Raw genomic sequence first — 144,179 nt, forward strand, 5'->3', positions numbered from 1 at the left:
AACTCTTCACTCTCATTACCACCTTGTACTAAGGTATTTTATTAACCTTATTTTTCCTAGAAATCTAAGACAAAGAGGGCACAGGGCTAGCATGTGGTAGATCTAGAACTTAAACTCTAAATCCAATCCTCTGTGTATTTATCTAAAAGTTTTTGCCTTTAAACAATGACAACATCTGAAAGCCAATGGCCACTGCATTCTCTCCTTATGTTGCATGTTTCTCTTACATTTAGTATGCCAAGTGTTTTCTGTTATGGGGGTTCCTCTCAGCCTCTCGGATTTTGAAATAAACGAGAACTCTATGAAAATAAACACTAACTACCTGATCAGGTGGTGACACAATGGATAGAACATCAGCCTGGGATGCAGAGGACCCAGGTTCAAAGCCCTGAGGTTGCCAGCTTGAATGCGGTCTCATCCAGCTAGAGCACGGGCTTACCAGCTTGAGCACAGGGTTCCTGGCTTGAGCGTGGGATCATAGACATGACCCCATGGTTGCTGGCTTCAACTCAAAGGTTGCCCAAGGTCATTGGCTTGAGCCTAAGGTCACTGGCTTGAGCAAGGGATCACTGGGTTGGCCTTGGTCAAGGCACATATGAGAAAGCAATCAATGAACATCTAAGGTGCCACAACAAAGAATTGATGTTTCTCATCTCTCTCCCTTCCTGTGTGTCTGTCCCTATCTGTCCTTCTCTCTGTCTCTATCTCTGTCTCTCTCACTTAAAAAAAAGCAAAAGAAAATAAATGCCACCTACTAAGAATTACATATTCCACAAATACCAATTCTTACATTTCCATAGGAGGCATCAAATAAAATTTGCCGTATAAAGAATCTTGGTTATGCTCAAGTGAAGAACAGAACAAAGCCTGGAATCTTTTTGCAGACATGGTTAGAGTGGTAATTGTTCTAAATGGGTTTGATGAGTTTGTTTGAATGTGCTCCCTGGGAGACCTCGGCCTTTGGTTCTGAGAATGACAGAACCTGAAGGATTTCAAGGATGAAACATGGAAAGGATACCTTGCTCTCACTCTGTCTTCTTAGACAAAATGAAGCTTATGAGCTGAACAAAATAGCTACGGAGTATGATCAGTCTAAAGAAAACAATTTCTACAGCCCCAATTTTCAACAGCAGCAAAAAATCATTTTCCTTACTAAACATGTATATTATAGGATGTTTGCCAGTATTGACATGGCCTACTTTAAATCTACAATGTACTGGGGATAAAGAATAATCAAGAAATTGTTAGGCAATTGTTGAGCACTCGCTGCTTACTCAGCTTTGGGCTGGGCCCCCAAAAGGTTTAAAATTGTCCCAGATCTCAAAGAATTTATAATAAATCATCCCTGAATAATGCTACTAAAATGGTGTATGATGTTTGTAGAACACTATGCCTGAAGATGATTCTTGACTTTGTGCTTATAGTTTAGAATTTATTTTATAGTTTTCTGAACTGCAAGTCATCAAACACTACTGCTCTTTTAAGAGCTCCATAACTCCTTGGAAACATGGCTGAGAGCCACAGAGGATATCTGGCCACTCAACAGGGGATTTCTTTGTACATACACATAATTTATCCAGAGCTGCTTTCTTTCACTGAAGACACTTGGATGGAGTATGAAGATATAAATCTCAAACCCAGACAATGAGACCATTTAGTCACCTGCTCAGAAATCTATTTTCAGAGAGGGGAGAAAGAGGCAATGGAGGAAAGAAGGAAGGAAGGAAGGAAGGAAGGAAGGAAGGAAGGAAGGAAGGAAGGAAGGAAGGAAGGAAGGGAAGGAAGGAAGGGAAGGACGGAAGGAGAAAAAGAAGGAAGGAAGGAAGGAAGGAAGGAAGGAAGGAAGGAAGGAAGGAAGGAAGGAAGGAAGGAAGGGAGAGAAAGGGAAGAAAAAGGAGGGGGAAAGCTTGTAAGAAAAACTAAACTTTGAGGTGTCTTCTTATATGTGTGATTATTGTCAGGGCTGTGAATGTATGTATGTTATAATCAAGGAAGAAAATAACATGAATCTTAAAGGTAAATCCAAAACCTCTTTTCTTTAGTGTTTAAAGGAATTTTGTGAAGTTACCAAGGACTACACAGACACTACTTGAAACAGAAGTGAGGGGAAGGGGATCCCACCTCTACTTAAATTGCCTCTTAATCAGGAAAATACAGGATTTTTACTTTACACAGTCCCTGTTAGAAAAACCACTGGCTTAATCCTAAATATTCAGCTTTCTGTTGTATTGTGTCATCTTCATATTTGAACATTCAGAAAATTGTGTTTTTAGTTGATAAAAACTAGACACAATTTACAAATTTCTGGAAAACACAGATAAATTTATTACCATTTAGTCTTAAACTATTCAAAATTTTTAAATAATCATCAGTGCACTTTCTCAAAGATAATATATGTGTATGGGTATGTGCACCATAAATCAAACAGATCAGACGCAGTAAGATTCATGAATAGATGGTCACAGCTGTAAAATAAAGCCGTTCATTCTGGGACTTTTTTCACATGTCAGTGTCAGCAGTTTAGAAATATTCAAGGTATCCATCAAAGTATTTTTGTTATGAATTGAATGAGCACCTTAGCGTGGAGGAGGAGAGCAGACCAACGTAAAACCATTGAACCTGACAGTTGACTCTTGGGAATGAGAGCTTCAGGCCAGATTTGCATTATTCAGTACCTATCTTTGAGAAATCCCAGGGACACCTATTTTATCACCTGTGAAAAAGGTCAGCTTGGAGAAAAGAGGATCAGAGAGACTTCCCTTAAACATCCTCTTTTCTCTCTCAAACTGCTACTGTGACAGGACGCTGCATGGACATTCTACTAAAAAGATGTCTCCTAATCATGCTGCTAAATTTATCAAAATTAATCTAATGTACCAAAGGATTAAGGTGATTATGGTAATGCAGGCAGCCAAGTTCTTCTGTGAAACACAGCCTATCAGTCCTTTCTCCATTTCAATTCCTATTCCATTAACGCTGCTCGTGAACTTGATTTATAAATACAGCGTTGACTACCATAAAATCGTCATTCCCTCCATCTATTTATGGACAATGGTAGCAATGTCTTTCTCTCTTGCTGGCCACCTTTGTTGAAGAGTTCCTAAAAGGTTGCTTCCTTTCTTTCTCAGCTCATTAGAAAATGCCAGCAGGGCAGCAGGCTGGCATCTTCTGAGGAATGTGCAGTCCGTGCCTCGCATCTGCCCCCTTGCACCAGCTCGGTGTCTGGAAGGTTCAGCAGTTGTTCTGAAGGCTTGGGGTGTTTATCTCCCACAGGCAGCTGAGCTGCCTCCCATTTCATGAGCAGAGCAGTGGAATGCAGTGGAAGAGACCCAGGCCTCTGGCCACCCAGATCAGAGAGTTTTGTGTTGAGGTCCCTATATGGTTGTGTTAGACTGAACGACGGGCTCAAGTCTGTCTTTGTTCCTTGTTTGGGAAGCAAGTGGGAGGGGAGCCAGCCAAGGGGCTATATAACCCTTCAGCGTCAGCTTCCCTGAACATCACCCAGAGCCAAGAAGCCCAGCCAGCACTGTCAGGGTAAGTGGCACTGCCCAGGGATGTGACTTACAGATTCCAGCAGCTCTGATGTTACCCAGTATCGTCAGACGCTGTCCAAAGGGAATTGGCTGGCTCATGCACTTTGAAATTTTTGAATGAAGACTGTACTACTAAAATGATTGTAACTTTTAGCTTTAATTACCTAACATTAGAAAGAAGACAGCTTGATGTGGGGGAGGAGAGGAAGAGGAAAATGAAATGAAATCTTGGTGTTACCTATAAAATCTGCTTATACTAAAACCAACAGCCCAGATCTTGTAACACATTTCAGGGATGCAACCTAGCTCTTTGCATTTTTATAATTTGCATAAGACATGTTTATTTATATTTAGGCATGGGAAACTCCAGTATTTGGGGTTCAGATGTGGTGTGGGGTATCTTTGTTGGACAGAATTTTTGCTGAAGCAAAGGTATCCGGAAGTGGATTTTCGTTGCCTCGTCTTTGGTATTGGCTGTTGTTTATTTCCTCTTGGGTTCCTCCGGCTCTAATTGGCGGTGTCTTCAGTGGGAAAGGTGTGTCTGTTGAGCAGGTCTGTTGGTGTACTTACTTTAACAGAGCTCAGCAGGAAACCAGCTGAATCTTTCTCTGCAAATAAAGAGGGGGGTGCAGAGCGAGCATCTGACAGCTGTTTGTGCTTCAGCCCGCCAGAAGTCTGGTTTGCATTTCTCTCAGCCTGCTGAGGCTTGCGGGGCTGTGCAGCCAGCCCTGCCACCCCAGGCTGAACCGCGCTGAAATCAGGGCTTGGCAGCTTCAGCCCCAAACTGGGAGTTTTCACGCTGAGATTTTTTCCTTCCATTTTGTGGCTCATGTCTAAATATGGTTTGCTTTTTTAAGACCCGATGAGCTGGGAACGGCAACATTCTCCCCCACCCCCACCCCTACTAGCTACTCATTTTTTGGCACAAGATGCACTCAGTCAGAGCAAACCCCCTGACCTGGGTGCAGTTCCAAAAGCAGACATTCGAGTGTGCTTTACCTAATTAGGAAATGCTGTGCTCCAAACCATCTTGCTCACGCAGGTTAGATAAGCGTTGTAAACCACTGAGCCAGCTTCTTTCCGGCAACACAGAGACCTCTTGTGTAATGACAGTGCTCCTTTTAGAGATGACGAAACCCCTCTGGGACATTTTTGTTTTATTTTATTTTATTTCTAAAGTACGTTTACTGCATCCTGAGATTTTTTTTTCCTGCATGGTAGCTGATGCTGAGGGTCAGCCTGCTTTTTTTTACAGCATACTCAGAAACTCCCGCAAACCCTCCCTGCCCGACAAAAGGGTTGTTAAGGACGTGTATTCATGCTGAACATCCCATCATATTGTTCAAGTGTCCTATTCCAAATATTTTATCCTGTTTTCAGCTCTTCCTTTTGGCTTGCAAAGTCTGCTTAGCACACTCAAAGATGGGATGCTGCCATCCCTGTGCCGGCACCTCCAGCAAGCGCCTTGGACTCTTGACTGCTCCTCTGATTGGTCTCCCTTCCAGCCACTTCTCACCTCTTTCCAGCCTTCTCAATCTGCTAGGAAAGGAGCCGGATCGCTCAAAGGCCCCACATAGTGCAGTGTCTGGAAAGCAAAAGGAAGGGTGAAAAAGAAAGGGCAAGCCATTTATTTACAAGGCATGGTTTTTCATTCTTACAAATGGACCCCACAAGTTGAGGGTTTTCATCCTAAACCCAAAGGCAGCGTGGAGAGAAAGCAAAGACTAGCAATGATAATAATCATATAATGACGTTAATGATAATCATTGTAAAACAAGTATTTATTGAGAACTCACAATATATAGGACACTAAAAATAATTTTAAATGCTTTAAAAAAAATCTACTCCTTATAAGAACTCTATGTGATGTGTACTGATACTCTTGCTGTTTTATAGATAAACTGTTATTTAGAGAGGTTAAATAATTTACTAAGCCATCCAGCTTCTAAGTGGTGAAACCTGAATCCCAAACCAGGCAGTCTGACTCCAGAGTCCAACCCTATCATGATTGGCGTTTGTAATCTCCTTTGTCCTAACTTGACCAGTTTGGGAATCTTGGATAAATCACTTCAAGTCCTTGACTCTTGGTTTCCTTGCTAGTTAGTTGGAGAGATAACAGTGCATGCCCTGCATTTTAAAATATAGCCTCTCAATTGAGGTTTATGTTCTTTGTCAAGGGTCATGTGACATGAGGCCCTGCTGTGGAAGTTCTAGGTGTTTGAAAAAATGCGGCACTGAGTTTATGGGAATGTCCAGGGGTCTCAAACTCGTGGCCCGTGGGCCGCATGCGGCCCGCCGAACAATTTTGTACTGATTTTTTTTTGTTTTCAACTGCAGTGAGAAAAGTGTTGCGTAACAGTTGCCTTTTGTAGACCTAGTGTGGCCCGCCAAACGGCTGTGATCTTGCTCTGCGGCCCACATGCTGAGTTGAGTTTGAGATCCCTGGTAGCAGAACTCCAGCTGTAATAGCTTCTAGTCTTTGCTTCCCAGAAATTTCCTTAAAAGAGTTAAAAATGTTCCTTAAATTTTTTTTCTTAAAAGAGTTGCCTTTTACATCTAGGTGTAGGTGTGCAATGAGTTCACCAATTTAGAAGAATCTTCCTCGACTTGAAATCCTAAGATCTCAAAGTCAGGCAGGGAACTCTGGGTGTCCCTCTCTTAACAGGGTATTTCCACCTAATTCTGCTGGAAAAAAATGGAAAGGAATCTAGATTAAAAGCCAAGGGGTAGCCCTGGTTCAATTCTGCCTCTAATGCCTTACTTGCCCTTGAGCAAATCTTACCCTTGGTTGTTTTTTTTTATTTGCTAAAATAAGGGCATTGGACGAAAATGTTCTCTAATAGGCTTTCAATTTCCCAAACCTGTAAATTGGATTTTTTTTTTTTGCTCCAGCCTTTCCAATTTTGTTATAGGATCCAAGCCTAAGGGTAAAATATTTAAAATATTGTTTTATTACTTAAAAAATACATGTTCATCTCTAGCCAGATAGCTTGTTGGTTAGAGGATTGTCTCAAAGCACAGATGTTGCTGGTTCAATCTCCGGTCAGGGTACATGCAGAAACAGACTGATACTCTTGTCTCTCTCTCTTTCTTTTTCTCTCTCTCTCCTTCCCTTTCTCTCTCACTAAATAAAAATAATAAAAATTTTTTTTTAAAAAAGAATACATGTTCAATCCAGAAAATATTACAGACCCCATGGAAGACAATTAAAAACACCTACAAAACCCACTACTTCAAAATAACCCCCATCAGCATCCTGGTTAAAACAATTAATCTTTTTGTAATGTATAAAAATGCACTTTGAACGGGATCATACAGTGTTACTCTCTCTAACCTATTATTCTTACATAAGAATATACCTATAAGCCCTGACAGGTTGGCTCAGTGGTAGAGCTTTGGTCCAGTGTGTAGATGTCCCAGGTTCGATTTTCAGTCAGGACACGCAGGGGAAGCAACCATCTGCTTTTCTAACCCTCCTCCTCCCCCTTCCTCTTTTTTTCTCCCCACTGTCCTACAGCCATGGCTCATTCAAGCAAGTTGGTCCCAGGGGCTGAGGATAGCACCATAGCCTCACCTCAAGTGCTAAAATAGCTTGGTTGCTGAGCAACAGAGCTATGGCCCCGGATGGACAGAGCATTGCCCCATAGGAGGCTTGCCAGGTGGATCCTGGTAGAGACGCATGTGGGAGTCTATCTCTCTACCTCCCCACCTCTCACTTAATATAGGGGGGGAAAAAAGAATATACCTATAGCTGATCCTTTTATCTTTCTTAATGGCAGCAAAGTATCCTACTGCTTAATCTGTAATTTACTTGTTGGACTTTCAGGTTAGCCATGATTTTTATTAATGGAGAAAAACTTCAGCCCCTAGAATTTAAAGCACCTTCTTATTAGAAAGTTTTATTGGTCCTAATGTTTTTCCAAGGATAAAATAAAAGTCCCCAGGATTCAAAAAAAAATGTTTTCTATTAAACATTTTACATTAACTATTTCAGCTTTCCAGGCCCTGGCTGGTTGGCTCAGTGGTAGAGCGTCGGCCTGGCGTGCAAGGGGTCCCGGGTTCGATTCCCGGCCAGGGCACACAGGAGACGCGCCCATCTGCTTCTCCACCCCTCCCCCTCTCCTTCCTCTCTGTCTCTCTCTTCCCCTCCCACAGCGAGGCTCCATTGGAGCAAAGATGGCCGGGGTGCTGGGGATGGCTCCTTGGCCTCTGCCCCAGGCGCTAGAGTGGCTCTGGTCGCAACAGAGCGACGCCCCGGAGGGGCAGAGCATCACCCCCTGGTGGGCAGAGCATCGTCCCTGGTGGGCGTGCCGGGTGGATCCCGGTCGGGCGCATGCGGGAGTCTGTCTGACTGTCTCTCCCCGTTTCCAGCTTCGGAAAAAAAAAAAATTTCAGCTTTCCAACATTTCCAAAATTTTACATGCTGTTTATCCTTCAAAATCTACATTAAAAAAATTTTTTTTAAAGTTATAACTTTTAAAAATGTGAATTTGGGTGCATACGGACAGCAAATTTCAAACAAGTCTTTAATATATGACGAGTGACTTGCCCCTGTCAATATCTGGCCTCATAGTCTGTTATTTCTATCTGTGCTCCATAGTTGTTCATTCATTTGCTCATTTAGTAAACTTTTAAAGGGCCAGCCACTGGACTAGAGGTCAGCTGTATGAACATGGAAGTCAGAGTTTTGACTTATAAAAAGGTAGCAGTCTAATTAAAGTACTTTGAGATAAATGCTGTGTTAGATAAGGGTCAGGCGAGAGTGCTCTAAGAAAGCAGAGGAGGGTCCCCAAACACAGCCTGAAAGATGGGAATGGTTAGATAAGCATCACAACTGCTAGATTACAGCTGGGGCAAACTTCCTGTTTCCTGCAGGACCTTGTGACGTGGGTCCAGCCAAGATGTGTGAAGAAGAGGACAGCACCGCCCTGGTGTGTGACAATGGCTCTGGGCTCTGTAAGGCTGGTTTTGCTGGGGACGATGCTCCCAGGGCCGTTTTCCCATCCATTGTGGGACGTCCCAGACATCAGGTGAGCAAAATTCTATTTGGAACAGAGACAAACAGGGCTTGCTTGCTGCCCAGAAATTATGTAAATTTTCTAAAATATTCTTCTGATGATTAATGGCAAGGAACAAGTGCCAATATCATACACAACATAGATTATCTGTTGGGTGTCTATCAGATATAAGTCTGCCCCTTTTTCATAAGTTCTTTTTTGTTTAAATATAATCATTATCATCCTCATCATCATCATCATCTTCAGAAATACTGACAAGTTACCTGATGCATACCATTCCTACTCTTTGGAGAGAAACTGCACTACAAGCCCAGGTCATTCATTCCTAAAGAGCTTGATGTGCCTGACCTGTGGTGGCGCAGTGGATAAAGCGTCAACCTGGAAATGCTGAGGTCGCCGGTTCAAAACCCTGGGCTTACCTGGTCAAGGCACATATGGGAGTTGATGCTTCCAGCTCCTCCCCCTTCTCTCTCTCTGTCTCCTCTCTAAAAATGAATAAAAAAAAAAAAAGAGCTTGATGTTAGATGAAAGTAAACTTTGCTACCAACTGTAATTTTACATACTGTTAGCTGTCAACAAAGTATATCTGGACAGCTACATAGTAACTTTTTACATAATGTTATGTAGAAACAAAATTTTGGTGGAAGCCACATAGTAAAAACTGAGAATTTCATCTCAGAAATTCTCATTCATATCAGCAATGCATTTTGTACATTGAGCCTAGCTGATTGATATTTGTGACTCTCAGTTTGGTGTATATTTACAAGAACAAATAATAGAAGCCTCCCCCAAGAAATAAACTCTGTCTCTGCTGAACTGTGTGCAGTGGAGATATTTTGCATAAACCGTTATTTACCGATCTGTGGTAACCATGACTATTTTGCAATTCTAGAGCAGTCTCTCTAGTGCAGTTTAAAATTCCCCTAGTGAGAATTCCTTTTTCTTTTTTTAAGCAACATCTTAATGATTAAAAACATACATCAGACAGATAGATGTCTTAATGTTGGTTGGTATGGATTTATCCGTCAGAAATCAAGCACTGAATGATCATTTGTAGATATAATACTTTTGTTCATAATGGTTAAAAAATAATGTTCATATATCCTTGAGTAAGGTGGTAGGTTTAAAGTACAGTTTAAAGCATTTATAAGAGGCAAAATGCCATTTCACTTATATATAAAGTGTCATATACTCATTCAATAATCATTGCATGACAAAAATGGGCCATGTATGTATTTGTTATAGTGGCAAACCAGACAGACACAATCTCTGCCCCAACAGAGCTCATCAAGGAACACAGAAGGTAAACACCCATGTGAGGTTGTGTTACCTGTGGGGTGCTCTGCCATCTGGAGGCTGATTTGGACCTATTTTCAATCAACTGAGGGATGTTGCTTAAGAACATAGTGATCATGACTCAGCATATTGTTGTTGGTACCAAAAGAGGAACTTTGTTTCACAATAAATTAACCCTTTGCGATTGGGCTGTCATTAATTCATAAATTCTGGGAAAAGCTGACTCATTAAATCTCTTTAGGGAGTGATGGTGGGAATGGGACAAAAAGACAGCTATGTGGGCGATGAAGCACAAAGCAAAAGAGGCATCCTGACCTTGAAGTACCCGATAGAACATGGCATCATCACCAACTGGGACGACATGGAAAAGGTACTGAAGCTTGGCTGCAGGTTGAGCCCGCCGCTGTGGGCCCTATTCATACCATCATGCACTTTTACGTGTTAATGTTTATTCTAGATTATCACTGAGAAAACAAATCCTGAAATATTTCTTTAAAAAAAACAAACAAAACAATTTCCTTGCCTAACAGTGTTTATAAACTAACTAGTGGAAGGCAGTGCTGTGAGAACAGTTGTCCTTTGCCAGCAGTAGGAATTCACAGTCTATTGCTCAGTCAAGTGGATTACCTGCTAGGACCTGCATGGTCCGAGTAGCAGCCAAGAGGCTGATCCTTCTTTCATCAGAGGCTCATGGCTCTGCATCTTAGTGCAATGCAGGTAAAGAACAATTGAAGAGCTGGGAGTAGCTTCACCCCACTCATTTTACTTATTTATTTATTTATTTATTTATTCATTGAAAGCAAGAAAGAGACCGAGACAGAGAAAGAGAGAGAAATGAGAGAGAGACAGGAAGAGCTATGAGAAGCATCAACTTATAGTTATGGCACTTTAGTTGGTCATTGGTGGCTTCTCATATGTGCCTTGAAGGGGTTGAGGGCTCTTGCTGAGCCAGTGACCTCTTGCTATAGCCAGCAACCTTGGGCTCAAGCCAGCAAGCCTGGCGTCATGTTGATGATCCCACGCTCAAGCCTGAGGCCACATGCTCAAGCCAAATAAGCCTGCGCTCAAGCCTGTGACCTTCGTGTTTGAAACTGGGACCTCAGCATCCCAGGTCAACATTCTATCAGCTGTACCACCACCAGTCAGGCATGCTATTCATTCTTCAAAGCTTTTCATTAACTCACTCTGAGTATTTATAAAAAAGAAAGTTTTTTAGATTTACAACAGTAATGAGGGCTGTGCTGTTGCAGATTTGGTATATTCCTGCATGTCTCTCAACATGTGGAAGCACAATAACTGACAACGTTTTCTGTTGGTTGTTATTGTTCATTTGTTTGTTTTTATTTTTAGTGATAGAGACAGTCAGGAAGGGAGATGAGAAACATCACCTTGTAGTTGCAGTACTTTAGTTATTCATTGATTGCTTGTCATACGTGCCTTGCCGGGGTGGGGGTCTCCAGCCAAGCCAATGACCCCTTGCTTAAGCCAGAGACCTTGGGTTCAAGCCAGCAACCTTGGGCTTCAAGCCAGAGACCTCTGGGCTCAAGCCAGTGACTATGGGGTCCTGTCTATAATCCCACACTCAAGCCAGTGACCCCTGTGCTCAAGCCAGTGACCTCAGGGTTTCGAACCTGGGTCTTCAATATTCCAGGTCAATGCTCTATCCACTGCACCACCACCTAGTCAGGCCTGACAAAGTTTAAAATAAATATTTTAAAAAGTATCTCTCTGTGATGGAGATAAGAGAAGTCTTTATCTCTCAAACCCATGTAAAAGAGCTAATGAAGAGATGAGTTAAATCCTAGAATTTTGGTGTTTTTTTAGGCACCACATAAACACAAGTGATGAGAGAAAAAAAAGAAGGAATAATGAGAAAGTGACATAAAAATTTTTAAATGAGGAAAATATATTAGAACCACAACATTAGGACTTTTATTTATCCACCCCATGTACACACACACACACATACACACACACTTATCAGTTTAAAATAAAAATAGTGTTGCTAGAATTTATCAGTAATAATTCTGGGTCTTCAGCTTTTTTAAAAATATGGCATTTCATTAGATTTGCTTACTCTAAGAGTCTCAATGTGTTTAATACAAAGTTGCACTGAGGAAAGTATAGTAATAGGAGTGAGAAAATATTCCTATAAATTTTCTCCACGGAGCTGCCAGCATCCCAGATGTATGCCCCTGGAGAAGATTCTTTAGAATGAATTAAGCATTTCATCATTTCTAAAATTTAAATCCAAAGTGTCCTCTTGGAAAGGGAAAGAGAAAGGTTGGTTGTTTTTTAAATGATGTTTCAGAGTAGTAAAAACAGGTAATATAACCGATAGGATTTCTTGAGCACTCTGATGCTTTTATATTATCGAAGACATTTCAGAAATCTCATTTCCTTTCCAGAAACCACGAATTCAAAACCAAAAAAACTGGAACAAGTTAAAGAGTATATACAGTTGATCTGGCTTCTGTTAATTTATAATTTTTCACCAGCAGTCCTTATTTTGTTTTAATTCTGTGTAAATAAAATATTCCTGATGCTAGTGGAGAATATTCATGCTTTTCAAAATAATCAATTTAGCCCTTTGTACAACGGTTTGTTCTTTATGGCATCCAAGGGAGGAAAGAGAAAGTAAAAACACACTGATGTCCAAAGTACATTCACACAAATGTGCTATAAATAGGCACTGGCTTTGGAAATACCTGAAGGCTAAGCATGTGCCCAGGAACGGAAGGTCCAGAGCGTGCCTGTGGAGGCAGCTCCTCCCAGGCGGCAGTGTGTGTGTGTGGGGGGGGGGGGGGGGGGGGGGGCGGGGAGGTGCAGACCGGAAGCTGGTGACCTGTGTTCGCTCAGTGTACATTGCAGAGGGAAATTTCCTTAAAGTATTAAAAATGGCAACTAAATCTTCAGGCCAACTTCATCTATTCATTCATGTTTTCACTCATTTTTCCTTTTTCTTAACTGAACGAAATCATTTCTCCATGAACATTAACTAAAATAGATGTAAAAGAGATATGATTGAATAATAACATTTACCCTGGGCCAAGCACTGGGCTAAACAGTGACGCTAGGGTTTCCCAATGACACACTAATGAAGTTTCGTGTTAGCCATGGTGAGACTGGAGGAGGAAAGGATTAACGTTTGCTTAAGTTCACACAACCCAAAAGTGGTTGAGCAGGGATCTGAACTCAGATTTGACTGGAGTTCAAGAGCAAAGCCTGTGCCCTTGACCATTACACCCTCCTGCCTGGTTTGGGTTTTTGCTCACTCTTTGATTAGCCATAACCTTTGGCACCCAGAGCCTTGGCGCTGCTGTCTCCGCATTGGTAAACATGTGAACACATAATGAGTACTCGTCACATTTGATTTGGTCCTCGTTTTATTTCACTCCTTCTGGTCCCCCTTTGAGCCCTGCAGTGCTCCCCACAACATCACGTTATTGTGTTTCTCCATCGTCGCCCTAGATCTGGCACCACTCTTTCTACAACGAGCTACGTGTCGCCCCTGAAGAGCATCCAACCCTGCTCACCGAAGCCCCCCTGAACCCCAAGGCGAACCGGGAGAAAATGACGCAGGTAAACACCCACTCCAGAACCTAGCCCCTTGGGTTTGGGCAAAGTCCAGTACAGAGCAGCCGAGAGCTGGCCCCGCCCAGCCGTTCCCTCACAGACCGACAACTTTCCAGGAGCTCGGGGGTTCCAAAGGGCGGGCACATCCCAATGGTACTCACACCCTTACTGCAGGAACTATTCCCCTTTGATCTCCAAGAGCGACAGGACATTGAAAAGATTTAATTGAAGAATCGACATGTTTAGGTGGAAAACTTCTAAGAAGAAGTCGTTTCAAAATGCAGGATAACGTACAGTGGAGAGTTTTGGTTCTGGGGTCAGACAGATCTGGGCTTGAATACTGGATCTGTCACTTATTAGTCAGTCGTGTGAGTTTAAACAAGCTATTTAATTTCTCAGAGCCTCAGTTTCCTTATTTAAAAGTTGAGAATATTTCTGAACCTCTGTACCCTGACTGATTAATGTTACCCCATTAAAATTAATTTAAAAAAAGAATAAAAGTTGAGAATATTAATATTATAGTATTCTTTGTCAAAAGCTTGATGTGAAGATTAGGGAGGCAAATGTTAAGTATGTACTTTGGTGTTTGGTATACTACATATTCACCACTTAATAGTTATTATTGTTGTTATAGTGACTTGTCTGAAGCTCAGACACCTTATAGCAGAAAACCATCCATTCTACCTACCAGACAAAGTATCCAGTTTGGATGAGCTCATTAATTAAAACACCTAAGATCAATTTCATGCTCACAGGGGCTCAACACTGGGCTAAGCATTTTGCATGCATTGTCTCTTTAAATCTTAAACAGTGTGTAAAGCAGGACCTACGATTACACTAATCATGTAAATTAAGGAATCGAGGCTTAAATACAAGAGGTGAGTGTCAAGGTCACACAGCTAGAAGTGGCAGAGCCTGGAATTGACTCATAATCTTTTGGGCTTGGAGAATAGTAAATGTAAAGACTGGGGAGTTGGTGGGAGGCGGGGCTCCCTGAACCTTACAGTTAACTCTCTACAGGGAAACACCTGTGTGCTGGGAAATTGTTCCATGTAGCAACACAGGTTTTGATGCACATTATTGTTCCTGTGAATGGTGTGAAGGCAGAAAAATACTGAAAACTATGGCTCTCTAGCAAGTGATGTCGTACATTCTAGCAAACAGAGCTGGGAGCTGGGAGGGTTTTGCATAGGGAAAAATTGAGGCCTGTGGGCACGTCACTGTGCACAAACTTGTCAAGAGTGACTTAGAGGAGGCCTGGTTCTACTCTTGTCCCTGGACTGCATGGGGTAGGATGTTGGCATTCACACGTGGCCCTCTGTTACCAGCAGGCACTTCTTGTCTGCCAGGAAGCAGGGCTCCTTCCACTGTGGCCAGACTCTAGGGCTGGCATTGACCCAGCCACTACATAAAAAAAAAGTGGAACCTCATACAAACCACAGAACGAGGCTAATCACAACCAGTCTGAGCTTCAAGTTTAGAGGGCTTCTTTCCTTATACCAGAGAAGTCAAGGTCTGCATTCATCAGCGAGAGGGCACTTTCTTGAACATTATTGCTAAGACTGGCAGCATCACTAACTTAGTTCTTTGGATTGCTTTGCAGATTATGTTTGAGACATTCAACGTCCCAGCCATGTATGTGGCTATTCAGGCGGTGCTGTCCCTCTACGCCTCTGGACGTACAACTGGTAGGTGCCAGGGAGGAATGAGAGCCTCCACTGAATACGCCGTCAGTTACAGGCTTTGATGGTTATAAATGTGTAGGTTGCAATGACGAGGGTTACATAGAATTGACAGGGCTGACCCCAGCCCCAATAGTCTTCTTGTCACTTTTAAAAATGAGCCCTTAAGCTCATAATGCCAGCAGAACTTCTATTGTTTCTCTCGTCCTATTCTTTCTTTTCCCCAAACCGTGTTCTCCCTCTCCTATTCTACCAAATACTTTCTTTTTTTCAAATAACAGACTAGAAATCCCCCCTCTCTTAGACTAGCGAGTGACCACGTGCCAGCTGCCGTGGTCACCTCTTTTGTGTCCGACTGTCCCCAGGTATTGTGCTGGACTCTGGAGATGGAGTCACCCACAACGTGCCCATCTATGAGGGCTACGCCCTGCCCCACGCCATCATGCGTCTGGACCTGGCTGGCCGAGATCTCACCGACTACCTCATGAAGATCCTGACAGAGCGCGGCTATTCCTTTGTGACCACAGGCGAGGCCTGCGGGAATGAAAGGGAGAGGGCGTGGGCAGCGTGTTCTTTGTAGTAATTTACAGGACCACAGAGACTGTCCAAAGAAATGAGGCAGGGAGCCTTGCAGACGGCAGGGCCTGACTCCAGTGCCCAGAGCCAAGCATGGCTTCTTTTTTTTTTTAAACTGGGTGAAATTAAAAATTATTATACTGTTTCTTTGAGAAGAACAGTGATAATAACTATTTTTAATCCTCTCCATTGGCAAATAGAAAAGAGAGTAAAGAGACTGAAGATAGTATGCCGTGGTGAACGGCAATTTTTGGAGACATCTAGACAGGGTTTGGGGACCAATTTTGCTACTAACTTGCTGTGCAACCTTGAACAAGTTTCCCAGCCTTGCTAAGCCACAGTCTCCTCATCTGTAAAATGAGAGTAATCATGGACCATCTCTCACGTGATTGTTGTATTAAATGAGATTGTACATGTGGAACATCCAGCAATAGCCACTAGCTAGTATTAAGACCAGCCCCGCAGGCAGTGATCCATGTGTCTTCGGACTCTGAACTGGCGCCACCTGGTCTCCACCCACAAGAGGCAGAGTCGATGTCACAGAGACATTGGGACACCCTCAGTGCCCTTGGCACTAGCTGCCTGCCCTCCCCTCGCCGGTTTGGTATTATCTAAACGTTTAGATTTCTGGACGTGTCTGCGGCTTATTATAGACTCCAAGTTAGAGCCCTGAAGATGTTAATGTCTCCTTTGGGAGCAAGAGTTAAATTAATTTTATTTCTGACTCTGCTCCCACAAATAACTCCCAAGATACCGCCAAAGGGTTCCCCGGGACCCCGATAGAACCATAGCTTAGAACTTCAGGGTGCAGGAGCCTGCAAGGCATCTGCGTGCCCGCCCTTCCACACCGCCTTCAGTGTGCACCACTGGAGACCCCTGGTAGGACTGGTCCTGAGCCGGGCCTGCCTCTCGCTAGAAGGCGATGACAATGCCGAGGGTTGGAACTGGAATCTACCTGGACAAGGTGACATGGATCTCCAGAGCTTTTTGGAAATTGTGGAGGACATAAAGGGGATGCTTCAGCATAAGACTTCCAGGTCAACTGAATATCCAATATAACTAACTGTTTTTTAAAATAATTATAACAGTTATAATTGCAATCAGTTAACACTGCAAAAAGCACAACGTACAAAAGGATTTCCTGCTCTGTGCCTTTCTCTAGTCGGATATCAAACTTACACACTTTTGAAGGAACTGGTATTGTGGGAGAGACCGAGGTAGGGCAGGTGGATTTTTACCACTTGTGCAAATCCTAACGTTTGTATCTCAACAGCTGAGCGTGAGATTGTCCGAGACATCAAGGAGAAACTGTGCTACGTAGCTCTGGACTTTGAGAACGAGATGGCCACTGCCGCCTCCTCCTCCTCCCTTGAGAAGAGCTACGAACTGCCTGATGGACAAGTGATCACCATCGGGAATGAGCGCTTCCGCTGCCCGGAGACCCTGTTCCAGCCTTCTTTCATCGGTAGGCAACAGCGCCCCGCCTGGGAAGGGGAGCCCACCCTATCCTCCCCTACTCAGCCAGCCTTTGACCACCAGGACTCTTCTGAGTGTGGGGACATGTGACAGGGCCACAAGAACCAAAAACATTTCTAAACCAGGGCAAGGCAGAGAGTGTCACATTTTTCAAGTGAAAAGACTTAAGAAGGCCAGGAAAGGAGTCCCCCCCATTCCAGAAAACACTATATTGTAGTTACGCCACAAGCATTCTTGGTGTGTGGTATAGGGTGAAAGAGTCAATTATTTGTGCTTAGGACAGAGTGGAGCCACCGGGTGTATGGGAAGAGTGTGCTGAGTGCTGAGACTGGGCAGTGGTAAGGGAGAGAACAATGGAAGGTCCTGCTTCCACATTAGCACTGACCTAGATAGAGGGAAAGGTTGGCACAGCTATTTACAGAGGGCAGGCTCTGGGAGGGGTGAGACTGGGTTTGAGTGTTAGTTCTACTTTCATGCTCCTGGGACTGTCACTTAACTTCCCTAAGTCTCATTTTTTTTTTCACCTAGAAAATAAGGATTATGACAGTGTCTAGGTTGTGGGGTGGCTGTGAGAATTTCATGAGATATGTGTGGAGCACTTAGCTCAGCGACTACGCAAAACAAGTGCACAATAATTATTAGATATTGCCAGTAATTCATAGTTAAGTATTGCCCTGGCCGGATAACTCGGTTGGTTAGAGCATTGTCCCGAAGCGCAGAGGTTGCTGGTTCGATCCCCGGTCCAAACACATACAGAAACAGCTGGATGTTCCTGTTTCTCTCTCTCTCTCTTTCTTCCTCTCTGGCTAAAATAAAAAAAATAAATAACAATTAAAAAATAAAATGTTAGTATATTCCTTTTTTTTTTTTTTTACAGGGACAGAGAGAGAGTCAGATAGAGGAATAGATAGGGACAGACAGACAGGAACTGAGAGAGATGAGAAGCATCAATCATCAGTTTTCCATTGTGATGCCGTAATTGTTCATTGATTGCTTTCTCATATGTGCCATGACCACGGGCCTTCAGCAGACCGAGTAAACCCCCCACCCCCGCTCGAGCCAGTGACCTTGGGTCCATGCTAGCAACCCCGGGGTCTCGAACCTGGGTCCTTCCGCTTCCCAGTCTGATGCTCCATCCACTGCGCCACCTCCTGGTCAGGCTCCATTTTTTAAAAAATAGTTAAATGTTATTATTACTATTAGTGTTAATAATACTAATAATAGTATCATTACTATTAGTATTAGTATTTTATTATTATTCATCCCTGAACTGCAAAAGATGATGGGCCATCTAGACATTCTTTTCAAAAGACCCACATCAGCCCTGGCCAGATAACGTAGTTGGTTAGAGCTTTGTCTCAAAGTATAGAGGTTGCTGGTTCAATCTCAGGTTTGGGAACCTGTAGAAACTGATAGAGATGTTTCTCTCTCTCTCTCTCTCTCTCTCTCTCTCTCTTTCTCCTTTTCTCTCTTGCTGAAATCAATAAATAAAAAAGAAATTATCAAAAGACCCACATCAGAAATCAACAAAAAGTTCAAATAAAATAATATTATTAAGATTGAAGAAAAATGAGTCTCTGTTTAAATAGGATAAAGGACTTTTCTAATTATTCAGCACCATTTTGCTTTAACGGGTGAGAACAAGGCAGCGGCCAGAGAGAGCCTTGGTCTCAAGAGTTCCGAGCAATGGCTGTGATACTGGCTCCACATGGCACCTTCTACAGGAGCCTCAAGGCTTTGCTCCTGGTTTAGACCGTGCATAGTAGTGAGTCTATTAAAATTCAGTGACATATGTTGTAGCCGCCCCCTCCTCCCAGAGGTGCTACAGCCGGCCTCCTCAGCAGACAAGAAGTAGGATAACATGAAGCATTACAAGGACCTTTCGGTCTCTAAGATGGTTGTTCCTAGATTAGTATGTCTGCTAGCCTCAGTCTCTGGAAGTCTGGAAGATCTTCCACATCATAGATCTTTCATATCTGACCTCGGTTTTGCACACCAACCAAGGACCGTGGCTCATGTCTCTTTTCCAGGGATGGAGTCTGCTGGCATCCATGAAACCACCTACAACAGCATCATGAAGTGTGATATTGACATCAGGAAGGACCTCTATGCTAACAACGTCCTCTCCGGGGGCACCACCATGTACCCTGGCATTGCTGACCGCATGCAGAAAGAGATCACGGCCCTGGCACCCAGCACCATGAAGATCAAGGTAGTAACAGGCCCCGCGGCCATGCTGCTGCTGGCACCTACCTTCTCACCAGCCATGCCTCTTTAGAAACCTCATCTTAGTCACGTGTGCTCATGGGTTTCAGGACTAGGCAGTGGGTCCACGTCCACAAGTTCCATACCTTATAGGATGTAAGGCAATCCAGTTCATAAGAGAAATTGAATTATCTTACACAAAATTTCATCTATAATTATCGTCTATCAGCTGCTTTCACCTGAGCAGTCCATGTGCCTATTTCTCTTTAAAATATATATTTTGTTGTTTCCTCATCACAAAATAGAGCATTTTATATGTAGAACATTTTTTAAAATTACAGAGGAGCCAGACATATTTCTAAAGAGGTTTAAGCCTTAGAGATTCAATAACATATACTCCCCTTTTACTGCTAACTGTGGTCACATCTCAGTGACCAGGAGTGAGAATTTGATTTCCATGTCTCTGCCTGGCGCACCGTTTGATATAGCGGCTCAAAAGCAGAGAATAACTCCAGATGACCGAGCTCACTCCCTGGGGCACGCAGGACCCCTGTACTATTTGAGTTTTCAGCCCCAGTCAAGGGAATTCAGAGATTAAACAGAGGTCAGTCTGTGGAGGCAGCCTTAGATGTGAGCGGTGACTTCTCAAACGCTGTTTTTATTCTGTGACATCAGAAGGCCACGCTGGGACCCTCTGACCCTCAAACACGAAATAGGAGAAGGGCAGTCCAGGTGCAGATCACACACATTAGAAGTATCCAAACAAGTTCTGTTATTCGCACTCCCTTCTCTTTTTTAGAAAGGGTATGCAGGTCACATAAAAGCGGCTGAGACAGAAGCATGCTCTCTCTCTGTAGTTCGGGCTCTAAAGGACTGCAGGCGGAGAGAAGAGACTGTTTCCTGAGGGCTGGTGTTTCTTGATGCCCCTGTAATCTGCTCTTAGCCCCTTTTCCTCCCACGTGGAAGGGAGGAAGATGAAACCAGCCGCTGGGCTCCCTGACAAAGCTGCCCAAGTTGGGGCTATATATTACAGAGAGAGGCTGTGGCTTGGGTCAAGTACTTCCTAGTTCTCCAAACCTGGTTTCTTGATTAGAAATGAATGTGGAACTTTTGACTCCAGTGTGGTAAGAGAAAACTGTTAAAAACCTAGTACGGCACGATCATGACATTAGGGGAAAGAGAAACTGGGTGAGGGGTCTACAGGAACTCCATGCATTACCTTTACCACTGTTCCGTAAATCTAAAATTATCTCAAATAAAAGGGTTACTTCTAAAATATAACAAAACCAAATCAAAAACACCTGGGAGAGGTCCGAGTTGTTATATGGGGTCTGATGTGTACACATCTAGTATGAGCTAGGCCAGTTACTTAAACCTCTCTTAGTCTCTGTTTCCTCCTCTGTAGTATGAGAGTAATGTAATACTTACTCTTAGAAGTGGTTATGAAAACTAAATGAGATAATACGTGTTCGGACAAATGCTTAATATAGTGCCTGGTAAATAATAAGTGTTCAGCAAATACTAACTACTCATATTAAAAATAAATGTGCAACCAGAGCTTTGTCTAAACGGAAATTAAACCTTCTTACCATGATTTCAGAAACACCTTCTTTGTTTGGATGACATATTCATACTCATTTCTATCCAAGTATCCAAGTCTGGAGTGAAATTTGAAATTGCTCAACTGTGGCCATTTTGGAGGTTGCTGCAAGTAGATAAGACCCCTGGCCTGATTCACTGCACTGTGTATCTAAATCATTCATTAGTTAAGATTAGCATGCCCTTGCTTGTCAAGCCTGTGCAGTGGAGAGAGCCAGCCAGTGCAGCTCACCAGGGACCCATCCCAGGGAAATGGTCATCCCAACAGGGACTCCTGAGCCCCTCACTGTTATCTCAGTGCAGCTTAGTGGACTTAATCAGGTGGGAAAAGACTTGCATAGTATAAGTTCTGGCACAATCAAAATCTCTCACTGAGACGCTGATGGTTGTTAGTATAGAAAGCATGTCATGCTGAGTTCTGAGACACAGCTTCTGGAAATCAAAGACATCGGGGCTCTTCATTGGAGACCTTGCAGGATTCGGGGACAGCTTTCAGTTTGCCCAGCAGTAGACTGAATGTGGTAGAGGTGTTATGGATGCTTTGGAATAGATTGTGTAAAGGAAGCCAGAAAAACAAATGTGCTCATTGAAGGATCTCTAAATCCAGAAGCTATTCACACCCCCTTGGGTTAAGGGCTAGGGTCAGGTTAAAGGTTAGGCATCTGACAGCCCAGACTGTCCCCAGTGTCCGTGAAACCTCAGCCAGATGCACCAAATCCGGACCCTGGAGAAAGCCCAGGCCCTGCCCTAGTGCACTAATGGCCTTTCTTTCTCATGCTGACCACAGATCATTGCCCCTCCGGAGCGCAAATACTCTGTCTGGATTGGCGGCTCCATCCTGGCCTCTCTGTCCACCTTCCAGCAGATGTGGATCAGCAAACAGGAGTATGACGAAGCCGGGCCATCCATTGTCCACCGCAAATGCTTCTAAACTACTTCTCTGCTCTCTTTGTCTCTAGCACACAACTGTGAATGTTTTGTGGAATAATGCCTTCAATTCTTCTCCATATCATTCCTAGCCAAAGCTCTGACTCATTGCCTATGTGTTTTTTAATAAATCTGAAATATGTTACCTGTAACCTGTGTAGCCTTGCCTCTGATCAGCACCCAGATGTCACACACTTCTGTTTCTTTGACCTCACCCGTTGCAGAGTAGCTCCCTCTACTGGTGCAGCCAAGTACATGACACGATTAGTATGCGTACGCTTCCCAGGAAAGGGTAGAATCATGTTAATACAGGAAGTTCCAACTAAATGCTGTTGGTGGAAAGAATTTGTAAATACACAGGAGATATATATAAACATACATTAAAGTAATATAATAGTATAAATAGTATAAAGTAATATAATAGGATAATCCACACTGCCTTTACACCTTGCTGTGTATTAATTGTTTTCTTAAAGTCTAAGTCTAATGGGTGTGTGTATATGTGTGTGTACATACATTCATACATATACATACACATATATATGATTTTAATATATATAACGTACTAAAATCTCATTACACATCTGGATCATTTGTTTCCTTTCTCGTGATCAATATCTGTCTCTGAAAATGGTGCTAACAATGTATTTACACCAGAAGGGATGGGACAGATAACAATACTTTACAAGGACCGTTGATGTCAATAATCATACTAAAGATTTTACACATAACCTCACTTATTTGGTCTTCAGAACTATGTGGTGAAAATATGAGTATCGTGCCCATTTTATAGTTGAAGCAACAGAGCCACCCACTTCAACTTCTCTTTTACCCTTCTGACCTGGGAGGAATAAAGATGTCTAAAAACATCTTCTAGCAGGGGAACTGCTCGTCCTTCTGTGTGCAAAAACTGAGTGGGGTCAGCAGCCCCTGGCTGTCCCTGGGAGTGAGGGCTTTCTGTCCAGGGCAACATCTCACTGTGGCGATCTCAGGGCCCAAGACTGAATGCCTATTTGGTCTAAAGCTTCCCCTGGTCTTCTCTAGCTCTGCAGGTTGAACAAATTAGGATTAATACTACAAAGAATAAGAGCTGGCATGTGCTGGCTACCTATCATGAGCAGATACTGTAGCAAGCCCTTGATATTAGGGCCTCATTCTATCCTACAGCAGCCCTATAGAGGGGTATTATCGCTGCCTTTTTACAGATGAAGCAACTGAGGTTAGGAGTGGTTAGGAAATATACCTGATATGATCCTTGAGCTTGTCTCCCAACCCAGACTCAGCCACTAGGCCAGCATTTCTTAAAGCACAGGACACGCGGGCCAACCCCATCAGGGGCTCATTTTAAATGGGCAGGTTCCTGGGCTTTATCCAAAGCCTGCTGATCTAGAACCTCTGGAACTGAGGTTAAGAACCTGAGTTTTAATCAGACCTCTCTGATGATACCTTTACACCACAAAAATTGAGAACCACTGTAACATGCTGTGATTGAGGGAAATTTTCCAGTTGCAAATGTATGCTTATTGGGCAAGGAAATTTTATACCCACTAGACATAAACTGAAGGATTAGTGTATAGATACTTGGAACAGATCATTTTTATCATTTAAGCAAAAAGCACCAACCATTCCGGGCATGACTGCAGGACTTTATATTTGCCACTAGAGGGCACAAGCTCATTGGTAAAGGAATGAGCGCTTGGCATAGTCGCAAAGAAGCTGAAACAGGCATGGCCAGAGGTAAAGATCAGAAAAACCAGAACCATCCACTGCATGTGCTTAATGAAATGTTCTTTCTTTGTGAGCACTCAGCTACAGTGCTCACATGCTTTTTCCCTGTCCAAAGTCAATGAGTCCTCCTCTTGCTGACATAAGATGTCCAGTGACGTGAAGGGCTGGACAGGTGACAAAGTATTATCGACAGCCTTGTGTGCATCTCCTGAGGAGACAAGACCAGCGCATATAGATGTCTGCCTCCCAGTTCCTCTTCTCTCTCATAACAGCCTTCTTCTATGATCACCAATTTTCCCACAACAGGTGCATGTGACCCCGAAGACAACATGGGTTTCTAGTAAAACTGATCTACATCAAGCAGCCTTTGTTGTGAGCAGATACATGGGCAGAAGCATTACTTATTTTTTAAGTGAATAGTTCTTGGTTGTCCATGTAGCATTGGATGCACAGTCAAGCTGAGTGTGAGTCTCCTTAGTAGGATTTACAACACAAAGCAGCCTGAAGAAGGATTTCCCATCGTAGTGAGGTAGGCGGCTCTCAGGGCCAGCACAGGTCCATCTGACCAGAAACTATTGCTGCATTTAAGCTTATTCAAAAAGATATGACCAGCCCTGGCTGGATAGCTCAATTGGTTAGAGCATCATCCTGAAGCTCAGAGGTTGCCAGTTTGATCCCCGGTCAGGACACATACAGGAACAGATTGATGTCCTGTCTCTCTCTCCCTCTCTAGAAAATCAATAAAATAAACATTAAAAGGGGGGAATGGTTGGTTGGCTCAGTGGATAGAGTATCGGCCTCATGTATGGATACTCTGGGTTCAGTTCCCGGTCAGTGCATACAAGAGAAGTGACCATCTGCTTCTCTCCTCCTCCCTCTCCCCTTCTCTCCTCTTCCCCTCCTGCAGCCAGTGGCTTGATTGGTTTGAGTGTCGGCCCTGGGCACTGAGGATAGCTCGCTCGGTCCAACCATGTCAGCCTCAGGAGCTAAAAATAGCTTGGTTGATTCAATCACCGGCCTAGATGAGGGTTGCTGGGTGGACCCCAGTGGGGGCACATGCAGGAGTGCAGGAGTCTGTCTCACTGTCTCCACTCCTCTCACCAAAGGAAAAAAAAAGAAAAAGATATGACCAAAGAAAAGGACAAAAAATATGACCAAAAAAACATTAAAAAGGGACTAATGCCTGACCAGATGGTGGCACAGTGGATAGAATGTTAACCTGGGATGCTTAGGATCCAAGATCGAAACCCCGAGGATACCGGCTTGAGCAAGGGCTCACAAGATTAAGTGTGGGTTCACTGGCTTAAGCAAGGGATCACTGGCTCAACTGGAGCCCCCACACCTTGTCAAGGAATGTATGAGAAACAATCAATGAACAACTAAAGTGCCACAACTACAAGTTGATGTTTCTCATCTCTCTCCTTTCCTGTGTCTCTCTCCCTATCTTGTCCTCACTTTGTCTAAGAAGAAGGGAAGAAGGGAGGGAGGGAGGGAGGGAGGGAGGGAGGGAGGGAGGGAGGGAGGGAGGGAGGGAGGGAAAAGAAGAAAAAAGAAAGAAAGAAAGAAAGAAAGAAAGAAAGAAAGAAAGAATTAGAAATGGATATGGTCCATACCAGAGTATAAAAAGCAGATGTTTAAATAATATTTACTCCAGGGAGAGCCAAGTCAATTCAAGCAGTGTTTGAAGAGCTAGGAGAGGTATAGTGTGAATGACATAAAGAGGAAGATGGACATTAACCAGTAGCTCAGGTGAATTGTGAGGATTATAAAAGTGGAAATATATGAGGTACCAGTCAGGAGTTCAGGGGCAACCTTCCTGAGGAGTTGATGCTTAAGCAGAGGATTAAAGAGTGAGAGTTAAGTATTTCATGCCAATTCAGCAGCTTCAGTTCCAGGATCTATCTGAAAAAAACCCAAACATTAATTTGAAAGTATATATGCACCCGTATGTTCATTGTGGCATTATTTACAATAGCCAAGATATGGAAGCAATGAAAGTGCCCATCAATAGATGAATAGTTCAAAAAAAGGCTTTACAACATATATATATATATTATATATATATATATAATAGAATATTACTCAGCCATCAAAAAGAATAAAATCTTATCATTTGTAACAACATGGATGGAGAGTATTATGATAAGTGAAGTACTGGTAAGTCAGACAGGGAAAGACAAATACTATATAATTTCATTTATATGTGGAATTTAAAGAATAAAATAAACAAACAAAATAGAAACAGACTGACAAAGAACAGGCTGGTTGACAGAGAGGAAGAGGGTTGAGGGGATGGCAGCATAAAAAAGGTGAAGGATTGAAAAGTGAAAATTGGTAGTTCTAGAATGGTCACATGAATGAGACCAGGTGGATCACTCTGTAAAGTACATGATTGTCCAACCACTATGCTGTATACCTGAAACTAATACAAAATAATATATGAATATATATAAAATTTTAAAAACGAGTAAGAGTTAACTAGAAAAAGAACGGGGGGAGCAACGGGGTTGAGGTTGGGGTAGAGGACATAGGGGTACAAGGACTGTGTTCAGGGCAGAGGCCCAGAGTTGGAGAGTGTGCAGCAGCCGTGGAACTGAAGCCAGAAGCCCAAAGAACTGGACCACACATAGATCTTACAAGTGGGACTCTGACTCGACCATCATTTCCCAAAGTAGAGTTCGTAACATTTTCTCTCTGAGATGTCTGTTTTGAAATCATACGCCAGTTACAAGTAATTAGAAAAATTTGTGTGAGAAATTTGGTGTCCCTGATTCATGTGCCATTCCCAAGCATTTCATCCTTCAGGTTTAAATTCTTCATCCCATTTTCAGAAACAGATCTGGGAAGTGAATATCCAAACACTACCATCGCTTGTTTTCATTTGCTTCTGGTGGCTACAGCTATTCCAGAATGGTTTTCGTGTGGTAACTTCATGCTCCTTAAGACTGAAAGGAATATAGATGATTACAATTTGCCTGACTGGATTTGTAAACATACACTATCTTTAAGGACAACCAATGATAGAACAGACTCCAACACTGTTGTAATGATGGTTTTCCAGAGCCCTGAGGTTCACGTGTCCTTAAGCAGATTTCCTATTCTTTGCAAAAAACATGTGGCACTGTAGACATAGCAAATCAAAAGATGGTTTTTTTGGCCCTCGCTGGGTGTGTCGGCATCGTCCTGCCATGCTAAGGTCACAGGTTCAACCCCCTGTCTGGGCACAAAGGAGAAGCAACCAATGAGTGCACAACTAAGTGGAATGACAAGTTCATGCTTCTGTCTCCCTTCCTCTGTCTCTTTCTCAAGTCAATGGAAAAAGTTTTTTTAATGCTCTTTTCATATTTTTCTTAGATCATGTTATTTCTTCCCTTCCATGTTTAGTTTTAAAACTTATTCCTCTGTCCTTTCATTTGAGCAATTATTTTCTCCCCTCTTTAGATCTCTCTGCATATGTTACAACCTGAAACTCATTAAGAAATGGCCTAAAAGCATTGACATCAGTCTGTCTTTACAAAATGGCATCGTCTGCCTGACCGGGTGGTGGCGCAGTGGATAGAGTGTCAAACTGGGATGTGGAGGACCCAGGTTCAAGACCCCGAGCCAGCTTGAGCGCAGGCTCATCTGGTTTGAGCAAAGCTCACCATCTTGGACCCAAGGTCACTGGCTTGAGCAAGGGGTTACTGGGTCTGCTGAAGGCCCGCGGTCAAGGCACATATGAGAAAGCAATCAATGAACAACTAAGGTGTTGCAACAAAAAACTGATAATTGATGCTTCTCATCTCTTTGTTCCTGCCTATCTGTCCCTATCTGACTCTCTCTCTGTCTCTGCAATAAACAAAAACAAAAAACAAAATGGCATCGTCTACTCAAGCAAAAAATATATTAAGCAGATGGATCCTATCTCACAAGTTTAAAATTAGCTCTTGTTTGTGTTTTTTTTTTTTTAAAGAAAAAGTTTGCCCTTACAAAAGCATAAAGCATGAAGTTCAGTGGAAACAAAGTATTTATGGTATTTTAGAGTTTGATTATGGGCCTCCTATTGGTCGTTCTCTCTTCTATATTTCTAATCCTACTCAATCAGAGTTGACTATCTTTGATAAAATAAAATTCTGCTTCTACACATAGTTCCAATGAATTTGATGACGACCTAGGACTAGGGACCTACAACAATGAGAATGTGATGAGAGTGGATTCTAGAAGCCTCAGGCATCTTCATCAACTCTGATTCTATTGTCAGAATTTGACTTTAAAAAAATTACCTTCATGATATATTGCTCTGTCTGAATCACAATAAAATATCACTTCACCCCTATGAAGATGGCTATAATTAAAAAAAAAAAAAAGGGGGCCTGACCTGTGGTGGCGCAGTGGATAAAGCATCAACCTGGAATGCTGAGGTCGCCGGTTCAATACCCTGCACTTAAAAAAAAAAAAATACCCTGCACTTGCCTGGTCTAAGGCACATATGGGAGTTGAAGCTTCCTGCTCCTCCCCCTTTCTCTCTTTCTCTCTCTCTCTCTCTCTCTCTCTCTCTCTCTCCTCTCAAAATGAATAAATAAAAAAATGGTGGGGATGTGGAGAAATTGGAACCCTTATATATTGCTATGTAAAATGGTTCAGCTGACATGGGAAATATTTCAGCAGTCCCTCAAAAAGTTAATGTAGAATTACATATGACCCTGCAATTCCTAAATATATACCCAAATATATATACATATGTTTATAGCAGCACTGTTCACAATTACCAAAAGATGAAATCAGCTCATACCTCCATCCTTGGATGAATGGTTAAACAAATTGTATATGTACATACAATTGAGTATTAGTGAGCCACGAAAGGAATAAAGCATTGATGACACATGGTACAAGGTGGATGAACCTTTCAAAAAGTTACATTAAGTGAAGGAAGCCAGACACAAAAACTTATAAATTGTATCATTCCAATTATATGAAATACCCAGAATAGATAAATCTGTAGAGACAGAATACAGATTAGTTACCTGTGGTTGGGAAATGTACTAAATGTCACTGAACTGTTTACTTCAAAATAGTTAATTTTATGTTATGTGAATTTCACCTCAATAATTTATTATTTAATAAAACAAAAATAATGTATTTCCTGAGGAAAAAAAAAGCTTTAATAGGTAAAAAATGTTATTGCTGACAGGAATTCACACACCTTATTTAATGGATAACACTAGGGAACAATTTTTTTTTTCATTTTCTGTTGCATGAGGTTTTAGAACTGTTTCTATATATATCTGTATCACTGATTCCAAATCTGAAATCCACTTTTTAGTGCATGCTCTAGTTTTTATGCAATTTTAATTTCTTTTTGTTACAGTTAATGGCATGCATTGGTTTTTAAATTGAAGTTAAAGGGCAACGACTCTTGGATTGAACATAACCACAAGGCAATTAATGTTTTAAAAACATCACTGTTACATAATAGTAGTTGTTTTTAAATGTAAAAAATTATTACCTGATAAAAACACCATCTTATTTGTTTTAAGATGGAATCATGGCTTCTTCAAGTAGGCATAAATGTAAGAATAGTCCTGACACCTTCTGTTATATATGTGGCTGTTACACACTTCATTGTCAAAGGTGCAATATTTCATCATTTGTGACACGTGCATATATTGCCTATTTTCAAGTTCTCCTTGGCAATCAAGACAAGAATTGGGCTCCTCATATTGTGTGTCATAATTGTGAGGAAATGCTTCGTGACTGGACAAAAGAAAAACGCAAAGGAATGCCTTTTGGTATTCCCATGGTTTGGCGTGAACCTAAGGACCACAGCAGTGACTATTATTTCTGTCTGATCCATACAAAGGGCATCGGCAAGAAAAAATGGCATATGATCACATATCCTAATATTCCTTCAGCAATACGACCTATCCCACAATTTGAGACACTCCCGGTTCTAGTTTTCAATGGTTTTATTTCTTCTAAGGACGAAGAAAGTGAACTTGGTGATCAAGTGTATTTTGATAAGATGCATGAAGAAATGGTGGTAGAATCTGAATTCTGATGCCAAGCAGTCATTAACCCCTCAGCAGTTTAGCCAACCCAAATTGAATGACTTAGTAAGAATGACGTAAAAATTGTCCTCGACTTTCTGAAGTATGAGAAGCATAACTGGATCATTTGTGTGGATCTACTTTTTTTAAAAAAGATTTTTTTTAATGTATGTATTTTTTACAGAGAGAGTGAGTCAGAGAGAGGGATAGACAAGGACAGACAGACAGGAATGGAGAGAGATGAGAAGCATCAATCATTAGTTTTTCATTGCGCGTTGCAACACCTTAGTTGTTCATTGATTGCTTTCTCATATGTGCCTTAACCACAGGCCTTCAGCAGACTGAGTAACCCCTTGTTGGACCCAGCAACCTTGGGTTCAAGCTGGTAGGCTTTTGCTCAAACCAGATGAGCCGCACTCAAGCTGACGACCTCGGGGTCTCGAACCTGGGTCCTCTGCATCTCAGTCCAACGCTCCATCCACTGCGCCACCGCCTAGTCAGGCTCATTTGTGTGGATCTTAAAATGGCAAATTTCCTGCTAGGACAACAGAGAGGTTTCATGAAATATCCTTGCTTTCTGTGTTTGTGGGACAGCTGAGCTCGGGAGAAACACTGGACACAGAAGGAGTGTCCAAAACATGAAGCTCTGGAAGTAGGGATGCAAAATATTGTGAATGAACCTGTAGTTAATCAGGACAGGATCATTTTCCCCCCACTTCACATCAAACTTGGCTTAATGAAGCAGTTTGTTCAGGCTCTGAATTGAGAAAGTGAATGCTTTCGACATATTTCTGCTTTTCCTGCCTTGTCTTTCGAGAAGATAAAAGCAGGTGTATTCGATGGACCTCAAATTCAAACCCTCATACGTGATGAAGAATTTGCCAGGAAGATAAATAAGAAAGAGAAAGCAGCATGGAAGTCTTTTGCGGCAGTTACAAAGAACTTCCTTGGCAACAAAAAAGCAGAAAACTATGAACTTCTGGTTCAAAGGATGCTGTTGGCTTTCCGCAACATTGGATGTAACATGAGCGTTAAGATTCACCTCCTGAACAGTCACCTTGATAAGTTTCCCGAAAATCTTGGAGCTGTTAGTGATGATCAGACTACTGCTGAAGCATCAAACTAGATTGTCCTTAACAAGTACACAAACGTAAGAGCTACAAATGCAAATTTTTGCCTGAATAGAATTTAAATAAGTTTTGCGCAAATTTTATGATTAAAATAAGTGTTTTAATATGTTCTATTTCGAAATTGTAGACAAATTCTGTTGCAATCATATCTTTTAGTGTATTTGTGTATTTACTGCATTATATAAATTATTATATTTTCACAAAGATGATGCCCAAGAAGACATTCTACTTCATTATGTTAAACTAAATATTGAAAATTTTACAATAAGATGAAAACCTAAAATCTTGAATTGCAAAGAAACTATAGCTTACAGAGGAAAACCTAATGTCAAATTTGAGATCAGCACACTCGAATTAGGTAAGAACAAGTGTTTTTGTGGATGCAACAAAAATTTTGTTCCCCAGTGTTTGAAACCTTGCCCAAACTGAGAAATAGAACAAAGGTAATCTAGTTGCTTTTTTTCTTTTCCTTGTTTACCAGCCTTTATATTAGGAGGACTCATAAGGAAGCTTACTTCTTGAACGATCTGTAAACACTTTTTTCTTCTACAGAAGCTGTGGAGAGGAATTTTAAACATCCTCTTCAGAATCAAGAACACAGATTCACTACTCATTCCATTGTCACATCCAGGACCCACCTGGACAATGACTATTTTGAGTAAACAATTTTAAGTTTCCACAGTCAACTCTTATTTACCTGATGCAGATGTATATAGTTAATCCCCCCTGAGGCAAAGCAAAGCAAAACAAAACAAAATCTAAACTAATTATCTCCATTTGATTTTAGAATGTCTTGTAGTCTGAGGATGCCCAAGACATTTACTTCAAAAAATTATAGCCAGTTTACAGCAAGCACTCTTCCTCTACCCTCCCCAGGGTCCTTCTCTGTTTTTCTACTTTCTCTCCCTCATCCTCTGCATCTCTGCAACCATACCCTGAATTCTGGGAAACCACAGTGACAAATTAAAATCTTCGTTTCTTTTCTAAATAATGTACTCTACCCTGGTTATCTTCATTTTTTCCATTTCTCTAGCTCTCTTTTGATTATTCAAACATATAGGCCAACATGATTTTATTCAATTCCTCTAATTATAAAAGCAATTATAAAGTTAAAAGCATAATTATGAACAGTGTTATATAAAAATATATTGTTTTAATTTTTTAAAAAACCTTTTGGTCAAGAAGTTGGGGCTTCCATGAGTTGGAACCTAATGCCTACTATGATGTAATCAATTGTCAATTATTTTGAACACTCTCTTCTTAAGGAGTAATTCCTTAAATTCATTTGAAGGTATTTTAACAGTTAATCAGAGGGGATATAATAATAGTTATTCACATAGTCATCTAAATTGCTATTTTTTAATATAAGAATGGGAGCTTAGATGGTACAGCAGAGCTTCCATAAAACATAGCAAATGAGAAAAAAAATGGCTTTTTGGTACTTGCCTTATTATGCACTTAATGTTTGTGTCCCCTGCAACCTCAATTCTTATGTTGAAGCCCAATTCTTAATGTGATGGCATTTGGAGGTGGGGGCCTTTGGGCGGTGATTAGGGCATGAGGATGAAGTTCCTATGATGGGATTAGTGCCCTAATAAGAAGAAACAGGAGAGAGATGATCTTTCACCACCAGATGAGGACACAGCAAACCAAGAAAAGAACCCTCACCCAGAAGCCAACCAGGCTGGCATTCTGATCTGAACTTTCAGCCTCAAGAACTGGGAGAAATAAGTATGTGTTTTTTAAAGCACCCAGTTTATGATATTTTTGTCATAGCTGCCAAACTGAGTAAGACATGCTTTTTGATAATTTTTTAAAAAGCCTTTTCTGATATTAGCACTATGAATCTCTAAGAGTCACTAAACAATGTTCTTGTCAGCAATACCCAAGGAAAATATATTCTTGCCTCATAAAGAGCCAAGATACTAAAAAGGAAACAAGTTTCTTAAAGAAACAGAGATGAGTTCTTTGTCTATTTATCACAATAAATAACAAGCTAAATTCTTCTAAGAAGAACAAGGAGCTGTAAGTTTAACTTTCTTCCTTTATAATTACTAAATACATGACATTTTTCAAGCATTCACAAAAACACATTCTCTTTGTAGATAACTCTGCAAAACATGCCAGAAAAGAAACATCTGCTTTCTGCTTTGGGGACCACTGAAGCTGATTTTGTAACAGAAACCTAAATCTATGTCCAAACCACTGTAGTAATGAAGTCTTCAGCACAACCCATGTGGCAGATGCATGAATGAATTGGGGGGAAAATATTGACCCAATTTAGGTTGTGGCCTTAATGACATTGTATCTCAAATATAGTGCTAATTTTTCCACAAGCAAAATCTACTAAAAAGAATCCAGGAATATATAATAGCAAATGTTGGAGAGGCTGTGGAGAAAAAGGAACCCTCATACACTGTTGGTGGGAATGTAAAGTAGTACAACCATTATGGAAGAAAGTATGGTGGTTCCTCAAAAAACTGAAAATAGAACTACCTTATGACCCAGCAATCCCTCTACTGGGTATATATCCCCAAAACTCAGAAACATTGATACGTAAAGACACATGCAGCCCCATGTTTATTGCAGCATTGTTCACAGTGGCCAGGACATGGAAACAACCAAAAAGCCCATCAATAGATGACTGGATAAAGAAGATGTGGCACATATACACTATGGAATACTACTCAGCCATAAGAAATGATGACATCGGAACATTTACAGCAAAATGGTGGGATCTTGATAACATGATACGAAGCGAAATAAGTAAATCAGAAAAAAAACAGGAACTGTATTATTCCATACGTAGGTGGGACATAATAGTGAAACTAAGAGACATTGATAAGAGTGTGGTGGTTACGGGGGGGAGGAGGGAATGGGAGAGGGATAGGGGGTGGGGAGGGGCACAAAAAAAACAAGATAGAAGGTGACAGAGGACAATCTGACTTTGGGTGGTGGGTATGCAACATAATTGAACGACAAGATAACCTGGACTTGTTATCTTTGAATATATGTATCCTGATTTATTGATGTCACCCCATTAAAAAAATAAAATTATAAAAAAAAAAAAAAGAATCCAGGAATATATTTAATAGCTGAGAATAACCCATAGATATCCTGCTTTGCACTTCTATCAGTCACGAAGTTTATGGAGAAGAGAATGATTTCTGCATGACAACAAAGAAAGTAATTTCCATTCAGTCTTTGAGAAAAAAGAAAACAATAACTTCAGTAAATACTTATTAAATATTATATCAGTTTGCTCTCAAACTGCAATAACAAAATACCATAGACTGTGTGGCTTAAACAACAGAAATTTATTTTCTCACAGTTCTGGAGGCTGGAAGTCAGAGATCAAGGTATCAGCAGGTTTGATTTCTTCTGACACTTCTCTCCTTGTAGATGGCTGTCTTCTCCCTGTGTCTTCACATGTTCTGCCCTCTGGCTGTGTCCTGACCTCTTCTTTTTATAAGGATACCAGTCCTATCAAATCAAGGCCCACTCTAGTGGCCTCATTTTAATCTAATTACCTCTTTAAAGGGTCTATCCCAAATATAGTCACATGCTGAGCTACTGGAGGTTAGGACTTCTATCAAAAAACCAAGGGACTCTCTAGCCCACGTGGTGGTGCAGTACATAGAGCAACAACCTGGGACGCTGAGGACCCTGGTTCAAAACCCTAAGGTCTCTGGCTTGAGTGTAAACTCACCAGCTTGAACGCAGGATTGCTGGCTTGAGCATGGGATCATAGACATGACTGGATGGTCACTGGCTTGAGCCCAAAGGTCGCTGGCTTGAGCCCAAGGTCTCTGGCTTGAGCAAGGGGTCACTACTTTGGCTGGAGCCCCCTGGTCAAGGTACATATGAGAAAGCAATCAATGAACAACTAAAGTGAAGCAACAAGTTGATTCTTTTCGTCTCTTTCCCTTCCTGTCTCTATCTTTCGCTTGCTTCCTCTCTCTCTTTCTCTTGCTAAAAAACTAAACAAAACAACAACAAAATAACAAAAGTCTCTCAGGCTCAATGGTTTAATTTTCAACAGAAACACAAGTCTGAACAGAAACGAACTATCTTTGCCTTAAGAGGTAAGAGATTGACACATAGAGCTCTGGAATTGATTCATATTCAAAAGAGGGAGCTACCCAGCCTACTGTGAATGAGATCTGCCAAAGGAAAGCTCATGCAAGGAATGCTGGTGGCCATACATGCACCCACACACATGCACACTCACACTCACCCACACACGCATACACACTCATATCCACACATGCGTGCACACTCACACTCACGTGGGTCCCAGGGTGGCCAACATGGGCTCTACTCCCTGGCCAGCCGTCTCTCTAAGATGTGGTTGCATTTCTGATGTGTCTTTGTTCAGGCAGAGCCTCAGGCACTCACTCTGCCAGGCCGGAGCACGTCACTGGTTTGCTGCCTCCAAAAGCCCTTCAGCTCTGTGACAAAGTTCTCCTAGGAAGTCTGGTTCATTGGGTCTGTACTGGACAATGAGAAAACCACATCCCCTTCACGAACAACATTTCAAACTTTACCTCATGCCTGAGGTTTGGCTTCTCCTTGCAAAGAAATAAAAATGCTAAGAATGCCCCACTTTGTTGGTAGACACATGTATTTTTAGTAAAAAATGGGTTATCTTGTAATTTGATATTCAGAACAGATATAATTGGCTTCGCATAGTCATACCCACTTTTACTATGCTTTGCTGAAATCTAAGAGACTATGTTTTTGGCTTTCAATTAAGCCCTTTCTATCTTTAGGTGCCATTCAATAGCTGTAGTTTTTTTCATCAGATACCTCTATTTTTCATCCTCTTGGCCTACTGTTGTATCTTTGATTTCTACATTGAGGGTCTCTTTTATCAATCATCCCAGGTTCAAACAGGCACTTCTACTTGAATAAATTATATAACATTTTCCTTTGATCAAGTATGTCAGAATATTTTTGTGTCTTCAGATGTTAAGAAATTGAGGAAAGCATCACTCAGGGAAGAGTAGGTTGTCTGTGGAGCCAGACTTACAGTTAATTTGCCCTTAGCTGGTGGTGTCTGTAGCCTTAAGTCCCCATGCATAGGGCAAACCAAGCTCTACTTCCATAGTCTAAGACCTGAGCTTTCCAAGCCGACAAGTTGTCATAAGGCAGAAACAAGACACTGAGCTATGCATAGCAGGCTCTTCATGCATGAAAATGGAACAGAATCTGGGTGGCACAATGCCAGTATCAGGGAATCGACCAGTGAGGGAGAAATGTTATCTCATCCACACACGGAGTACAGAGAATACCCCTCTTTAGAAAACAAATCATAGCATTTTCTAGTGGATGCTAGTACCTGCAAACAAGGTTATTTAAGCAACTCGGAAAGCCAGGATGGAAGCAAAGTCTAGGAAAGCTGTGGTTGGCATACAAGACATTGGGAAGAGAAGTTAGATGCTGTCAGCTTGACCCTGTCAAGGGCAAAACTGGAGACGCAGGGAAAAAATGGCTGGAGAAGGAAATTCAAATAAGTGAAAGAGAGAAGAAAGGTGGGCTAGAGTATAAGGTAAGTGCCTGAAGGATGCATAGAGAGACTGAGGGATGATTAGAAGACTGTTGATCAAGGAAAGGACAGCCAGCTCAGGATTTCCCGAGGTGGCCGGAAACAATTTCTGAGGGAAGGGTGTCCCTGAAGAACCAGTCTGCAGTGTCTTAAAGAATCTTCACGTAGTTTCACAATATCTCCACACAAGTTACTTACTGACTACAAGGTGGAATAGTCATTTTATTCGAGAGAAGTTTGGTGAGTCTGCTTTTGCCAGTAACCTAAGTGAAGACCACCAAAAGTGGGACAGACCCACATCACATGCTCCTTACACGAGGCACTGAGGATACGTTACTTCTATGGCGTTTCTGCCACAGCTGTGTGACTAGAATCTAATCACGAGGAAACATGAGCTTATCACAAATTAAGAATTATTCTACAAAATAAGTGTCTCATATTCTTTAGAAATGTCAAACTAAAGGAAAAAGAAAAAGAAAAAGCCATGGAATTGTTCCTGATGAAAGAAGGCTAAAGGAATATGACAACAAACTGTGATGTGTGATTCCAGACTGATTATTCTGGCCAACAAAGGACATTATTGAGAGAATTGATGACAATTATGTATGGACTAGAGATAATAATATTGTATTTATTCATATTAAACTCCTGATTTTGATAATTTTACTATGGTTAAGAGAGTCTTTTTTTCTTAGAAATACATACACTGAAGTGTATATTTAGTGTTAAAGAGACTCAATACATCCAGCCAGCTTATTCAAATGGTTTAGGAAAAACAGAAATTATCTCCCTAGTCATTTTCCTTTAAACCAGGCGTCCCCAAACTACGGCCTACGGGCCGCATGTGGCCCCTGCGGCCATTTATCCAGCCCCCTGCCGCACTTCCGGAAGGGGCACCTCTTTCATTGGTGGTCAGTGAGAGGAGCATAGTTCCCATTAAAATACTGGTCAGTTTGTTGATTTAAATTTACTTGTTCTTTATTTTAAATATTGTATTTGTTTCCATTTTGTTTTTTACTTTAAAATAAGATATATGCAGTGTGCATAGGGATTTGTTCATAGTTTTTTTTAATAGTCCGGCCCTCCAACAGTCTGAGGGACAGTGAACTGGCCCCCTGTGTAAAAAGTTTAGGGACCCCTGCTTTAAACCATTTAAATAAGCTGTCTGGATATATTGAGTCTCTTTACGATAGAGAGATAGATGATAGATAGATAGATAGATAGATAGATAGATAGATAGATAGATAGATAGATAGATAGATATAGATAGATAATAGTAAAGTAAGTGGAGCAATATAGAAACAGTGGATAACATGGTGACCTGAAAATAAGTTAGACTAGGTAAAGGATAGCTGCTTATATGATTCTTCCAACTTTTTTTTAAAAAAATTTTCTTCTTTTCTAAGTGAGAGGGCGGAGATAGAGACAGATTCCAGCATGCACCTCAACTGGAACCAATCCACCTGGCAACACCCATCTAGGGCTGATGCTCTGCCCATTGGGGGCCATGCTCACAACCAAGTTATTTTTTTTTCTTTTTTTTAATTTTTAATTTATTTATTTATTTATTTTTTATTTTTTTAATGGGGTGACATCAATAAATCAGGATACATATATTCAAAGATAACAAGTCCAGGTTATCTTGTCGTTCAATTATGTTGCATACCCACCACCCAAAGTCAGATTGTCCTCTGTCACCTTCTATCTTGTTTTCTTTGTGCCCCTCCCCACCCCCTATCCCTCTCCCATTTCCCCCTCCCCCCCGTAACCACCACACTCTTATCAATGTCTCTTAGTTTCACTATTATGTCCCACCTACGTATGGAATAATACAGTTCCTGTTTTTTTCTGATTTACTTATTTCGCTTCGTATCATGTTATCAAGATCCCACCATTTTGCTGTAAATGTTCCGATGTCATCATTTCTTATGGCTGAGTAGTATTCCATAGTGTATATGTGCCACATCTTCTTTATCCAGTCATCTATTGATGGGCTTTTTGGTTGTTTCCATGTCCTGGCCACCGTGAACAATGCTGCAATAAACATGGGGCTGCATGTGTCTTTACGTATCAATGTTTCTGAGTTTTGGGGATATATACCCAGTAGAGGGATTGCTGGGTCATAAGGTAGTTCTATTTTCAGTTTTTTGAGGAACCACCATACTTTCTTCCATAATGGTTGTACTACTTTACATTCCCACCAACAGTGGATGAGGGTTCCTTTTCTCCACAGCCTCTCCAACATTTGCTATTACCTGACTTGCTAATAACAGCTAATCGAACAGGTGTGAGGTGGTATCTCATTGCCGTTTTGATTTGCATTTCTCTAATAGCTAAAGAAGATGAGCATCTTTTCATATATCTGTTGGCCATTTGTATTTCTTCCTGGGAGAAGTGTCTATTCATATCCTCTTCCCATTTTTTTATTGGATTGTTTGTTTGTTTGTTGTTGAGTTTTATGAGTTCTTTGTATATTTTGGATATTAGGCCCTTATCTGAGCTGTTGTTTGAAAATATCATTTCCCATTTAGTTGGCTTTCTGTTTATTTTGTTATGAGTTTCTCTTGCTGAGCAAAAACTTCTTAGTCTGATGTAGTCCCATTCATTAATTTTCGCCTTCACTTCTCTTGCCATTGGAGTCAAATTCATAAAATGCTCTTTAAAACCCAGGTCCATGATTTTAGTACCTATGTCTTCTTCTATGTACTTAATTGTTTCAGGTCTTATGTTTAGATCTTTGATCCATTTTGAGTTAATTTTTGTACAGGGGGAGAGACTGTAGTCCAGTTTCATTCTTTTGCATGTGGCTTTCCAGTATTCCCAGCACCATTTATTGAAGAGGCTTTCTTTTCTCCATTGTGTGTTGTTGGCCCCTTTATCAAAAATTATTTGACTATATATATGTGGTTTTATTTCTGGACTTTCTATTCTGTTCCATTGGTCTGAGTGTCTATTTTTTTGCCAATACCATGCTGTTTTGATTGTCGTGGCCCTATAATAGAGTTTGAAGTCAGGTATTGTAATGCCCCCAGCTTCATTCTTTTTCTTTAGGATTGCTTTGGCTATTCGGGGTTTTTTATAGTTCCATATAAATCTGATGATTTTTTGCTCTATTTCTTTAAAAAATGTCATTGGAAGTTTGATGGGAATTGCATTAAATTTGTATATTGCTTTGGGTAATATAGCCATCTTGATTATATTTATTCTTCCTAGCCAAGAACAAGGTATATTCTTCCATCTCATTATATCTTTTTCAATTTCCCTTAACAATGGTTTATAGTTTTCATTATATAAGTCCTTTACTTTCTTTGTTATGTTTATTCCTAAGTATTTTATTTTTTTTGTTGCAATCGTGAAGGGGATTATTCTTTTGAGTTCATTCTCAATTGTTTCATTGTTGGCATATAGAAAGGCTATTGACTTCTGTATGTTAATTTTGTATCCTGCGACCTTACTGTATTGGCTTATTGTTTCTAGTAGTCTTTTTGTGGATTCTTTGGGGTTTTCGATGTATAGGATCATATCATCTGCAAAAAGTGATACCTTTACTTCTTCTTTTCCGATATGGATGCCTTTTCTTTCTTTGTCTTGTCTGATTGCTCTGGCTAGAACCTCTAGTACCACATTAAATAAGAGTGGAGAGAGTGGACAACCCTGTCTTGTTCCTGATTTAAGGGGGAAAGCCTTCAGTTTAGTGCCATTTAATATGATGTTAGCTGATGGTTTATCATATATGGCCTTTATCATGTTGAGATATTTTCCTTCTATACCCATTTTGTTGAGAGTCTTAAACATAAAATTGTGTTGTATTTTATCGAAAGCCTTTTCTGCATCTATTGATAAGATCATGTGGTTTTTGTTCTTTCTTTTGTTGATATGGTGTATTACATTAACCGTTTTACGTATGTTGAACCATCCTTGAGATTCTGGGATGAATCCCACTTGATCATGATGTATTATTTTTTTAATATGTTGTTGTATTCGATTTGCTAGTATTTTGTTTAGTATTTTAGCATCTGTATTCATTAGAGATATTGGTCTGTAGTTTTCTTTTTTTGTGCCATCCTTGCCTGGTTTTGGTATGAGGGTTATGTTGGCCTCATAAAATGTGTTTGGAAGTATTGCTTCTTCTTCAATTTTTTGGAAGACTTTGAGTAGAATAGGAACCAAGTCTTCTTTGAATGTTTGATAAAATTCCCTGGTATAGCCGTCAGGGCCTGGACTTTTATTTTTCGGGAGGTTTTAATGGTTTTTTCTATTTCTTCTCTACTGATAGGTCTGTTTAGGCTTTCTGCTTCTTCTTGACTCAGTCTAGGAAGGTTGTATTTTTCTAGGAATTTATCCATTTCTTCTAGGTTGTTGAATTTAGTGGCATAAAGTTTTTCATAGTATTCTACAATAATTCTTTGTATATCTACGGTGTCCGTGGTGATTTCTCCTCTTTCATTTTGGATTTTGTTTATATGAGTTCTTTCTCTTTTTCCTTGGTAAGTCTTGCCAAAGGTTTGTCAATTTTGTTGATCTTTTCAAAGAACCAGCTCCTTGTTCTATTAATTTTTTCTATAGTTTTTCTGTTCTCTAATTCATTTATTTCTGCTCTGATTTTTATTATCTCCTTTCTTCGGCTGGTTTTGGGTTGTCTTTGTTCTTCTTTTTCTAGTTCCTTAAGGTGGGAAGTTAAGTGGTTCACTTGGGCTCTCTCTTGTTTGTTCATATATGCCTGAAGTGATATGAACTTCCCTCTTATCACTGCTTTTGCTGCATCCCATAGATTCTGATATGTCGTATTGTCATTTTCATTAGTCTGTATAAATCTTTTGATCTCTGCACTTATTTCTTCTTTGACCCATTCATTTTTTAAAAGTATGTTGTTTAGTTTCCACGTTTTTGTGGGATTTTTTTCCTCTTTTTTGCAGTTGAATTCTAGTTTCAAGGCTTTATAATCAGAAAATATGCTTGGTACAACTTCAATTTTTCTGAATTTGCTGATGTTGTTTTTGTGGCCCAACATATGGTCAATTCTTGAGAATGATCCATGTACACTGGAGAAAAATGTATACTCAGTCACTTTGGGATGAAATGTCCTGTAGATGTCTATCATATCCAGGTGCTCTAGTGTTTTGTTTAAGGCCACTATGTCTTTGTTGATTCTCTGTTTGGATGACCGATCTAGAGCCGTCAGCGGTGTATTGAGGTCTCCAAGTATGATTGTATTTTTGTCAGTTTTTGTTTTAAGATCAATAAGTAGCTGTCTTATATATTTTGGTGCTCCTTGGTTTGGTGCATATATATTAAGAATTGTTATGTCTTCTTGATTCAGTGTCCCCTTAGCCATTATGAAATGGCCATTTTTGTCTCTGAGTACTTTTCCTGTCTTGTAGTCAGCATTATCCGATATGAGTATTGCTACACCTGCTTTTTTTTGGATGTTATTTGCTTGGAGTATTGTTTTCCAGCCTTTCACTTTGAATTTGTTTTTATCCTTGTTACTTAGATGAGTTTCCTGTAGGCAGCATACAGTTGGATTTTCTTTTTTAATCCATTCTGCTACTCTGTGCCCTTTTATTGGTGAGTTTAATCCGTTTACATTTAGTGTAATTATTGATACTTGTGAGTTCCCTATTGCCATTTTATATCTTGCTTTCTGTTGGTTTTGTGTCTTGTTTGATCCTTCTCTTTCGTTTTTCTATCTTTTGTTTTTATTTGGTTGTATTCCATACATCTTTCCTCTGTTGCTATCTTTTTTATCTCATGTGCTTCTGTGGTGGTTTTTTCAATGGTGGTTACCTTTGAGTAATGAAAAGGGTCCCTACCCTGTTCATTGTAGCAAACTATTTTGTGAGTACTTTTGCACTCCATTGTCCTTTGCTACTGTTAATCTCCATCTTCTCCCCCTCTTTCTTTTTGTTGTTGTCACAGTTTAAATTTGGTTTTATTGTGTTCTTCTTGGAGCTTTTACTTGTGGCTCTGTTTTTTTTTTGTTCTTTGTATCTGATTGGAGAACCCCCTTTAGTAATTCCTGGAGTGGGGGTTTTCTGATGATAAATTCCCTCATCTTTTCTGTATCTGTGAATGTTTTTATTTCTCCTTCATATTTGAAGGATAGCTTTGATGGGTATAGTATTCGTGGCTGAAAGTTCCTCTCTTTCAGGACTTTAAATATTGGGGTCCACTCTCTTCTAGCTTGTAGAGTTTCTGCTGAGAAATCTGATGATAATCTAATGGGCCTTCCTTTATATGTTGTATTCTTCTTTTCCCTGGCTGCCTTGAGTATTTTTTCTTGCTGTTGGTTTGTGTCAATTTCATTATGATATGCCTTGGAGTAGGTTTGTTGGGGTTAAGAAAACTCGGAGTTCTGTTTGCTTCTTGAACTTGAGGCTTTAGTTCTTTCCACAGGCTTGGGAAGTTCTCATCTATTATTTGTTTGAGTATGTTCTCCATTCCATTTTCTCTCTCTTCTCCCTCTGATATACCTATTATTCTTATGTTATTCTTTTTGATGGAGTCAGATAATTCTTGTAGGGCTATCTCATTTTTTTTTTACTTTTGAGTCTCTTTCTTCTTCTCTCTGTTGTGCCTCAAGTTGCTTGTCTTCTATTTCACTAATCCTCTCTTCTATCTGACCTGTTCTATTAGCTAAGCTTGTTACTTCATTTTTCAGCTCGTGAATTGAGTTTTTCATCTCTGTTTGATTTGTTTTTATAGTTTCAATTTCCTTGGACATATATTCTTTGTGTTCGTTGAGTTGTTTTCTGAGCTCCCTAAATTGCCTTTCTGTGTTTTCTTGTATATCTCAGAGGATTTTTAGTATTTCTATCTTGAATTCTCTGTCATTTAGCTCCAAGGTTTCCAATATATTAAATTTTTTCTCCATAGATTTTTCCTCATCTAGCTGTGTTACCTCTCTTTCTTTTGTATCCATGATATTCAATTTTCTCTTCCTTAATGGCATCTGAGGGTGGTTTTGTTGAAAGTATTAATGAGATTTAATAAAGAATAAAAAGTTTAAAAAAATAAAAAATATAAAAAATCGAAAAGAGTTGTTTTTTTTAAAAAAAATAATAATGAAATAAAGAAAAATAAAATAAAATAAAAATTTTTTTTAAAAAAGGAAATTATTCCCCCCCCTCCTTTTTTCCTCTCCTCTCCTCTCCCCTCTTTCTTGACAAAATCTTGTGGTGGACTGTGAATTATAACAAACAATGCCTGTAATGGAGGGCCTGAATTGGGGAAAAGTAATAAAGGGGCAAAAAAAAAAAAAAAAAAAAGGAAAAAAAAAAAGAAAAAAAAAAGAGCGTATGGACCCACAAAAAGCAAATAAGGAAAAAATTTGGGTCAAGAATAAAATGATTTGCTTTTAGGTGTTGGTTGTCTAAGAGTTATGATGAGAGGAATAAGAGGAAAACGGAAAAATGGGGGGACAAATTAAAAAATTACTATTGTATTTAGTGGAACAAGAACTAGATAATATGGAGAGCCAGGGATGGGAGCACTGCTAGTGAGTTAAAAAGGTGAAGTAAAAACCCCCCAAAATGCCACAAACATAGGTTTGAGTCCCAGATAAGATAATTTGTTTGTTATTGAGGTTTGAATGAGAGGAGATGTAAAGGAGAAAGGAAGAAACTAATATAGAGGGAGAAAAGAAAGAGAGAGAGAAAAAAAGAGGGAACCACTAAAAGAAGAAAAAAGAAAGGAGAGAGAGAGAGAGAGTTAAGGGTTTTGGAGTGCAATCCTCATAGAGAGAAAGGAAGAGAAGAGAAAAGATAATGGGAGATGTAACACTTATGGGTAGTGTAGTTCAAGGAGAGGAGAGAGTAAGACCGGTAGAGAGTTAATCGGCCAAATTGGAGGAGGAAAAAAAAGTATCAAGATGAAGATAAGAGAAACAAACGAACAAATATAATAAAATGGGATAGGTTATAAAGTCTGCAGATTATTCTTGATTTTGAGAGGTTATCTTCTTGCTTTTTCTTTTCTCTCCCTCTTCCTGGTCCGTGACTCTGTACCCCGGGTTCTGCCCCTTTGGCACGCTCAGGTAGAGGTTTGCAGTTGATAAGTCTCTATGGCAATGTCATGTATTGTGCTTTAGTCTTATTGGCAGTCGAAGCTCATTAGCATTTATAGGCTCTGACAGTGAGAGAGTCCGTGTTCCTGGAGCCTTTCTCCTAGTCTTTCCTTCCTCAATTAGTCGCCTGAGAATCCAGCTATGGGGTTGCTGCTGCCTCTGCCTGGATAGTAAGAGGCTCAAAGAGCTGGCAACTCCCCACTCTATTTCCACTCAGCATAGGGCTCTGGGTAAGGCTCAGTCAGTCAGAGCTGCTAGCATAATCAGGCGGGCTTTCCGCCCACTCAAAGACCACTGGCTCTGCCACTCTGTCCGGTAACACAGGCGGGCACCCACTTCCGGGGCGCTTGGAGGAAACTCTCACTCACTGTCTGTGCACGCAGACCAGGATATCCGGCCAGCAGTCTCACGCTCTGAGTGAAACCCCCAACCGTAGGGAAAAGTTGCAGCGTTGGAATTGAGTCTCGCTCCGTCCCCGTGCGCGGCTTTTGCAAGGCGCTTGAGATTCCGCTTTGGCCCACACAAAGGCCCCTGACTCTGCCCCTCTGTGCGATAACACGGGCGCACACTGCCGAGGTACTCGGAGGAATCGCTCACTCCTTATCTGCGCGCGCAAACCAGGATATGAGGCCGGCTGCGGTTCCCTCTGAGTGAAACAGCCTCCAGCACGGAAAATCTCCACCGTTGGGATTAGTTCTCACTCCCTCCCGTGCGTGGCTTTCCCAGGGCGCTGGAGCTGCCCAGAGACTCTGCCCTCGGCCCACAGAAAGGCCTCTGACCCTGCCTCTCCATGGGGCAACACGGGCACCACACTCTAGGAAGAAATTCTCGCCCACTAACTGCGTACCGACCAGGAGACCGGGTAAAATGGCCGCTCCGCTTGTCTTTCTTTGTTTGGGTTTGGCGCGAGTGTTAGCTTGTATTGCCCGGGTTGCCACAGGATCAGATTTTCCTCGGCTTGGATCTCTATGCCACAGCCTGGTTCGGCCGTTTGTGCCGTGGCGGCCTGGATCTATTCACCCCCTTTGCCCGCCTCAGTTTCTATATTCACAGTTACCAGAGAAAGCCACCCTGTTTAGGTTAGTGAGGAAGGCAGAGCATTTCTTACTCCCTATTTCCTTCGGGGTTTGGTTATATATTTAGCCAATTTTTCACTCAATCATACCTTTGGGTGTCTTGCGAAGCATCTGGAAGCTCCAAGTATAGGTTTTTCTGTTTCTGGTTGAAGATCTTGTTGAGTTTTGGGGGAGATTTATCGGTATCGCTTCCTACCCCGCCATTACTCTGACGTCATCTCCCCAAGTTATTTTTAACACTTGAGGTCGAGGCTCCAGGAACCCATCCTCAGTGCCAGGGGTCGAAGCACTTGAACCAATCAAGCCAAGGCTGTGGAAGAGAGAAAGAGAGAGAGAGAGAGAGAGAGAGAAGGGAAAAAGGGAAAGGGGGAGAGGTGTTGAAGTAGATGGTTGCTTCTCCTGTGTGCCCTGACCAGGAATCAAACCCAGGACATTCACATGCTGGGCTGATGCTCTACCACTGAGCCAACCTGCCAGGGCCCCAACTTTTCTATACACTTAAAATTACATTGCAATAAAATTTTACCCCTCCACAAATGTGCTGAGTAGTAAAGAGTTTTGAGTATTCAACGACAGAGGTAAAAGGATGGCACTGCAATTTCAATGTTTGTGGGGTTTTCCCATATCACCAAGCAATTCTCAGACATCTACTAGATTCCTGCAATTCAACCCACTTGGACACTATCTACCTGAAGACAGCATCAGACTCCACAGGTTAAGGACCCAGTCCCACAAGGCTGCACCGCCACCCCATGCAGATGCCAACTGCAAGGTTTTCTGTGCTTCTGACTGGCTGTAATGGAGGTATCCATGACCCCTTCTTCGGTTCAATTAATTTGCTAGAGCAGCTCACAGGACTCAGAAACCACTTTACTCTCTTGAATACCAGTTTATTGCAAAGGATATTAAAGGGTACAAATTAACAGCCAGATAAAGAAATACATAAGGTCCCTAACTTTGTGGAGTTTGGGACCTAGTAGTACAATATAAACATCTGGTTCGCCAACTCGGAAGCTCTCTGAACCCCCTCTTGTTGGATTTTTATGGAGGTTTCAGTACATAAGTACGATTAACTAAATCATTGGCTATCTGTGATCTATTCAACCTCCAATTCCTTACCCCTTCTCAGAAATCAGAGGTTGGGAACAGTTCCCACCCTTCAGTCACATGGTTGGTTCCCCTAGCAACCAGCCCCATCCTTAGGTGATTTCCAAATGTTACCTCATTAACATAAATGCAGTTGTGGTAGAAAGAAGCTTGCAATGAATAACAAGACTCCCATTTTACCATCTTAACTCTGAAATATTTTCAGGAACTGAGAACAAAAAACCAAATATTTTGACCAAAGATACTTCTACTGTTCATATAGTTCAGGAAATCCCAAGGGTTTGGGAAGTTGCAAGCCAGAAGCAATGAAGGAAGACAAATTCTATATGAGAAATTTATTTTTGCCATCTGAATGTCCAAATACATCTTCCTTATAAATTACAATATCATAGGGGATTAGCTTGTGTAAGAGCTAGAAACAAGGGCACAGTGGGACAGAGCAAATACCCAGGTAAGCCTAACGCTTAAAGCCTGGCAAGTTGAGCTCCATGATCGGCCCACATCCCAGAAATTGCCCTGCTTTGGAACTTCTTGTATTGGGTTTTCACCCTGTCATAAAGCATGGTATTGGGTGTGGCAGAGCTGGAAGTTGAACCCAGGTGCTCTGACTCAGAATATGAGTCTCTGCCACCCTGCTTCGTATGCGTGTCTGTACCATTTTCCTGATCTATAGAGTCATACATATACCTAGTATGAGACAGAAATGTGTGGCATCAATTATTCCCAGAGAAGCTATGTTAATGCTGATCAAGTGAACTCATATGTCAGGACCCACAAAATGGAGACCTGCCCCATGTTGCAAATCTAAACTTAAATCAGCTTGCACTTACAGGAAACACCTGCCAAGGAAACCTAACACCAATCACAATCTTCCGACTCTGCTTTAGCTGGCTCACCTAACCTTAGAAGAGGACAATCTAGCTTTCTAAGGAAATTCCGAACCTCCCAGCCAATCACACCGTTTCTGTTGTCTCTTCTAGCACTATAAACTCATTCTTGGCCAAACAGCCTTTGGGAAGAGAGCTCCACTGCTGTGATGTCTTATACTCCCCTAATCCATAGACAGGTTTCCCTTGAATAAAGGACATCAAACTCATTTCTAAATTGTTCTGGATTTGTCATTTGACCATTTCTGTCCATCTTGGTTTGTTTTTTCATTGCCAGTTTCCACCTCTCTTTCAGAATTGTCCCTGGGCTCAGTGCCCAACATTCCAGCTTTCCCACTGCCTCCTGCAAAATCCAGGCTGAGCAGCGAGGAGTTGGCTGGGTGGGTGCCCGGGGTGGCTTCTCTCTTGCCTTCCTGTGCTCACCCCACTGGGAATGTCTAGGAAGCCACCGTGTGCATTCAATTTCTGAGGGACGTCCCTGTGTATGTCAGTCATTAGTCCCTATTAAAGTAGCCCTTACAGCAGGGGTCTCCAAACTACAGCCCGCGGGCTGCATGAGGCCCCCTGAGGCCATTTATCTGGCCCCTGCCGCACTTCCAGAAAGGGCACCTCTTTCACTGGTGGTCAGTGAGAGGAGCATAGTTCCCATTGAAATACTAGTCAGTTTGTTGATTTAAATTTACTTGTTCTTTATTTTAAATATTGTATTTGTTCCTGTTTTGTTTTTTTACTTTCAAATAAGATATGTGCAGTGTGCATAGGGATCTGTTCATAGTTTTTTTAATAGTCCGACCCTCCAACAGTCTGAGGGACAGTGAACTGGCCCCCTGTGTAAAAAGTTTGGGGACCCCTGCCTTACAGGGTCACTGGAAATGCTGTATTTCCAAAACAAGCCCATTATTCATATCTCTCAGACACATCAACATCAATATTTTTCTCTAATGTGTCAGTCAATTCAACATCCATTTTTCTCTCCTTATTGGTTTTCATTTAAATCTTTTTTCAGAGAAACAAAACAGCTAGTTACGCAAGTTCAAGGTTAGCGTGATCTCCTTTAGCTGAACACGATGTACAATGGATGATGAGATATTTGAACCCTGTCACTACCTCACGTGCCTCACTGTCACCCTGTGTAGATGCTCAGGTGGCATCTACCTCCATGGCTGAACTTTGCTCCTTCATCGATATTACTTCATCCTTTCTTCTTTATATAATATTTGCAGCTAAATTTTCTCTACAATGTTTCTACCCTCAGGTTTTCCCTACTAATTCAACTTGCCAACATAGTGCATAAGTTTCCCATTTCTTCTATTATTCTATATCTTTCGATTCAGGTGAATGCTTTTATCATTTAAGTACCAGTCACAAATCCCACTCCAAGCCTTAGTAATTCCCCAACATTGTATTTATGTCATCTTCTCCAGAATAAATATATTTTTCTTCCTATTCCCTGTGCATCGATTTATAAAGGGAGACTTTAACTGATAAGTGTTCTTTTAAAATTATTTTCCTATTTATTCCTTCTGGCTGAGAGCTACCAGTTGTTTCCTACACCTCGTGTCTTCTCGTGTCTCTGTCACACCTGTTGACTGTCACAGTAACAAGCTTTCCCTTCATATCTGAGTCTTTTTTTATTCCTTTCTCCAGCATCTTTGCTTTCAGTCCTCTAAATCAAGTGAATGACCTGCCTGTGACCCCAAGCCCTCTGACATCAGACCCTGAGCAGAAGCTCACTGTTCTGGTATTTTTTTTTTTTTTTTTTGTATTTTTCTGAAGCTGGAAATGGGGAGAGACAGTCAGACTCACTCCCGCATGCGCCCGACCGGGATCCACCCGGCACGCCCACCAGGGGGCGACGCTCTGCCCACCAGGGGGCGATGCTCTGCCCCTCCAGGACGTCGCTCTGTCGCGACCAGAGCCACTCTAGCGCCTGGGGCAGAGGCCAAGGAGCCATCCCCAGCGCCCGGGCCATCTTTGCTCCAATGGAGCCTCGCTGCGGGAGGGGAAGAAAGAGACAGAGAGGAAGGAGAGGGGGAGGGGTGGAGAAGCAAATGGGCGCTTCTCCTGTGTGCCCTGGCCGGGAATCGGACCCAGGACTTCTGCACGCCAGGAGGACACTCTACCACTGAGCCAACCGGCCAGGGCTGTTCTGGTATCTTACACTAAAATTCACTGCAGACACATCTCAGAGCCCGGAACCTGGTGACAGTGAAAACCCAGGGTGGGCTCTGTCATATTCAGCTTGTGTCGTCACACATGTGGAAACAGCTCAACCTCTACCACACGAAAGGCTGCAGTACCAAATGGCCTGCCTAGGAGCCCACCTGGTACTCAGCATTTTTTGTTTGAAATTACATTGCATAGAAATGAGAGAAAAATATAGCAAAACATCTAAAGCTCTGAAAATGTATGCAGAGATTTCTTTAAATACCAGTCATATTGTTTGCAGCACAATTTATTATCTGGTCATAGTCCTTGGGTACATTAGTAGGTATTGATTTAACATCATTGTGACCACTCATGAGACAGAGCAACCAAAAAAAAAAAAAAAACACCAAAACTTCAAAATGTGCAAGAGCAATAAATATCAAACTTTCTGATCTAAAATGTATAAATATAAAATATCAGTCTTTTCTGGAAACATCGTAAGAAAATCCAGCAACCACAAGTCCATGGGCAGGTATCTGGCGTTGACGGCGTTCATCTTCAGAACATATCACCTCAGATCCAGCACAACTACCTTTATGTCTTTTACTAACACGTGTTTGCATATCTAGGAAAGAAGAAATGAGCTTTAGATCATAATGTTTAACAGAATTCTCTTTGGGGAGAAAACACAACATTCCTAATTTAAAAATGTTCCTAATTTTTAAAATATTTCCAATTAGAACAAATACAATCAGGTTTATTCATTTTCAACAAGAAAATATTTACAGAGGTTACCAAGTAATTTTTATTTTAAATAAGTGCTAACTTCAAAAGAATGTTTCTCAGATGCTACAGCCAGAAAACCACCGAGGAATCAGTTACAAAGAAAAGCTGTACTAAACAGCTTTTTTGGGAGGGAGGGGCTCTACAAAGCTATTCAAGAAGTATGATTACAGTTTTCATTGAACTGCCATGAAAAAATTCATGTGGCCACATGAAGTGGAAATCATTCATGAGACATTTAATATGATTTTATTTAATAACTGTTTGGTTACTTAGAGTCTGAAGAAAACTATATTTAAGTGTCACACTAAAACATAAATAGAATGACAACTTAACTCTCCTACAGAACTACTGGCATTCCCTTATAAATAAAATAAGAAGAAAAAATTACAAAGAATGATTTTTTTTTCTATACAAGAAAACGACAAATTAAGTAATACAATGTTTTATCCCGTATTATACTCTTTAATTTAAAAAAAAAAGAGGTAAAAAAGTAAATATCTGCAGAAGCTAAGCAACAGTGTCTACTCACACTGAACAGCCTGGGTTCCTTGGTGTGCGGGTGGAAGCCCTTCTTTTTACAAGCGGAGACCTCAAGCATACCAGCATTGGTGAGTCTGAAGATGCCGGTGCTAAGTGTCAGGGTGAAATACAGGTAAAAAATTAAAGATCGTTTGGGCTCTCCAGATGCTTCATTTGAATGGCACAAGCATACATATTCCTCAAGTAGGATGAAGGAAGAAACCCAAACTAGGAATTCCACGTTGATTCTTTGAACCAATTTTATGACGACTGGCCTAGAGGAAAGTAACACTGCAGGGGGTGGGTGGAGGGGGGTTGTGTTAACTCCAAGCTCCCACAGGGCTGTAATGGGCAAAATTATAATGAACTCCTGTGTGAGACCACAGAGGAAAAGGTGAGTTCTAGCAATGGTAACAGAGGTAAGAGTAAATATTTATGGCATGCTGGCTGGGGTGCCAGGCACTGTGCTATGCCCTTTACATAGACTATCACCTATATAGTTTCCTCACATCAATCCATGATGGGCTGGTATCAGGGATAAAGAGGCTGGGCCTCACTGTGCTAAACACACCACCTGAGGATAGAGACGGGATGCCTATATAAGTTATATGAGTCCTCTGCTTATAATCACTTTACAGTAATCATTGTCTCCCAAACCTAGAGAGTTTTTGGAGCTAATTCAAGTAAGGCTAGAAATTTTTCTACAACAGGAAATAATATCGTGGAACTAAAGTCTCGAATGGCAAACTGGAATAACATTCAGTTTATCCACTTCAAGGTCATGTCAACTGAAGAAAGAGAAGCAGTAAATCTCCCACTGAAAGGACCTTGAAAGCACGATTGCAGAGCTATAGGTACATGGGAGCTGGTGTCACCAGTCTTCTTTTCCCCAAGGGCCTGGTGTGCCTGCCTATTCAAAGGCCTCCACCAGGTACTGGACACACTTAAACCCAGCAGCCCCAGACAAAGCCTTACTTGAGCTCCTCAATAGTTGCACTTACTCTTTATGCTTTGGTGAACACACAATGGCAATTGCCTCTGGCAACATGAGTTGATAGGAACAGTGCGTGTGAAGATCAACACTGGATAAGAAAGCAGTTTGGGTTGGATGAGTCTGTAAAAATACGAGAGGACAATCTCACTGGGGTACCCAAGTCTTGGCCAAGACCAAGGCCCGTGCTGAGAGAAAACTCTAGTTATTTGCTCTTTCTTTTTTACCATTATTAATCAAATACAAATTTTAAAAAAGTGTCTTGCAGACATATACCTTCCCTTTTTTCATCTTTGGAATAACTACAACTGAGAAGATGTTCTTGGAATTATTCATGTCCTTTCTGCTTAATGGGAAAGACAGAACTGAAAATTAATTTGCCAGAGGCTTTGAATAGATTCTTAATCATCACAAAATCATGGTCAGAAAAGGAAAATTTTCACTAAATTCACCACATGGTGCTATATATCCATTTGTGGATTGCCATTCCCTACAAATGAGAGTTCTGTTGTTGAAGGTGTTTGGGACTCATCTTGCACAGCCAGTAAATATGCTCATGATGAGAAGGAAGGGATTATAAATTAAAAGAATTATTTTTCAGGATTTTGGCTATGTATACACTTGTGTTTACAAGAGACAAATCAGAGGTTCATACTTGGATATGAAAAATACATGCACCCAGCCTGACCAGGTGGTAGTGCAGTGAATATAGAGTGTTGACCTGGGATGCTGAGGACCCAGGTTTGAAACCCCGAGGTCGCCAGTTTGAGCATGGGGTCACTGGTTTGGGTGTGTGATCATAGACATGACTCTATGGTTGCTGGTTTGAGCCCAAATGTCACTGGCTTCAGCCCAAGGTCACTGGCTTGAGCAAGAATCACTGGCTCAGCTGGAGCCCCCCCCCCCATCAAGGCACATATGAGAAAACAATCAATGAATAACTAAGGTGCTGCAACTATAAGTTGATGCTTCTTATCTCTCTCTCTCTCTCTGTCTGTCTCTCATTCTGTCTCTCTCTAAAAAAAGGAAAAATACCTGCACTCATAATGATTTAAAACTCACAGTCAATCCCAATTACCCTTGAAAAAGGAATGTGACCATTTAAATCAGTAGTAGTCAACCTGGTCCCTACCGCCCACTAGTGGGCATTCCAGCTTTCATGGTGGGCGGTAGCGGAGCAACCAAAGTATAAATAAAAAGATAGATTTAACTATAGTAAGTTGTTTTATAAAGATATATTCTGCCAAACTTAGCGAAAATCCAACATAAAGTACTTGGTAAGTAATTATTATTATATGCTTTAACTTGCTGTAACTCTGCTTTATAAATTTTATAAAGTAAAGTTACTTCCCTACTTTATAAATCACCATTACTGTGGAACCGGTGGGCGGTTAGAAAATTTTACTACTAACAGAGTTACAAAAGTGAGCGGTAGGTATAAAAAGGTTGACTACCCCTGACTTAAATCATGAGACAAGGGTCCTTGGCATGCACTCTCTGAGTCCTGCTTCCATCACTCCCCAGCTGTATAACACTGCAAAGATTCCTTAACCTCCTCACGCCCATTTCACCAACTATAGAATAGGAATAATCATGTTCTTCATGGAATTATGAAAATTAAGTGAGATAATCCATGTAAAATGCTTACAACAGTGCCTAGCACACAGAAAAAAAAAATGTAACCACTCACTGTTATTACTGCTGTCATAACTAATAGTCATAGGCTCACAGAAATAGATAGCTCCATGCCATTATGGTTTGTTAAAGAAATGTAAGATTTTAAAACTCCTTTCCAGCATATTTACTAAAATGAAGATGAGAATCCATTGATACCAATTTACAAAAAGATACATGTTCTGTAAGGAAAAAAAAATAACTCAATCTACAAAGAACTAGATCAACTGAGGAATGCAAATTATCTCATTTCTAAAACCCAAATCTTTAGTGAAGGCATGTAGGGGAGGGTCTGACTGCCTGTTATCTGTTTCAGCGAAAACCTTCTCTTAGTACAGAAAGCCTTCTATGTCTTGGTGAGAAAGTAAGACGTGTTCAAAGGAACTCCAGTGCTCTGGAGGCAGGGAGTGGACTGTCAAGTACACAAATCCCTCCACCTGTCACCCTCTTTCCATACTGAGAGCACACCACAAGACATTCTGAGCCCTTGTCGCCACCAGGAGGAATCACACTGACTCCATGAGAACAACTGTCCCATGGGAGAATGGTGCTTACCTCCCCACCTCCTCTATGGAGATAAAAATGATGAGAATGATAAAACAATAGCAGCAGATGTCATTCATTGCAATTGAACTAATCACTTTCCATGAATCATTTCATTCAATTCTTACAGCAACAAAATAAGTGCTATTATTACCCCCATATCTTACAGAGGAGGAAAGTGAGCTAAGCAGAAACATTAATAATGTGCTGAAGGTCACAGAGCTAGGTAAGCTGCCAAGCCTAAACACTACTCCAGATCTGTCTGATTCTGACTAAGCCCTTCTTTCCAGTGACTAATTTTTATCTGGAAGGAACTAGTTGTGGAATTTGTTACTATTATTATGCCAATAGAAAAATCATCACAAAAAGTCATTACAAATATTGATGTTTAGATATATAATATAACATTTTAGTGTTTTTGTTGAACCATAACAATTTGGTATAGTGAAATAAACAAAAAGCAAAATCCTAAAATTCTAGCCTGACCAGGCAATGGTGTAGTGGATAAAGCATCGACCTGGAATGTAGAAGACCCAGGTTCAAAACCCTGAGGTCGCTGGCTTAAGCTCAGGATCACCAGCTTGAGCACCGGGTCACTGGCTTCAACATGGGATTATAGACATGACTTCATGGTCACTGGGTTGAGCCCAAAGGCACTGGTTTGAAGCCCAAAGTTGCTGGCTTGAGTCCAAGGTTGCTGGCTTGAGCAAAGGGTCACTGGCTCAGCAGGAGCCCCCCCCCCCCTCCGTCAAGGCACGTATGAGAAAACAATCAATGAACAACTAAGGCATAACTACGAGTTGATGTTTCTCATCTCTCTCCCTTCCTGTCTCTGTCTCTCTGTCCATCTCTCTCACTTGCTAAATATAAAGTCCTGAAATTCTAGAATTATGCCAAATTTATTACGTAAATGACTTAACTTCATTATGCTATATATTATATCCACAGGACATAAGGGAAAAGCTTTTATTTCTAATTTGGAAAATGTTTTGTAAGATAAACTAACACTGACTTTTCAATGTAAATACATTTAATGGACTGTCATTCTAAGTTTATATCACAATGTCTTTGCAACAATTATTTTTTGTTTTAAAATACATTCTTATCACCAAAAAGATTACATTAACTAAATGATGCCTTTAAAATTCAGCAATTTCTAAGCAAACAGTAAGGCACATTACTTACTGTTAAGGAAAACAAATAGATATATGGAATGTTTTGCAAACTCCATTATAAATAACTTCTGGTATTTGAGAGGCAGTTTATACTTTTCACAAGGCTTTCAAACCTGGTATCTTGCTTATAGATCACACAAATCTGGTGAAGGACAGAAGGTTTGCATTAGCCCCACTTGGTCAATGAAGGAACCTGGAAAAAAGGTTAGGAGTCCTGACACATGGTTATTTATAGGTGGAACTGGGTCTGAAGTCTCTACCCTTCTAAATTATAGACCACCAAATGCTTGGTGATTTTGTGGGTGCATATATATGTGTAGGTGTGGGTGTGGGTGTGGGTGTGGTGCATCCTGCCCTTATTCAGTACTTCTTTATAAAGCAAGTAAAGTTTTTTAAAACGGTTACATCAGTCTTCAGGGGCTCTTGCAGTTCTCCAGGATGTGCCCTGGAAATCCTGGCCAGCATCCCATAACAGTGGGATGACTTGTTTTTACCCCAAGGCCAGATGTGTAGGATTGAATGGAAGACTATCCCCCAGAGATATTATACCAAGAATAGGAAAAGTAAACTATTATTATCAAAACCCCAACAACCTCAATATTCTGAATCCCTTGAAAAATGTGCTAGGAAATTTACTAATGTTATTTCATTTAACACTCACCATCATCCTAAGTCAATTACTATGATTCCTATTTTATGAATAGAAAAGCTGATACTTAGATTGCTTAAATAACTTGCCATATTTTCCTATAATAAATTCTTAGCAGGGCTGAGATTAAACTCACATCTTTTAATTCCTAAGCCCTTTCTTGTTCCTAATGATAGGCTGGATGGTGGAACCCAATATTTTTGGCCTTATCCTTTTGACCCTACTCCACAGCTATTTATACAGTTTATACATCACTCACCTGTAGGGGAGATGCAGTGGAGTGTATATGGTCCCTATTTAATACGTACAAACACTTATTTAAAAGAAACATTCTCCAAAATTTTCTTAATTTACTTTAGATCCATGGCAAAGGGAAAAAGAACATTGATATTTATCTAGACAAGTTAATTAAAAATCTCACTAGGCCTCCATTACACTAGCTAATAATCATCAAAACAAGTCACTAAATTTCCAAATGTCTGTCCTTATTTTAACTTGGTAGGAAAGAAAGCATATTATAACCCTCGCCAAATTTAGATTTGTTAGATTTAGACACGACCTAACATTGAAGAAAATGCTTTAATGTGATGCGATTTATTATACTTAAAAAAAATAATAAGGATCTATTTAAATTAAGCTGTATCTACATATGAAGGAAATCAGCACAGCACACCACAAACACATACACACACTTTCACACACACAATAACTGAGACCCAAAGGTCAAACGTACATGGATCCATCCCAGAGTGAGGAGGTCGTGCTGATCCTGAACACTGAATAACTCTTCTACATTCTCCATGTCGCAATAGTCTGGTCCTGCAGACTGCTTTGGCACGATTACGTGGGTAATAGTAAATTCGTTATGTGTCTAAAAAAACAATTAGCAAAAAATAAATAATCTACTGACAGAGGGGAGAAAAAGCATATGGCAGGAAAAAACAACAACATACAATCCTGAATTTTTGCCCCACCACGTGCATGATCATCTTCCCACCCTCATCTCATCACAATTCAAAAACAAAGTACCGAACCGAACCAGAAAATGGATTACATGCCAAAAATCTGAGTCAGCAATTTGGAGCTTAAAATCCATTTTCACAATAGAAAATGTACCATAAATAAGAATGAGCACCCCAGGTTGGTCCATGGCAGTTTTGTTAATAAATAATGTTTTGATATATTGCAGCTGTAATGAACAATCAGAACAAAATAGTAACAGGTTTGTTTGGAGGGGGAAATCTGAGGTCAATAATTTTGTGGTGTTACTAGAGGGCATTTCTAAGGTTTTTGGAGGTTGATGATCTTGTTTCTTAACTATAATCAAAGACTTCCTTCTACTATTAGGGGGATTCTCTGGGACTTTCCATAATTAAGGTAATCTTTTGGATTTGCAATTTGATCAAGAGAAAGTTAAAATAAACTACCTCCCCCCAGGTAAAAGACAAGAGTCCTAATAAGGGGGTTGTGAAGTGGTGGTAGGAACCTCAGGTAAAAGACATTGGTGCTGTGCGGAGTTGTCCGTCCATGCACAGCATTCCCTCCTTGGGCTTAGAAGTGTCTATCAGCTTTCATTACAACTCTTCCCTCCATCCCGGCCCCTCACTCATGGCTAACTTTATTTCATATATTCTTCATGCCTAGTATAAAGATCACTTCTCAGGGAAACCCTTCTAGACTCTCCTAGACAAGGTTAGTTTTCTAGTTACACATTCTCATGGTTCTGCATTTCCATTGAGAGCACCCAGCCCTATTTATAATTAACTATCTGTCTGGTTTTACAAGCATCGTGTAAGCGTCATGTGGCAGAGACTATGGCTGTTGTAGGCTCTGAATGTCAGCACCTAGCACAGTGTCTGACACTTATAGGTACTCAGTAAATATCTGTCTAATGGAGAATGGCAGGCAAGCAGGAAGGAAGGAAAGAATTAAACCAAGTACAACATATGGCCCTAGGGAGGAAGCATCCCAAGCACTCTGCCTCCTGAAGGGCAAATAAGGTAACTGCGGGGAGGAGATGGCAGGTCATTCTCTTGTCCTTGTCATCTGTGTCCCTTCCTACAGGAAAAAGGTGATGCAAAACTGGAATACAGTAAAAGATGTGTGTTGAATAAAGCATATTATGTACTCAATTAAACAACAGCCTCCAAATGAAATATTTAGAACTGAAAATGTTCCTGGATCCAGAAATATAAACTTATACCCAAAGAGACTATGAAAGGACACTTTCAAAGAAACATTATTCATCTTTCTTGCAAGTGGGAAATTAAATGCATCTTCTTATTTATTTCCTTCTATTGTGACATTGTCTATCATCAAATATTTCGATAAAATCTTCCATACTTAAATATGGCTGGTACCATAAGACTGAAGTTTGTTGAAACAATTGTTTTAAAGAAAACAAAACCCTAGTTGTAGTCCACATGGATCTGAAAAAGGGTGGCTAAATGATACCTCCTGCAGATAAAAGCAGGCAGAGTTAATTATATAAATGTATGTGAAACTAACCATTTCTCTTATAAAACTAGAGGGTCTTGAAAATCCAAAGAACCTGTAATCCCTAAAATTTTGTCATCCATTTTCTAGAAGAATAATTTGTGACTAATGACAGTAGTTTTATAAAATTAATCTATGCAAAGTTAATTTCCTAGTATTTATAACTCTTAGGATGCTTTTATTCTGCTTATCTCAAGAACATCAGCACTTCTGAAAGTCTCCTGTGCGGAGACCCGAAACGAAGACCGTACCAGTTTCCCACAGAGGATTCCACAGGTTTCTATTCCTCTCACTGTGTTCGATTCCGCCAGCAGCAGAAATTTGTGGCAAAGATCTCTTGATAAGACTACACATCGCAGTCCTTCAACCACTAAATCTAAGAAACAGAAAAGGGAGAAGAAACTCAAAGACCAATCTTACGTCCCATGTTTCAAAACTGTTTTTGGCAAGGGACTGCAAATAAATACAAATATCAAAAGTGAAACGATCAGAGGCTCCACTTTCCATGTGTCAGTTTAAAGCACTTAAAAGTAAACACTGACACCACGGCCAGATAGCTCGGTTGGTGAGAGCATTGTCCTTGATGTGTAGAGGTTGCTGGTTTGATCCCCGGTCAGGGCACATACAGGAACAGATCGATGTTCCTGTCTCTTTCTCCCTTCCTCTCTTGCTAAAGTCAATACATAAAATTTTTATTTAAAAAACAGTAAACACTGACTAGAAGGAAGGTAAAATTACCCTCGGCATATAAATGATTTTATAAATAAATGACAAAGTGCAAGTACTTATGCCCGGGGGTCAACTATTTCCATGTATGTGTAGTTTTCCTCTGGCATAAAGCAGATATACTGTGAAGTGCCTAGGCTGCACTGCCTACATCTGAGCCTGTAAGACACGGAATGAATATTCTTTATTGTGTTTCCTATACATTACTTGTATCTTTATGAAAATTGATGATAATTAAACAATAAGATGATGGTTTCAGAAATAATTAGACATAGAGTAATATATTAAGTGGTTGCCTATCATGTCTCTTAAAAAATAAATAGAAAGCCTGACCAGGCGGTGGTGCAGTAGATAGAACGTCGGACTGGGATGCGCAGGACCCAGGTTCAAAACCCCAAGGCTGCTGACTTGAGTGTGGGCTCATCTGTTTTGAGCAAGAGGTCATTTACTTGGTCTGCTGTTGCTCCCCCCCACCCCCCATATGAGAAAGCAATCAATGAACAACTAAGATGTCACAACGAAGAATTGATGCTTCTCATCTCTCTCCCTTCCTGTCTTTTTGCCCCTATCTGTCCCTCTCTCTGTCTCTCTCGGTCTCTGTCGCAAAATAAATAAATATATAAATAAAAAATAAATAGAAACACAAACTCCATCTGACAGCGTCTGCTAGGAAGGATTCGCCATTTGATTTGAAAACTTGCCAGCACAGATGTAACGGTACTAAGCAGCACTAATTATTGAGAGAAACACATAATCTATCTGGAAGTTAACAACCCATATGTACTAGATCTTCCTGGCCCAGGGAAATGCTAACCATTAAAATTCAAATGGTCAGGCAAGTTCTCAACATTTTCTTTCATCTCCAGTATGTGTTTAAGATTTATGTGTTTCTTGGTTAAAACCATAAGAGAAAAAAAACAATGCTGGCAATTCCTTTTTAAAATCCCCGTACCATATACGGTTCCATTTATTATTAAAGAGAGCTTTTTCAGGGTACATATAGTACAAGCCATATGATATGGAAAGATTAACTCTGTCTGCATGTACATATCGTTCATGTACATATCACCATTAATAATGAAATGAGGACCCTCCCAGTTGTTTCAGAAATACAGTTCCATTAGAAGAGAACCAATGTCTTTCAGGGCACATTTTATCACTTACTCTGAACAGCACTTAGAGTAGCAGCTGGCTTTAAGGCTCTGTTGACTGGAGGAGAGTGGCTAGCATAATTGGTTGCATCACTTTTATTAGGTTGGTCGGCAAAGGCATTCAGCAGGGAACTGTCCTGGTGTGCGGAAAAGCAGGACAAAGCGCTGCCATCAATCTGCTCTGACAGCGCTGGTGTTTCCTGGCTTCGCATCTGACCTCGGGCTAATTCTTGCTTCTTGAGTTGATCTTCAAAAAACAGAAACTGCTCCGTTTCCAGCTGCTGCTGTCGCATCTGAGCAATCCGTTTCCTTTCTGCCTCTATTAATCGCTGGTGTTCCAGTTTTTTGAGAATTTCAGCTTTATATTTGTTCTAAAAAGATGTGGTTGCCAGAACAAAAGGTGAGTTTCCAAGGCAAGAACATCAACCTGGGATCAGACATTTCAATCTTCCAGCAGACAGAGACATAACTAGTTACTGTAATCTGCCCACGGACATTCACGCGACAGACAGAAAAATGTATAATGTCATGGCAAAAGCCCCTTAATCAATTTGGAGAGCAGATCTAAATCCACTCATATTTTATCAGAGACAGGTCATGACAATCAAGTTCCTTCCATACCCCTGTGCTGTTCAATATTAGAAAATCAAGGTCGGGATGGTCTGCTCTTATATCATCCCAGCTTGCACTGTTCAGTATAATAGCCACTAGCCATATGTGGCTATGTAAGTTTAAGTACACTGCTTACAAAAATTAGGATATATATATATATTTCAAAATAAATATGAAGCAATAAAAAAAAAGAAGCACTTGATTTTTTTTTTAATTAAACAAGAACATCAGAAAAGCAAATGACAAGTCAAAGAAAGTTGTTCAGTTATGGAAATGAGGTGCAAAACCGACTTTTATTTCATTGGTGAAAATGCAGTATACAAAAGGCTGAAAGTACTGGAGTATCTGCACGTTCCCTGATCTTGAAAGTGCATTCTGAAATATTCCCTAAGTTTTGTAAGCTGTAAATATTAGAATTAAATGAAGTTAGAAGTTCAGTTCCTCAATCGTGCTAGTCAAGTTTGAAGCACCATGCAGCTAGTGGCTCCCATGATAGAGTGCCACATAGAAACTTCCCATCATCGCAAGTTCTATTGGGGGATGCTGCCCAAGAACCCTTTGCATGTGACTCTAGAACTCATACTGCTGGAACTTTATGAAGAAAGGACATCACTAAGCAATGGCTCTCAAAATGCAGTCCTGTCATCACAAAGAACCAGGACTTTTGTTAAAAATGAAGATTCCCAAGACTTATCAAAAATACCCACGTATAATTTGGTAAGAAAATATAACTTTTTTATAAGCTCCTCAAATGATTTTAAGAAAACTAGACTTTGGGAGCTCCTGTCAGGTAGAGGGATGGGTGCACAGCTTACAGCAGCATGTGGATACACACACAACCATCCTGGGTCTTGTTACAGCGCATATTCTGATTCGGCAGGTTCAGGTAGGGCCCGAGAGTCTGCACTTCTAACGGGCACCCAGGGGATACAGGTGCTGCCTACAGCAAAGGCTTACCGGTATATCTGTTCATTGGTCCTAGGCATAACAGCTGCCATGCTATCCCCCCAAAGATTTCTACATGACCTCCATGTGGGATACTGCTCCTGTGGACTGGGAAATTTGTATCGCCAAAGGCAGACTGTGCATCAGCTGCTGAAGCTGTTTCTCCCAAGGGAATCCTGAGGGATGACCAGACATGCTGAGAGCATGGCAGGGAGTCTCAGCTGGGCTGTTTTCTCCCCTGCTGTTGCTTTGTCCAAGCCTCCAGAATTATTTTTATCGTTCATTGTTCAAATCAAATAATCAATATCCACTCCTGCGGGAATCTTCTGATTTCAACATTTCCTCTGTCCCTTTGTCAAAACATCTCCCTCAAATCTGACCTCTGGCTATGCCCCCCAAAAAGGAGAGAAATTCTGCGACCATGTTGAGAATTAACTGAAGTGAGAGTCAATAAAACTGACAACTTTCAGAGCACATAACACATATAAACAAAAAAAGCAAAACAACCTTTACAATAAAACTGAAAACATTAAGAATTCATGTTTTCAATGTGAGTATCCTATAAACTGATTGGCCAATTTCTTCTTTTAATGCCTTTCAGTCTCTTAGACATCATTATCATTTTTATTGTTTATTCATTAATAATCCAAAAGTTATCACCCCTTGGTGATATGACTGTATTTCATTCATACAATTATAATTCTACCTCGATAAAATACTCACTGTAATATCTCAGAATCTAGTTCACATTTCCAAGGCCAATAAATTAGATACATCAGAAACCTGTTCTCCCTGGCTCCTCAACCTCCATTCATCATCAAAGAGCCATCACCTGGCTCAAGGTTACATTGGCAAGAGTTGGTCAAAAAGCTCTATTTCAATCACTGTAGGAAATCTACTTTCTAATGCATCACTTTATTAGATGCTGTAGTAGGGAAATAAAAATACCACATCTTTGGTGCAAGTGCTTAACCTGGATATCAACATGAATTTTTTATTGGTGTTACATCACTGCATCTTTAATTTTTAATTAGAATGCATATGACATTTATAAAATGCAAATGAAAATAAAATTCAAAAATATATTTGCACAGAAAAGTTATGAAATGAATGTACCAATTGAACTTACTTTGCTTTGCATATATTCTTGGTATTCTACGTTATATTTCTTTAAAAGGTCCTTTTTCAATTCATCTGTCCTTGGAAATGCAATCTCCTTCAGTTTCTTTTAAAAATATATACACATATTGATTAGTGGGATTTTCAGTATAGTCTTTCAGATCATCAGCTGAGAAAGAAAAACAGCTGGAATGTGTATTAGAAATCAAGACACAAGTAACCAAAGATGATGGTGGAAAAATTAAATCTCTTTTTTACTAGGGCTCCAAACTATTACTTGTTAGTAAGGAAGGGAAGAAATTATGCCCTTTGTAATGTTTATGCATTTTGTTTAGGAAGGTAACCCATTTTTAGGTAGGGGGTTTAACTACACGTTCCATAGCATAAAAATGATATGCCATCCAAGTTAGAAGGAACACTGAAGAACATGGTAGACAGCTACTCCTAGGTTTGACAGACTATAAAATGCACTGACATACTGTTTATAAAAATACAGATTCTCAGATTTACTGAATCAACATCTTTAATCCCAGATTTACTGAATCAACATCTTTACTGTAGGGAAGGAGCAGGGGAACCTGGATCTTAAACAACTTCCCCACGATTGCTAATGGCTGAGAACTCTGATATATTTCAAGTACAACCTTTCCCTCACTTTTTAGAGATGAGGAAACAAAGGCCTAGAGCAATTAAAAGTCTTGTTCAGTATCATACAACTAGCTAGTGGACCCATTATAACTAGAATACAAATCTCCTGACTATAGCCATTAAAACTTTTGTTCTCCGGCTTGAAAAGGAGAAATGCACCCGCATGTTTGTGGCAGCATTGTTCACAATAGCGAAGATCTGGAAACAGCCCAAGTGTCCGTCAGAGGACGAGTGGATTAAAAAACTTTGGTACATATATACTATGGAATACTACTCAGCCATAAGAAATGATGACATCGGATCATTTACAATAACATGGATGGACCTTGATAACATTATACGGAGTGAAATAAGTAAATCAGAAAAAAAACTGAGATGAATCCATACATAGAAGGGACATAAAAATGAGACTCAGAGACATGAACAAGAATGTGATGGCAACGGGGGCGAGGGGGTTGGGGGAGGGGGGAGGGGGTGAAGAAGGAGAGAGGGGTTAGGGGAGGGGAGGGGCACAAAGAAAACCAGATAGAAGGTGACAGAAGACAATTTAACTTTGCGGGAGGGGTATACAGCACAATCAAATGTCAAAATAATCTAGAGATATTTTCTCTCAACATATGTACCCTGATTTATCAATGTCACTGCATTAAATTTAATAAAAAAATATTAATATTAAAAAAAAAAAAACTTTTGTTCTCTTAATCTTGCGTCATCCATTCATCCATTCCTCCATTTATTCAACAAGCGGAAACAAAGAAAATGTACATACTTTTGGACAATTTTTCCTACAAGTAAAAACAAGAATGATCCTAACATAGAGTAAATGAGTCACATTGGCAGCCTGAGACCTTTGGTTTCCATACAGAATTCTCTAAGATTAAGAATGAACAAGAGAATTGAGAGAAAATTATACACAAAGGCAAGGAAATGAATGAGCCTTCAGATGAGTGTGCATAGAAAATTTTAAAAATGTAGGAGACCATTTGACAGAATTTGAGTTCTGCTTCAAGTCCCTATGTAAGTGGTAAGAGAGAGCCTTTATTCCATTTATGGTAAAATACCCTTTGAGAGTTATTTAAAATTTCATGCTGTGATTGGCTGTGTGTGTGTGTGTGTGTATTTTTTATCTTCCTTCATATAAGCTTAACTCAAACTATTTTTTTAATTTTTTTTTTTACAGAGAGAGATTCAGAGAGAGGGATAAACAGGGACAGACAGACAGAAATGGGGAGATGAGAAGCATCAATCATTAGTTTTTTGTTGCACGTTGCAATACCTTAATTGTTCATTGATTGCTTTCTCATACGTGCCTTGACCCGTGGGCCTTCAGCAGACCAAGTAACCCCTTGCTCGAGCCAGCGAGCTTGGGCTCAAGCTGGTGAGCTAGGAGTCTCGAACCTGGGTTTTCCGCATCCCAGTCTGATGCCCTATCCCCTGCGCCACCACCCGGTCAGGCAACCCAAACTATTTTAAGAGCAATGAATGAAAAACATTTTAAAAATATTATTTGAAAGGATACATTCTCAGCTTGACCAGGTGGTGGCGCAGTGGATAGAGCGTCAACCTAGGATGCTGAGGACCCAGGTTCAAAACCCTGAGGTAGCCAGCTTGAGTGCAGGCTCATCCAGCTTTAAGTGCAGGGTCACTGGTTTGAGCGTAGGATCATAGACATGACCCCATGGTTGCTGGCTTGAGTCCAAAGGTCACTGGTTTGAAGCCCAAGATTGCTGGCTTAAGCAAGGGGTCACTGGCTCAGCCGGAGGCCTCCCCTGCCCCACCCCAGTCAAGGCACATACAAGAAGCAATCAATGAACCACTCAAGTGACACAACTACAAGTTGATGCTTCTCACCTCTCTCCCTTCCTGTCTGTTTCTCTGTCTGTCTCTCTTTCTCTTTTAAAAAAAAAAATACATTCTCAGCTACAGATATCTAAAATTATATATGTTTCAAATGTTGATTAGGAATAAATATGTTTCAACAATCTTCCTTTTCTTTGAGACTACTTCAGGCCATCCCTAAACTCATTATTATCTATTAGGCTCATACCTTAATAAGCAATAGCGATTTTCAAATAGTTGAGGGATTTGGGACAACATGGAATATAATTAGAACCAACCAAAATGACTATCTTGAACAAATATGGAGAAATAGCCATTCTCTTAATCTCTGAAAGAAATGGTGAAATCATTCCTTCTTCATTCCATAACGTCTCTTCCACATTATTGATCTCTTTCTTTTTCTGACCCGTGGTGGATAAAGTATCGACCTGGAATGCTGAGGTTACCGGTTCAAAACCCTGGGCTTGCCTGGTCAAGGCACATATGGGAATTGATACTTCCTGCTCCTCCTCCCCTTCCCTCTCTCTCTCCTCTCTAAAATGAACAAATAAAAATCTTTCTTTCCTTCCCCTTCCCCCAAGCCAGTTTCAATTACACATCCCACACTGGCTTAGTAATGACAATTAAAGGTGTAAGAAAAAATCGAAGCATCTTTGCTAATGGAAGAAACATTTTGTGCTTATACTCTCCAGAGGATGAGACAGGAAGAAAGGAAGGGAGTGTGAACCAATAATGATACTTGTGGGGTATTTGAACCCACAGGGAAGAATTAACCCCACAATACCTTCATAATATCCTGCTTTTCGGGTACCGCGCATTGCTGGTAATCTCGGTGACTGGGAAGCTTTTCTACAAACAAGCTAGAGAAGGAGAAAGCACGTCTTTAGCATTATATAATAGAAAAAGCTCAGTGTTCGTTTCTACTATTAAAATAAGCCTCCTTTTCAAAAAGGAAAATGTTCAATCATTATAACCAGCCCTGGCAGATTGGCACAGTGGTAGAGCATCGGCCCATGTTCAATTACTAATCAGGGCACACAGAAGAAGCAACCATCTGTTTCTTCACCCTTCCCTCTTCTCTCTCTCCCCTTCCCTCAGCCATAGCTTGATTGGTTTGAGTGCACTGTCCTGGGCGCTGAGGATGGCTCCAGTGCTAAAATTAGTCAGTTGCGAGCATGGCCCCAGATGAGGGTTGCCAGGTAGATCCCAATCAGGGTGCAGGCAGGAGTCTGTCTCTCTATCTCCCCTCCTCTCATTTGGAAAAAAAAGAAAGAAAAAAATATTATTTAACCTATATTCAGTTCATCTACCTTTCCATCAAATAAATGTTGGCATTGACTATGATTTTGGCACCACAGGGTATTTAAGCTTCAGTGCACTAAGCATTAAGGTTAAGAGGGTCAGGATGCTCCACATAAATAGATCAGGTCGCTTTGGTCTTCCTCAGGTTCTGGATACTTAATCCCAAATCAGCATCATCTTATTCATGTGAGCAGGGGGCAACACAAAAAATCAGGTAAAAATTAAAAGTTTGGAAAGATCAATGTAATCCCTCTCGTGACTGAAAAAGACTCATAGGACCTCTGATGAATCCATAGTGTCATGGTGTGTACATCAAAAACTCTTTAACTGAAAATTCGCAGCCCTGGCCAGTTGGCTCAGTGGTAGAGCCCAGCATGTAGAAGTCCCAGGTTCGATTCCCAGCCAGGGCAAACAGGAAAAGCACCCATCTGCCTCTCCTTTTTTTTCTCTCTCTCTCTCTTCCCCTCCTGCAGCCAGTTTGCCCCTCCATTGGAGCAAAACTGGCCCAGGCGCTGAGGATGGCTCCATGGCCTCCGCCTCAGGTATTAGAATGGCTCCAATTGCAACAGAGCAACACCCCAGATGGGCAGAGCATCGCCCCCTGGTGGGCATCCCAGGTGGATCCTGGTTGAGCACATGCAAGAATCTGTCTCTCTGCCTCCTCGCTTCTCGCTTCAGAAAAAAAAAAAAGAAGAAAATTCGCAGCTAAGAGAAATGACAGCCAGTGTCCTGAGTGGATTAGGTGCTAATTAGGAATTATTTTACAATGCCTATTTGAGGAAAAAGGACAGCAGAAGTAAAGAAAAATCCTAGAGCAAACCAGGTGCATACTTCCAGGTAAGGTGGAAGTAATGTCTCCACAAGATATTGCTCCACTGGATGTGTCCCCAACGAGAACAGTGTCTGGCTCATAATAAGTGTTCAATAAATATTTGTTAAATAAATGAATGACCCTTCATTAATAGAGAGTGATGGGCTATGAATACTATTTTTGATCAATTATCATGTGTTACTTTATAAATGACTGATGTTCTGTTGTTTACAAGGTGCACAAGCATTCCTCATCTCACTTATAGTGTATACTGGAATGATATCACAACTCTCACTTCTCAAAGCTTAGAAAGGCTACACAAATTCTTAGTTGCCTAAGTCTTTTTAAACAGAATAAAGTCACAAATATTTCAAGTTGAAGCAACCTCGTAGATATTCATTCACAAATCACTTGAAGCTAAGAAATGGAGGGTAGTGAATTATAGATTATCACATGGTTAATGACAGAAGAGAATTAAAATATTATGATCAGGCCCTGGCTGGTTGGCTCAGTGGTAGAGCGTTGGCCTGGCATGCAGGAGTCCCGGGTTCGATTCCCGACCAGGGCACACAGGAGAAGTACCCATCTGCTTCTCCACCCCTCCCCATCTCCTTCCTCTCTGTCTCTCTCTTCCCCTCCCGCAGCCAAGGCTCCATTGGAGCAAAATTTGCCTGGGCGCTGAGGATGGCTCTGTGACCTCTGCCTCAGGTGCTAGAATGGCTCTGGTTAAAACAGAGCGGGTGCCCCAGGTGGGCGGAGCATCACCCCCTGGTGGGCATGCCGGGTGGATCCCGGTCAGGCGCATGCGGGAGTCTGTCTGACTGCCTCCCCATTTCCAACTTCAGAAAAATACAAAAAAAAAAAAATTCTGATCAGTCAGTAGCTCAGAGTCTAGTGTTTATCACACTTATAATTCCATAGGATTGGGTGCAAAAGTCATGCAGAAAGTGACAAAAAAATTATCTATTGGTAACTTACACTAGTTAGGAAATAAAAGATTTTGGAAAATGTGATATCAATGATAATTGATAACCCGCAATTTCATTTTTATTGTTTAATTTTCTAGAAACAATTGATTTTCCCAGGTAGGCCGAATGTTGTCAACCATCAACTTCTTAAATGTTCTCAGGTTAAGTCCCCAGCTAAACTAGTGAAATTAAGCAACAAGTGACTTGCAATTAAAAACAAAAAATAAGGGCTTCAGCTTAGATTAAATAATTACTGGAATCAGCTCTTCCCTACCTGTAAACTGGCAAATTGATAAGAAAAATTCAAATCCAATGCCTGTTAAATCTTAAACTAGGATATGTTACAATCTGTATCTATCTCTAATGGGAAGTATGATATTTCACACAGCTGTTCTGAGGTAGCCACTTTCACTCATTTTGGAAGCTCCTTTCTACATAGCATTATTACACAGCTAAATAAATTGCTTAAAAAAAACCTAACTTGAAACTGATTGCTACAGTATCCGTATCCCTGAATCAGAGCCTTCCTACAATTGCCAACACATTCCCCAGTTTCAACCCATCAAATCAAATTTTTAAAATGTGAATGGCATGTCCCAGATGCTATAGATCAGGGGTCCCCAAACTTTTTACACAGGGGGCCAGTTCACTGTCCCTCAGACCGTTGGACTATAAAAAAAAACTATGAACAAATCTCTATGCACACTGCACATATCTTATTTTAAAGTAAAAAAACAAAACGGGAACAAATACAATATTTAAAATAAAGAACAAGTAAATTTAAGTCAATAAACTGACCAGTATTTCAATGGGAACTATGGGCCTGCTTTTGGCTAATGAGATGGCCAATATGCTCCTCTCACTGACCACCAATGAAAGAGGTGCCCCTTCCGGAAGTGTGGCGGGGGCCGCATGCGGCCCACCGGCCGTAGCTTGGGGACCCCTGCTGTAGATGAAACTGCAATATGGTTCCTGCTCTCATAAAGCTCACATTCCTATAGAGGTAGAGCAGCATGAAACAAGAAACTTTATTTCTGAAGAGTGTTAAAGACAAGGGCATGCAGGTTACCGTGCTGGCCACTTGAGAAGTTATCTCGTCCCTCTGTGCTCATCACATCCCTGACCTTCTCCCCATCCCTAAGCCTGAGACATGATATGGGATGCCTTTGAGTACATTTACTTAGTTCATTTGAAAACTTACCCATTTAATGTTTTGGGAGACTGTAAAACTGGTCCGAACTCAAAAACATTCCTGGCATCCAAACTGAGTATATCACCTCAATATTTTTCTTATTCTCTCATTTCAAAGACTTACGTTATAAACTTGTTATAAAGAACAAAGGCATTTTCCAAGTTCCCCTCTTCCAGATACACAGACGCCATCCTCTCCATTTCCACTCCGGACCGGAAGTAGCGGCGCGGAGTGATGTCTTCGTTGACGGTAATGTTGCAGCCCAGCTTACTCAGGGCTCGGACCCGCTCCTCCGGGGTGAGGGAAACGTCTGTGTGGTCAGGCATAGCAGCTAACTTTTTCTGTCAAGCAAAATGTGAACCCTGATTATAAGTAGAAATGAATCTGACTGAAAGGATGCATGTAATTTTTGTACTAAACACCTGACACTGATACTTAAGAAAAGCTTTTCATGAGAGATAGTAAGATGATAGAAGCAAAGTCTTTTGCTTCAACACAGGATCTACACACATAAAAAGACACATATCTCCAGGGTAAACATCCATTTCTATTGAGGAAAGATCTCTTTTAGATTTTAGGATAAAATTATTTGGAAGTTCCTATTATGTAAATGTTTTAGGTCATTTCAAGTAAAATATCATTGGCTCCTTTTTCTCATGACTATTGCCATCCTGGACCATATAAGGCAGACCAAGAGAAGGATTCCTGCCAGGGTAGAGCTCATGTCCTACCCCATAGTGCCTCCAAGAGATAGCTTGGATTTGAGAATTAAGGATCAAGTTTCAACTCTACTTCAGAATATATAAAAAGCTTTCTGGTCCTCCCTACATCTTCACCAAGTGAAAAAACCTCCACCAATAAGTCCTGGAGAAGCCTTTAAAAGTATATGGACACCTCTTCCATCCTTTTTTTAACATTAAAAAGACAATCAGACTTCCAGAACAATAATTACACTAATTTGTCCCAGACTATAAAATAATGATAATAATTACTAAGAACAAGTCAGTGATATTAATATATTTGTATTTTATTAATAAAAACAGCATCTGTATGTATTTGGAAAAACACAGAACATGTACACTCAAGGTAATTACCTAATTATTCAATAAAAAGCCAGTGCTGGCCCTGGCCAGTTGGCTCAGCGGTAGAGCATTGGCCCGACATGTGGAAGTCCCGGGTTTGATTTCCAGTCAGGGCACACAGGAGAAGTGCCTATCTGCTTCACCAACCTTTCCCCTCTCCTTCCTCCTCTCCTTTCTCTCTGTCTCTCTCTTCTCCTCCCACAGCCAAGGCTCCATTGGAGCAAAGTTGGCCCGGCGTTGAGGACGGCTCCATGGCCTCTGCCTCAGGCACTAGAATGGTCCCAGTTGCAATGGAGCAACACCCCAGATGGGCTGAGCATCTCCCCCTGGTGGGCATGCCGGGTGGATCCCGGTTGGGCACATGCAGGAGTCTGTTTGTCTGCCTCTTCCCTGCTTCTAACTTTGGAAAAATACAAAAAACAAACAAACAAAAAACCAACAAATGAAAAGCCAGTGCTTCAGAAAAGCAAAAAAGATAAGTTACTGTATTTTGTTGCTTTGCCTTTTTTTCCCCCCTATTAACAGCCATACAGCAAATATTTTAGGCTTTGTGGGCCATACTGTCTCCATCACAGCTATTCAGCTCTGCTGGCATGAAAGCAGCCACAAACAATAGTAATAGAATGACTTTGGTTTTGTTTCCAATTTCTATTTACACAAACAAACAGATGAATTTGGCCCTCAGGTTCCTGCTTTAGACCGGTGCTTCTCAAAGTGTGGTCCCTGTAGCTGCAGCATCAATATCAACTGGTTAGACAATCCCTGGAGAGAGGTCTGAAGTTTTAACTAGTTTCCTAGAGGCACTTATGCATATTACAGTTTGAGAGGCACTGCTTCAGAACACTCTATCACAGTGGTTCTCAACCTGTGGGTCACGACCCCGACGGGGGTCGAATGACCAAAACACAGGGGTCCAGACCCACAGGTTGAGAACCGCTGCTCTATCATCTCTTTTTTTTTTTGTATTTTTCTGAAGCTGGAAACGGGGAGAGACAGTCAGACAGACTCCCGCATGCGCCCGACAGGGATCCACCCGGCACACCCACCAGGGGCGATGCTCTGCCCACCAGGGGGCGATGCTCTGCCCCTCCGGGGCGTCGCTCTGCCGCGACCAGAGCCACTCTACACCTAGGGCAGAGGCCAAGGAGCCCTCCCCAGCGCCCGGGCCATCTTTGCTCCAGTGGAGCCTTGGCTGCGGGAGGGGAAGAGAGAGACAGAGAGGAAGCGGGGGGGGGGGGGGTGGAGAAGCAAATGGGTGCTTCTCCTATGTGCCCTGGCCAGGAATCGAACCCGGGTCCCCCGCACGCCAGGCCGACGCTCTGAGCCAACCGGCCAGGGCCTCTATCATCTGTTGAAGCTCCAAAAATGGAGTTAGCCCAGAACAAATTTAGCTTCCCAAGTCCCCCTCGGGCTGTTAGGGTAGGTTGCAAGTCTGATTCCAGTTCCTGAGGTCCTACGATGACTAAAGGGTGAACTTGATTATGATCCTCCCTGGCATCTTAAATCTATTTCACTTGGTTCAAAATTCTAAAATCGGAGAGATGTGACTGGCAGCAACATCAATTTTCAGATCTTTTCTAAGTGACTTCCCCTTAAATTAACAAACTCTCACTTCTATGCAAACCTTGTGACGCTGCTCTCCTAATTCCCTGAAAGACTCTAATTAATGTCGGAGACGCTGCCAGAGGTTTCCCCCCACCAACGGCAGGAGTTGGAGCTTGTGAACTCTAAAGCTCAGGCCTGAGTGTACACCAGGGGTCCCCAAACTTTTTATACAGGGGGCCAGTTCACTGTCCCTCAGACCGTTGGAGGGCCGGACTATAAAAAAAACTATGAACAAATTCCTATGCACACTGCACATATCTTATTTTAAAGTAAAAAAACAAAACGGGAACAAATACAATATTTAAAATAAAGAACAAGTAAATTTAAATCAACAAACTGACCAGTATTTCAATGGGAACTATGCTCCTCTCACTGACCACCAATGAAAGAGGTGCCCCTTCCGGAAGTGCGGCAGGGGCTGGATAAATGGCCTCAGGGGGCCGCATGCGGCCCGCGGGCCATAGTTTGGGGACCCCTGGTGTACACCATCTTCTCCACCTGGGATGCCTCTGACACCACAGAGCAGCATCTCCACATTTCCCCAATCACACTCACCGGGACAGTGCAACAGCACTACATGGAAATATTTGGACTTGACTATAGATAAATGCTTCAATGACATCAGAAATGACTGGAAAAACATTTTATGGAAATCAGGAAATTTTCTAAAGGAGGATTCCAACCTCTTCTAGGTACAAGAGTAATCTGTCCATTTTTTATTACAATTTAACCCACACTGAATTATAATTATTTGTGTGCACATGTTTTTGATTTCTTATGAACTCCTTTTATGAACAAAATCATTTTCCATTCATCCCTTTTGTTTTGCTGGGTTGTAGCATATTTCTTACAACACAAGTGATCATCAATAAATGTACCAAATAAAGGAAAGAGAAAGAGAAAAGGGGGCAACATGATTATAATTAGATTATCTTTTTAAAGGAAGATAAACATAAAGTTTATCTTTCCTTTATGGAATGGTTTAATCCTTCCCCCAAACTTAAAATTCATTCAGAGGTACAGTGGGAAATAACTTAATGCTTTCATCAATCAATGTTTCATTTGCATGTGAGATTCTTGGATGGAAAAACAAAATTTCCAGATTAAAAAAAAAAAAGCCTAGGTGTTCATTTTTAATTGACCATCCAATAAATTTTAATTATTCCTACATATGTTCTAGAAAACCACACAAGACAATGTGTAAGGATGATGCCTTCCTCTGCATAGGTACAAAGGGGGAAGCCTTTATTATCCCACAACATGGGGTCAGAAAATGAAAAAAATGCTACCATTCTCTAGCCTTCAAACATACTCTCAAAGCAGCTGAGCTCCTTTGAAGCTCCCTTTCTGGGCAGAGAGAGAACGTTAGGTCATAACCCACTTCAGAGCAAGCACCTTCACTTCGTTATGTTCTGGTGCTAAGCTTTGTGTATAGAAGGTATCCAGTACACTGCTGCTCTCGGGGTTACCCACAGGCTGCAGTGAGTGGGTTGGGGAGGGTCCTAAGGAGGAGAATAGTGGCAATGACAGCTTCCATTTATCAAGCCTCCAAAATAGGGTGCATTAAAAATATTGTTTCCAGCCCTGGCCGGTTGGCTCAGTGGTAGAGCATCGGCCTGGCGTGCAAGGGGTCCCGAGTTCAATTCCCGGCCAGGGCACACAGGAGAAGCGCCCATTTGCTTCTCACCACCCCCCTCCTTCCTCTCTGTCTCTCTCTTCTCCTCCCGCAGCCAAGGCTCCATTGGAGCAAAGATGGCCCGGGCGCTGGGGATGGCTCCTTGGCCTCTGCCCCAGGCGCTAGAGTGGCTCTGGTCGCAGCAGAGCGACGTCCGGGAGGGGCAGAGCATCGCCCCCTGGTGGGCAGAGCATCGCCCCCTGGTGGGCGTGCCGGGTGGATCCCGGTCGGGCGCATGTGGGAGTCTGTCTGACTGTCTCTCCCCGTTTCCAGCTTCAGAAAAATGCAAAAAAATATATATATATATATATTGTTTCCAATTGTCATAAGGCACAGAGTACAAAAACAGGGCCGTGGAGGTTATATAATGCGCCTACATTCCACTGGAAGACCGATCTGGGACACAGACTAATCCATGTGATCGATCCCAAGGCCCCTGCTGTGTCCTCTCCAGCACACTGCTTCTTCTAAGGTGCAGCTAGAGAAAATGTGCACCATTTTGGGCTGAAAGGGGGAAAGTGAGAAAAACAAGAGTTTCAAAAATGCAAACATTTACACAAGATCCTAAAGCAACATTTAGGTGTTAAACACAATATGTTTCCCTCGGTCAGTACCATGCAAGGTAAAAAGCTGAGGCACGAAGAGGCAGATGGACCTGCTAGAAAGTCAACTCTGAAATTCTTCTCTCCAGTGTCCTGCTAAAGGACTACACCCCTCGAATCTAACTAGATAAATCAACATTTCACACTCCTGTGAAAAAGAAAATTATTTTTAATTCTAGCAGAGATGGCTTCATTAATCACTTCCTCAAAGGAGAGGACCGCACAGATGGATGAAAAACGACAAGTGTTAGACTTTATTTCACATTTGGTTTCTTTCTGTTCTCCTTTTTGGGACTTCCAACCACATATAAAATATCGTTTGGTGCTACCTACCAGAGAATTCACAGTAAGTGGCTGATCCATGGTGTCCTGTCTACAAAACGAAGATGTTCACTGTTTCTTCTCAATCACTTCATCTGTTTCAAAGACAAAAAAGGCAGAGCTTGGGTTATTTTTTTAAAAACTCCAGTCTCACCTGACCAGGCGGTAGTGCAGTGGATATAGCATCAGACTGTGACGCAGAGGACCCAGGTTCGAAACTCTGAGGTCACCGGCTTGAGCACGGGCTCATTTGGTTTGAGCACAGCTCACCAGCTTGAGCCCAAGGTTACTTGCTGACTTGAGTAAGGGGTCACTCACTCTGCTGGAGCCCTCCAGTCAAGACACATATGAGAAAGCAATCAATGAACAACTAAGGAGCCACAATGAAGAATTGATGCTTCTCATCTTTCTCTTCCTGTCTGTCCCTATCTGTTCATCTCTTCTCTGTCTCTGTCTCTGTCTCTCTCTCTCACACACACACACACTCCAGTCTCAAATCAAATCTTAAACTGCAGGGTTATTTTTGCCTCAGAAGTATGTGAACAAATTGAAATAACTTTAATAATCTCAGTTTGGGCCCTGGCTGGTTGGCTTAGTGGTAGACCATCAGCCAGAGTGTGGAAGTACTGGGTTTGATTCTTGGTCAGGGCACACAGGAGAAGTGACCATCTGCTTCTCCACCACTCTGCTTCCCCTTTCTCTCTCTATCTTTCTCTCTCTTCTCCTCCCATAGCCATGGCTGGAAAGGTTTCAAGCAAGTTGGCCCCAGGCACTGAGGATGCTCCATGGCCTTGCCTCAGGCACTAACATAACTTGGTTGCCCAAGCTAGGGAGCAGCAGCCCCAGATGGTCAGAGCATCGCCCTACGGGGGTTTGCCGAGTGGATCCCAGTTGGGGCGCATGTGGGAATCTTTCTGTCTGCTTCCCTGCCTCTCAGTTGAAAAAATAATAATAATAATATCAGTTTTTTAGAAAGACCATTGGAAATAACTTCCTGAAAATATAGAACTGCAGGTGGTTATGGTTTCTTAAAAGTGGAGTTGTGAAGAGAATCAATTATTGCCTAGCACCCAGAATGAGTCTGCTGGTGTGATCTTACTGAGAACTCTTTACTTTGCAGTTGAGGCTCAGAGATGTTAAATGAATGTACCCAAGTTCAAATAGTCACTCAAATGTTAGTCTCCCACTTCTTTATGCTAGTTTAATCAAGCTTTGCATCACCACTTCCCACTTCTTCTAAAATAATTTTGGCCTTTATGCTCCACTAGTCACAAATGTGATGATGGACACACACGGTACCTTTGGCTCAGTTCTTCATTCATGAAATGAGGGGTTAAGCTACATTCTTTCAAGTTATAACATCCTTTGATTCTAGAAATTTTGGAAGTATATCGCTCAACCCACCCATGTTATTTTTTGGCCTGCATCCATGGCTGAAAAACCCTTCAAAGAAAGTCACCTGACATGTTCTAGTCTTTCCCATTCATCCTTTCCAGTGATCCCTGGAGATCTAAGCCTGTAGGCTGCAAAAATGCACAAGGAAGAAATGACCTGGACAGAGTGACGGTCACAGTGTAGTTTAAAACCCAAATTAATTCTGGCACCACAGAATGTAGGCCACCCCATCTGGGAAATTACCACTGCTCTGTAAGAAATAAAACTAGGGGGAAAAGACATTACAAAAGTTGAAGATAGACTTATGGGGAATTTGAAGCTGGTTGGGAAGAGAAAGGAACAGGGAAATATTAGTCACTGATTAAGGTCTTGCAAAACCTTCTGAGGTTACTCAGATCTTTACACTCAGAACAAATCATTCAAAGAGTTGGAAACACTGGAACAGCAGTTCTAAAGTTTTACTTTATCTAAAAATTACCTAAACCGGGGACTTTTTAAAAATGCAGGCTCCTGGCACTCACGCACAAGGATTCTGAATCCAGTGTTATAAGCCCACCAACAGGCAGTGAGAGTCAGAATGTGGCCCAGGTGACTGTGAGACAGGAAGTTTCCTAACACTGCATCTGAGACTATGTCCACAGGACTCTTTTTTTTTTTTTTTTTCTGTATTTTTCTGAAGCCGGAAACAGGGAGAGACAGACAGACTCCCGCATGGAGCCCGACCGGGATCCACCCGGCACGCCCAACAGGGGGCGATGCTCTGCCCCTCCAGGGCATCGCTCTGTTGCGACCAGAGCCACTCTAGCGCCTGGGGCAGAGGCCGAGGAGCCATCCCCAGCGCCCGGGCCATCTTTGCTCCAGTGGAGCCTCGGCTGCGGGAGGGGAAGAGAGCGACAGAGAGGAAGGAGAAGGGGAGGGGTGGAGAAGCAGAAGGGCGCTTCTCCTGTGTGCCCTGGCTGGGAATCAAACCCGGGACTTCTGCACACCAGGCCGACGCTCTACCACTGAGCCAATCGGCCAGGGCTTGTCCACAGGACTCTTACTTGCAAGCAAAGGCGCTGACTCCTGAATTCAGAAGATAATGGAAAGATCACAGATTTCCAGGAAGAATATTGTATGTTGACAATAGTTGAAAAAATATTTTTTTAAATGTTTAAATGGAATTTTCCAGGAAGGCCAGAGAAATTGGGCTTGGAGGCTATGTATCCAGAAAGATCACCCCCAAATCACACAGCAGCACCGATCTGATGGGTTGGGGAGCCTGCAGCTTCCAACCAGCAACACCTGCTGCTGCCCTGGAAAACGTGGAGCAGCCTCCATTTCTTCTTGAAACTAGTTTCTATGTCAAAGTATGAGATGGAGGGATCTGACCGGCAGAGCCTCGGGGCCATGGCTGCAGCCTGGCTGCAAGGGTGGCCAAAAATGCAAATATGCATATAGAGTACTACATTTCCCAGGAGGCAGTGGGAGGTGCCAAGTGAGAAGAGGCAGGTTCAGGGCTGGGGAGGGGGGGCCCAAAAGCAACAGTAAGTATGCACAAAAATCCAACAGACTTCTCTGTAAGGAACCTCTAAATGTTATACAAAATGTTCAATTCAATATCTCTTAGACACCAGAATTTATTAGATTGCTATAGATGGAAACCCATCACTATTAATTCCCACACATAAAATTATTTATAATTCAGAAAATAGAGAGAAACCAACTTACCCTAAAATCTAATATAAAAAAAAAAGTTTATAGATTGGTTTATTATTTTTGACCATTAACTACTCCATGGCCATGGTCCTGTCTTAATTCTTTTATGTTTTAATCCTCAGTCCTAGCACTTTTCAGTTGTAATATGTTACGACTACCAAAGTAAACATAAATAGATTATGCTCTCTTGATCAGTAGTTGTTAAAGTATAGAAAAGGTCCCCAAGATCCTATTAAAGGGTGTGTGAGGTCAGGTCAATATTATTTTCATAATATTACTAAAACATTTGCTTTTTATTTTTACACCATCAGACTCTCACAATTGTATAGTGAAGATTTCTAGAGGTCCAAGTTCATACAGTGCTTATTTGAATATGTGTATAAATGTCTGTTTTAGTGTGTTTTTTTGTTTGTTTGGGGTTTTTTTTGTATTTTTCTGAAGCTAGAAACAGGGAGAGACCATCAGACAGACTCCCGCATCCGCCCGACCGGGATCCACCCGGCATGCCCATCAGGGGGCGACGCTCTGCCCATCTGGGGCATTGCTCTGTTGTGACTAGAGCCACTCTAGCGCCTGAGGCAGAGGCCATAGAGCCATCCTCAGCGCCCGGGCCAACTTTGCTCCAATGGAGCCTTGGCTGCAGGAGGAGAAGAGAGAGACAGAGAGGAAGGAGAGGGGGAGGGGGGGAGAAGCAGATGGGTGCTTCTCCTGTGAACCCTGGCCGGGAATCGAACCCAGGACTCCTGCACGCCAGGCTGACACTCTACCACTGAGCCAACCGGCCAGGGCTGGGATTGTCTTATACATGGGGCAATACAGTAATTTTTAGCTGATACAAAGCCACCCAGGTAAAGCCTACATTTTCCAGATGTTCTTGGACTTAGGTATGGCTACATGACCAAATTCTGGCCAATGGGGTGTGAATGGAAGTACTGTGATGAAAGTCTAGATTCTGCCCTTTCAAGGAAGGGACACACCTTCACTCTCCACCACTGCCCTTCTACTGGCTGGAAAGCTGCCACACAGGTGAGCCATCTTCAGTCACAAGGAGGAGCCATGGCAAAGCAAGAAGAGAAGCAGTGTGTTTTGCTTATAGGCAGACTATTGTGACAAATTTCTATCTTATCTAATACTTTGTTGTTTAGGCAGCTGGGCCTGTATTCTGACAAGTGCAATAAATTTAACCTAGAAAGAATTTTTCAGTGTCACCAGGAAGACTATTGCCAGTACTGATGATGAAATAAATACAAATCTTCCATTATCCCACCCACCTCAGCACTCTGCCGGTCCTGCCTCCCTCTACAGCTTTGGCCCAGGTACAGGGAGAAACAGAAATACCCTCATTTTCTCCTTTTCTCCCACAGCTTATCTAAATTCTGCCCAGCCTGTGAGAGCCCACTTATCCATTTAGAAGTCCACACTCCTTTAGAATAAGTACTGCATAAACCCTCAAACACATCAAATGTTATAAACTGCGGCCTCAAAGGCAACATTTAGTCATCATAAATGTTTGATTTGATTGTCACAGTATATTTAAAATTTTAAGTTATCAACATTTAAAAATTGGGAGATTGATACAAAAATTCAGACTTCACTTTTTTTTTTTTTTGAAGATTAGGCACAGTGACTATCTGCTTCTCTCCCCCACCCCCACCCTCTTCTCTTCCTCTTCCTCTCCTGCAGCCAGTGGCTTGATTGGTTCAAACGTGGCCTCAGGCACTGAGGATAGGACAACTGGTCCTAGCACATCAGCCTCAGGTGCTAACAATAGCTATGTACTCGATCCTCAGCCCCAGACAGGGTTGTCAGGTGGATCCCAGTCCGGGCACATGCAGGAATCTGTCTCACTATCTACCCTCATCCCACATAAAAAGAAAAGAGAAAGAGTGAAGAGAAGAGTGTGGGAAAAGAAATCAGGCAAGGAAAGTAAGGGGGCCGTACAGATCACCATATGGATTCTCGCTTACACTTGGAGTGAAATAGGGAACTACTTAGGGTGTTGGGCAAAGGCATGATGTAAATGGCTGTAAAGCCAGTGGCCAGGGCCACCATCACCACAGCCGCCTGGCCCATGCAGGTTCACATTGGATTCAGACAGTCGGTAAAGAAACAACGGAGCCAAAAACTGATGGGCCATCTTCTTTAATTCTAGCTTGCACCCGGCGGGCAAGTAAAAACACACACTGGGCTCCAAAACCCACTCATTCAGTGCTCTCAAAGCCACTGACTTATCCGAGTTTCCTAGAATCAAAGGTTTCTAGCTCACCAGACTTACTGACCTCTGTTCCCCATCTCCTTCCTTCTTCCTTCACAAACTCTGCACAAACTGGCTTCTCACTCAACACTCTGCCATCTTGGCTGCTTCTCCTGGCCTCCTCCACGTGGCCTTTCTCTGCTCTGCTCTCTAATGCTAATTTCAGGAACAGAGAGAGCAAGCTCCCGTTCTCCCCCCATTTTATAGTGTAGAAATCAAAACCTTTAATCCAATATACAAAATAGGGAAGTCTCTAATACAAAGTTACTTCTCTGGGGCATGATGGGATTGCACCACCCCACATCAAAAAGGGTGGGAAAGGCTTAGTCCTAAAACCAAGTCCCAGGCTACAAGGATCCTGCCTGCCCACGGGCCGCCCCCAACACACATTAATATCACCTGGGCGACTGGCTTGCATGTGGGCAGCGCCATCTTTAACAAAGTGAGCATAATATATTTTATCTGCCCAACAATGGCACTGTAATTTATAAAGGGACCTGTGAGTGTGTTGCTGAGAACAGTCTATGGGGCAAGGGAGAAAGCAGGATATCAGTGGGGAGAGGTGACAGCATGTTGGAGGGGGCGGGGGCGGGGTGGGAACGGTGGATCAAGCAAGCAGAATGTTTAGTCTCTGCGGAGGAAACTGAAGCCACTGTCATGTAAGTCCTACATTTCCAACAGGAGGGAAGGCAAACGGCTTAAAAAATTAAGTGCACAATGACAAGCAAATGGTACTTTGGGGAAGGAAGAGATCCATGGAATTTATTTATTTATCTATTTATTTATTTATTATTTATTTATTTTTTGTACCTTTTTGAAGTTGGAAATGGGGATGCAGTCAGACAGACTCCCGCATGCGCCCGACTGGAATCCACCTGGCATGCCCACCAGGGGGCGATGCTCTGCCCAACTGGGGTGTTGCTCTGTCGCAATCAGAGCCATTCTAGCGCCTGAGGCAGAGGACACAGAGCCATCCTCAGTGCCCTGGCCCATCTTTGCTCCAATGGAGCCTTGGCTGCAGGAGGGGAAGAGAGAGACAGAGAGGAAGGAGAGGGGGAGGGGTGGAGAAGCAGATGGGCGCTTCTCCTGTGTGCCCTGGCCGGGAATCAAACCCGGGACTCCCGCACGCCAGGCCGATGCTCTACCACTGAGCCAACCGGCCAGGGCCGAGAAACATAGAATTTAACAGCACAGGAGGGCTGGCAGGGCGCTGGCAGGCGGACTTTTCCAGCTCCTCACACTTCAGCTGCTACAGTGGGAAGACAAGGGAAGACCACTTCAATCAAGTACTAATGTTAAGAGAAACATTGCAATTTGGAGGATGAGAAATATACTGAAACAAGACCCCCATAGCATAGCAAAGACAGAAGGAAAATACTCAACTTCAGGCATGAATGAAATATAAATTCCCTTGCTAAGTGGAGGCCTGATGTGCTCTGGGGCACACAACACCCAGGCAGCCTTGAAAGTCAGCCTGGTGAGCCGTGGGTCCAGCTTGCTAGTCATCCTTACTGGACCCTCCCAGCTCACTGTCCTCGTTCCCACCAGGGCTCATCACGGCCCCACTTCACCACTCCTGAGTGCTTACAACTAACTGAAAACACTCATCAGCAATGCCTGATTTAATTTCGACCTGCTCCCTACTCTCCACCCCCAGTAGAGCCCACATTCCTGTGGTGTGATAACATCTGAACCACAGCCTGGTGACACATTTAACCTGTCCTATGGCCCCTTGAGAGTTACTTATGCTTCAGAGCTCCTGTCTTCCTGCCTTTATCTCTAGCCTCTTTTCCTCACTGTAGCCTTCAAAGACACACCACTTCCTCTTTAAATAACCTTCTAAAAAGGAGCAGGGGAGTGTCTGCTTCCTGCTACCCCTCACACACAAGGGCTTGGGGAACCAGGCACAAAGGAGATATCTAAATTGACTACTCACAATGAGCACACAGAGGAAAAACCTGTCCCAAGGGTTCAACTAACAAGTAGGTCCTGGAACCAACGAAGCAGTTCCCAACAGGGTCCAGCGGGCATGTGGCAAAAATCAGTGTTATCCATGTGTCCTGGGAGGGCCAGGAACCCTCTTCAAAGTGACATGTCACAGCTCTGGATTTATGAAAGCTTACTCTTCCTATGCCCTCACAGTTTTACAGCCCAATAGCAGAATCCTTTTGGTTTAGGGTCCCAATTTAATATCTCCGTGTCTCAATGTCCCCCATGGAAATGTGGGAACAGGTCCACAGTTCTGCCTCTTAAAACCAGCAGCAAATAACACCAGGAGTGAACAGAAAGAAAAATACCTGACCTGCCATAGTGTTTACTGTGTGACTTTTTTAGCCTTCATTCTCTTAACTCTTCATCTTTCTTTTTGTCTTTTTTGATACTTTTTTGGCGGCTAAGCTCAGAATCCTGGCCCACTTCCATACACAAAGCCACATTTCCTAAGTGCAGAGAAGACACTTCCAGGCAGTGAACCTGAGCCAAGCACACAGAGATGAGCAAGGGAGTCGGCACCTAACACGTGGTCTCCTCCCTGGCACGCCCTTCCACCTGACAGCTGTGGCAAACTGGATCAGCAGGCGAGAGAGGCCACACACCCCACGCCACCCTCTGCAACCTCCTTTCTGATTGGCCAGCCAGCAGCCGTTTTTATCCTAGTGGGTGAGAGTTCAGGTTTTCCAGGTGCAATGTACTTAGCTGGAAATAAATACAGGAAATTATGATAACTCAGACTGTGGGTTACAGTAGCCTAATCTGATTAGATAAAGGGAGGTAAAAGGTCAGTTCCCCCACCTTAAACGACCTAGGCAGGAAGAAGTATCTCCTGAGTCACACTCTGATAGATCGGAACCTGCTTTAGGAAAAAAAAAAAAAAAAAAAAAAAAAAATTAGCCCTGGCCGGTTGGCTCAGCAGTAGAGCGTCAGCCTGGCGTGCGGGGGACCGGGGTTCGATTCCCGGCCAGGGCACATAGGAGAAGCGCCCATTTGCTTCTCCACCCCCCCCCCTTCCTCTCTGTCTCTCTCTTCCCCTCCCACAGCCAAGGCTCCATTGGAGTAAAGATGGCCCGGGCGCTGGGGATGGCTCCTTGGCCTCTGCCCCAGGCGCTAGAGTGGCTCTGGTCGGGGCAGAGCGACGTCCCAGAGGGGCAGAGCATTGCCCCCTGGTGGGTAGAGCCTCGCCCCTGGTGGGCGTGCCAGGTGGATCCCGGTCGGGCGCATACGGGAGTCTGTCTGACTGTCTCTCCCCGTTTCCAGCTTCAGAAAAGTACAAAAAAAAATTATTCTTGCTGTTCATTTTGAAAGAGTTAAAAATTCAAAAAGCAAACCAACAATTACTTTGATTCCTTATACTCATCTGTAATAACTGCCAAATGGAAGATATGTACTAAAATATTGGTAAGAGAAATGTGAAACCTGATTAGAATACTAGAAATAGCTTTTATTGCATTTTTCCCCCTATATTTGCAAGTACTACAGGTGAATACCCACAAGGTGTCAAGTGCTTGTATCTTGTCCCTAGAGAAATAGTTCATGTTAAACACGCCATGACCCTGTGGTTTGGATGAGAGCAGTCAACAAGGATGAAGTTGATACAGGAAAGATTATTAAATAAATCAGCACTTCAGTGTTTTTAAGTTTTATGTTGTAAATTACTTTGAGGTAAATTGAGGAGACCCTGAGGGTAATCCAGTCACACTTTAAGTAATAAACTAATTACTTCTCATAACACAATACAATTTTCATCCTGCATGAGGATGAAGTGGGGACACCCTCAGCTCTAACAGCTCATGCCTAGGGGCCATCTGTACCTGGAGCTTCCCGCCTCCACCGCATAGGAGTTGGGAATGCTACGGCATCTTATTTAACCTTTCTGTGTGTTGTGTCTTAATCTATTAAATGGGGGGAATAACACCTTTCCAGAAGAACTCAACTGGAATATATATCTCAAATGGTTAGCCATGTGAATTCAACAGCAAAAATGGAGATTCTGGCCCTGGCCGGTTGGCTCAATGGTAGAGCGTCGGCCTGGCGTGCAGAAGTCCCGGGTTCGATTCCCGGCCAGGGCACACAGGAGAAGCGCCCATCTGCTTCTCCACCCCTCCCCCTCTCCTTCCTCTCTGTCTCTCTCTTCCCCTCCTGCAGCAAGGCTCCATTGGAGCAAAGATGGCCCGGGCGCTGGGGATGGCTCCTTGGCCTCTGCCCCAGGCGCTAGAGTAGCTCTGGTCTGACATAGTGATGCCCCGGATGGGCAGAGCATCGCCCCCTGGTGGGCAGAGTGTCGCCCCCTGGTGGGCGTGCCGGGTGGATCCTGGTCGGGCGCATGTGGGAGTCTGTCTGACTGTCTATCTCCGTTTCCAGCTTCAGAAAAATACAAAAAAAAAAAAAAAAGTGGAGATTCTGAATAACTAAAATTATATTAAAAATAGAATTTTGTGCTATAACAATTTTTAAAGGAAGTATTTCTAAGATACTATTACGTTCTTTGAGTAAAATATAAATAATATTTATCTCTTGCGTGATTCACATTCTATACCTGCTAACAGCAATGCTTCCCTGCATTTCTAATTTGTCTTTGTTTAGAAAATCGATTTAAAAGCAACTCTTGGACTTCCGGTCAAGATGGCAGAGTAGGTAAACGTGGTACTCACCTCCTCCCACAACTACTTCAAAATTACAACTACTCTACAGAACAACCATCCGTGAGAGCTGCCTGAAGTCCAGGTGAACAAAAACCCTATAACTGAGAATAGACAGCAGAAGCTGCATAGAGAGTGGGGGAGAAGGGGAGATGTGGAATAGGCTCGTCCCATACCCACCTGTGGCAGATAAAAATCAGGAGGAATAGCTCTGCTGCAGAGGACCCCCCGAGGAGCCAGGGGTCCCAGCCCCACACAAGGCCCTCAGCCCACAGTTCCAGAGCCAGGAAGAAAAGTTCTCATGACTTCTAGCTGTGAAAACCAGTGGAAATTGTGGTTGAGTGAGAAAAAGGGCTGCTGGAACCCCAAGTGTTCCTTTTAAAGGCTTTGAGCCCAGATTTTCTTGCTGTTGGACTCACTTGCTCTAAGCTTGAAAGCTGGGCTAGTAGCTTAAAAGGTAGCAGGGACATACGGGGAGCAACTGAATTGTATGACTTTAGAGCAAGGGTTGGAGGGGCCACTTTCTCCACACAGAAGTCATTGTATTTTTGCTGAGCCCTGCCCCAAAAGTGCAGGTGGGCCACCTATTTGAGTCTCCGTCAACCTGACTAACACTATTCTTCTGCCCCGGTGATTTTCTGAGACCCTGCCCCACTCAACTTGTGAGCCACTCAAGCTGCTTCCACAGAGTCTGTCAGAGGACTTTTTCAATAATCTCTCAAATGTCCACAAACCCTAAACAAGCAGCATCTGGTCTTGGCGTGCCCCATACCTCTTGCTAAACAGCTCCAAATCCAGAAATACTGGCAGTCAGCCTCAGTTTGTAGCTTAGCTTCTCCTGAGCACATCCAGGACCTGCACAAGTGACCACCATTTGTAGATCACTTTGTAGCTCATACCAGGTAGCCCTAGACAGGGTACAGAGAGCAGCTGATGTTGGCCTGCACCTCCCAAGAGGCCCCAAGCAAACACGCCTGGTAGCCAGCTTCAGACCATGCCCATGCACCACCCAAGCACTTCAACAAATGACACACTCAAAGGTCAGATTCAGCAAGCACCAGAGCCCTGCTAAAGCAAATCCTACTATGTAGTGTCAGCTTCCACACAACAGCTCCTCCACTATAGTTGTGGCCAGTCTTTACAATGAATCAGCCTGAAGGCCAGTCCCTCTAAGTCAGGGGTCCTCAAACTATGGCCCGCGGGCCGCATGCGGCCCCCTGAGGCCATTTATCCGGCCCCCCGCCACACTTCTGGAAGGGGCACCTCTTTCATTGGTGGTCAGTGAGAGGAGCACATTGACCATCTCATTAGCCAAAAGCAGGCCCATAGTTCCCATTGAAATACTGGTCAGTTTGTTGATTTAAATTTACTTGTTCTTTATTTTAAATATTGTATTTGTTCCCATTTTGTTTTTTTACTTTAAAATAAGATATGTGCAGTGTGCATAGGGATTTGTTCATAGTTTTTTTATAGTCCAGCCCTCCAATGGTCTGAGGGACAGTGAACTGGCCCCCTGTGTAAAAAGTTTGGGGACCCTTGCTCTAAGTCAAGGCTCAACTACAACAGGAAGACACATACAACCCACATAAAGAACATACCTGGAGCACCTAGCTCAGGTGACCAGAGAGACTGTGCCACTGGGCCCCACAGGGCACCTACTACATGAGGTCACTCTACCAAGACCAGAAGATATAACTGCTCTACTTAAACATAGAAACAAACACAGAGAGGTATCCAAAAATGGGGAGACAAAGATACATGTCCTAAATGAAAGTACAAAAGAAATCTCAATAACTACTAAATGAAATGGAGGCAAGCAATCTACCTGATACAAAGTTCAAAACAATGGTTACAAGAATGCTCAAGGAACTTATATACATATATTGCTCACATAAATTAGGAGATATTTCAAAATGAATACAAAGCATTAAAAAAAAGAGGCATTTGATTTTTTTTATTAAACAAGAACATCAGAAAAGCAAATGACAAGGAAAGTTGTTTGATTATGCAAATGAGATACAAACTCAATTACTGTGATTGAATCTAAAAAAAATAAACTAATATGCAAAACAGAAACAAACTCATAGATCCAGGGAACATTTTGATAGTTGCCAGATGGGAGGGGGTTTGAGGGAATGAGTGAAAAGGGGGAAAAATTAAAACGTGCAAATTGGTCATTTAAAAATAGTCATAAGCATGTAAAGTAAGGCATGGGGAATATAGTCAATAATACTGTAATAACTGTATGGTGTCAGATGGCTCCTAGATTAATCACTTCATGTTATATAAATGTCTAATAACTATATTGTAAAAAAAAGTTTCATTTGTAAAAAACTAAACAAAGCAAATTGATTTCTAGTGACAGAAAGCAAATCAGTATGTTTGGGGATAGAGGGGTGAGGCTGGGAGGGAGGTAGAGAAGTGAGGATAATTACAAAAGAACACTAGGAATCTTTGGGGGATGATGGATATATGTTCACTCTCTTAGCTGTGGTGATAGGTGCATATGTACATATATCAAAACTTATCTGGCCTGTCCAGGTGGTGGCCGAGTGTATAGTGTCGACCTGGGATGCTGAGCACCCAGGTTCAAAACCCTAAGGTTGCTGGCTTGAGCACGGGCTCATCCAGCTTGAGCGCAGGCTCGCCAACTTGAGGGTGGGGTTATCAACATGATACAAAGGTCACTGGCTTGAGCCCAAAGGTCGCTGGTTTGAAGCACAAGGTCACTGACTTGAACAAGGGGTCACTGGTTCAGCTGGAGCCCCCCAGTAACAGCACATATGAGAAAGCAACCAATGACCAACTAAGTTGCCGCAACTATTAGTTGATACTTATCTCTTCCTTCCTGTCCGTCTATCTCTGTCTCTCTGTCTCTGTCTCTGTCTCTCTCTCTCTCTCTCTCTCTCTCTTTCACTTAAAAAAACCAACAACAAACCTTATCAAATTGTATACTTTAAATATGCGCAGCTTATTGTATGTCAATTATACCTCAGTTAACATATTTAAAGTTCTCTACTGTAATTACCCCCACACAGCCAGGGACAGATGTGTGGCCCATGCTTGGCCACTGCAACCCTTTCTTCTGTAATGCACCAGGTGGAAGAAACAGCTGAAGGGTTTTTATTTTTTATCATATTGGCACTGACCACATTGTTCTGCTATTAGACAATGCTTATAGTTTCTTTTTCTTAACTCCTCCACCCTGAGCTACCTTCTTCTCTGCCTGTTTCCAAGCTGTTTCTACAATACAATCTTCTTGTAATTCTGTGGCTCATTATCCTCTCAATAAATTTAGTTTTGATGCTGTTAGACTAAATAAATAAATAAGTAAATAAATAAAATTTTACTAAACTTCGCCGACTTCAGTCTTTCCCCTCTTTTAGTCTGTTTTACATTACTGATAACATCCCTTAAATGTACTTGCAAAATTAAAGGGTAGATTGGACTGGGACCTAAAGAGATCTCCTAGCAGTAAAATGTATGCTGATTACAGTGTATGTGCTACATGATTTCTAATTCCACTGCTCAAAAGGCATTTTCCATATTTTCTTTCTTCTCCACCAAGAGCAAGCTGAGTTCTGGGTAGGTGAGGTATTATTTTAAGACTATGTATCACATTTACTGCAGCAAAACAACTATCATAATAATAACAGGTATACTACTAATACACAGTTTTCTTTCCCGGGCTAAGTGCAATGATGTATTAATCCACACGCTCTCAGCCCTCACAAGAGCCCTTACCAAAGAGGAGACAGCAGAGCCTAGAGATTAGACATGCAACCTCAGACCACCTAGGCCCCTGATGGCGAACCTTTTTATAAAAGCCACCCTCTTTTGCAGTGCTGGTCAACCTGATCCCTCCCGCCCACCAGTGTGAGTTCCAGCTTTCATGGTGCCCCCCTCCAGTGGAGCAACCATATGACGCTGCGATTGGCCCACCATGAAAGCTGGGCTTGGTTAGAGCCCCCTGGTCAAGACATATATGACAAGCAATCAATGAACAACTAAAAGTGCCACAACTACAACCTAATTCTTATCTCTCTCCCTTCCGGTCTGTCTGTCTCGCTAAAAAAAAAAAAAAAAAAAAAATAATAATAATAATAATAATAAAATAATAAAAGTTAATGGTGAACCCAGACGAAGGTCAAATCCTTGGACCTGGACAGGAATGATAGGATTTACTGTAGAAATAAAATTTCAAGCCTGACCAGGTGGTGGTGCAGTGGATAGAGCATCGGACTGGGATGCAGAGGACCCAGGTTCAAGATCCCGAGGTCACCAGCTTGAGTGCGGGCTCATCTGGGTTGAGCAAAAAGCTCACCAGCTTGGACTCAAGGTCACTGGCTCCAGCAAGGGGTTACTCAGTCTGCTGAAGGCCCGTGGTCAAGGCACATATGAGAAAGCAATCAATGAACAACTAAGGTGTCACAACGAAAAACTGATGATTGATGCTTCTCATCTTTCTCCATTCCTGTCTGTCTTTCCCTGTCTGTCCCTCTCTCTGACTCTCTCTGTCTCTGTAAAAAATAAAAAAAATATATATATAATTTCAATTCAGCATTACAAATACTTAGTTCATAATTGTCTCCCTACCAAAGAGATAAAAGGGCAGCCATTCCCTCTTCACTTGTTTCTTAGGCAGAATGTTTCCATGTCTGTGGACTGACCAACCACCCAGAACATGAAGTTAAGAAACTCAAATGCATAATTATTCTGACAAAACCAAGTTCAATTCAAAATATTTGTTTGCTTTTTATATAAATTCTAAGTTGTGCTATTCAGAAGGCATTTTCTATACTCATAAGTGTGCTCATTTAGAATGCTGTTGCATTTTTTAATGAGATAATTAATATGCATCATAAAACATTTGGGAAATAAATTTAGGTGTGAGGAAGAAATTCATATTTGTACACAATTATTTTGTCATCCTAAATCGAATGGAGCATGTTAATTTTGTTATCCAGCTGTTAAAATACTAAAATTTCCTGGAAATTACATATTATAAAGCTAAGCCACTAAATTCTAGTGTATGTACTTCCCTTTGTATTCCAATTTGCTTTTAAGAAAATAATATCCAGAAGATATCTAATTCAATGAAGCATAATGAGTCAGAAATAAATTTTCAAAATAACATCATTTTCTGGACTGCCAGTGGCCTGAAGCTCAGAGATGAGGTCAGTCCCTGGGCTTTACTAATCAACTTTATTTAATTTTCATAATTTTTCTAAGGACAGTGCTTCAACAAGATGAATTTAGTCCAGCACTGCTACTGAAAAGCAGAAGCTATCCTAGTGAGGAGCCACTGCGCCACTTCACCCGCAGATGTTGTAAGGTACCAAAAACTGCAAAATTAATATTAATATTTTAAGAGGCTTGAAGAACATTTTATTAATTTGGGTTCTAGTGTGCAGAGAAATTGTGAGAATAGTCTCTGTACTGTGATTGGCATAACCAGGGTGGCCCTTGGTATTGTATTGTAAATGCAAAGGGGAGGAAAACATGGATTCCCAGACATTCCACCACACCTGTGGGGAAAGGAGTGAATGGCTAGACAGGTGCAGGAAGAGAAAAGCCAAAATAAACCTTTTCTTATAGCAATGAGCCATTTGCGGGCATTTGTCCCCACGGAAACTACCTCTCCTATGTAAATGCGTGTAGTTAACACGTGTGACTCTGGACAGAGAGATGGCGGATAAACACTAGATAATATAGGAATGTCTTTTAAATATGTAAAGAGACATCTTTCTACCACTGTGTTGACTTGTAAATTTTGTTTTCTCCAAAATAATGTATGGCTTGCAAATTGAACATGGTCCTATCATGTTAAAGGACATATGACTATAACCAATAGTGATAAAGGGCACCTAATTGCAATTTTTGCTTCTGTACTTCCCACTTGCAAAACTATAAAAACTAAGTAGAACAAAGGGCCGGCGCGCTCTCCCTCAGATTTCTGTTGGAGTTGCCGCCACTTGGCCAAGCTAGACAATAAAGCTTTGGTGTGGAGTCAACGGACTTTGTTCGTGTCTTCAATGTTTCAGGTCCCTCCAGATTAGGCTTAACACCTAGAATACCTCTCATTTACTACTCCTCCACCATCCCCCGGCCGCAGCATCCTAATCAACATGCTCCAGTAGACAGCTGCATTCACACTTCCAGTCTTGCCCAGACAATCTCTTCAATGCAGTGCACAAAAGCAAAACAACCCATCCAGAACCTTCCCCAGCAGTTTACTTTTAATACTTAAATAACCTTTTCACTGCCAAAGTTGTTAGCAATGGCCGTCTGCTGTTCCTCTTCACTTACCACTTACTCCTTCCTTTTTTTCTTTTTTTAAATTTTATTTATTGATTTTTAGATAGAGGAGAGAAAGAAAGAAGAGGGAAGCATCAACTTGCAGCAGTTGCTTCCTGTATGTGCCTTGACCCAGTAGTCCCCAACCCCCGGGCCACGGACCGGTACTGGTCTGTGGGTCATTTGGTACCGGTCCACAGAGAAAGAATAAATAACTTACATTATTTCCATTTTATTTATATTTAAGTCTGAACGATGTTTTATTTTTAAAAAATGACCAGATTCCCTCTGTTACATCCATCTAAGACTCACTCTTGACGCTTGTCTTGTAAGTTCGACAATTATATTTAAAAATACCACAGTTTTTACGCCGGTCGCCTAATTTTATTTTGTGCATTTATCCGTCCCACCCTAAAGGCAGGTCCATGAAAATATTTTCTGACACTAAACCGGTCTGTGGCCCAGAAAAGGTTGGGGACCACTGCCCTGACCCAACAAACCCCGAGGCCTCAAACCTGCAACCTCAGCATTCCAGGTCGGTTAATTGAAAATATGCAAATATACTTATCCCCACTAATTTTAACATCTGAAGATGATTCTTTCTTGAAACAATTATTACTGTGGTGTTTGAAAACAGCGAATTTTCTATTTCCATCCTTCTTTCTACATTGACTAGTTTATTTGAAGTTTTTGTTGGGAGGTTGTTTAATTTCTGTACAAAATTTTAAAATTTGCTGGCCCTGTGGAGGTGTGGTGGATAGAACATTGACCTGGGACGCCAAGGTTGCTGGTTCAAATCCCCAGGCTTGTCTGGTCAAGGCACATACAAGCAGCAACTACTATGAGTTGATGCTTCCCCTTCTTTCCCCCTCCCTTTCTCTCTCTAAAATCAATAAATAAAATCTTTAAAAACTTTTAAAAAGATTTTTAGGCTATCTGACCTGTGGTAGCACAGTGGATAAAGCATCGACCTGGCCTGTTGAAGTCACTGGTTCGAAGCCCTGGGCTTGCCTGGTCAAAGCATACATGGGAGTTGATGCTTCCTGTTCCTCTCCCCCCCCCCTTCACTCTCTCTCTCTCTCTCTATGCCTCCCTCCTCTCTAAAATGAATAAACTTTTCAAAATCCAAAAAATAAATAAATTTAAATATTTGGTTGTCAAATGAATCTGTCTTTTATGGTATCTGGGTTTTTATCCTTCTTTAAAAGATCTTCAATCTCACTGATGATTAAAAAAAATACCACCAATCTTTTCTTCTGATAATGTTATGGTTAGATATTTTTAAATAAATATCTTTGATCACGTGGAACCTATTTGTATGTAAGGAGTAACACAAGGATAGTTTCTTTTACCACCAGGCAAAATGGCCCTGAATCTTCTCAATTATTCTTAGCTTCTTATTTAATTCTCTCTCTCTCTCTTTCTCTTTTTTTCTTCAAATGAGAGGAGGGAAGATAGTGAGGCAGACTTCTGCATGTACCAGCAACCCCTGTCTGGGGCTGATGCTTGAATCTACCTAGCTATTTTTAGTGCCTGAAGCCAATGCTTCAATCAACTGAGCTATCCTCAGTGCCTCGGGCCAACACTCGAACCAATCAAACCACTGGCTGTGGGAGAGGAAGAGTGAGAGAAGTGGAAGACAGAGGCGGAGAGAAGCAAATAGTCACTTCTCTTGTGCCCTCACTGGGTTTACACCAAGCCAATACTCTATCCACTGAGCCAACGAACCAGGGCCCTATTTATTTATTTATTTATTTATTTATTCATTTATTTTTACAGGGATAGAGAGAGGGATAGATAGGGACAGACAGTCAGGAACAGAGAGAGATGAGAAGCATCAATCATCAGTTTTTCATTGTGACACCTTAGTTGTTAATTGATTGCCTTCTCATATGTGCCTTGACCGCGGGTCTTCAGCAGACCGAGTAACCCCTTGCTCAAGCCAGCGACCTCGGGTCCAAGCTGGTGAGCTGTTTGCTCATGCCAGATGAGCCCGTGCTAAAGCTGGAGACCTCGAGGTCTCGAACCTGGGTCCTTTCACATCCCAGTCCGACGCTCTATCCACTGCACTATCACCTGGTCAGGCAACCAGGGCCCTATTTAATTCTCAATTCTGCCCATTTAGGTAATCTGCCCCAACTAGGTACTTAGTACATATTTATTAAATTGAAATAATCTCTTTCCATTATGTCCCTATAAAGTTGAAAAAACAGTCAGTGATGGGTAAAGTTACAGAAAGAAGAGGAATTGGCAACCAGAGAGGAGGCAAGTATGCAACCAGGGACGAACTAAGAGTGGTAAAAAGAATGAAGAATAAATAGTTATTGGGGAGAGTGTGAGGTAAAAACAACATAGTACTTGGAAGTTAAATGAGCATACTGGGATACAGGAGCAAAAGTCAACAGAAGATGTTGTAAATGCTGTCATCTAAAGTAATTGAAGATAATAATGCTTCTGACTTCAAGAGGGAAAACTTCTCATCCATTTCAAAGAATGGTACCAACATTGAGCCAATTACACAAAACATTAGCCAGACCGGAAGTACCCACCCTGCGTCTGCTCCCTCCCTCAACTCCATGTCCAATCTACTTCTGATACCTGTGGATTCACCCTAAAATCTCTCTCAAATCTGCATTTGCTCACCATCTTTCCTTGCTGCAAGTGGCCCTGTGTTGTTTCTCTCTGCCACCCTTTTCTCTGTCTGCTTTGCTAGAATAGCCTTCTAATTGGTCTGTTTTCCAGCATGCTCCCCTTTGATTATTCTACATATAACAGGTATGTCATTTAGCTATTGTCTTTGCTTCCTTAAAAAGTCTTTAATAGCTTTCTATCACCGTTAATACTACATATCCTTAACAGGTCCTGCAAAGCTGGGTCTGACCCAGCTGCCAACTCACCAGCCTGCTTTTGTCCCCCCGCCTGCAGTTCTGAGATGCACCATTCGAGGTCCATACTAATGGCCCTAACCTTCTTTTCACACTTGTACTTTCCTCTGCATCTTTCCAGCATTCGCTTAAGCATCTTTTCCCCAGGCAAGAATTTATTTTTTTTAATTTATTGATTGATTTGAGAGAGAAAAACATCAATCTGTCTCTGTATGTGCCCTGACCGAGAATAGAACCCACAACCCTTGCATATCAGAATGATGTTCTAACCAACCAAGCTATCCGGCCAGGGCACGGCAGATATTTTTAACCACCTTTATTTAGATTTGGTTACAATCTGAATTATATATTCATGCAGAAACATCAGACACAATCACTGAAAGATTTTCTACTACACAACTGTCCAATGCTCTTTTAAAAAGTGTCAAAATGATGAAAGACAGAAAAGCTGAGGAACTGTTTCAGATTAAAAGAGACAAAGGATACATGACAACTAAATGCATGTGTGATCCTGGATGGGATCTTAGACCAAAAGAAAGACTTTAATGAAATATGAATAGGAGCTGTAGATTAGACAATACTGTAACAATATTAATTTCTCGATTTTGATAACCACTGTGATTATGTAAGGTGTTAATATTTGGGGGAAATGGGTAAAGGATATACAGAAATTCTGTATACTATTTTTGCAATATTTTGAAGTCTGAAATTATTTTAAAACAATAAAATTTTTAAATGTTCAATTAGTACCTTAAAATCTCTTCAATCAGTAAAAGGACAACAAAAGGAAAAACTTTTACAACACTTGAAATAGCTAATCTATTATTTCTGAATTATACAAAGCATTTTGCAGAGCAGTAAGAAAAAGGTAAAGAGGTGAATAAAAAATGGGAAATGGAATGAACAACTGGTAAGATAGCTAAGTAACGTGAGAAAATGTTTAATTTCACTAGTAATTAAGAAATGACAAATTTGAAGAAGATTCTTTCATTTACTTGATTGATAAAATTTACATTAATCATACTCAATATTGATGAGAACCGGAAGAAAAATAGGGAATTTTTTAAATACGTATTTAAAAAATATACCATGTTAACCAAGCAATTCCAATTCTAAGATTTCACCCTAGACTATCTTGCCCAAATAATTCTTTCTCGCCCTCCTCCCTCACCCCCCATTGCAGCACAGTTTAAAAATACTAACATTTTGAAAATGAAATTAAATAGCCATCAAAAGAGGACTATTTAAAATAAAAAACTTCTGTAGTGAAGCCATAAAACTTACATCTATATGCACTAAACCAAGAAGTTGTTCAAGTGATAGCATTAAGTGGGGGGAAAAAAGCAAGTTGTAGAATAATATATAAAGTAGGACTCCATCCTTGTAATACTATAATACATATGTAGTTAATACACATTGGCATTTGTAAGAAAATAATCTGAACAAGACATACTGAATTTTTCTCAGCTATTCTCTTAAAAATGGAATCATGAAGGATTTCACATTCAATTCATTTATTTCTGTACAATTTGTTATAAGTGTGCGTCACTTCATAATCAAACAAATTACATTTTTTAAAGCCTGTAAGTTTTGAGGAGGCAGCTCCAGATGTGAATTCTAGCTCTGCCCACATCTGTGTTTCCAGTTGTGTGAATTTTGATAAAATACTGAGTCTGTTTCTCCAGTCTAAAGTGAGAATAACTGATGTCCTCTTTGCTTTGCAATACTATTAAGGTAGTTGTAGTTGTAGATAACTTATTCAAGGGTTTTCTAATCCAGAGGGGCTGGTCTGGCCAGATGGCCGAGCTGGGTGGCCTTTGTGTCTACACACCATACATGCAGTTACAGGAAGTAGAAATGTAATGGCTACAACCTGGAACACAAGAGCTACAGAACCCTGCTTCACAAACCCTTCAAGGTTAGTTCTACCAATTTTAAGGCTCCAGCTGCCCACTCTTGTTCCCCCCAGCCTTTATGTTGACAGCCCAGTTGGCTTTGCCCACCTGTTTCTTTAACCACTGATCTGGACCAGTGCCATAAGTCCTTAACTCAGGTGTACCGCTTGTTTACATCGGGTTAGTCCTCTGCTCAGAAAGGCACAGTGCTAATAGAGTGCCTACAAGAAGAGGTCTAAATACCCTCACCAGCCCTTCAGAACATACGTCTGTTCCTGTATGTGCCCTGACTGGGGACCGAACCTGCACCCTCCACGGTTTGGGACGATGCTCTAACCAACCGAGCCATGCAGCCAGGCCACTTCCTTTTATAGAAACTCCAAGGCAGCTTTGAGGTGTATGTTATTCATGAAAGTGTCTATGGAAACCAGGAGGAAAAAATGCAGAAAACGTAAAAACAGAAGCACAAATCTGAATATAAAATTAGATTTACCTCTTAAGTAGGTTTTTCTCAATGTGTTTTAACTACCTGCATCAAAATCTCTCAAGAAGGTTGTTAAAATGAAGGTTCTCAGGCCTCACCCATATTTACTGACTAATCACCTAGGGCAGCAGGATAGAAGACATCTTAGACTAGTCTGAGAAGCACTGCCCTAGTCACATTTCTAAGTTTTTCAGTAACATACTTGCCCCCCAAAAATAACCTTTATGTTATACCAATGTGATGTTCATTACATTTATTTCAAAACATACATTTTAATTTCTCGAATTATTTATTAATTGGGAAAATCAAATTCCACACCAACTAATGATCCCAACTGATTTTCATCTTTTTTTTTTTAAAGGTGATTTATTTATTTTTTTTGTTTTTTTTTTGTATTCCTCTGAAGCTGGAAACGGGAAGAGACAGCCAGACAGACTCCCGCATGCGACCGACCAGGATCCACCTGGCACGCCCACCAGGGGGCGATGCTCTGCCCCTCTGGGGTGTCGCTTCCCGGGGCAGAGGCCAAGGAGCCATCCCCAGCGCCCGGGCCATCCCCGCTCCAATGAAGCCTCGGCTGCGGGAGGGGAAGAGAGAGACAGAGAGGAAGGGGGGGGGGTGGAGAAGCAAATGGGCGCCTCTCCTATGCGCCCTGGCCGGGAACCGGGAACCGTACCCGGGTCCCCCGCACGCCAGGCCGACGCCCCACCGCTGAGCCAACTGGCCAGGGCCTGATTTTCATCTTTTTATTTATTTTTCTTAAAGTACTAACTACATTGATTCAATAAGCAGTTTCTCTGCCCCACTGAACAAAATCACAAACATATGAAGGACTTCCTCCTTTCAAATCTCATTCCATCTACAATGTCCATTTGTGCTTCCCCTTAAAGAAAACTTATCCTGTGGAACAGTTTATAAACCAACATTTCAAGGACAAAACAGGTTGGAAAAAGAACGAGAATCCATCACAAGACTGAAGCATGAATCCATAGGCATGAAGGGCTTCCTCTGTTTCTTCTCAGTGGTTGAAACACATATTTCCAGTGTTAAAAGCTATGCCTCCAGTCTGACTGGCGGTGGTGCAGTGGAAGGAGCATTGACCTGGAACACTGAGATCGCTGGTTCAAAACCCTGGGCTTGCTCAGTCAAGGCGCATAAAACAAGCAATCAATGGACAACTAAAGTGAAGCAACTATACTTCTCACTCTCACCTCCTCTCTCTGTAAAATCAACAAATAAAATCTTTAAAACAAACAACAACATATATATATATATATATATATATATATATATATATATATATGGTCTACCGGAAAGTTCTGTCCATTTCAATCACAACAAGTTTTGACACGTAAGCACATGTTTATTTGGCACATGTGTGCCTCTCTATTTTTATCACTTAATGTATACATATTGATGTAGCAAATTAACTAAAACAAAGTTGATTCACGTTAGTCTTATGTGTGAAGCCATAGTGTACCCATGGCTACTGATAAAGTTCATTTACACCACTGTAATTTTTATGAATTTCAACAAGGAAGAAATGCTACAGAAGCATGTCTGTCGCATCCACCATATTCCCCAGACTTAGCACCCTCCGACTATCACTTGTTTTTGTCCTTACAAAAATTTTTGAAGGGCAAAAAATTCAAAAATGAAGATATCAAACAAGCACTGGATCCATTTTTCGCATCAAAAGATAAAACATTTTTCAAAAATGGGATATAGAAATTGCCCTCACGCTGGCAAGAAATCATTAATAGTAATGGCAATTATATTATTTAATAGAGTTTATTGACGGTAAGAAAAATTTGTATTTTGTTTTATTCCAAAAACGGACAGAACTTTCTGGTAGACCATATATATATATATGTATCTCCAGCAACAAGATAAATACTGTCACAGGGTCCTTCCTTAGTTGAGCTGAATTTAACCAAGATCATCACTACTGAGTGTAATTTTTTTCCTTCTGCCTTTAATTAAAAGGTGCACAATTGCCCCAGCCATTCAAGCTGGAAATGTAACACTTTCAAAAAGGACTCACACCAGAATTTCTTTCTGAACACAGGAAAAGGCAAAACAGGCACCCCAAGCCAGGGGGAATTAAAAATGAGTCATCACTAACTTCCTGTTTCCAAATTCACCCGGTCATCAAATCAAACGATCAAAATGAGTAATTTGTGATGGGTTCCTGCACAGTTACCTCTTGGATGTATCTTCACTGAATCTGTGCTTCAGTCACTATGATGCCACTGAAACATAAGTACAACAAAAGTTTAAAAAGCAAAACACTAACTTCACCAAAACCTACCTTCTGTTATCCTTAACAAAGTTTTAACTCCCTAAATTTAAAAAACATTTCCTTTAAAATGAATTGAACTTTAAAATAATGCTGTATAATTTACACAAAAGAGTAAATCAAAGGATGCACATGATTTTTTTTTTTTTTTTTAGATTTTATTCATTTTTAGAGAAAAAGAGAGAGAGAGAAGGGAGGAGCAGGAAGCATTAACTCCCACATGTGCCTTGACGAGGCATGCCCGGGGTTTTGAACTGGCAACCTCAGCATTCCCATTCCGTGCTTTATCCATTGCGCCATCACAGATCAGGCAACACACTATGTTTTTGAAGATGAGATTTGAAATTTTTCTTCAACTAAATAGTCATGATTTACCAATGAACTTTATACAGTACTAAGAAAAGCTTTTGCCTTCTTAAAAAATACAATACTAATTACAGATTTCTGCAAGTTATTTATGAGAACAAGCTATTATATAAGGACTGGTGCAACGTTAAAATATTAAAATCAGTGATCGCATATTCCATCCTAAAGAAACTCTGGGAGAATTAAGAATTCTGTATTCTTATTTGCTATAGTAGTCTTCCCATCTATAATTAAAATCTGGCCCTTATAATTAGACATAATTACTTCCACAAGTCAAAGAACAGCTGAAATTCACTTTGCAGTCAATCTATAAAATATTCCAAATACAAAATAGTTATAAAATGTCATCATAACTCCACCATCAGTCATGAATGGGAGATATATGAGCTTCCAGGAGTGTGGAGAGGATTGGATGGCATAAAACTTTTCAGAATACTGGTATCTGTCCAATAATTTAATGTACACATACTCATTTGTAACATCTCTTATATCCAATGATTCTTTATATACGGTATAGTCTGTCTCTGTAATACAATGTACTATATAGTATACATAGTATATATAATATATATTATACAATATATACATATATGTATATAATGTATATCTAATTAATGCATGTAACATCTACATTGCATAAATACATTATATTATATAATTAGATAATATTACATTACACATTATTTATATACTGCATAATATGAGCTATATATTATACACAATGTTAAGGAGACATATCCTCTCTGTCTCCAGCAAATAATCACTGGGTATAAGGAGAGATGTTAGCCTGACCAGGCGACAATGCTGTGGATACAGTGTCAGCCTGGGATGCAGAGGACTCAGGTTCGAAACCCCTAGGTTGCCAGCTTGAGCGTGGGCTCACCAGCTTGAGCGTGGGGTCACTGGCTTGAGTGTGGGATCATAGCCATGACCCCATAGTCTCTGGCTTTAACCCAAAGGTCACTGGCTTGAAGCCCAGGGTCGCTGGCTTGAGCCCAAGGTCACTGGCTTGAGCAAGGGCTCACTTGTTCTGCTGGATCCCCCGGTGAAGGCACATATGAGAAAGCAATCAATGAACAACTCAGGTGCCACAATGAAGACCTGATGCTTCCCATCTCTCTCTCTTCCTGCCTGCCTGTCCCTATCTTTCCTTCTCTCTGTTTCTCTGGCTTAAAATAAAAAAAAGGAGAGATGTTACAAATGAATATGTACTGCATATGTCAACTGTTAAACAAAAACAAAAAGTAACCAATTTTAAAGCAAATGTAAAAACACAAATTGGAATTATTTTAAATAAAAAACAAATAAAAAATACCACTTACAAAATACCAAAGCATCAAGTAAAAAGAGCAAAAATTTTGTACAACAATCTGGCAAGAATTCTATATTGGAGATGGCATATGCTACAATGGAGATAATTAGAACCCTGAATCCCCCTGAGAACAGGCTTCCACTTTTTTCCCCTCCGGTCAGTATTCCCAGCATCGGCATGCAGTATAGGGGACAGGGATGGATACAAGTCAGGAAGCAGGCACTGGAGCCAAACTGTCTGACTCCCAGCTCTATCACTTACCAAGCTATGACCCTGAGCAATTTATCTAGCATCTTTGTAGCTCAAAAAAAATTTTTTAGTTTTGTTTTAGAGAGTGAGAGAGAGACAAACAGGGACAGACAAGAAGGAAGAGAGAGGTTGACAAGCATCAACTTAGAGTTGTAGCACCTTAGCTGCTCATTAATTACTTTCTCATATGTGCCTTGAGGGGGGGGGTCTAGCCGAGACAGTGACCCCTTGCTCAAGACAGCAATCTTGAGCCTCAAACCAGCAACCATGGGGTCAGGTCTATGATCCCACACTCAAGCAGGTAACCCTGTGCTCAAGCCGGTGACCTCAGGGTTTTGAACCTGGGTCCTCAGCATCCTAGGCTGACACTCTATCCACTGAGCCACTGCCTGGTCAGGCTGTGGCCCAATTTTTTAATCTGCACAATGGTACCTATTACATCAAGTTGTTTTATGAATTAATAATAACAATTACAGCAAACACATAGCATTTAACTTTTTTGCCAAACACTTATACCTATTTTCCATTTAACCCTCTTCCAAGCTTTATGAGATAGAAATTAACATCCCACTTGAAAGATGAGGAAACCAAGGCTCAGAAAAGTTAGTAACTTGACCAAGGACACACAATTAGTAAATGGCAAAAAGAATTCACGTTCCTACCTATGGCATCATCCTTGTTCAGGCTTTGTACGCTGCTGGACATATATAGCACGTGTTCAGTAACTAATATTTATTACTAATAGTTGTCCAATGTTTGCAAGATTCTGAGGTTACACCCGGGCTCAGCAGAAACAAGTGCTGTGACCAACAAGTGACATTCCATGGATGTAGAATACGTGAATAATCATGCTTTGCCATTGGTTTACTATCCCTCTTCCACATGAAAGAGGGAATTCTGATGTCTAACTGCCTTAAGTTTTCCCTTCTCCATTTCAGCATTTGCATTAAAAGTCTGGCTATCATTATATACCAGATTACCACCTCCCCACCCAACTGCCAAAGTGCTGCTCCAAAAGATGCTTTCATCACTCAATCCTTTCAAGGAACCTACCTTGAACTGGCTACCTATTGAATCAAAATTCCACCCTTTGGCTTTTCAAGAGCCTTAATAAGACATGGAAGGAATATGCCCTGAACTCTCTCGTTCACGTACCCACAAATCACATAAATACCTGATAAGAACGTTTCATTATGCAGAGAATATCAGTACCTGTATTACTTCAAAACAGTGATAAGAAATATTTAGTTAGTTAGTTAGTTATTTTGGACATAGCCCATTAGAGAAAAAATTAATGTTTAAGGATCTCATTTGATTTTTATTCAGAATAAAGCAAGCTTGACTGAGGGACATAAACAGAAGAATGCCCGACAGAAAGTCTCATTATTAATATGCATGAGAATGTTAATATCCAGGCAAACTCAAAACTGCAAACAGCTTTCTAACCTTCAGTCCTGAAATTAGGTCATAAATCATAGGGCAAACTTCTAATGTCTGGGAATCAAAAGTCGGAACTGTTAAAAAAAAAAAAAAAAGAGAAAGGAAGAAAAGAAAACAAAGGCATAAATTCAAGATCATGCAATGCGTCCATTTCCAAGATGACCTTGAAAGAGCCAAGTAAAACACAGGAATATCTGGTACTTATATAAAGGAGCTACTTTTAATGAACACAAGTTACTAAGTAACCACCAGTCTAAATTAGTCTCTGTGCCAGCCACATCAATGGGCAAACATAACATGAATTTAATTTAAAATTTAGAAACAAAACCTAACACCATGTGCTTTGAAGACTGAACCATTTGCCAAAGGTTGAATTAGCTTTTCCGCTTAACACGAGGGGGTGATGGATTGTACTAGAAGTTCATCTGATTTGCTTAGAAATGCACATAATTTCTAACAAAAGGCTCATCCAGATGTAGCTACATCCAGATTATTCCTGAGTTGAACATTCTGATGTCAACTCAGGATTTTTGAATGTACACACTCACACATTCCGCAGGGCAATTCACATGTTCATGGAGCTGGAATTAACAAGTCAACAGGTACCAATAGTGCTTTCTTTGTTTTTGTTTTATTTTGAAAGGACTGTTATTATTCCTTCACAGAGGAAGTTGATCTTATTAGCTGAATATATCAGTGGTCTTCAATTTGATGCAAGGTTTGGTGATTCATATAAATAATCATAAAAATAATCAATACTAGAAGATGTAATGTAGTTAAGTTGGAAAGTAAAGATATTCTAGAATTGTTTTTCATTTAACAAATATTTATTGAGCATCTGTGATCCATTAGCTTGAAGGGACAGAAAGCTAATATTTTCAGGGACGACTATGAGTCATTTCTTGTAGTATCATTTAAGGTTACTCATAAATCTTTCACAGGGTTAAGGAAAAAATTCCTCGCATTAGACAGAATCACAAATCCAGTGGATTAAAATGTGTCTAATTTGCAAATGTATCCTCCAGGCTGGTACCTGGCATTTCCTGGGTAACATCTATATGTTTGTTTTTTGTTTTCTTTTTGTATTTTTCTGAAGCTAGAAACGGGGAGAGACAGTCAGACAGACTCCTGCATGCGCCCGACCGGATCCACCCGGCACGCCCACCACGGGACGACGCTCTGCCCACCAGGGGGCGTCGCTCTGCCTCGACCAGAGGCCAAGGAGCCATCCCCAGAGCCCGGGCCATCTTTGCTCCAATGGAGCCTCGGCTGCTGAAGGGGAAGAGAGAGACAGAGAGGAAGGAGAGGGGGAGGGGTGGAGAAGCAGATGGGCGCTTCTCCTGTGTGCCCTGGCTGGGAATCGAACCCGGGACCTCTGCACGCCAGGCCGATGCTCTACCACTGAGCCAACCGGCCAGGGGCTGTTTGTTTGGTTTTTTAACCCCTGATATTTTGAGTAAGAATTAGCAGACTTTTCTTTTCTGTAAAAAGCTACCTCACCCCTGGGTTAATGCTGTAAGTAGGCTTGGAAGGAGTCTTTGAAGGAGGATGTATAATCAAACTGGTTTAGTTAAGTCCTGGGTGCTAAAAGTAAAAAGAGGTAGATATTATTAACAATTCTTTAACTATATATTTTTATCAGTCCTTCTCAGGAGCCACGCCCAGAAACAGTCTTCTCTTCAGTATCAAACCTCTTTCCTGAGGGATAGTGCTCCCCTCAGTTTCCCTCTCCAAGCCCCTCCCTGGCCATCAGCCCAAGGAAACGGCAAAAGCAAGCAAGAAACTGGCCCTAAACGCCACAATATGGGGAAAACATTAGGATTCTCTGCCTGATCATTAAATGGTATTTGTTTTATAAGAATACAGTATTAAGCCTGACCTGTGGTGGCACAGCGGAAGAGTGTTGACCTGGGGCCCTGAGGTCACCAGTTTGAAACCCCAAGGCACATACAAAAAGCAACTACTGTGAGATGATGCTTCCCACTCCTCCCCTCATTCTCTCTCTCTCTCTCTCTCTCTCTCTCCCCCCTCTAAAAATAATAAACAAAATATATTTTTTTAAAAGTCATCTTTAAGAAAAATAGTATAAAAAAAGTGTTTTGTTTTTTTTAATTCCCAAGAATCAGCTGATACATAAATTTCAGCTGCGATTCCCAAGTGGCCAACAATGAGCGGGGTATATGCTTGAACAGAAAAGCAGCAGCCAGTTCATTTTCCAAGAAGATTCTAATAACATTTCATGCTTTTGAATGAAGGAGCTGTAATGGAGGCAATGGTAAACAAGAGTCTATTTCTCAAAGACATTAACTTGAATTTTAAAAAATTTTACATTTATAGCTACAAAATGCCTACTATAATACAGTTATAGAGTACATTCTTGAAATTCAATTGAGCATGTATCCCTCTAACGTAAGATTGTCCACTGAAATAAGGTCTGGAAAAAAAATAATAAAACCCAGTGGCTTATTAATCTCTATAAAACAGTCACAGAAAAGTACCAACAAAACCTCCACACGGGAAGTAAAAAATTCAGGTGTAATTTGTCTGCTGGAACAAATCTGCCATATTGACTTGACGGGGCCATGAATCATGAAATCATCAATCAGCATCTTATTAATTATAATTTTGCTAACTCCCTAAAGCCTAGAGCTTCATTTTCTTCTCGGTGATTAGCAGGATGTTTGGAAAGCAGTTTACTCACTGGAGCTTACTTTCAAAAATGTCTGTTTCTTACTAACAAACACTGATTTCCAGAAAGCCACCCGACTCCCTAACCCCCTCAAACACTTCCTTTTTTTTTTTTTTCAATCCTCTAGATCAGGTCCTGTTTCTTCAATCACTTATTACGTATGTATTTTTAAATTTTTTTTAAATTTATTTTATTGGGGCAACATTGGTTAATAAAATTATATAGGTTTTGTCATTTGTTTTAAATTTCAGTACTTATAGCACCTTAGGCTATTGGACATCAGCAGTGTGAGTTGTTTTAGAGAGTTCTGGAAAATTATATTCTAGTGACATTACACTTTGCATTTCATTGGAAGACATTCAGTTAAGGCTTAAATGACTCAGGTGAGGGAAAATGTCTTAAGGCCGCTCATAAACCGCACAAAAGTAGATAGACATCCTCTAGAGAGGCACGCCACATGTCCTGTTTTTCCAATCCTCGCCACTCCCTTCACACCACACACTTCCAAAGAGTGCGGTGGTCTCTTCCCGAGCCGACACCATCTCCAAGTCGGACCCAGAAACACGCGTCTAGGTCACCGCCAGAGTCCCGCCCTGCCACCAGCAGCCCTAGCTTCCTGCCTTCCCGATCAAGGTGAAACGAGCCCCTAGGGGCCGGCTGGGGGCGCACAGCGGCCTCGCAGGCGGAGGCGGCCGGTCAGGGGACTTGAAGGAAGTGAACAGCCAGCAAAAACCATTTTCTTCAGGCGGAACAAACCCGAGACCCGACGCCGCCAGCGGAAAAGAGACGGACGACGCGCCACGCCACCGAGCACACGGACCCTGCGTGCACACCCGCCTGCACCGGTGCGCGCTCACACTCACGCAGACACACGCGCGCGCCTACTCACCAGCAACCCCCGATGTCTGGAGCCCGCGTGGGACGGCGACTGCAGCGGCTGCCCCCGCGCCTGCCGTGTGGCCTTGGCATCCGTGTGGCCTCTGCAGCCCGGGCCGCGCCGGCTTTTGCTAGAAGACAGAGCAACCGGGTGCTGTGGCACCCAGCGTGGAGGCGCCGGCTCGCTCGCCTCCGGCCGTGCCGCCTCCCCTCCTCTGAGGACGGATGGAGCTTGCTAGTTCCACTCGCTCCAGCTGCGTGCGTTGCTCTCTCCGTCCTCCCCTTCGCTCCCGTGGCTCTCCCAGCGCCGGGCCGATCAGCGTCCTCGCAGACCCCCGCGCAGGCCGGCAGATCCCCGCTGCCGACGCCGCAGGAGAAGAAATTGTCACTGCGATGGTCCCGGCCTCCCCTGCCCCGGCCCCTGGGTGCCGCCTCCGCCTCTGCCTCCGCCCCCTCTTCCGCGGCTGCGGCCTCCCGCACTCTGCAGAAAAAGCTGGCAGGTAGAAGCAGGTTCCTGCGGTTGCCCAAAGCGAGCGTAAACGATTGAGTTCGACTTTCTCATCTGAAACCCTGCGCGTCCCCTCCTCAGCCTGGAACCACCTGGACTCCCATTTTACTCAATTCGCCGAAGTGGACGGGAATTGGTGCCTTTGAAGACTGTAGTGTATACATCCCCTCCTCTTTGCCCTATCCCCACTTTATCCCCACGGGTAATGCAAATTATTACAGTATCATCTGGATATTGTTGTATTAGAATTATCTTGTGCTGTGTCTGTAGTATGATCCTGTGCTGTGCTCTCAGACATTGCAAACATGAAACCTTATTCATCCTCTCCCCGGCCATAAAACGCTACTCTTATTTTTCCCAAGATGGGGACGTAGTGGAAGTTGAGCTTTAAAATCTGATCTGACACCAAAAACTATTTTTAACAGCGAGACAGATTCTATTAATTTATAAATGTTTTACAAACGCGGCTGTTACTGGGTGAAACAGCTCTTTTTCACCTTTCCTGAGTTTGGTTGGAAGGTAACTTGGTGGTAAGAAAAGTGACTGCAGAGGGGAGCTGTGGAATGTGAGTTTTACTAATCTAATTTTTCTTTGGAGTTCAAACGTCCAGCCCTGGCTCTGCTACTGACTGCCCTGTGAGCCTCAGGCATTTCAACTTCTTAGGCCTCATCTCCCTGCATTTGGTTTTTAAAATAGAGCTTTGACTATTGGAGGCAACCTGCAGCCTTGATTCTTAAGAAAAAAATGATGTCATTGTTTTTCTAATTTTGAATTTGGTTGCAAATTTTAAAATCAGAAAAATTTCACAAAAATTTAGACTTTTGGCATGTTCTGAAAAGTTGGAAGAACTGGCAACCTTTGGCCCATGATAGGTTCTGGCAGCCATCAGCTGGAGCCAAGTAGGAGGTGTCGCCTTCAGAGGGGGAAGATGCTTTTTAGTGCTCCACAGTCCCCAGCACTGCTGTAAGCAACACCCCGCTGACATTTGAGGATATGGTAGACATTAGCGGTTCTAAACTGGATAATCTCATGATTTATAGTCAATCTAAAATTCAATGATAATCAAAGAGATTACCCAGATTTCTAAAAGATACGATGGAACAGAATTCCACATAAATATTATAATGATAACTGATCATGGTTTTACTGCCTAGAATCTGAGAAACAGAGTAACGAAATAAAATGGAGTCAGTATAATCAAGCTGCTAAATTACTAAAATCAAGTAGCTTGAGGTATGCAGAAACCTTCTATTCTTGTTTTAACTCGTCTGGAAACTTACATTTTTTAACTCTCCAGTCCTGTGTCAATGCCTAGATATATATCAAATCTCCAGAAAATCCTCTGACTACACCCTGAAGGACTAAGGAAAGGTTGTGCACATATCCAGACCACCTGACATTCATTATCCAGACCAGAGGTCATTTAACAAATTGCTGTCTCAGACCAATCCAGAGATTAAGAATGCAGGACAGACTCTTTTCAAGAATGTGGTTTTTTGTGGTACTGGCATAAAAACAGACATATAGATCAATGACATAGAATAAAGAGCCCAGAAATAAACCCAAACCTGTATGGGCCGCAAAAAGTTGATGCTTCTCATCTTTCTCCCTTCCTGTCTGTCCCTATCTGCACTTCCTCCCTCCCTACCTCCCTCCCTCCCTCCCTCCCCCCTCTTTAAAAAAATTTAAAAATAGACTGTCTTATGACCCAGTGATTCCACTTCTGGGTAACTATTCAAAGAAATCCAAAACACTAATTTGAAAGAATATACGGTATGCACCCCTATGTTCATTGCATAATTATTTACAATAGCTAAGATATAGAAGCAACCCAGGGGCTCATCAATAAACAGTGATTCAGAAAGTTGTGGTACAAATATACAATAGAATATTACTCGACCATATGAAATCTACCTGGCCTGTGGTGGCGCAGTGGATAAAGCATCAACCTGGAATGCTGAAAACACTGGTTCGAAATCCCAGGCTTGCCCGGTCAAGGCACATACGAGAAGCAACTACTACCAGTTGATACTTCCCATTCCTTCTCTGACCCCTTCTTTCTCTCTCTGCCTTTCTCCTCTCTCTTAAAAAAGAAAGAAAGAAAGAAATCTTACCATTTGAGACAGCATTGATGGACATAGAAGGTATTATGCTAAGTGAGATAAGTCAGTCAGGGAAAAACAACTACTGTATAATTTCACTTATAAATGGAATCTAAATAACAAAATTGAAACAGACTCGTAGATACAAAGAACAGACTGGTAGTTGCCAGGGGATAGAGGATTTGGAAGACTGGGTAAAAAAGATGAAGGGACTAAGAAGTACAAATTAGTAGTAACAAAATAGTCATAGGCATGTAAAGTACAGCATAGGGAATATAGTCAAAAATATTGTAATAACTATGTGTGGTGCCAGTGGATACTAGAAACATCAGAGTGTACAACTGTGAAGTGTATGATTGTTTGGCCACTGTGCTGTACACCTGAAACTAATACACCTGGGACCTTCAGTGTTCCAGGTTGATGCTTTATCTACTGCGCCACCACTGGTCAGGCAATGATGAGTTTTAAATAACATTGATGCTGTTTGTGATACAATGTTAAACAAATACAGAAGAATGTATTAAAGTTACCCTCTAGAGATTAGTTATGGGGAATTATAATTGCCTTCTTTATATTTTATTATAATTCTAATTTTCCTTGATGAACATGCTTGCTTCTTCAGGAACAAGAATATTTAATAATTTAAAATAAATGTGAATTTTATTATTTTTAGTCAAAAATATTTGAGAAAAGTATAAATGTTGGAAGAAAGAGGCAGGCAGGCAGGAAAAGTCACAGAATTTCACAAAGTAGACTAATAAATTAAGGGATTGTGACTCCCCTGCCATTTGTTTAGTTGATGGCATATACAGAAACAGGGAGTTCCATTCTGAATTGCTTTATTAAGTAATGCTACAGTTGATTATTTCTCAACTGTGACAAGTGGCAAAACATTATTACCTTTCTCACTGGATGAGTAACATAGAACCAGCACTCAGATTATTTCCTGTCTCACAACATCAGAGATAGAGCTGTTCTAAGAAGGTGGAAGAGCCCAAGGCTGTTGGTGTTCAAGAAAATGAGGTCCTTTGTGATTCTGATTGGTCAACAAATGGAGGATTGCCACTCTCTCTCTCTGAGTCACTCCAAAATCCAAGGGTCTGAAATAGTCTCTAATCTCTCAATCTTTCCACATTTTAGTTCAATCTTATATGTTGGAACCACATGCAGAGTAAATTTACATTAACCTGGAAATCAAAACTACATCTATGTACTCTTACAATTGTTTGGTACTTGCACATAAAGTAGTGGTACTTGGGGTAGTAACCACCCTCATTGGGGGGCCCTTCTGAGGCCAGATGAGCTGGGAGTCCTCGTCCTTTGTTCCATAGATTCAGAATTTCCTGGCTTTGGATTATTTTTAAGGTCAAGATAAAGACAAGAACTAAAATAACCAATTGATTCTTTTTGAAGAAATGCTCATCTCAGAAATTATTATGTATTTATAAGCATGTACCACAGAAATTATATTTTTTTATTTTTTTGTGACAGAGACAGAGAGAGAGAGACAAAAAGGGACAAGCAGGAAAGGAGAGAGAAATGAGAAGCATCAATTCTTTGTTGTGGCACCTTAGTTGTTCATTGCTTTGTCATATGTGCCTTGACCGGGGGAGCTACAGCAGAGCAAGTGACACCTTGCTTAAGCCAGCGACCTTTGGTTCAAGCCAGTGACCTTGGGCTTCAAGCCAATGACCTTTGGCCTCGAGCTAGCGACCATCGGGTCATGTCTATGATCCTTCATTCAAGCCAGTGAGCCTGCGCTCAAACTGGTGATCCCGGGCTCAAGCCAAATGAGCCGGAGCTCAAGTCAATGACCTCAGGATTTCAAACCTGGGTCCTCTGCATCCAGTTTGATGCTCTATCCACTGCGCCATGGCCTGGTCAGGTGTTAAAAAGATGTATTTTTAAAACTCTGGGTTTTGTTATTGGTTATACAAAAAGTTTTCAAAGTATGGCCCAGTAACTCTTGAAATCTTTTTAGTCTGTAAGGTCAAAACTATTTTCTTAAGAACACAAATCCATTATATGACTTTTTTTTTTTTTTTTTTTTGTATTTTTCTGAAAACGGGAAGAGACAGTCAGACAGATTCCCGCATGCGCCCGACCGGGATCCACCCGGCACGCCCACCAGGGGCAACGCTCTGCCCACCAGGGGGCAATGCTCTGCCCCTCCAGGGCGTCGCTCTGTTGCGACCAGAACCACTCTAGCGCCTGGGGCAGAGGCCAAGGAGCCATCCTCAGCGCCCGGGCCATCTTTGCTCCAATGGAGCCTCGGCTGCAGGAGGGGAAGAGAGAGACAGAGAGGAAGGAGAGGGGGAGGGGTGGAGAAGCAGATGGGTGCTTCTCCTGTGTGCCCTGGCCGGGAATTGAACCCGGGACCTCTGCACGCCAGGCCGACGCTCTACCACTGAACCAGCCGGCCAGGGCCATTATATGACTTTTGAACCCTCATTCTCTCATGGAGTGTTCCAGAGCTATGTGTTTGATATCACCACGGCTGGAATGCAGACAGATACGAGAATCCAGGCATCTTTTATTAAGGCAGATGTGACAGAGATTTGTAAAAATGTGAAACAATGCCAATTTTCTATTTTTGCTTTGTTTTGGAAAATATAGTTTTATTGTAATAAAAATATGATACACTGTTGTTATTGGTTTGCTATTTTTAATAAGTTAATAAAATGTATTTAAATCTCTATTTGATTTACAAATATAGTAAAAATGAATAAATACACCCCCAGAAACCAAAGCACTTTAGAGTCCTCAATCATGTTTATGATCATTATTAAGAGTGTGAAGAAATCCTGAGGCCAGAATGTTTGAAAACCACTGATCTATGCTATTAAGAAGCTAGTAAGTTCTGAATAACCTATTTTTCATTTGAAGAATTATATTGTAACTATGGCAACTTGCCTGTGTCACTCAGTGCAGGAAACAAACTGCTCAAAAGTGGAAACTGCAGGCACACTTGACTTTTTCCGTTCGTGTGATCTGTTTGGAGCTCTCTTCCTGTTAGTTACTTTAGGCTTAAAGAATTTTATGTTCGTTATGTCCCCAGAGCCTGTATTCTCGAGGTTTCAGAATTCATGGAAACTTATCCCCTCCTACTATATATTTAAGGACTGGCCTGGGCTTCTCTCCTTTGAGCCTAGTTTTTGCACTGAGAACATGTAAATAATCCCTCATGTTAAGATAGTTCTGAAGGTAGTAATGAAGCTAATGAGTATGAAAGCATTTTGAAGACGATAATGTGCTTTGCATATGTAAAATTACTACTATTACACATTGCAATATCCAGGCAGACATTTGATGTAAACGTAAATTTTCTCTTCAGCTGATATTATTTGATCCCTCGGATTTAGGTACCTTACACACTGATTGGTGAGTGTGGAGCAAATATTGATACAGGTATTTCTTGTTTTAATGTATTTCACTTTATTGTGCTTCGTAGGCATTGCATTTTCTTTCTTTTTAAAGACTTGTTATTGAACTTATTGGGGTGACATTGGTTAATAAAATTATACAGGTTTCAGGTGTACAGTTCTACAACACACCATCTGTACGTTGCATTGTGTGTTCACCACCCCAAGTCAAGTCCACCTCTATCACAGTGTGCCCCTCTTTACTCTCCTTCAGCTCCCCATCCTCCTTCCCCTCCTGCAATCCTCACACTGTTATCTGTGTCTGTCAGGCACTGATTTTCATCAACATCGAGGCAAGACCCCTCCACCAGCAAAAAGATCACAACTCACTGAAGGCTCAGATGATGGTCAGCATTTTTTTTTTATCAATAAAGTATTTTTAATTAATGTACATGGCTTTAATAAACATAATGTTAAGTATACAATTAATAGACCACAGTATAGTGCAAACATAACTTCTATATAGACTGGGAAACCAAAAAAAAAAAAAAAAAAAAGAATGTGTGACTTGCTTTATTTTGTCTGACAGCTTATTGTGGTGGTTTGGAACCAAACCCATACTATCTACAAGGTATGCCTGTGGTGTTTGGGGCATTAGATTTTCTCTTTCTTTCTTTCTTTCTCTCTCTCTCTCTCTCTCTCTCTTCCTTCCTTTCTTTTTTATTTATTTATTTATTTTTCAATATTTTATTTATTGATTTTTAGAGAGAGGGGGGGAGAGAGAGAGAGAGAAAGAGAAAGAGAAGGGGAAGGAGCAGGAAGCATCAACTCCCATATGTGCCTTGACCAGGCAAGCCCAGGGTTTCGAACTGGCAACCTCAGTGTTCCAGGTCGACGCTTTATCCACTGCGCTACCACAGGTCAGGCCTTCCTTCCTTCCTTTCTTGCTTTCTTTTTTTGTGAGAGGGACAGAGAGAGGGACAGATAGGGATAGATAGGAAGGGAGGAAGAGGAGAAACCTCAATTCTTCGTTGAGGCTCCTTAGTCTCCTTAGCTGTTCGCTGATTGCTTTCTCATATGTGCCTTGACTGGGGGCTACAGCAGACTGAGTGACCTCTTGCTCAATCCAGCGACTTTTGGGCTCAAGCCAGTGACCCCATGCTTAGCTGGTGAACCCATGCTCAAGCTGGCGATTTTGAGGTTTCAAACCTGGGTTCTCTGCATCCCTGGCAGACGCTCATCCACTGCACCACCTCCTGGTCAGTCTAGATTTCTTTTTCTAAAACCATTTTGTTTTGTTTTTCAAGTTAATTTTCAGATACAAAGGATGTGTTTAGAAGGGCAGACTGGCCAGTTTGCTCAGTGTATAGAGTGTCATCCTGGCGTATGGAAGTCTCAGATAGGATCCCCAGTCAGTGCACACATAGAAGCAACCATCTGCTTTTCTCCACCTCCTCTCCCCCTTTCTCTGTCTCTTCCCCTCTTGCAGACAGTGGCTCAGTTGGTTTGAGTGTCAGTCCCGGGTGCTGAGGACTGATTGATCAAATTGGTTGATTTGAGCATCGGCTCCAGACTGGGGATTGCCCTGATGGGTCCCAGTCGGGCACATGCCAGAGTCTGTCTCACCATCCTCCCCTGCTCTCACTCAAAAAAAAAAAGAAAAAAAAAAAGAAAAGAAAAGAAAGAAAGTAAGGCAGAAAAGTGAAAGGCATCTGACCCTCGCTGTCAAAACAGATCCTGTGACAGTCCTATTTCCCCTGAGGCTGCTTCAATGCAATGGAAATCCTTTCCAGATCGGCTTTGGCTATTATTTAACAGCTATTCAGTAGGTTTGAGCAGCTTTCTTTTAAAAAAAAGAAAATGCAAAAACACACAGGATGACATCATATTGGTTATTAAAATTTTTAATTTCTTTGGTCAACAGAAAGAGAATCTATTGTCTATAGAAAAAAATGTGCCTACTTAAGTTTTTACTAGAGTGAATAATACTATCTTAAAATACAACTCTTAAATTTATTTATGGCTGTATAAGCAAATATATGACCTTTTCCAAGGACAAATAATAAAAATAGCAGATCTCTAAATATATATTTAAGCATGTGCTACCAGAGGCTTATAATGTAGATAAAGCTTATGTCTTAGTCAGCTCAGGCTGCCATAAAGCAGTACCACAGACTGGTGGTGAGTAAACCACAGAATTTTTTTCTCACAACTCTGTAGACTAGAAGTCGATGGTGGGTTAAGGTACTGGCGGATTCAGTACCTGGTGAGAGCTCTTGTTCTGATTTGGAAGGAGAAAAAGATACCTTTTCCTCTTCTTATAAGGAAGAGGTATTATAATTTAACCTCAATTACTCCTAAAAGTCCTGTCTTCACAATGGTGACATTGAGTGTTAGAGGTCAACATATGAGTTTGTGAGGTGGGGAGACCCAATTCAAACTATAGAGAGTTATTTGCCATTTGAAAGTAAGCACACAATATAACTTGAATGAAACCAGTTTCATACAAGTATCTTAGAAAGTATGGATTCCTTGCATTCCAAAGAACAAAATAATCATCAGTCTGTCATTGTATACATTGATTTATTCAGCTTCTGTGATTAAACAACAAATTTAGCCATTATAGGTCACTCAGCATTATACATTACATATGTTTTCAGACACTCAAATAAACACAGAAACAACATCCCCCCACTCCAAACAGGTTGTTATTTTCTTTCTCTGACTTAATAGTTTATTTTTAAATGAGAAGTGTCTTTATTATTGCTTGAGGTAGAAAATGGGGTATGTTCTGAACAATCACAGTCTTCACGTGTAAAACCAGAAAGTACTACAGATATCATTTAGTCCAACTTTCTCACTTCACAGAAAAAGAAACTGAGATCTTGAGAGTGATATTGAAGGTCTCATATCTGTTCCAATACAGGCAGGGAACTCGATTAGCTTACTATAGCTGTTGTTACTAGATTTTTACCTTGACTGAGTGTATAACACCTTCCTGGGCATGATGTCAGTTGGTTCTCTTAACAACACTGTGAAATAGGAGGGCCGTATTTTAGGCCAGAGGATGAAGGAGTGGGTTTCTATTGTAGAAGTGGTACACAGAAAGGAATGAAGGGGAGGAGACTGCAAATCTGCAAGACACGTGACATTAAGGGTCACAATTAAAGTGAAATGCAAATGCCACATAGAAACAAATGGGCCTCTGTTACATATTATAAAGGGATAAATAAATTTATCAAAGTTTGATATTCAGTGGCAGGGTAGTTGAAAACAAAAAATAGTTACTTTTAGTTGCGCAGATTGGACTTCAAATGCAGGTTAATTTCTCTAAGCTTCCGTTTCTAATCTGTATATACAATAATACTCTTATGAAGATGAAATGAAATCGTATCTGAAAAGCATCTAGCACTATGTCTAAGACAGAAAAGGGTGCAAGGAGGTTTATAAGCCTGGACTACAAAAAGAGTGGTTTTATTATTGTTAGAAATGAAAGAAAAACAAGCAATACATAATGCAAGCTATTGTAACATGCTGATTTATTTGATATGAACATAGAATTGCCTAGTGGGAATACCTAGTAATCCCAAGTAATTAACCCTGAGGTGTAGATTTGGGGATCATTTGCTGAGCTGTTGTAAGTAAACCAGAGAACGAGTGAACGTCTCAAGGACAATGAATGGGGGAGTCCTGAGCACCAAAGATTGAACCTCCACAAATTGCCACGTGTACTGGGACAGCACAAGGAAGAGAAACCCAAAAGAGTAATTTTAGAAGTGAGCCAGGTATGACTGAGTATCGGTAGTTTAATTATAAAACTGCTAAGCTTTATTGACTCATCCCTGTGCCAGGAACTGGGTTGAGTCATTTGCTCGCATCTTCTCACTTAGTGCCCACAATCCAATGAGGTTGGTGCCATGAGAAAATGGAGCAATGCAGTCATGGGAAGAGCTGGCTCTCTGAACGACGGGGAGGAGAGGATGTTAAGAAGGAAGGGATGTCAGCGGTAGAGCGTCGGCCTAGCGTGCGGAGGACCCGGGTTCGATTCCCGGCCAGGGCACACAGGAGAAGCGCCCATTTGCTTCTCCACCCCTCCGCTGCGCCTTCCTCTCTGTCTCTCTCTTCCCCTCCCGCAGCCAAGGCTCCATTGGAGCAAAGATGGCTCGGGCGCTGGGGATGGCTCCTTGGCCTCTGCCCCAGGCGCTAGAGTGGCTCTGGTCGCAACATGGCGACGCCCAGGATGGGCAGAGCATCACCCCCTGGTGGGCAGAGCGTGGCCCCATGGTGGGCGTGCCGGGTGGATCCCGGTTGGGCGCATGCGGGAGTCTGTCTGACTGTCTCTCCCTGTTTCCAGCTTCAGAAAAATGCAAAAAAAAAAAAAAAAAAAGAAGGAAGGGATGATGAACAAGGCCATATGCTGCAGAAATGGCAAGAACAAAGTTTAAAGAAGGTCGACTGGTTTTATCATTTACAATCATTGGTCATGGAGTGAGCACATAACCAGGTTAAAGGAATTGAGCAGGTGTTGGGAAAGGAACGGCCAGTCATCCCATGGGAAAGCAAGAACTAGATTGCCACTCAGGGTGTCATCAGGGCCTAGCAGCTTCTTTCTCCAGGGAGGGAAGAAGAGGGGAGGACTTGGTAGAAAGAATGAGATGGAGGACTGTGGAATATGGGAAGAGGTAAGGAACAGGGCAGAGTCCTGAAGGATACAGGACAACATGGGCAGGACCGAAGGTTCATTTTCAGAAAGAAGAGGTCCTAACTTGAGTCATGTTCTGCTGCCTTGCAACTCTTTCTTAGCACGCTTTTGCAGTCAAAGAAGTATCCATTAGACATCTAAACTTTAGATAGCAATTTAAAATTTGTCATGTGTCATAAAAATGTGGAAGGAATTGTTTCACAATGTTAACTCCTCACTACCACCTCATCGTTAGTATCTGTAAGTCAGGTACTCCGAGGTTTCTGTTGTATTCCTCTTCTACTCCAAGCTCTTTCTCTTTATTATGTAAATCTAGATAGCTTCCTAGACTTTCTGATGACTGATTCTCACATTATCAGATTCCCTACAAGGAAAGGGAGACTAGTAATTAACCTAGCAAGCAAGAAGCTTCTCACTGCCTCCTACTGCCTCTCCAAGTTTAGGAAGAGAGCCCAAGACTGAGAACATATGTGGACATGTATCCTTGTTACCAATAATCACCTGTAAAAAGAAAAGTACAGAGTCAAAAATATATGGATGCATCCCAAAATGAAATTTCTTTATTTGAAATCCTTTCGTGTAGAGGCACTTCTGGGAGATAAGAGCTGTGCTCCAAATATAAAAATTTAACAGACACCTGTACTTAACCAGGCAACAATCGTGACCCCAGAGTACTGCGTTTTAGGCCTCAAGGCGGGATCTTTAAGGAGTTAAGATGTGAGTGGATGACCCTGTACACTGTCTTGGGCCCAGTGTTTTCTTCTGAACTTGGATCATTAGAACCATGAACATAAGTCATGTCTATAGGAAGTTAGGCTGTTTACCATACAGTTAAGAGAATGAGGCTTTGGAATTAGCAAGACCTGGGTTTGAATCCTTAGTTCTGTCACTTTGTAGCTGTGTGACCTTCAAGCCAGTAAATGATCTTTTCTGAATTTTAGTTTCCCCATCTATAAAACAGGAATAATAATACTTCAAAGGGAGTTTGCCAATATTTGAGTTGGCATACTAAAGTGCTTAGCGCAATGCTCATCACCCTGGAGGCCCTCAACAGTCATCATTACTATTAGTAATGAGAGTGAATTAATTCCCCATTAGCAGGTCAGTCAGGTGGGTCCAATAAGATGAAGAGAGATTTCTGAGCTATCCTGTGAGTTCATTAGCCACATAGTAAGAAGAAGCTAAGTTGTGTCTGGAGGTGAGTTTTGGGGGTTGAGGGGTGGTGAAGGGAGGGAAGCAGTCTATGTACTCACAGGCCGTTTAGCAGGCAGATATCCAAGCTTACTTTCCTAGAAAATGGTGTGCTCTACTTGTAAGCGTTTGGTTTCTCTTTCAGCCGTGATGTGAGAGCCAAAAAAGAAACATTTGCAATGCAAGCTATACTAAGGAGACAAAATTCTCATTTGACAACAGATGTTTCTTTAAGATCTGATTTAAATCTATATTGAGCCTGACTAGCTGGTGGTGCAGTGGATAGAGCATTGGACTGGGATGCAGAGGACCCAGGTTTGAAACCCTGAAATCACTGGCTTGAGCACAAGCTCAGCAGTTTGAGTGTGGGGTCACTGACTTGAGTGTGGAATCATCAACATGACCCTATGGTTGCTAACTTAAGCCCAAACGACACTGGCTTGAACCCAAAGTCACTGGCTCAGCCCCCTGGTCAAGGCACATATAAGAAAGCAATCAATGAACAACTAAGGTGATGCTTCTCATCTCTCTCCTTCCTGTCTGTCTGTCTCTATTTGTCCCTCTCACTATCTCTCTCTCTCACTCTTCTCTTGCTAAAAAAAATATATATCTACCTATCTATACTGACTTGGCTTAAGGAAGCTGTTGCAATAGAAATAACTCACCATAGTGCTCTACCAGTGCCTAGAGAATAATCTGAATTCAGGTAGCTCTTGGTTGATGGAGGATGGATTTATGTGTGATCTTTAGTTTCTTCTCTTTTGATAATTTTTCCTAATTGTATTATATTTCTATTTTTTTTTAATTTTTCTGAAAAGACCATCTATTATTTGTACAATAATAAAATTTTTAAAGTTATAAAAATAAATACATCTTACCTTTTACTAACTAACTTGCTTGAAAGAAAAATCAGACCACCGTATTCAAGACAACTTGGAGAGATGCCCTGAGCAAGCATCTGGGCACAAGATGCTAGAACTTTGGGTTTATGACCAATATGGTTTTGTTGTTGTTGTTGTTGTTTTGGGACTTTTTGTTAGTTTTTGTTTGTTTTTGGTCTTCTTGTTCCCTGCAAAAAAAAAAAAAAAATCTCACTAAAGTGTTGAGATAATATCTGATGCTGCCCAATAGGGTGGAGATGCTGGGTTAAAGCCTTTGTTTTAGGAGACAGACCTGATTGTTCTGAAGGTTTTATAAAATCTAAGGCCTTCTCATGAGTCTTCAGATAAGAGAATCTAAGATAAATTTAGGATAAGACCCTGAAGCCCAGCTTAAAAACAGTTAGTATCCACATCTGCTTTGCACACCCTCTTTATGATGAGAAAACATTCTTGTCCTCTCACGCCAGGTTTTGTAGGGTGCTATTTGTGATGGTTAATTTTATGTGTCAGGTTGACTGGGCTAAGGGATGGCCAGACTGATGGTAAGACATTATGTCCGGATATCTGTGAAGATGTTTCTGGCAAGGATTAGTGTTTGAATTGACAGACTGAGTAAAGAAGGTCACTCACAACTCTGTGTGGGCACTATTCAAGTTATTAAAGATTGACTAGGACAAAAAGATGGAAGAAGAAAGAATTTGTTCTCTGTTTAAACTGGGACATCCATCTTCTCTTGTCCTCAAACATAGACACTCCCGGCTCTCTGGCTTTTGAGCTTAGACTGGAACTACACTCAGCTTTTTTGGGCCTCCAGTTTGCAGAGGGTAGATCATAGGGCTGCTCAGCCTTCATATTTATGTGTGCCAAACCCTCATAATGAATCTCTCTAAATATATACTTCTATATTTACCATTTTCATTCTGTTTCTCAGGGGAACCCTAATACACCCTTTAACTAATTACCCAACCAATCTTTTGGGCATACAGCCAACTCTTTGCTTGTTATTATAAAACCAGAATATTTCTAAAATAGAGGTCTCAAAAATCAAAATAGCCTGACCTATGGTGACACAGTGGATAAATTGTTGACCTGGAATGGTGAGGTTGCCGGTTCGAAGCCCTGGGCTTGCCTGGTCAAGGCACATATGGGAGTTGATGCTTCTTGCTCCTCCTCCCCTCCCTTCTAGCTCTCTTTGCTCTCTAAAATGAATGAATAAATTAATTAATTAATTAAAATAAAAAATCAAAATCAAAGTAATCTGTGATCTTATACATGAAAAGAACCAATGCTTTGGCATATTTGCTCTAAGATTCATCTATATATTCAAACACACACACACACTTTATACGTCATTCTATATGTTTATTTTATACCAAGTGAGTGTTAGAGTGTTCATGCTCTTAAATAAGCATTCTTTTCTTCTTACTGTATGGTAAACATTTTCCCACATTTTTAAATATATTCCCACAATATAATGTTTACTTCCAACTATGTCAGCTCAACAAATAGTCATTGCATGGCACATCTAAATGCCTACTAGCATTGACATAGATGCTTGAACAACCCTAGTTCTGTCACTTACAAGTTCTTTGCCCTTAGATATGTTACTAAACCTCTCTAAGATGCAATTTCCAAATCTTTAAGATAATAATGATAATAACATTTACTTTAATGTTTGTGTGGTGGTTAAATAACACAATATATTTAAAGTATGGTTCCTGGATTATAGTAAACATTCAGCCAATATTATAACATTATTATTATTAATATTAAGAATGTTATTGAGCTTGTCTTGACCACACTTTTCAATGGCCTTTGTCATCCTGATCTTGCATGGCTATTCCATTTCCCAGCAGCAATTTTCACATTATTTTTTTCTTCTCAAGGGTTGTATTGTTCCAGGGTACAATAATGACCATGTTGGTCTAGAAAGAACAAAACCAATCTTTATTTATATCAAGACACATAAATCTAATCTTACATTTTATCATAGCCATGTACACTTTACTCCCTACCATCCAGTCCAAACCTAAGAATACCCTTCAATTCAAAATACGTTTAGGAAGAGATTCTTTAACAACAGACTATGTATATAAAAAAGAGAAATAGCCTGACCAGGTGGTGGTGCAGTGGATAGAGCGTCGGACTGGGATGCCGAGGACCTAGGTTCGAGACCCCAGGGTCATCAGCTTGAGCACAGGCTCATCTGGTTTGAGCAAAAGCTCACCAGCTTGGACCCAAGGTCGCTGGCTCGAGCAAGGGGTTACTCAGTCTGCTGAAGGCCCGGGGTCAAGGCTCATATGAGAAAGCAATCAATGAACAACTAAGGTGCAACAACGAAAAACTAATGATTAATGCTTCTCATCTCTCTGTTCCTGTCTGTCTGTCCCTGTCTGTCCCTCTCTCTGACTCTCCCTCTGTCTCTGTAAAAAAAAAAAAAAAAAGAGAGAAATAAATTTGAAAGCAAATTAATATCTGAAAACTGTGTCACAAAACCATTAACTTTCCTTACCATTTTTGGAAAGACAGAAGAACATTTTTAGAAGCATTGATATTTTAAGCACTTTCTTGAAATTTTTTATTTATTGATTTGAGAGAGAGAGAGAGGGAAACATTGACTTGTTCTTCCACTTATCTATGCATTTATTGATTGATTCTTGACTGGGGATCAAACCCACAACCTTGACATATCAGGGTGACACTCTAACCAACTGAGCTACCCAGCAAGCACTGCCACTTTAAGATAAAGGAAATAAATGATATGCAGCTAAGTGGGAAAATAACTAAGCTGTAAATGAAACATATATTCTAAACTAAAGCATGTGAAAATATACACACAGCAAGAAAAAAGGCGTTTGGGGAAAATGCATGTGGACATTGACAGTGTAGGGTTTCAGAATAAACTATCCCAAGATGTGTCTCAGTTGTATGCTGATTATTTTTGGTTAAAGGCTACCGAGACCTCGCAGGCTCAAGAGAAACCTCTGCCCCCACCCCCACTGCTTCCCTGTCCCCTTAACTATCTAGAATAATTTACATTAAAGATCTGGTCTATAGTAAGAGTCATCACCAGGAATTTTATTTTACCTATCTGTATGCCAGGGCAACAAATATACTGCTCACAAAAATTAGGGGATATTTCAAAATGAATATGAAGCAATAAAATATCCCCTAATTTTTGTGAGCAGTGTAATTACTGAACATGTGCTCTCCCTGCAATTACTTCCTGAAGCCCCAAAGCAGCTTACCTCGTTCTTAGCTCAGAATATCATATATACCTCAATTTCCCTTTCTGTCTCTGCACCTCTCATGTGTGTGTGGTTCTCATACATATGTATGTAATTACACTTTATCATTTTCTCTTACTAATCTGTTTTATATGTATTTGATTATTAGACCAGTTGAAAGAACCTGGAGAATAGAAGAAAGTTTCTTCTCTTCCAAAATAGTATATTCCCTCTGGATGACTTTTTAAAAGGGTTTTCTAATTTTCCAATTAAAAACAAATAAACAAGTATTACTTCATTGCTTCAAAAGAAATCTAACAACTGGTATGTTTGTTTGTTTTTTTACAGATAGAGAATGAGAGAGAGGGACAGGCAGACAGGAAGGGAGAGATGAGAAGCATCAATTCTTTGTTGCGGCGCCTTCGCTGTTCATTGATTGCTTTCTCATCTGTGCCTTGACTGAGTGGCTACAGCAGAACAAGGGACAACTTGCTCAAGCCAGCGACCTTGGGTTCAAGGCAGCGACCTTAGGTTTTAAGCCAGCGACCTTTGGGGTCAAGCTCATGACCCCGCACTCAAGCTGGTGAGTCCATGTTCAAGTCAGCAACCTCAGGGTTTCAAACCTGCTTCCTCTGCATCCAGTCTGATGCTCTATTTACTGTGCCACCCCCTGGTCAGGCACAAATGATATGTTTTTTAAAGAAGCAGAAAGAGTATTGTGATTTATAGCATGTAGGATTTCTTCCTTCTTTTAAAATTGAACACTAAACCAAAAGATGACCTCTACATCCCCTCCCCATCCTAGTAGTGTATGATTCTTTAGATTAAGACTGACATATTTAATTAATGTTGAGTTCAAATATAAAATAATGGTCTTAGAGAGAAGATGATGCAGTATATACAATCCATCTTGGAAAACACTTTTACTATCAGGACAATGTAAAAACCATAAATAATATTTAGATAAGAAATAATTTTTAGGCCCTGGCCGGTGGCTCAGCGGTAGAGCATCGGCCTGGCGTGTGGGGGACCCAGGTTTGATTCCCGGCCAGGGCACATAGGAGAAGCGCCCATTTGCTTCTCCACCCCCCCCTCCTTCCTCTCTGTCTCTCTCTTCCCCTCCCGCAGCCAAGGCTCTATTGGAGCAAAGATGGCCCGGGCGCTGGGGATGGCTCCTTGGCCTCTGCCCCAGGCACTAGAGTGGCTCTGGTTGCGGCAGAGCGATACCCCGGAGGGGCAGAGCATCGCCCCCTGGTGGGCAGAGCGTCACCCCTGGTGGGCGTGCCGGGTGGATCCCGGTCGGGCGCATGCGGGAGTCTGTCTGACTGTCTCTCCCCCTTTCCAGCTTCAGAGAAAATGCAAAAAAAAAAAAAAAAAAGAAATAATTTTTAGATAAAGTCAATACTAAATTGTAAGCTGTTTGAGAGGCAATCTTTCAAGCATAACATTTTTTTTTTTGGTATTTTTTTGAAGTTAGAAGTGGCGAGGCAGAGACAGACTCCCACATGCACCCAACCGGGATCCACTTGACATGCCCACTAGGGGGCGATACTCTGCCCATCTGGGGCATTGCTTCATTGTGAGCAGAGTCATTCTAGCACCTGAGGCGGAGGCCATGGAGCCGTCCTCAGCATCCGGGCCAACTTTACTCCAGTGGAGCATTGGCTGTGGGAGGGGAAGAGAGAGACAGAGATAAAGTAGAGGGGGAGCTTGACCTGTGGTGGCGCAGTGGATAAAGCGTCGCCCTGGAAATGCTGAGGTTGCCAGTTCGAAACCCTGGGCTTGCCTGGTCAAGGCACATACGGGAGATGATGCTTCCAGCTCCTCCCCCCTTCTCTCTCTCTGACTCTCCTCTCTCTCTCTCTCTCTCTCTCTCTCTCTCTCCCTCTCCTCTCTAAAATGAATAAATAAATAAATAAATTTAAAAAAAGAAAAAGAAAGTATAGAGGGAGGGGTGGAGAAGCAGATGAGCGCTTCTCCTGTGTGCCCTGTCCAGGAATCGAACCTGGGACTTTCACATGCAAGGCTGACACTCTACTACTGAGCCAAACGGCCAAGGCAAGCATAATATTTTTTAAAAATGATTCTCAGCAATGAAAGTGCATGCTAGCCTGGCCTATGGTGGCACAGTAGATAAAGTGTTGACCTGGAACGCTGAGGTTGCCAGTTAAAAAACCCAGGCTTACCTGGTCAAGGCATATACAACAATCAATCAATGAACAACTAAAGTAAAACAACTATTGATACTTCTCATTCCACACTACCTCTGTAAAATCAATAAAAAAAAATCTTTATAAAAAAGAAAGTGCATGCTAACCAAACAACATTAAAATTTATGTCATTATATAACAATCAATGAACAAAACTTCTATTTTGAAAGAACTGTGAAGTCCTACCCTAAGAAACATGGTTCTGGAGGAAGCAATCAACAAATGATTAAATTTGTCAATGGTCCTTATGAAGCAAAGTTTTTTTTATTTGTTTTAATATCTCAGACTAAGAGAAAATCTTCAGGGCTCTAGCAACTTGCAGTCCAGAAATCCAACACTTTCAGAAATATTTCCTGGGAATTTTGCCTCTAGTACAGGACATCTGGGTGATACAGACTCTTTTTTCTTTAAGACTAGACCCAGGAAAGAGCTTATGCTTTTCTTTGTTGGATGAGAAGGCAGATGGTGTACCTAACATCTAAGAGACTTGTCAAACAAACCAAAATAAAGGATAAGAAATGGGGATGTGTAGGCATTTTTCAGTGAAGAGTCACCACTTCAATGTATCAGTCAGGATCAATAAATATGAGCAAGAGAAACCAAACAGATAATATGGCCAGAACTCAGTAACTCCAGGTGGGTCTACTAATTAAGTTTGGAGACAATGCAGAACGGGCCAATGCTGACAATAACACCTCAGAACCTGGATGGTAAAGACACCACTGACACCACTGTTCTACTGAGTCACTACAACTAATGCCTCCAATTCCACAACTGTGTTAGGAGACAATTCTCCACTGACATCTTGCATTTCTGCATATCTTGCAAGCAGATGCTCTGATTGGCTTTGTTCCAAACTATCTTTCAAGAGTATTTGCAGAGCAGAAGCCATGGGAAGTAGAGAAAATATTTCCCTTTAGAGCAGAAAGTAGATATAGGCTTACTGCCCATTATACAAGATCAAAACAAATATGATAAAAACAAATTAAAAAACCTGGAATCTGGCAATATCTTTCTTTTCCTGGAAGAATTCTGGTGTGCCCTGACTTTCCCTCCTACCAACAGGCTATTAAAAGTTCCTCTCCTGAAACACAACCACTGTGTGTTTAGGCAGCTATCCAGGCCCATCTGCATTGTCCCATGAGAATTAGGGACAAGGGGAACTGGTTCATGTTCCGATGTCATGTGGCTTGATGTGCCATGAGTAATAGAGTTCTTTGTCTTTGATCCAAGGGTTTAGTGTCTCCTATCAGAATCCACAAAACTGTGGGAGGTGAACTTGTTAGCTAGCAAGTAGGGTAAAATCTCAGACCTTCAGTTTTTGTACCTTGTGCTAGAACTGTTTCCATTATTGTCCATAGACATTGGACACAGTCATTAGAATGGAATTGGCAGTCTCAGTTTTTTCTCTTCTGAGCTTTAAATTCTAAGCACAAGTGGCAGGTGCTCCTAATTGGTGGATCCTTGGTCATGTGTCCCATGTCTGTGGTGAAAAATGTGGGAAATCCAATATTTATTTTTCCACAGTATCTATAGTGGGAAAGTCTTCAAACATAGCTTTTTAGGACCATAGGCAAAAACACTGACAAATGTTCACAACATCAGTAGTTATTGTATATTTCTCAAACTGATACAGAACAGGAATTCTTAGAACTCTGTCAAAGGTTAGATCTAATACCCCTCAGGGAAAAACTTTAAATTCCATGGCTCTTAGCAGAGATTTTTGAGGCACTTGACAAAAAAGTACACTAGATGGCACTCTAAGTAGTAATTACTCTTCTGCTTTCTTCTAACTACATGGGATGAGTTGGGGTTTTATTTTATTTTGTTTTATAGTTTTTTCTTAAAAATGATTTTACTTTATTTATTGATTTTACACAGAGAGGAGAGAGAGAGGGCGAAGGAATGAGAAGTATCAACTCATATAGTTGCTTCACTTCAGTTGCTCATTAATTGCTTGTCATATGTGCCTTGACTGAGCAAGCTCAGGGTTTCAAACCAGTGACCTCAGCATTCCAAGTCAATGATCTACCCATTGTGCCACCACAGGCCAGGCTGTAGTTTTTTCCTATGGCTTGTCAATAGGAGAGCATGTCAGAGCACACCAGAATTCTTCCAGGAAAAAAAGATATTGCCAGATCCCAGATTTTTATGTATTTAATTTTTAAAAATATTTTACTTATTCATTTTAGATAGAAAGAGAGAGGCAGAAGGGAGAGAGGAGCAGGAAACATCAACTCCCATATGTGCCTTGACCAAACAAGCTGGGGGTTTTGAACCAGTGACATCAGCATTCCAGGTCGACACGTTATCCACTGTGCCACCACAGGTCAGGCCAGATACCAGATTTTTAAAAATTATATTTCTCAAATAGGATGGTTTTCTATAGAATCATAAACAATTCAGAGCTAGGATGAGGCATGTGCTAGGTGTCCAAGTCCTACAATAATCATAGGTGGGACTTGGGTTTCACCGTGTGTGTTAACTTACTCAATGAAAAAGGCAAGATGAAAGATGAGAAGAGTCTCTGAGATGGTGAGGTGGCAGGAGTGAAGAAGCAATCTTGGAAGAAAGGGTCCTAAAAATCATATTTATTAGAAGCTTAAGTCCATTCACCCTGTAGAAGCCTTGACCTGTGTGTGTGTACTACTTTTAAGAATAAGATACATATAAGAACATGTGCAGGTCATAAGCTCAACTCATTATCCTAAAGTGAATAGACCAATGAAATTATAGCCCAGGCCAAGGAATAGAACATTGCCAAGATGCTCTCAATTGCACTTTCTATGACTGTCTCCTTCTTTTCCTAAAAGGTAGCCACTACTCTGATTCTGACATCATAAAGAATGTTAATTTGTTCTTTTGAACTTTTAAAAAATGGAATTATAGTATCTACTCTTTTGTGTCTGACTTCTTTGCTCAACATTAGTTTGTACAAAATAAATAATTAAATGAGAGCTATAATCCTCAGCATCAGGGAATTGCTAGGTAGTCACTAAAAATGATATCAAAGACTATGTTATAACATGGAAGTGTGCCCTGTTAAAGGGCAAACATAAGATGCAAAGAAAAAAAAATACTGTGCAAAATAAAACTAATTTTCTGCAGATAATTAAAGCCCAGGACAGCTAGCTTCAGAATCTATCATTTTAACCCTCATATAACCATTTATTATCTGTGTTACCCTGGGCAAGTTATTTATGTCTCTCTCTGTGCCTCAGCTTCCTCATCTGTTTTTTGTTTTTGTTGTTGTTGTTGCTTTTGCTGTTGTTTTGACAGAGACAGAGAGAGGGATAAATAGGGATAGGCAGGCAGGAAGAGAGTTGAGAGGCATCAGTTCTTTGTTGTGGCTCCTTAGTTGTTCATTGATTGCTTTCTCATATGTGCCTTGACCAGAATACTATAGCAGAGCAAGTGACCCCTTGCGTAAGCTAGTGACCTTTGGGCTCAAGCCAGTGACCATAGGGTCATGTTTATGATCCCACACTTAAGCCAGCAACCCCATACTCAAGCAAGATGAGCCCATGCTCAAGTTGGTGACCTCAGAGTTTTGAACCTGGGTCCTCTGCGTCCCATTCTGACGCTCTATCCACTGCGTCATCGCCTGGTCAGGTGGAATTGACTTTTTAGAAATAATAAATATTTATATGGAGGCCTGGCTTCTGGTGGTGCAGTGGATAGGGCATCAACCTAGAACGCTGAGGTCGCCGTTTTAAGACCAGGGGCTTGCCTGGTCAGGGAACATGTGGGAGTTGATGCTTCCTGCTACCCTCTTCTCTCTCTCTCTCTAAAAATGAATAAATAAAATCTTAAAAAAATAAATATTTATGTGGAAATGTGAAACTTACAGAATTTTTTAATTTTTTATTTATTTTTAAATTTATTTTATTATTTTTAATTTATTCATTTTAGAAAGGAGAGAGAGAGGGAGAGGAGAGAGAGACAGAGAGAGAGAAGGGGGGAGGAACAGAAAGCATCAACTCCCATATGTGCCTTGACCAGGCAAGCCCAGGGTTTCGAACCGGTGACCTCAGCATTTCTAGGTCGACACTTTATCCACTGTGCCACCACAGGTCAGGCTAATTTTTTATTTTTATGACAGAGACAGAGAGGAAAGATAGGGACAGATAGGGACAGACAGAAAAGAAGGGAGGGAGATGAGAAGCATCAATTCTTTGTTGTAGCTCCTTAGTCTCCTTAGTTGTTCATTGATTGCTTTCTCATATGTGCCTTGACTGGGGGTCTATAGCAGACTGAGTAACCCCTTACTCAAGCCAGCGACCTTGGGCTCAAGCCAGCGACCTTTGGGCTTAAGCCAGTGACCATGGAGTCATGTCTATGATCCCACGTTCAAGCCTGTGACCCCACACTCAAGCTGGTGAACCCATGCTCAAGCTAGCAACCGTGAGGTTTTGAATCTGGGTCCTCTGTGTCCCAGTCTGAGTTCTATCCACTGCACCATCACCTGGTCAGCCATCCTCATCTGTTAAATCAATTAAATTATATTGCATTAAAATTAACAGATGTAAAGGGTGAGGAAAGAATGAAGATATCAAAAGTATAAAATGGAGTCATTTTAACCAAGTTGCTATTATTATTAATATTATGAAGATTGAGGTGTGAGAAAGGACTTTATTCTTGTTCTAACTAGCTAGGAAACTTAAACTTTTTTTTAACTTTCCAGGCCTGCATCAGAGCCTGGATATACCTCTGGACCTCGGTGGGGCTGCCTTGGCTCTGTAGAAACCTTACGGGAAAGAAATGAGTGTACACTGGGACACCAGGGAGAAGGGGGCCTAGGAGACAGGTTCAGGGGGTGAGCCCAGAGCATGTCGTTGCTGCCCACGGCTCCCTTGATTGCAAGTCCCGTGAGGACCCTTAAAGTTTAGGAAATTCACACTTGTGGGAGAATAAGAGGAGGAAAGGTAAGGTGGGGGTGTGCTGCCAGGAGTTTTGAGGGTTTTTAGGAGTTTAGGGGAGGATTTCAATAGATTATTCATTAGCTTTTCCAGATGCGCCCTTTCCAGGTTGTGGTCTCTACTGACTGGTCAGCCTCAAGGTTAGAGGTCATCAATTATTGCAGCTGATTCTTGGTCACCCACCTGGTTTTGTTGCTTTTCTGGAGCTAAAATACAACTAGACCTGGAGCTAAAAACAACTGAGGCCTAGATCAGGGGTCCCCAAACTTTTTACACAGGGGGCCAGTTCACTGTCCCTCAGACCGTTGGAGGGCCGGACTATAAAAAAAAACTATGAATAAATCCCTATGCACATTGCACATATCTTATTTTAAAGTAAAAAAACAAAACGGGAACAAATACAATATTTAAAATAAAGACCAAGTAAATTTAAATCAACAAACTGACCAGTATTTCAATGGGAACTAGGCTCCTCTCACTGACCACCAATGAAAGAGGTGCCCTTCCGGAAGTGCAGCGGGGCCGGATAGATGGCCTCAGGGGGCCACATGTGGCCCACGGGCCGTAGTTTGGGGACCCCTGGCCTAGATGGTACCTCTAGGGAGCTGACCTTCAGTGTCTGGCTGTAAATTGCTCGGCAAGCTTGTTCAGCTCTCTGTCTCAGTTTCCCCATTCTACTCGCTAAGGAATTTTCTTAGCTTCTTACTATCCTGTCTCATGTACATCTGAAGAATGTACTTTTCACTATAAGAACGTTTAACTTTCTTTTTTGGAACACTGCCAGGTGTTTGTCTCACTGTGTTCCCAGTTTGCAGATTGTAAAAACCTTAAGTAAGTCTTTATCATTTATTTCCAGCAAAGCCTCTGTACTCTTTCTGAGTTGGTTTGATAAGGGCTTAGACTGGTGTTTCCCAATGTGGGGCCCACGCCCCACAGGGGGGCAATTCGATAGTTAAGGGGGGCAATTTGAAAATGGACTCGACACGACTTTAACTCTTTCGCCCCGGACCATTTAAATGCAATGCTAGATATTGGTGCCAAATTTAACAAAAAATGCAATTCTTAAGTAATTGCGGTAAATAATTATTAAGTATAATTTCGTTTGAGGAGACCAAATATCAACTGGGTGATTGGCGTCGTCAAGTAAAATTCGTCCTGGGTTCACCGCAGAGCGTGCCATCTGCCGCGGGGAACCCCGGACGTTTTAAAAACTCGCTAAATAACGCAGTTATTCTCACCTAATTGGCCCATCGCAACTTCTGTAGTGTTTCACATCATTCAGTTGGTGTTAATTTGAAATAAGTGTCAGTCAAAACTGTTGTAAAAGTTCGTTGATTTAATAAATATACATATATATTGTATAGATATAATTGGTAAGTATTTGATTTTATTTTTATCAATATTAAACTCTTTATTAAGTACTTCTTGCATCGGGGCTAGAAAGCACTAGTATTTTATAAATATTATTGGGGCTATAATAGTGCATGCATGACAATTTTAATTTTAGAAGCATAACTTTCCAGAAAATTTTGTCAAGTGGAAAAAATATAGATACCTTTTGATTTGCGGTGGTAGTGTAGTAAATGTGTTATATACATTTAAATAAATATGAATTTTTAGTATATGTTTACTCTATGTCACATTGAATATATTTTAACACATATTTTAATATTAGTTTTTAATTGATCTTATTTTTATTTCTTATAGCCCATAGTAAAATGAGTGGTGCAAGCAAGAAAAAAACTCGTCAATATTCGGAGGAATATTTAAAATTTGGGTTCATACCCGCTGTTCACGATGAGCGGATTCCTTTTTGTCTTTTATGCCAGCAATGCTTGACCAACGAATCAATGAAATGAGGTTGTCTTGAGGCGCATATGAAAGGGAAATATAGTGCTCATATTAATTCAGATTTGAGTTACTTTAAAACTTTAAAGAAAAATTTTGAAAAAAGAACATTAAAGACTCTATTTACTGCTCATACTTCAACTAATAATTGTGTTCTTGAGGCTAGTTATAAAATTTCTTTATTCATCGCTAAAACTGGAGAAAATCACACTATAGGAGAGAATTTAATAAAACCGTCAATATCAGCATTTCTTTAAACGGTTCTTGAAAAAGATGACAAAGATGTAAAAGCTATGCCACTCAGTGACAATACTGTTAGCAGAAGAATAGACGAAATGAGTGAGGATATTGAAAAACAACTTATTGAAAAGCTGAAAACAAGAAAATTCTCCTTGCAAATGGATGAATCAACTTTGAGAGACAGTGAGGCAGTATTGATAACTTACATAAGATATATTGATAAAGGACATTTTGCTGAAGAAATGTTGTTCTGTAAAAGATTAGAAACTTTTTAATCTTTACTTACTGTGTTTTGTTAACAATTTCATAGTGATTTCTCCTAGAACCTATCATTTAGGTTCACTACCTATTCACTACCTCCAAAGATATATATAATAAGCTAAAAAACTACTTAGATGTCAATGATATACCAATGAAAAATATAACATCTTGTGCTGCAGATGGTGCTCCCAATATGATGGGCAAGAAAAATGGCTGCTTAAAATTGATGAAAGATGCGAATCCAGAAATGATTCTTGTGCATTGTGTTATTCATAGGGAAAACTTGGTAGCTAAAAACATCTCGCCTGTTCTGAATGAAGTATTACATACAGTAATAAAGTGTGTTAATGCTATTAAAGCTAATGCCAAATGTGAGTGTCTTTTCAAGCTATTTTGTGAAGAACAAAATGAAGACCATGTGAGACTTTTACTTCATACTGAAGTAAGATGGCTATCTAAAGGAAACTGTTTGAAAAGATTTATAGAACTGTTTGATACTTTTAGTGATTTTTTAAGCGACAAACCTGAAATGAAGTATCTGTTAACAATAAATGGTAAAGCATTTGTGAGTTATTTAGCCGATATCTTTGAAAAACTAAATATATTAAATAAGCAACTTCAAGGAACAAATAAAACTCTTGTCGATGCAAAAGCAAAGATATTTGGTTTCATTACCAATATTGAGTTATGTCAGAAACATATTAACAACAAAAACTTTAAACAGTTTCATTGGCTCCAAAAATGTGAAGTAACTGATACCGCTTTACTTGTTATTGTCAACCATTTGAATATTCTATCGGCTGATTTAAAAGAAAGATTTTCTGATTTAAAACAAATTGATTTCCCAACATGGATGATGCAGCCAATGTTAGTGGATTTGTCTGATATATCAAATATGCAGTATCAAGAAGAACTCGCAGAATTGCAAAATGATGAGTCAGTTAAAGCTTTATTTAATATCAAAGGAGCGATGGCATGGCTTTGTGAGGAAACAGAAATCAAATACCCAAATTCAACCAAATGTGCAATAAAACTATTGCTACCGTTTCCATCTTCATTTTTAGCTGAATGTGGATTTAGTGCTGTAAATGATTTACTGGTAAAAAAAAGAAATCGGCTGGATATAACACAACGTGGAGACTTGAGACTAAAGCTAACCAAATTGGAACCTAATATAAGATCTCTGTGCAGCAAGCATCAAGCGCAAGGATCACACTAAATTAAAATAATAAATTAATATAGAAAAATCTGTATTAAAATTATTTGGAATTTAAATTTCTGTTTTTCATTATGTTTTGAAATTTTACTTACTGTGTTTTGTTAACAATTTCATAGTGATTTCTTCCTAGAACCTATCATTTATGTTTATTAAGTGAACAAATCAATTTTTTAATGTTAAAAATTATGTATGTTACATAGGGGGGGACATAAAAATTTTAGAAAGGTTAAGGTGGGGCATGGCACAAAAAAGGTTGGGAAATGCTGGCTTAGACACAACAGGCACTATGTGTTTGATAAGGCTATGTGTGTGTATTATGTGCATGTGACAAGATTTTGGGGGATTTGTTTCTTCTCTAGTTTCTGAATTTAAAAGCTGTTTATTTTATTTTATTAAAATTTTTTTTACATTTTACTTATTGATTTTTAGAGAGAGAGAAACTGGGGGAGGGGAAGGAGAAGCAGGAAGCATCAATTTATAGTATGTAGTTGCTTTCTGTATGTGCCTTGATCAGGTAAGCCCAGGGGTTTGAATCAGCGACTTCCAGGTTGCAGGTTGACCCTTTACCCAGTGCGTCACCATAGGCCAGGCATTGTTTATTTTTTTAATTGTAATATTTTATTTATTGATTTTTTGAGAGAGAGAGAGAGAGAGAGAGAGAGAGAAGGGCAGGAGTGAGGAGCAGGAAGCATCAACTCTCCCATACATGCCTTGACCAGGCAAGCCCTGTGTTTCAAACCAGCGACCTCAGCATTCCAAGTCAATGCTTTAGCCACTGTGCCACCACAGGTCAGGCAAAAGCTGTTTATTTTAAAAATTAGAAAATCAAGGTTGGGAATTTTTTTTTTATCATCTCTTCTTAAGGAAACTTTGTAGACATTTCTTTTCCTAATTTCAGGAGCACCTCCATGAAATTTTAATACCACAGATATACTGTATATCTATTTGTGTTCAGTATTTATATCTGTGCTATAGTCATAAAAATTGTAAGTATTTTTTCTCCCTCCAAGAAGCAATTTTCTCTTTGGGAGAGCAGGTGTGGGATGTAGATGGGTGGGATGATTGGGGGGTTGGGGGGGGAGTGATATTATCTTCATTGAGAATGCATGAGTGGCCCTGGCCCAATAGCTCAGTTGGTTCCAGCATCATCCCAATATAGCAAGGTTGTAGGTTCAATCTCCAGACAGGGTGTATATAAGAATCGACCAATGAATGCATAATAAGTGGAACAACAAATAGATGTCTCTTTCTTCTCTCTCTTTCTTTCTTTCTCCTCCTCCTCTTTCTCTAAAAATCAATAATAAAAATTTTATTTATTGATTTCAGTGAGAGGAAGGGGGAGAGATAAAGACAGGAACATCGAGCTGTTCCCGTATGTGCCCTGATCGGGCATCAAACTGGCAACCTCTATGTTTCAGGACAATACTCTAACCAACTGAATCATCAGGACAGGGAAAAATATTTTAAAGAGAATGTATGAGTTAAAATAAGAAACACAACAAGATAGTGATGGTCAAGGAAGAAAGATATGATGTCCAGGATATTTAGTTGGTCAAAATCGTGGTGCCAACAAAGCAGACACAATGATGACTCTATTCTTATTTCAGGTTATTTATCATAAAGGCATTTTTAGGTTTTATGCCTGGAATAGAAATGACTAGGCAGCCCAGCCCCCCAAAATGCCCACTGAGAAATGAGTGTAGCTGTTGAGAGTAGAGGCATTAAGGTAAGTTGTATTATTCACTATATAGCTTCATTAATTTTATGTGAAGAATTTTTAGAACTTCAGATCAAACTTGTTTGTTTGTTTATTTATAGCAAAAGAGAGAGAGACAGGGACAGGAAGAAAGGCAGAGAGATGAGAAGTATCAGGTCAGAGTTGTGCACTTTAGTTGTTTATTGATTGCTTTCTCATATGTGCTTTGAATGCAGGGTGGGGGGAGGGGTGCTCCAGCCGAGCCAGTGACCCCTTGCTCAAGCTAGCGATCTTGAGCTCAAGCCAGCAACCATAGGAAGAGCAGTTCTAACGCCGGGTAAGCCTATGTTTAAGCTGGTGACCTCGCGTTTTCACACCTGGTTCTTCAGTGCCCCAGGTCAACTCTCTATCCACTGTGCCACCTTCTGGTCAGGCAAATCAAACACATTTAAACATAAGTGCAAAACAGCATTTGAAGCCATAGAGAATAAATACTACATTTATTTCTACATTTGTTATTCTGCTACTTCCTCTCTAATCTTCTGAATCAGACAGATCAAAACCATCTTTTCTCAAAATGACCCGCAAGACTCAACCTCAGAATCATCTGGAATGCTTATTCAAATGTAGAGTCATAGGCCTGCACTTAGAAATTCTGATTCAGTATGTCTGACTTGCTTGTGGGGATGAAGCTAACGGCAATGATAACTAAAATGCATAGAGTGGTTACTGTGAGCCAGACCTCAGGGGTTCTGGTATATCACAGGAAGGGGAAAACCCAGGGAATTTGATTAATACTGGCTTTCTACAAAACCTTTGAAAATAGGCTCAAACCACTTATAATAATTAGATGAAAAAATAGAGAGTTGTGATGTTTCTTATACTCTAACGGTCATGTAGAATTCCCATCTGTCACAGTTTCATTAGTCTTTTAAAATACCATATCACACAACCTACTCATAACATAGTTGTGAGAGGGAGGAATGCAAAACGTGGAAAGAGAAAAGAAACTAAGAACATGGAAGGAAACTTCCATAAGTTAAAGTTCTAAGTGTCTTTTAAAATGGTTAGCCATGAATGTAGTACTGGCTTATGTTTTTTAAGTCTTTTAGATGTGGCAATTCTTAGCTTCTTAAAGCAATTTTCAACATCAGCATGATGGAACGTTTTATTTCAGGTCAGTGAATAACTCTGTTCACTTGTTTTAGTGGACTCAAGGTACATAGAAAAAATGAAGGAATATTTTAATTGGATAGAATTGTACATGACACTATGGCCTTGGGAATGTGCCTTATTTTTTTATTTTTATTTACTTATTTTTTATTTTTCCAAGTGAGAGGAGAGGAGATAGAGAGACAGACACTTGCATGTGCCCTGACTGGTATCCACCTGGCAACCCCTATCTGAGGCCAATACTCGGCCCATCTGGGGCCATGCTCACAACCAAGCTGTTTTTAGTGCCTGAGGCAGAGGCTCCATGGAGCCATCCTCAGCACCCGGGGTCAATGCTCTCAAACCAATTGAGCCATGGCTGTGGAAAGGAGAGAGAGAGAGAGAGAGAGAGAGAGAGAGAGAGAGAGAAAGAGAGAGAGAGAGAGAGAGAGAGATATGAGGAGGAGGAGTGGAGAAGCAGAGAGTCGCTTCTTCCTGTGTGCTCTGACCGGGAATCAAACCCAGGACATCCACGAGTTGGGCTTGAGCCAACTGGTCAGGGCCAGGAACCAACCTTATTCTATGGTACATAACTGCTTGGTTCAAATGGTCTGGGCATTGACAAGAACTAGGGAGGTAAATCAATTTTTAAAGAGGGAACATCAAAATCTGGCCAACCAAAGGCTGACAGCTGTGAACTTAACAACACCTTACTTTAAAAAAAGAAAAAAACAAACAAACTAAAGCAAAAATAACCTTTATTATAAAATAGAACAAAACAAACAAAATGGTACAAAAACTTGATATTATATTTTATAGGCTTGGAGCAGAATGTAATACAGTGAACATTTAAACTCCATAAAAAAGTAGACATAAATCATCTCTTTTTAACCTCTAAAAGGCACCAGGAGTAAGAGAAAATTGTGGTTCAAAGTATAAAGTAGTCAGCATCTTCTATCCTAGGCCAGAGTAATAAACTCACACTCTGAAGATAAACTTGTCTCATACTGTTGAACTGATTTTATTGCAAGATCAAAAGCGATGCACAATGTAAGTCATCCAGCAGGTTCCTGAGTCACTGGAGAGATTGTGGACAATTTGCAGAAGTAGGCGGCTATATTCTGAAATAGTCATCCAATGTAACAGGATTTGACAGTAAATATAGTTACTTCCCATTTATCTTTTCTGTTTTTACTAAAAAATATAAACTTCCTGTTTCAGATATGTGAAGGTATCTTAAAAAATGAGAAAACATAAATCACAGGATTATAACTATGAGACTATGAGCATGATACTTAATTTACCTTATGTTTCCATTAAAGCAGCATAATAACTAATTCTGCGAGTACATGGTGGAGGAGGACACAGAAATAGAACACACTATGGAATTAAACGTTGCATAAGTGCTAAACAATTTGATGACCTATTTCAAGTTTAAACTTACAATGCCAATATATATTATTGGCATTGTATTATATATTTTAAGGGCTGGCTGACCCCATTTCCTCCTCCAATACCATAAATTTCTTATGTAGTAGAAAATTCAAAATAATTTTAAATTTGACAAGATTTTAGACACAGGCAATCGTGTGGGGACTGCAGGAGGGGAAAAGGAATGCGGGGAGGTGGAGGAGGGTAGAGGGGACTAGGTGTGATGGAGGAAGACTTCACTTGAGATCGTGACCACACATATACAGATGATGTATTGTAGAATTGTGCACCTGAAACTTGTGTACTTTTATTAACTAACGTCACCTCAATAAATTCTCAATAAAAATATTTAAAAAGTAAAATTGACAAGATCTTTTAAATCTTGAGAATAAAGACCCTATATTAGTACACAACAATAATTATAATTGCAATTTGGTCTCGAATTCTGTACTTACTTTTAAGTTATCAAATGATATAAGAAGAATTCACATGCAAGAGACTTCCAGAAAGATGACAAGGCTCCAATGTATAAACCTCAGAAACATAAATATTCTGATTAACAAGAGAACTTATGACCTGGCCAGTTGGCTCAGTGGTAGAGCATCGGCCTGGCGTGCAAAAGTCCCAGGTTCGATTCCCGGCCAGGGCATACAGGAGAAGCGCCCATCTGCTTCTCCACCCCTCCCCCTCTCCTTCCTCTCTGTCTCTCTCTTCCCCTCCCACAGCCATGGCTCCATTGGAGCAAGGTTGGCTCGGGTGATGAGGACGGCCCCATGGCCTCTGCCTCAGGTGCTAGAATGGCTCTGGTTGCAACAGAGTGACGCCCCAGATGGGCAGAGCATCGCCCCCTGGTGGGTATGCTGGGTGGATCCTTGTCGAGCGCATGCTGGAGTCTGTCTGACTGCCTCCCCATTTCCAACTTCAGAAAAATACAAAAAAAAAAAAAAAAAAGAGTACTTATTTGATTAGATAGCAATTGTCAACATTAAAGGTGTAAAATGAAAAGAAAAAGTTCTTGTGTTATTAAAAAATAATAACCTTGTGCAATCAGGAACTTTATATAGGTTATAGAAGAAAGTAGAAAACTTTCATAAGATACCTGAACTGTCTCATTGCTTATATTCAAGACTACTGGTCTATATGCTAATGGCTCTCAAAATCTTTATCTCTAGACCTACTCTTACTCTAAAATTCCAGAACCATATAACAAATTTCCTGTTGAATATCCCCACTTAGTTGTGCTTCAGGTATGTCTCTGAAACATAACTGATGCAAACTGGAATAGATTATCTCTCACTAACCCTCCCCTGATCCTACTTCTCCTCCAGTGTGCTGCATTTTGTGCCTGGTATGGACCTGAAGAAAAACGATTCATTTTATGTGAACTCCAAGAAGAAATTTATCTGCTGATATGGACTCCCCGTGACCAACCAAAGATCCACTTTTACTAAGCCATTTGCTGACATTGGCTTTTCACATGCTCTGTGTACAGGGATAAACATCCAACTAAACTCTCGGCTTGCGCACTGTGCTGGTTTGTCGACTCAGTCTGAGCCAAGCACTGCAGTGAAGCCCTGGTTTCATCTTTAAAACAATGAACTGAGACCAACCCCATCTAATCAAAACTATGAAATTATATCCTCACTGGCAACTACTCTGTACAATCAGAACCGTACAACTTAGACCTATCAAAACTGTACAATTTTAAAAGCTGAGTACTACAAACAGACCAAATTGGGAACTGTGGGTGGAAAAGTTGACCTCTCTTTTGTCTCGGTGGAACACAATTTAAGTTGCTGCCTGAATCTGTGTCTTCCAGATTATAGCTCTTTTTGCCCAAATGCATACTTTTATTCTTTATTACACCCGAAAATTAATTTGGTTGGTAACACTATCAAAACCCATCAAATTTCCCAAGGTGAGACATCCATGCTATTCCTGATCTGCAGTTTCCCATGTATTTTATATCAGATTAAGAATTCCTGCCTGACTGGTGGTGGCACAGTGTATAGAGAATAGACCTGGGATGCTGAGGACCCAGGTTTAAAACCCCGAGGTTGCCGGCTTGAATGCAGGCTCACCAGCTTGAGCATAGTGTCACCCGCTTGAGTGTAGGATTATTAACATGGTCCCATGGTCGCTGTCTTAAGCCCGAAGGCCACTGGCTGGAAGCCCAAAGTTGTTGGCTTGATCCCAAGGTCGCTGGCTTGAGCAAGGGGTCACTGGCTCAACTGAAGCCCCTGGCCAAGGCACATATGAGAAAGCAATCAATGAACAACGAAAGTGCCATAACTAATTGCCGGAGCAGCTGCCACCCTTTGGACTGGGGGAACAAAAAGCAGAGGTTGGTGTTATGAAGATTTAAGAGCTTGGGGAAAAGACACTGAAATTCTTGGACCTAGGCCTTGAAAAGTGGCCATTGTTTGTTTGTTGCTATTTCAGAAGCTCAGAGGAGGGGTTGCATCAAGTCAGGTTGTTGGAAGGAGACTGCTGGTGATGGTGCCTCCGAAGGATATAATTAGGCTGGTTCCCGGGAGTGTGGGGAGAAAGACCAAACTAATTGCTGCTTCTAGAACGAAGGGCTATTGCTAGGCTTATGCTGATAGGATCAACAACCATGTTGAAATGAGTTTGTTTCTTTCTCCTTCCTTAGCCTTGAGGTCACCTTTGAGTGCTTCTTACTGGGAGAACCTAACAAGAGGCTAGTGTGTGTGTGTGTGTGGGAGGGGTGCAGCTTATAGAGTGCTGGTGTGAGTGTCACAAACCAAAATGTAGAGAAGTCTTTGGAGCTGAGAGATAATAGCTGTCAAATAATAAAAATAAAACAACTTAGTAATGAGTTTGATATCCTTTATTCAAGGAAAAACACCCCATTGATTGGGAGAATACAATACTTCACAAGCAGTAGGGAGCTCTTCCCAAGAAATGTTTGGGCAAGAGGGAGTTTTATAGTATGTTGAATGAGGCAACAAGGAGCACTGACTGGTTGGCTCAGTGTGTGGATGTCCCAGGCTCAATCCCCAGTCAGGGCACACAAGTGACCATCTGCTTCTCCCCCGCTCCCTTCCACTCCCCTTCTCTCCTCTTCCCCTTCTGCAGCCAGAGGCTCAATTGGTGCAAGCATTGGCCCATGTACTGAGGATAGCTTGGTTGATCTGAGATTGTCAGCCTCAGGTGCTAAAAATAGCTCATTACTTGAGCATCTGCCCCAGTTGGGGTTGCCCAGTGGATCCCAGTGGGGAAGATACAGGAGTTGCCTCACTATCTTCCCTCCTCTCACCTTAAAAAAAAAAAAGTGGCACCAAGGAAACAGAGCATGTGTAGGGGAAGCCCTGACAGTTGTTTTGTTGTTTTTGGTTGGGGGAGGTTGGGGAGAATGCAAGTGCCTGACTTAAGCTATGAGTGCTGAGGCATCCACTTCAAAGGGGCATTTACTTCAAAGATGTCTATCTGGAATAAATATTTATACATCGCCACCACAGAACTAGATAAAGAGTCAGTTCAGCTCACCCCACCAAGGCTCCTGTCTTAGGGATCTTGGTTGATTTTAATAATAGGAACATTTTGGCCACTTGTTTTTTCTCTTCCTGCACTTTATTGCAATAAATCCCCTCTCTTATGTTTTAAATTCATCAGTAAAGACGGAGCCTGTGAAACCCAAGGCCCCCACCCTCAACCACAATAGAAACAGAACCCCCGGCTCAAGCAGTCCCCATCCCCCAACTCCTACCTCCCGGTGTGGCTCTAGATGTGCTGTGTAATTTCCAGGTAAGTAAATAATAAACCTTAATTTGTCCAAAGTTTCCTGATGGTTACTGCTGAAGGGCATCTTGCAATCATAATAAAAACCATAAGACCTGGTTCACCTGCCAAGACCGGCACAAAGCAGCCTGATTAAGCTAGGGGGTCAGGATTTTACTTATAAAGCTAGCAGGTCAATCAGGGAATAAGGAAAGAGTATTTGGTTTAAGTTGATCAACTGGGTTTGCCTATCTGACTTTATTTAAAACAAAGAAACCGTTCCAGTTTCTTGAAAGTTGGGGATTGGCTGGCTAAATAGTCTGGGTTTCTGGTCAAGCAGAGCATTTACAGGCACATGAAAGTTACATAAGTTTCAGTTTCCTGACTTGGCACCTCACGTGGGAGAGGCTCTGTCTTGGGCTTAGAAACTTATTTTGGCCTAGCCTAACACTGCATTCTCAGCAAAGTATGTTAGTTTCTACCCTCACACTCCCCTAGAGTTCCTCCTTTCTCTCCCCACTGCTGCTCTCCTGCCTTAGGAACCAGGCTCTCTCAGATGCCATAATGTATCAGAGATGTCTCCTAATCAGTGTCCTCCTAACTGGTCTTGCTGTTTTCTCTCTTGCCTGTCTCAAAATCTGCCTCAAAATCGCTCTGCATACAATGGCCAGAGCGAAGTAAAGGGAGCAGAACTTACCACTACCAAGGGTGTCCCTTTGGCTTGAGGATTATTTTGAGCTAGAGGCGACCAAAACCCAGCAGGTTCAAGAGAAGTTCTTTAAGTCCTTCTCAAAATTTACATCGGACAAAGGGACTTGTACCAGGAAGAGAGCTATTACTGGAGAAGCTTTATTACTTAAGAAGCTTATTTGCAAAACAGGGCAACTTTACTTTTTTGAACTTCTCCTCTTCTTGTGAACAGCCTTACTGATCATTGTATCCCTAGACCTGTTCCCCATCCTTTGCTCAATGTGTTATATAAACTCCAATCACCTGGCTGCCATTTGAATTTTCATATCCTTATGGGGTTCTTCCCATACATATGTAATTAAATTTGTTTTTTTTCCAAATTTAATTATAACAGATTTTCTGTTAATCTGCCATATATCAATTTAATTATTAGAGCAGCCAAAGAACGTATAATGGAAGAAGGGAAATTTTTTTCACCTTTTCATTGGTTTTATTATATCAATGAAATTCTGATCACATGGTCTTTTACTTAACTCCCTCCGATGGAAACCATGAGACAATGTGGGTGGGTCAAGATCTTAGAGTAAAGCTCTTGAGGTTTTGTGGAGCACACTCCCTCATTATGCTTTACTGAACTTCCCTTGGGGATGTCTTTGGGATTCATTTTGCAGGAATCTCTCTTTTTCCACAGGCAATCAGATGCTAGTCAGCTAAGATTGACTACATACATAGCCAGTATCAAATAAACACCTCTAATGTTAAGCTTACAGTGTCTGATGCAAACATATTTCAACAGAAGGCATTCATGTATGAAAATTGTTTCCTAGCCCTGTCCAGATTGCTCGGCTGGTTGGAGTGTCGTCCCAATGCACAGAGGTTGCGGGTTTAATGCCAGGTCAGGGCACCTGCAGGAACAGATTGATGTTTCTGTCTCTCTCTCTCAAATCAATAAATCCATTTAAAAACAATCAAAATGATCTTTATGTGAAAGAGGTATATTTTAGAATGTCATATCTTGCTATCCTTCTGATAAGTTAAAGCTGCAGGTGGCTGGTTCACGGGGGAAGGGGAAAGCCTCTTTTCAGTTTCTCGTGGCAACTGGCAGGTAGGTATAAACCCCCGAGTAGGTCAGACCTGTAGAGAACCCTAGAGAACTGCATTATCCCCTATGAGAAAGCTGACAGGCTAAACCCCTCCCGGGGTCTATGGGTGGGCACCGGGGAGAGCGGAACTGGAAACACAAGGCTGGTGTATTCCAAAAGGACTGTTTAGATGTAAGAGTACTGAGATGACCCTAATGCCGTGTTGACCCAGGGAGGGTTGGAGTAAAGTATTTATAGTTTTAGTCAGGGGTCTTGGAAAAACAGGCTGACATCATCGCCTCTATAGGTACAAGGAATATTTTTTCGTATATAGTTTGGAAAGGCACCACAGTTTCCCCAAATTGTCTATCTCCTGGTTCAACTGTCTTAAGAAGGCCTGTGCTAGTTCAAAAGTCCTGGGCCGGTCAGGCAGGCAGAGGCTTCAAGCCAGCCAGCCCCCACCTTCTCCCATTGGCTGCACTGCCCTTGGACGGGTGGGGTGGGTGCTGATCTGCTACCGGAAGACAGTGCTCCTGGGCCTGTAACTAGGCTTTTACAAACACTTCCTGTGATTTAGAACTCCTTTAATTGTCAGGTCTCTTCCCAATGTAAGCTTTCTCTGCCATTTTTACATTTCAAAGTGGAGTCCAGGAAGCTATTAAGTGAGAGAATAACAAGCCTGTTAACTACAACCTCACAGTGAGGGAGGAAAATGTGCTGCATTGAGCCTGGGTAAAAAATTGGGTGAGGAGAATTTTAGTTTTAAAGGGGGCTCTAGTTTTAAAAGCCACTCTGAACCCAGACCTTACACCTTCAAGGTGAAGAGAGAAATGCAGAATCCAATTATACATAGCTGTGGCCTGATAGGAAATTAAAGAAGCCTCTGAGTTCTGTCAGAGAGGAGAGTGCAAGAGATGACACAGATTTGCATAAGAAAGTGATAGACCCACTGGCCACTAGGACACTTAAGTCAAAGGGAAAGGTACTTAAATTTCTTAAGAAACCAAAGAAACGCAAAATTGAAGCAAGCCAAAGAGGAAGTCAACTGCAATCTTAGTATTGCACAATCCAGTCTCCAACAGAATTACCAAATTGTTAAGCTTCTGCCAGGTTGGCCCCTCCATAGTAAAGTATGTCATTCTTGTTATGATAATTAGAAAAATGATTCATATGTCCATCCGTGAAGTAGGAAGAATTTCCCTGAAAAGGCTCTGGACTTGAATACTGGCCCCTAAGCTTGGCCACTAAAGAACCTCAACTTATTGGAACAATCACATCAATTTTCTTGGAATGATTGAATTGTTTCTTTCATGAGTATGAGTAGATATTTTAATTTTGGGAAAGTTTAATGCTTGTTGTTATTGTGTTAAGTTCAGAGAAAATATGCGAATAACTGGTATTTAGCATATAGTATACATTTAGTATATAGTGTCTGTAAAGCCAGAAGCCACGGCCAGGGCCACTATCACAGCAGCCCGGCCCATGCAGGTTCGCATTGGATTCGGACAGTCGGTAAAGAAACAACGGAGCCACAAACTGGTGGGCCATAGTCTTTAATTCTAGCTTGCACCCAGCGGGCAAGTAAAAACACACACTGGGCTCCAAAACCCACTCACATTCAGTGCTCACAAAGCTACTGACTTATCCGAGTTTCCTAAAATCAAAGGTTTCTAGCTCACCAGCCTTATTCTCCTCAGTTCCCCATCTCCTTCCTTATCCCAGATACAAACTCTACACAAACTGGCATCTCACTCAGCACTCTGCCATCTTGGCTGCTTCTCCTGGCCTACTCCACCTGGCCTCCTTCTGCTCTCTGCTCTGCTCTGCTCTCTCCTCTGCTCTCTCATGCTAATCATCCCAGGAGCCAAGAGAGCAAGCTCCCGTTCTGCCCCCATTTTATAGTGTAGCTT

At 41.2% G+C, this 144,179-nt stretch overlaps 2 protein-coding genes across 4 annotated transcripts; one reads left to right on the forward strand and one right to left on the reverse strand.

The window, feature by feature from the left end:
- The first annotated feature begins 3,378 nt into the window (after positions 1-3,378).
- Positions 3,379-22,040, forward strand: ACTA2 (actin alpha 2, smooth muscle). The gene is made up of 9 exons (XM_066243443.1): positions 3,379-3,534; positions 8,409-8,563; positions 10,089-10,217; positions 13,319-13,429; positions 15,027-15,111; positions 15,471-15,632; positions 16,955-17,146; positions 19,188-19,369; positions 21,749-22,040. The coding sequence occupies exons 2-9, from the start codon at positions 8,435-8,437 to the stop codon at positions 21,890-21,892; spliced, it is 1,134 nt and encodes a 377-aa protein (XP_066099540.1). The 5' UTR covers positions 3,379-3,534; positions 8,409-8,434; the 3' UTR covers positions 21,893-22,040.
- A 27,781-nt stretch (positions 22,041-49,821) lies between these two features.
- STAMBPL1 (STAM binding protein like 1) lies at positions 49,822-105,956 on the reverse strand. 3 transcript variants are annotated; one of them, XM_066243145.1, is made up of 11 exons: positions 105,821-105,956; positions 75,047-75,129; positions 69,873-70,090; positions 66,261-66,336; positions 63,000-63,095; positions 60,327-60,684; positions 58,688-58,812; positions 56,674-56,811; positions 51,910-52,022; positions 50,919-51,018; positions 49,823-50,228 (listed from the first exon to the last, which is right to left on the reverse strand). In XM_066243145.1, exons 2-11 carry the CDS (start codon positions 75,074-75,076, stop codon positions 50,172-50,174), a joined length of 1,311 nt encoding a protein of 436 aa, XP_066099242.1. In that variant the 5' UTR covers positions 75,077-75,129; positions 105,821-105,956; the 3' UTR covers positions 49,823-50,171. The 3 variants fall into 3 exon arrangements, 2 of the variants coding, with proteins under 2 accessions (XP_066099243.1, XP_066099242.1); XR_010727093.1 differs by lacking the exon at positions 49,823-50,228 and adding an exon at positions 55,302-55,433 and having other exon boundaries at positions 51,000-51,018; XM_066243146.1 differs by lacking the exon at positions 63,000-63,095 and having other exon boundaries at positions 49,822-50,228.
- Positions 105,957-144,179: the final 38,223 nt, after the last annotated feature.

This window comes from Saccopteryx bilineata, chromosome 9 (genome assembly GCF_036850765.1).
Source record: "Saccopteryx bilineata isolate mSacBil1 chromosome 9, mSacBil1_pri_phased_curated, whole genome shotgun sequence".
Classification (NCBI taxonomy): domain Eukaryota; kingdom Metazoa; phylum Chordata; class Mammalia; order Chiroptera; family Emballonuridae; genus Saccopteryx; species Saccopteryx bilineata.

Coding starts and splice junctions, on each gene's coding strand:
- STAMBPL1 (XM_066243145.1), bottom strand. CDS start 75,076: ATGGATCAGCCACTTACTGTGAATTCTCTG. Junction 58,813..60,326: donor TACTCTAAGTGCTGTTCAGA/GTAAGTGATAAA, acceptor TCTGTTTCTTAG/ATTTAGTGGTTGAAGGACTG. Junction 50,229..50,918: donor AGGAACCCAGGCTGTTCAGT/GTGAGTAGACAC, acceptor CTTCTTTCCTAG/ATATGCAAACACGTGTTAGT.
- ACTA2 (XM_066243443.1), top strand. CDS start 8,435: ATGTGTGAAGAAGAGGACAGCACCGCCCTGGTGTGTGACAATGGCTCT. Junction 15,112..15,470: donor CGCCTCTGGACGTACAACTG/GTAGGTGCCAGG, acceptor GACTGTCCCCAG/GTATTGTGCTGGACTCTGGA. Junction 17,147..19,187: donor GTTCCAGCCTTCTTTCATCG/GTAGGCAACAGC, acceptor TCTCTTTTCCAG/GGATGGAGTCTGCTGGCATC.